This window comes from Neopsephotus bourkii, unplaced genomic scaffold (assembly GCF_033783945.1).
Source record: "Neopsephotus bourkii isolate Nb327-2 ecotype Australia unplaced genomic scaffold, CSIRO-AGI_Nbou_v1 NB_1615, whole genome shotgun sequence".
Taxonomy (NCBI): domain Eukaryota; kingdom Metazoa; phylum Chordata; class Aves; order Psittaciformes; family Psittacidae; genus Neopsephotus; species Neopsephotus bourkii.
In genome coordinates this window covers 2,047,470-2,163,596 of record NW_026902090.1, presented here as the reverse complement: position 1 = coordinate 2,163,596, position 116,127 = coordinate 2,047,470, and the positions used below count along the sequence as shown (strand labels likewise).

The window sequence follows — 116,127 nt, the reverse complement described above, 5'->3', positions numbered from 1 at the left end:
CTGTTCACCCCACTGGCAGGAGCTGGCACAGGCTCTGCCTGACAGAGGGATGCCTGCAGATCCCTCTGTGTGGTGGGTTAGCACAGGGAGTTCAAAAGAAGGAAAAAAGCAGCTGGGCTGCTTCTTGCTGTGCCTTTTGCTTCTCAGAAGTGTTCATGTCCCAGCTGCAGGCTCTCCAATACCTCAAATTGGAGCCATGCTCATGCAGAGGGGTGCATGCTGCAGGGCCAGGAACTGCATGGCTCCAGGGCCTCCTTTGGCACCCTGTTCTGCCCAGCTGCCTTCTGCAAACATCTCTGCTCTTCTCCATGGGCTCAATATCAGCACACAGCTGCTGCCAAACCCACACCGGCCCTGCCATCCTACATGCAGGGACCAACGATCCCATTCATACAGAGACATCCCTGCCTGCATGTCCAAGCCATGCAGCCACTGCCAGGCCCATAGCAAGGGGATGTATAGGACGGCTTCCCATCCTCACCACAAACAGGCACAACCTGCCCCACCAGGGAAGCACAGCACCCCTCAGGCCCTATGGTCCCAGCCACAAGCACACAGCTTTCAAGCTTGGCCATTTATTTGTTCTCCGGTGGAAGCCTCACGCCGCTGGGGCCGCATCCTCCTGCCCCACTGGCACCCTCCGGTGCAGCGGCATCACTCGGCACTCAGCAGGAAGGACCACAGGAGGCACCAGGACAGCAGGCAGGACGCGGGGTTGACAGCTGCTCCAGCAGCTGGAAGGGATCACAGATCTTCTCCTAGAGGGCACAGAACACCCAGGGCAGGATCAGGCCAGAGGGAAGCAAAAGGCCCCCAGGAAAGCTGCATTCCCCCCGTCTCGCTCCCTGCCAGCAGCACAGCCCAAGCAGACCCTCTATAACTAACACGGGGGCAGCCCCCGGCTCACTCAGCTCCTCTTCCCTGCCACGAGGAGGAAGCCAAGAGCTTCTCTGGGACTTTCGGCTCTGCTTTCATCTGAGAAGCACCTCCTGCTTGGGCAGGGACCCGAGAACATCTCCCCCTGCCCAAGCACAAGGTTGTGTTTCAGGGACATGCAGCTGCAGGGTGTTATCTCCCTTGCCTCTCCTGGCCCATCTACGGGCTGGAGGGACCATCAAAGAGAGAAGAGAGGCTTCCAGCTGATAGAGATGCTTTGTGCTGCGGGCTCAGGGCTGGCAGCCAGGGCCAAGCTCACATCAGCAGCTGTGAGGGCAATGAGCAGGAACAAGCCACAGGGATTGGCCATCACCTCCCTGGGGCAGGCTATCTCCAGCCATCCCCCATGGAGAAGGATATCTCCCCTTGGGATATCTCAGGCAGCTCCAGCTGGCAGCCACCATGGACATGCTGGGGGGCACGGGGCTCTCATGTCAGCTGGTTAATGCAGATCCCCCCTTTGGAGGGCTCCATCCTGTGCTGGGTGCAGTTGCTCAAATTCAGGCATCCCATGGGCTTTGGATGGCACAGATGGCCTCATGTCCCTTGATGTCATGCCATAACCCCTCTGATACCCCAGGGCAGCTCTGATGGCATGGACATCCATGTCCTCATCCCTGAACCCAGCTGTGGAGCTGCCTGCTACCGACCTTGACCGCCTTGCAACTGCAGCCCTGCGGTGCAGCACCAGGTTGGATCAGGAACTTGTCCGCAAACCTGGAGCTCCTCAAGATCGCAGCCATCTCAGCATCCACGTCCACCACCTCTCCTTCCTAGGGGCAGAGGGATGGTCACAGGGCTGGGGTCTGGGTTATGTGGCGCAGGGGACCCCAGTCACCCAGAAGACAGCGTGCAGCAAAAGCAGGAGCACAGCCTGACCCCAAAACCACCAAGCAGCTGGCTTCAAACCCTCCTGTGAAGCCACCATGGATGTCCTGCTCCTACCTTCACCCCAATGCAATGCATGGACCTAGCTCTCTGTTTGCACCTTCCATGGTTTATATAGCCCCTCTGTTCCCACCTACTACTCCCTCTATCCCAAAATCACAGAGGACACTGCTGAGTAGCACTGCTGTACCCCATCCCCACAGACCAGGACTGCATGCCATCCCGGGAGCCCAAGCATGCCCCCACATGCACCTTGAAGGTGAAGTTGGCATCAAACACCAGCTCTCGCTCGTGCCCCACGATCCCACCATTGTAAGTGACCCGGCCCGGCCCAGCCCGGCTGCTACCGGGCACCTTGAATAGGCGGAAAGTCGCAGAGGCAAAGCAGCAGTCACCTGCAAAGGAGAGGTTGGTGGGTTGGGAACCAGCCCTGGGTGCCAGCACAGCCCCCCATGGCTGCCCCAGAGCTGATGCTCTCTGCTCAGGCCCTCACCAACAATGCTCTCCAGCTCCTTGTCACCAATGGTAATGGGGCTGGCAGTGACAAGGCATGGGGGGCTGAACCCCACCTCCTCAGCGATGCTGTACAGGTCTTTCCAGTACAGGGCTCCCGCCAGGCACTCTCCTAGCATGAGACCACAGACAAAGGTGATGGAGGCAAAGGTCCGGTCTCCCCATCCCCGGCACCCCCATCCCAGAGCCCTACGCACCCCACAGCACCCTGTGCTTCCGGATGGTCTCACTCAGGCACTGGCTGGCATAGACATCACTGAAGTACATCTCTCCTCCAGGCTGGAAGGCAGCAAGGAGTGAAGGGAGATCCCAAGAAGCAACACGACAAAGGGGGCAGGGAGAACTGGGCACCCCTCAGTGCTACCTTGCTCACATCCCTATGCAGAGGTGCCCTCCCCTGCTCCATGCCACATCTCCGCCATGCTGGATCCCATTTGCTGCATTCCAGTGGCACCCCAACAGGAGGGACACCCCAACCCTGCTTCGCTCCCACCACGGGCACCGGCCCCATCATTACCTTCAGCACACGGTAGGCCTCCTGCAGCACAGCCCTCTTGTCAGGGGCCAGGTTGATCACGCAGTTGGAGCTGGGGAGGAAACCAGAGTTCATTTGCACCCTCTCATGCACTCAGCGCCAGCAGCTGCTGCGCATCCCCTGCACATCCTGCTGCATGTCCCATGGCTTCATGCATGGCATGAAGTTCCCTGCCTGCCTGTGTGGTACCTACATGACAACATCATAGCTGTTGTCAGCCAGTCCGGCATCACCCAGCTTCTCCATGTAGCCCTGGAGGAACTCCACGTTTGGCTTTTGGTAGCCAAACTTCTCCATGTGGTAGGCAATGTGCTTCCTCGCCACCTCAACCTGGGAGAAGGAAGGGGATGATGGGGGGGAATGATGAGGTACCAAGGGGAAGCCCTAGCTCTGTGATGTACCTGGCCCTCGGTCATGTCGATGCCGGTGACGTGGCCCTGCTCCCCAACCAGCTGACTCAGCAGGTAGCAGTCTCTGCCGCTGCCGCTGCCCAGGTCCAGGATCCGACAGGACGCCAGGCACTCGGGGACCACCAGACCGCACCCGTAGTACCTGCAGGGATGCTGAGCTGAGCCAGGCAGAGGTGCTCCCCAGGCATGGTGGTTGAGGGGCTGCAGCCCACGGGGACACAGCAGCAGAGAGGAAACTCCGGGATTTACTTGGCCACCACCTCCTCATGGACACGCTCCAAAGCATCTCTTACCACCTCGGGAACGGGCTTGCTCGAGGTGATGCATGCGTTGGTTTTCAGGTCCTCTGTCTTCTGCAGCTCTTTGCCATAGTAATCCTGAGATGGGAGGGACAGAGGCCACCAAACTACAGCAAGCTGTGCCCTGGGAGCTCCCCATGCACCAAAACACGAGGGCCATGCCTGTACATGCACCCAATGTCCTCTGACACCGGCACTCTCATTTGTACTCAGCTAAAAATTAGACTAACATCACGCACCCCTTTGCTCCCATCCCGCCCATCTCCCCTTGCTTGCACACACAGCACGGTTGTGCAGTGGGGGATTCAATTCCCATTTGCAATAACTCTGCAGGCTGCAGACCCTATTTCCCCAGCCAAGAGACGCACAGGGAATGAGGGCAGGGAAACACAGGATTACTCAGCCCCTTATTCCTATGGAAATTAGAGCAAAGGAGCCGGCCACACCTAATACTGTTATGTGGGGCCCGAAACCACCTTTGCCCTTGGACTGCAGCAGGCATGACAGCACAGCCCGGGCTTAGCTGCCCTTGCCCAGTCAACCTGCCTGCCCTCCCCACCCTCTGTGTTCCCCCAGCCCGGCCACCCCATCCCCTCTCCACCTCCCACCCGTACCCCTCACCTGCACCTCCCGGTGGATCTGCTCTCCACAGGTTGCTGCCACTGCAACGGGAACATGGGGCTGGTGCCTGACGCCACTGCCGATGGGCACCACGCCGGGTCCTCCCAGAGGCCCCAAACCTCCCTCTTCCCCCACATACAGGGGTACTTTTTGCCGCCTGAAAGCAGCACCCAAGGAGACCCACACTCCCCCTCCCCCAAACTTTCAGCCTAGTGGGATGCTCCTGGGCCTCCTGACAACATCCCCCTGTCTCCCCAACCCAGGAGAGACGAGCCCCTAAAAGCCTCCCCAGACACCATCCCCGCCTTGCTTTGCCGACAGCCCTCAGCCGCAGGGGTGCCCAGGGATGCCCCCGCACCCCCGGCACAGCCCCGGGCCGCCTTACTGCCTGCTCAGCCCGGGCCACGCTCCGCCCCGACCCTGCACCGCCCCGGCTCCGCGGCCCGGCTTCCGCCCGACACCGCTCCCGTCCGGCCGGAGCCCGGGGACACGGCCCCGGGGGGGATGCGGGTCCCGCTGCCGTCACACATGGGCCATGCCTGGACCCGCACCCCCAAACCCCTTCCTGCTGCCTTCCCCCATCTCTGCACCCACGTGGGTGCAGCTCTGCCCCTGCTCACCCCAAATGCAGGGAGACACAGGTTTAATGCTGCAGGGCTGCTCCGGCCTCTGCAGAGCATGGAACCTTGGAGGTGAGCCACCTGCAGCAAGGACACACTGCAGAGAACCCCCCCCCCCAGAACTGAAGCACAACAGGGGACATCGGAGGGCAGACTCCCACTGTCTCGCCTCTGCACAGGGGCTAGCTGCAATGGCATCCAGCAGGCTGGTGAGGCTTGGTGGTGTTCAGGGAGCTTTTATTCTCCGCGAGTCACAGCTCAGGGAAAACCCCGTTTCCCAAAGTGCATCTGTAAAGCTGGGGATCAGGACCCCTCCCAAGGCACAAACACACACACACACACACACACACACACACACACTACACAGACCCTGGGTAACAGTAGCACCTTCCTGCGAACCCAGAAGCAGTAGTGCCACCAGATCAAGTCAGTGCCACTGGAGGGGGTGGTGAAATCCAGCCCAGGAGGTGGCTCTCAGGAGCCAAAGCCCAGCATCACTCCAACAGGAATGTGTCAGGCTGATGCCTGCTCTCAGCCTGCCTTCTTCTATCAGCTGGTGAAAAGCACACTCAGGCGAACAAGTGCTTCCCGTGCGCTCCAAGTGCTCTAGATAAGTGACCTACCAAAACCAACACACAGTATTTATAGCCTGGGCCTGATGTCGCTACCCGGGATGTGAACAGGAGACTGGTTGCTACTCTTCCAGCACAGAACAGTGCAGAACTGAGCACACCAGCCCCTCATGCTATCCTGCCCGCTTCCCAGCCAGGTCTTTGGATACCTTCCCAAGCAGATACATATACCACAGCCAAGGCTGCTTCATCAAAAGCTGGAGCCGCAGCCCAGGAAGAGGAATGCAGTTGAAGGCTGAAAGCAGTGCAGATGGGCTGGCAAGGGGATGATGTTCTGAGCTCTGGCAGGGTGGAAAGATAACCTCTGAGCAGGATGCTGGCCAAACCATGTCCAGCTGACCAGTGACAGAGGTGTGTGCCCACATTCCCACTTTCAGAATTGCTGGCCTGGGACTGGCACCTCAGTCAACACTGAAGCACCTCTCCCACCCACTTACAGCTTCCACTGATTAACATGCCCTAAATAAAACGCACTCTGTGCCACCTCTGTGTCTAAATCCAGATCACTGTCAAACTGCTGGCACCTGTATTTAAAACCCACAGTCAGTTTTACGCATTTCTTGCCAGGGGTGCTGGTGTGGGCTGAGCACCTCACGCTAGGTGGGATGTAAGCAGACACAAGAATTGCTGGGGGGAGCAAAGTTTCAGGTGAGTTTGTTTCAGTTTGCTCTGGTTAGCAGGGGGGTGTTCTGGAGCAGAGACGTGGATGGAGACACACAAGAGGGGCCCACGTGCCCAGAAAGAGAGATTCTGCACATCTCCCAGCTGACATCCAGCATCAGCCAAACACAGGCCTGAACCCCCGGGTCTGGAGGGGAAAGGACGCTTCACTGTCCTTAGTGCCAGTTGAGATGTCCTCATGCCTTCTCTACACTTCATTTCAGCAAGTGGCTCAGCTGGTCCTGCAGGTTTGATGACTGCTCGACGCTGGAGACGAAGCAAGAAGAGGTTCACAGTGAAATCTGCTCCCCAGGCTGTGCTGACCAGAAAGGCTCTAGCACTGATGCTACAGCAAAGAGAACCCTGGGGCTCCCCAACCCACCTCCATATACCAAGCCAAACCTCATTTTGTGCACTCAGAAGCAGACAGGTCTGCTCTACACCACCCTCCTCTCCTATCACAACCAACCTAGCAGGCCCTACCACGTCAATGAAACAAGTGGAAGTTCTGGTATAAATCATCCCTTCACTCAAGTTCCCATCTCTTCACAATCCCAAAACACTATCCCACTGGGCCAGCATCTGCTTCAAAGGCAGCTGCATAAACCTTTTTGCTGTTTCCCACCACCCCTACTCCGTCCTTTTTCCCTTTCCATCAACCATTCCTGGGGGACACATGTGCCCCAGGTCCTGCTACTGTTTCTTCAGCTGAGGACTCACTTCTTCTGAATTGCTTCTTGCCTAGATGAGAAAAGGAGACAAAAAGAGCATTAGAAAAACAAAATCTTAGCAACAGGGTTCATGTTATGTTGAAGAAAAGGGACTTGATTACGGGCTCAGGAGGCCAAAACCCCAGTGTGTTTCTAAGTCCTAGAGGACAGAAGCAGCACTAGCTTTTCCCCCTTAGCCTGAGATGTACCACACGCTCTCATAGGACACTGTGCATGGCAAACAGGAGGCAAAAATCCTGGCTGTCCCACCCTAAAACAGCCTGAGCTGTACCAGTGGAGCTGGAGAGACCTGGAAGATCCCAGCTTCAGAGTCTGCTCAGCTTTGAGGAGTGAGCCAAGAGGGGTTGGTCTGAGTGGGCTTCGTACAAAGTCTTTAAGTAGAATGGAAAGGAGTTAAGGGAATCACTTAGCTCCCCAGAGAGAACGTAGTGTCCTCTACTTACTGGTACTGTAGATGAGTCGTTATTATGGCCATTTTCCTTAAACTCTGTGGAGAACAAGACAAAGAATGAATGTTGGATAGGAGGAGTTCAGCAGCATCACAGGGCAGGCTGTCCCTACACCCTGGGGAGCTCCTCCAGCATGGCTGCCACTGTAGCACTGCACTGACCCTGAAACATCTCCACCAGTATCTGTCAGCAGTGGCCCGCTCCCCTCTTCTTTCCCAGTGAGACAGGCACTGACAGTAAGTGCTTGTTTTCAAGCTATGGTCCCTTGAGCTTTCTGGTAGAGATGGCACAGCTTAAGGGCTGACTTGGGCTGCAGGATGCTGAAAGACCAGCAGCACACATGGGCTTGAGGAAGCACTAAATCATTCTGGCCACCAGCCCTGCTGCCTGAACTCATGAGATGTAGTAAACACCCCATTCCTGGAAACATTCAAAGTCAGGCTGGACAGGGCCCTGAGCAACCCAATCTAGTGAACGTGCCCCTGTCCATGGCAAGGGCGTTGGGCTAGATGACCTTTAAAACTTCCTTCCAACCCAAACCATTCTATGATTCTATGACTTCAGGGTAGGAAAATACCACGTTATCGGAGATAACATGTCTGCATATCTGTTCTTACAAGCCTCCTCTCCTCCTGTCCACTAGAAACACTTGTTCTAGCAGCAAAACACAGCTTACATCTTCCGAGTGCAGGATGGCATCTTCTTGCGTCACCATGTTCTTAGCAGCTTGGCCCAGGAGCTAGGAGACAAACACACCAGACTGAGAGGCAGCAGCTCTGTGCCCGGAGACCTGTATGCAAGGCTGACACGGTGCAAGGCTTGGGGGTGCGGTGCCCACCCTTCAGAGCATACGGCCTTGAGGAGGGCACCGCTCCAGCCCATCACTGCGGAGATGTCATGGAGCAAACGCAGCCTCCCGCCTCCCCCAGCGCACCCCAGGGGCACCCCAGAGCCCTATGGCCATACCCGCTGGCGGGAGGCCCCCTCCAGAACTACAGCTCCCAGCGTGCCCCGCGCGGGCTCGCCGGGCCGCACTCCTCGGCCGCGCTGCATGCCGCTCTCTGTAGTCTTAACTCCGGTGGCGGCCGCCGCTCACCTCGGCGCTGCGGGAGCCCTTCAGCACCTGCTTGGTGAGGGCGATCACGTCGGTGCCGCAGCTGGTCACCTTCTCGGTCAGCAGCCCCTTCACCGAGTGCCCGAAGCGCGCCTGGGCGTCTGCCGCGCCCGCCGCCGCCATCTTACCCTGCCCACGCCCCGCCCCGCACCGCCGGGCGCCGCTACGGCGAGTGCCGGGGGACAGAAGAGTCGGGAAGGCGCAGGGCCCGAGGCAGGCGGGGCGGCGGGACAGCGGGACAGCCTCTGCCCGGGGCCGGGCCCCTGGGGTGCCGCCACGGCCTTCCCCAGGACACCTCAGACCCGGGGGTCACCTCGGGCACGGACACCCCGAGGCTGCTCAGCACTGATCAGTGCTGAATAGGGCTTCTTAGCAGTGATGAGGTCTTGCCTGGTACTGTCCATTGCTGCCCAGGGCTCCTCAGTACTGACCAGAGCTTCCCAGCACTGACCAGTGTTGATCAGGGCTTTTTAGAACTGACCAGTGCTGATCAGGGCTTCTTAGCACTGACCAGGGCTTGCCTGGTACTGCCCATTGCTGCCCAGTACTGACTAGAGCTGCCCAGGGTTTCTCAGCACTGATAGGTACTTGCCCAGTACTGAACCGGGCTGCCCAGCACTGCCCATTGCTGCCCAGCACTGAACAGGGCTGACCCAGTCTTCTCAGCACTGACCAGTGTTTGCCCAGCACTGACCAGTGTTTGCCCAGCACTGCCCAGGGCTCCTCAGGACTTCCCAGTGCTTGGCCAGTACTGACCAGAGCTGTCTGGGGCATCTCAGCACCGCCCATTGCTGCCCAGGGCTGCCCAGCACCCCCAGCCCTGTGCTGCCCATCCCCTCCCAGGCATGTTGAAGGGTGCCCGGGCTGTGTCCCACTGGTCCCCAGCTGTGCTCATGGCACCCAGGGCTGCCCCTGCACCCCTCACCCACCGTGATGGAGCCTGAGAACAGCCCCATCCCTGCCTGTACCCTGGCCCACAGCCCGCTGGATGCAGCTCCCCCACGGCCGCCCGGTGCGACCATGGCCCCGCCGCCCTCGCCCCCGTCAGGTGCCCAGCTGCAGAGCTGGCTCCAGGCCCAGCGCCCGTTCCCCCCTTCTCGTCCCCCTGATAAGGAGCCGAGCCCGCCTTGGGGTCAAGGCGACGACCCCGCCGCCTGTATAAAGGCCCCCCGCGCCGCTGCAGCCCCACAGCCAGCCCCACACCATGCCGCTGCTGGGAGCCCTGCTGCTGGCCCTGGCTCTGGCTCTGGCCCTGCTCTGCTCCTGGGGGCTGGCACACCGGAGGGACACGGCGGGGCCGGGGCGGCCGCGGAGCCTGCCCGCCCTGCCGCTGGTGGGCAGCCTGCTGCAGCTGGCCGGGCACCCCCAGCTCCACCTGCGGCTGTGGCGCCTGCAGGGCCGCTACGGCAGCCTCTATGCTCTGTGGATGGGCTCCCACTACGTGGTGGTGGTCAACAGCTACCGGCACGCCAGGGAGGTGCTGCTGAAGAAAGGGAAGGCTTTCGCTGGACGGCCCCGCACCGTGAGTCGGCAGCGGGGTTTGGGGGACCCCGTCCTACTGCGGCGCGGGGTGAGGCGGGGGATGCTCACAAGAGAGGGGCTGGCACCCGGCAGGGTCCTTCTACTTTTCCCATTCTGCCCGCAGCAATGGCAGCGGCAGCCCCCTCTCTGCCCTGTTCCCCGGGGTGAATCCTGCGCATCCTCCATCCCAAGGGGGCCCGGTTTTCCCCAGGGCTGGCTGCACTGTGGGGCACGGGTTCAGGTACCACCGGGCTCCCTGCACCCTCCCAGTTTCCTGGGCAGCCCTGTCCCTAGCCCTGGTATCGGTCCCCAAACCTCTCCACCAGTCTTTGGGGTGGGAAAGCAAAGCTCATGGCCCACCGGCGCTAACCACCATCCCCCTGGAGCACCCCCGGGGATGAGATCATCATCCATCCCCCGCAGCATCACCCCTCTCGGGCCTGCCCTGCAGCAGGGTGACCCTGGGACTGCGTGTCCCACAGGTGACCACGGACCTGCTGTCCCGGGGGGGCAAGGACATCGCCTTTGCCAGCTACGGGCCCCTCTGGAAGTTCCAGCGCAAGCTGGTGCACGCTGCGCTCTCCATGTTCGGGGAGGGCTCGCTCACCCTCGAGAGGATCAGTAAGTGCCCAGCTCCCTCCCCTCTCTGCCTCCTCCTGCACTTTGATCCGAGCTCGGCTTTCCCTTTCCCTGTGCCCTGATCCCCTGGGAACCAAGGGGGACTCATTGGCTTGGCTCAACCCCCCCCCAGCATGCACTTAGTTTGCCTGGCAAGAGCTCAGTCCCTCTCCTTCCATCCCTGCTGCTTTGCCAACACCTCTCCCCATACGTTTCACACACCCCCCCCAGCTTTGTCTCCCCTCACTCAGCTGGGGAAACTGAGGCATGGAGCCAGCTCCCAGCCCCCCAGGCTCCCCACTTCATGCGGGAGGTGCATCCAGCTGCACACACACTTTGCTGTGTGTCTCCATCCCCTCTGCACCTCCCACACCCAGTATCACCCCTTCTGGCCACCCCAGCCCCTTGAGGCTCAGCCCTGACAGGGCTCCCTGCAGGCTGCACACCCTGACTGAGCGGGGGACCCCTCCTTCCATCACCCAGATGCCCCCTGCACCCCCTCGTCTCCACCATCACCCCTTTACCTGCCTCTCCTCTCCACCCCAGTCTGCCGGGAAGCTGCGTCCCTGTGCGAGACGCTCAGCGCTGCACAGGACATGGCCCTGGACATGGGCCCTGAGCTCACACGGGCCGTCACCAACGTGGTCTGCTCCCTCTGCTTCAACTCCTCGTACCGGCGCGGGGACCCCGAGTTCGAGGCCATGCTGGAGTACAGCCAGGGTATCGTGGACACCGTGGCCAAGGAGAGCTTGGTGGACATCTTCCCCTGGCTCCAGGTAAGCAAGGACACAGGGATTGCCAGTTCCTCTCACCTTGGATCACAGGAAGGAGTTGGGAGGTGGTGTGCAGGACGGGGCTACCTGAGCACCCCAGGGTGTAGGAGGGTCCCTGCCCTGGTGTCCCACAAGACCCTGATGGGCACAGGTGGACTGCAGAGGCTGGACTGAACTGGAGCCCCTCAATGTAATGGGGCTTTTGTCCCCTCAGATCTTCCCCAACAAGGACCTGGCCCTGCTGAAGAGATGCCTCAAGGTGCGGGACCAGCTGCTCCAGCAGAAGTTCACCGAACACAAGGTGCCAACAGGGCCAGGACAAGGGCAATGCTCAGGAGCTGTGGGGTGCTGGAGCTGGAGGGGTCTGTGCCCAGCACAGCCCAGCTCACCCCACACGTGTCCCCTGGCAGGAAGCCTTCTGCGGGGATGCCGTGAAGGACCTCATGGATGCCCTCCTGCAAGTGAGGCTCAGTGCTGAGAGCAGCAGCACCCTGACACCAGGGCTGGAGCTGACTGATGACCACCTCCTCATGACGGTGGGGGACATCTTCGGGGCTGGTGTGGAGACCACCACGACTGTGCTCAAATGGGCTGTGCTCTACCTGCTCCACTACCCCGAGGTAGGGTCTGAATGCTGTGTCAGGGCCACCAGGGACATCATGGAGGGCTCTGGGGAAAGCGGGTGCCGAGAGAGATGTCAGGCTTTGCCAATAAGAAGGATCAGGCTGTGGGCATTTTATATCTGCCCTGCACAACCTGCCAGAACAACTGCCATGGGAAGCCCATCCACACAGGGCACCCCATCCCTGGGCTCCCATACCAGCCCTGCCTCCTATCCCAGGTCCAGAGGAAGATCCAGGAGGAGATGGACCAGAAGATTGGGCTGGTGCGTCATCCCCTCCTCAGCGACCGCCCACTGCTGCCCTACCTGGAGGCTACCATCAGTGAAGTGCTGCGCATCCGGCCCGTGTCCCCGCTGCTCATCCCGCACGTATCCCTTGCTGACACCAGGTGAGACCCCCATGGTACTGTCAGGATGCGGACAGAGACTGTGGGAGGGAGCAACCATCTCCCTCTGCGTTTGCCTTGCAGCATCGGGGAATACTCCATCCCCAAGGGTGCCAGGGTCGTCATCAACCTCTGGTCCGTGCACCATGATGAGAAGGAGTGGGACAAGCCTGAGGAGTTCAACCCCGGTGGGTTCAGTGCCCCCAGGGGGCAGTGGATGGTGGGGTGGGTACAGCAGGAGAGGCTGAGCCTGGGGGTGACTTGGTGGTGGGATGTTGGATGGTGCTCTCTCCTAGCTGGCGCACTTGCACTGTCTCTGCTGTTGCAGCTCAGGGGAGGGACATGCAGGTGATGAACTCAGGCAGGTCTCGGGGACCGATCCCTGTTGATGCCAACGGTGCCCCTTCCCATCGCAGGCCGCTTCCTGGACGAGCAGGGCCAGCACATCCACTCGCCCTCGCCCAGCTACCTGCCCTTTGGGGCTGGGATCCGTGTCTGCCTGGGCAAAGTCCTGGCCAAGATGGAGCTGTTCCTCTTCCTGGCCTGGGTGCTGCAGCGCTTCACACTCGAGTGCCCCCAGGACCAGCCCCTGCCCTCGCTGGAGGGCAAGTTCGGTGTCGTGCTGCAGGTGCAGAAGTTTCGGGTGAAGGCCAGGCTGCGGGATGCATGGCGAGTGGCCTCGTGATGGGAGCCAGCCTTGGAGCCTGGCAGTGGTGGGGTGGGATGGGACAGGATGGGACATGCCCTGCCTGCCCGTGGGTGCAGGGTTGTCCAAATAAAGCTGTTCCCAAGGCAGTGTGGCTCCTGGTGTTTTTTGGGCAGGCCGTGGAGGGCAGAGGGAAGCAGGAGGGTGCATGAGATATATGATGGTCCCGCAGCTTGCTGTGAGTGTTAGGCTGAGCTGGGAAGCCATGGCACCTCTGTGGGGTTGCCAACACCAACGGCCCCTTCACCCCTCCCAGGGATGCAAGGTGGGGGCCAGTCCAAAGTCAACACTGAGCCATGGGGGAGAAGGGCCCACCCCAGCCAGGTAAGGGGGGATGTGAGCAGTGGGCAGTTTGGGGTTAGGGGTGCCCAGGCTGTGACTATGGCTGAGCCCTGCCTCAGTTTCCCCACTGGGAGCAGGGAGAATGAACATGGCATGGGCTGGGAGCTGAGCCTGCCATGGGGCAGGGAGGGTTCCCCAGCCCCATCCCAGGACACTGGGTCCCTACCACTGGGATTCCTGCTTGCTCCTTGCAGGGAAAAAGAGAGGAACAGCTCAGAGTTTCCTTCAGTTTTGGCTCCCCCCTGGCTTCCTCTCCCTCAGTACACAAGTGCATGCATAGGTACATGCCAGCACACATAGGCATATGCCCACACATGCCTGCACACACATGTACTTACAAGCATGTATATGCACACAAAAGCACAAGGGTACATTTATGCCTGAATATGCTTACATATACACATACGTATGTGCTTGCATGCACACATGTGCACCTGCATGCATGCAGTCCCTTCCAGGCAGGACACAAGAACCTTGTAGGGCTGAAGGGCTGCCTGACCCTGTCCTGTGTGCGAGTCATCGAGGGGAGATGCAGGCAGCACCAGCCCCAGGCAAAAGTGGGGCTCCCATTGCCTGGGGACACCCAGGGGCACCTGGAACCCCCTCCCACCCCAGGCCCAGTGCACGAGCACCACATGCTGGGGGCTGCTGATATTCACTGTGCAGCGATCACAGAATAGTTACGGTTGGAAGGGACCTTAAGATCATCCAGTTCCAACCCCCCTGCCATGGGCAGGGACACCTCACACGAAACCGTATTACCCAAGGCCTCGTCCAACCTGGCCTTGAACACCGTCAGGGATGGAGCATTCACAACCTCCCTGGGCAACCTATTCCAGTGCCTCACCACACTCACGGTGAAGAACTTCCTCCTTACATCCAATCTAAACTTCCCCTGTTTCAGTCTGAAGCCGTTACCCCTTGTCCTATCACTACAGTCCCTAATGAAGAGTCCATCCCCAGCATCCCTGTAGCCCCCCTTCAGATACTGGAAGGCTGCTCTGAGGTCTCCACGCAGCCTTCTCTTCTCCAGGCTGAACAGCCCCAACTTTCTCAGCCTGTCTTCATATGGGAGGTGCTCCAGTGCCCTGATCATCCTCGTGGCCCTCCTCTGGACTTGTTCCAACAGTTCCATGTCCTTTTTATGTTGAGGACACCAGAACTGCACACAATACTCCAAGTGAGGTCTCACAGTGTTCTGATGTTCACTGTGGCTGGGTTATGGCCATCACTTGGAGCAGCACAGCCTCCCTGAAATGCAAGGGGCCGGGTTTGCTGTCACAGAACACTACTGTGCTGTGGAGGGCAGCACGCAGTCAGGTTTCTGGTTCTCTATTAGTTGACCTCTTAATATTTAACTCAATGGCAACACAGCTATGGCTCAGGGCGCCTGGAGGGAAAGCAGATAGGGTGGAAAGACCCACCCAGCCCCAGCACAGTGTGACACTCCCAGACACACACAGCCCCACTTTTACTTTCCCCCAGCTCTCTCCCTTGCTGGCAGGCAGGAAATGTGGCATAAACCTTCCCCACCACTATGCTTTCTACTTTGTATGTCAAACCTGCACGTTTTGTTTTGAACCACCAGCACTTGGCTTTCACCACCCCCTTCACTTCTGGCATCTGATGCCAAATGGGCCCTGTCAGCCTGAGGATGGCACAGGGACAATGAAGACAATGTGCTTGCAGCCCAGCACAGCACTGTGAGCATCTCCCAGTCCATTCTCAGTGGGGCTCGGGCGGTGGTGAGGAGCTGGAGGAAGAACCTCTACACACACAGGGGCAATCCTCGGGGTGATCTGTGCAGGTGATCCCCCAGAAGCAGGGCAGAGGGGAGCTCAGCCCTGCTGCTGCTGCTGTGTGCTGAGCCCTACAGCCTTCCAGCTCTCGGGCCCCTTCCCATCACACCAGGGGTGCCGCTGGGTTTCTGATCCCTCCACCTCTACCAGCAGAGGCTGATGCTGGTGTGTGAAGGGGACTGAGCTCAGAGCAGGCCTGGGGAAAACCTGTCTCAATAGGATGCTCTGGGCTTTCCCAGGGACTGGCAACTGTGCCAGCCTGGTCCTTCCCCTGCCCCACATCCTGTCCCCAGCTGCATGTGCTGGCAGGGAGGCTCCTCTCCAGGCTCCTGCAGTCACCAGCATCCTGAGGCCTCCAAGAGTACCAGCCCACGACCTCCAGCACCTCTGTGCCTGCTCACCAAGGCACTGTTTGATCTTGGTATAGGACGGGATTCTCTCCTTGCCAGAGCCACCGCAGGGCCGGCCCCTTGCACACACGGTACGGCTGCCGCAGTGCTCGCTGCAAGGTGCGTGCGCTCACTGCAAGCGCTCAAGGCCAGCGCGTACCATGAGGCAGAAACAGGGACTTTGGGACCGGGGATGTTCCGAGATGGGAGAACGAACGCTTGCCCGAAGCCCAGGCTCCAGCTGGGGTTCCCTGGGTTGTGCTGGCAGGTGCTGCGCCGGACCTGGACCCCAGCTGTGTGCTGCAAACCCCATCACCCCGAGAGCCCGGCTCTGCTGTGGGGTGTCCGAGCTCAGCCCCAGCCCATCTCCTCCCAGCCGGGAGCAGCCGCAGCCGCAGGGCTCCAGCGCCCGGCACCGGCACCGTGTGAGCGGGTAAACAGCCGCGGGGAACGGGCAGGGACGCTGCTGAATCATACTCAAGAGTATTCATGCCCTGACAGCTGCAGCGGGGCCGGGCGCTGCACCCAAACACTCCTGACCCCACCACACAGCTTCACCCAGGCTGCACCCGGCTCCCTTCCATCCTCCTGCCCACTGAGCCACTGTGGAAGTCGGGGTCCCTGGGACCACCTTGGACAAGTCCTTTGGCCCCACTCAGACGAGGCACTGGGCAGCTCAGTGACTCAAACACGGGGAGGAGGCAGCCATGCCCATGGGAGAGCTGGGGGGGTGCTCAGCAGCTGCCACTAGGTTTTGGCCGGCTCAACACGGGCAGGCACTGCGAACACGAAGGCTTTTGCCACTGACATAATCCTGCTGCTCTAACAGCTTGAGCCATGCTGGGTCCCTGCCCTTCCTACGGGGTCACCTGGGGTCTTTGCACTAGGCAGGAGGGAACGGAGCTGAAGGGCGTGGAGGGCAGTTTATGTGGGTCATGAAACAGCATCTCCCTGCAGCACACGGGGGGTTGAAAAGAGGAATCAGTGATAGTGGAAAGGATGAAGATTTTCCATCCATGGCTGTTCCCACTCTGTACCCCATGGAGCCGAGGTGCAGCTCACACCAAGGGAGGACTCGAGGACATGGGGTACAACAAACCCAACCCTTTCCATCACACAAACTCATTTTGGGGGGCACAGCTCTCAGCTCACCCCGCTCCAAGTTGGGGGGGCTCCACTTTACACCCCAGGCTGTGCTGGAGAGCCGCAGGCAATGCTGGCAGTACCTGCGGGCTGGGGGCGGGCAGGGCGCCAGGCGAGCTGAGTAAGCACAAAGCTCAGGACACAGCTGTTCACCACCCAAAAACAAACCCAGAACCACCCTGGCAGCCTGTGACCCCCCCCTCCCCGGCACTGGGACTGCAGCCCTTGCACCACTCGTGAGACGCCTGGGGCGGGCACTGGGCCCATCTGATAACAGCAGAGCTGTGCTGCGAGGAGGGGGAACCAGCTCTGATGAAGACAGGCAAAGGACAGCAACTGATGCCGGCCTTCCCAGGCTGCTCGCTGTGGTATGCTGCATGGCTTGCTTCCAGCGGGGGCTGCCGGCCCGACCGTGTGCCCAGCCTGGCCCAGGCGTTTCCTATATAAACGAGATCCAAAACCAAGGGGGTGAGACCGCCTGGGCAGGTGAGAGAGGGTCGGGGGGCAGCCGGCTGCAGGGGATGTGTTCACTGGAGCAGGATCCCTGCCAAGCTCTGCTGGGAGTGGGTCACTGTGGGTCGAGCCCGGCTCAGAAGAGGATGTGTCTGTGGGAGCCTGGGCTGCAGGGGCAGGAAGCGAGGCAGCCCCGGCTGCTGCCGCTGACGCACGTCCCCAAGCGCGACGGGCGCCCCAACGCTCCCATTGCCTCAGAGCTTCCCGATCATGCTGCTGTCCCGGAGCCTTGCTCAGGTTTCCTGCCCCAGGAAGTTTCCAATGACTGCGTAACGCAGAAGCCTAACCGTGCCTCAGCTTTCCTTCACCTCGAGTTAGGCAGGTAGGAGCTCTGAGAGCAGGCTGCCAGCACCCACCAACACACACCGTTCCCTCCTCCTCCGTCTTCAGCCAACACCCAACCGCTGGGTTGTATAAACACGCAACAATACACTGTAGGAAAACTAGAGCGGTGTTCCCAGAGGGATAAGTTTGCATTGTTGGAGCTGAAGCATCCCTTGGGAACACTGAGGCGATGCTGCAGCATCCACCAGTCGTGCCTGGGGGACTCTCTTGCTGAGCCAATCACACGGGCTCTGCAGTGCCTGTCCCCAGGCGACATCCCCCCCATGCCTGCAGGGACACCCGCTGGGTCTTTGCCCTCAAAGCTGACTTCAGTGGCCAAAAACATGCCGTGTAAGCAGCACTGCGCTGCCAAAGGCTCTGGCAAAAATAGACTTCAAGCATTATTGGCACCAACACTTGAAGCATGTTGCAAAGAAAAACATCTAGCCGTGGATTGACACTAATTTGCCCTCAATTGTGTTACACTGTTTGCAACTCGGTTTTGAAGTGGCATATTTATGACAATCATAAAACACTTGCCCCTTATAGCTTGAAATGGGTGGATTTCCGTGCCCTGGTGGTAAGAGATGCACACTTGCCTGCATCCTCGCTTCTCCAGCACTTTACACCCACGGCGTGCATTCAGAGAAGAGCTCTGTTTGGGTCATGCTGGCTTTCTACCAAGGGACACACGCGACAAACAAGCACCCTTCTAAAGCTCCAAAGCTGGAGCTTTGGGAGCTCTCTGCCTGCCCATGATTTTAGCCCTGAAGAGACACCAGCCGGATGCCTCCAAGGAGCTGTCCTGCCCAGTGTCCTGCCCTGCACCGTTCCTTCTGCTCCAGGTCTAAAAGCCTGAAGCACCAAGAGCCACACTGACTGTCCTGCTCCTCCTCAGGCACACGTGGGCTTAAGAAATGTGGTTTGTGCCTTCTTTCTTTATGGTCCTTAAAAGCCTCCAGGACTTATAAAAAAACAGGCTCACCCCTGCTTCTTCCTGACTTTTTAAGATCAGAAACAGAAGCTTGGCTTAGAGGTAAGCACCAGTATGTCCACAGAAGTGGGGTTTCCCCCACCCTCAGTGGGGTGGCACAAAAGCAAACACAGAGATTTTTGTCCTATACCAACAAAAACACTGGCAGTGAGTCTCCCACTGCCATGGGGCCATCCCCAGGACTTAGAGCAGTTAAACCCCACTCTGTAAGGACTGATGTGCTTTGTTTTAGCTTTCTCTGTGTCCTGAGGAGCAAAACCCAATGCCAGTACATACAGAATTCCTAAGGGTGGCACTGGGGATCTTTAATTCTCTTCTCAAAAGCTGCACGTGGTCAGTGAACAGCTGGGAGTGACCGGTCCCTGGGTGGTCAGTGCACAGGGAGCCAGCATGGCTCTGGGGTGAGTACAGCCTCTCTGTTACCTCTTGAACTCCAGGCATCCAGGAACGAGGTCTCCTGAATCCACACTGAAGTCCTTCATTCCTGAGAGCATCCCAAGACACAAACTGAAGAGCTGCTTTTATCAGCTGTTCTGATAGAAGAGAAAGGCTGTGACAGACAAAGGAGTGAGATTCTCCTAAACCTTGTAAGGTGAAAGTGCTCTCCTCAAACATGTGGGTAAATACCGAGATGAGCACCACTTGTCTTGCTGTCATCTCTATCCAGCACAGTGCTACGTACCTCCAGTTCAGAAACCAAAGCACAACCACAAACTAAAGATAAACCTTGCTCTGAACTCACAAAATGATGCACATACACACGGGCAAGTTATCAGAAAAGGCATTATATTTTGGTTTCCACCTTATTTAAAACTGATTTTGGTTTTCAATCAATCAAATCTGAGTATGTCTGAGTTCAGTTTTCAATCTTCCTTTCCCCCCCCATAACAGTAACGATCAGGATGACCATAATTATAAAAGGGCCGGGGAGAAAACCCAAGAACAAGATACATAGTGTGAACTGTGCTCTCTTCCACATGAGCACGCTAGGGAATGTTAGTTTCAAGCTCTTTGTTTTTCCTTCAGGTTGTCACTAACAAAATCTCTACCGTTTATTAAAGCAAAGCTACAGTAAATTTTCTTGCAGTCTTACAGCAGGTTTTCATATTACCAGTAGGACTTGCATGCATGGATTGCAGTCACACACACACACACGCTCACAGACATTGTACAGTAGCCAGTTGGCACCATAAAAACAGAAAGAAAACAGACATTCATTTCTTTGAAGTGGTCAACATTAGAATCACACCCAACATTTGGATTTCAAACAAAAATACTGCACAGGTCTTCCACCTCTACACGGTAAGTCATCCCTTCACAATGGACGGAGCTCTCGTCTCCATTTGTTCAACATGCATCGCTGAAGCTTGAAGGCACGCTGGCCAAAGAGAGCCCTGTTCTTTTTTGTCATCTTAACTCCAGTGGGCTGCTGTCGGGGTGCAAAGAAAGGAACAAAATAAAGCCAAGCCCTTTTGCAGCACACCGGGAAAAGGTCCTTTGGAGACCACAGTACTTGGAAGGCAGCCCAGCTGCCTGGATTCTACTTCTAACTGTGCTCTTGGAGGCATTGAAGGAATACGCTTGTCTTTAAAAATGACATATAAAGGCAAATTTCTGCAAAGCCTTTCTTTTCAAACTGCTCATGGCAGACTAACACTCCTTCTGGAAGAAACTGGTCCTTCAGTCACCAGCTTCAAGTGGGAAATTTCCTACCTGCTGTCTTAAACACTGAAGCACCAGAGGTTATAGGGCTGACGTGTTCAGGCATTCATCAGCTTCAGGAAAACTTTATACACACATGTGCACGCACACACACACACACACACAAAATAAAAGCTAAAACGAAAAGAAATCCCCAATACCTCAAGAGCACTATATCAAACCAGAACTCTTGGGCTACTGACTGCCAGCACTGTCAGAAGCTGCTTGCTTCTGGGAAGACACCTGGAGGTTGAAGCCTGACGGTGATTTTGTATCCTCCCAGGGTGAGATCTGCTGAGCTTTACTGATTGCGAGATAAAGCAGTGTTTTCAGAAAACTAAAACCAACAAACTCGTAATAACCATCACCAAAATCACCATTGGGAAAATTCCATTTGTTAGAAGGTCTCATTGAGAAACACCAGTCCCTGCCCTGCGGAGCAGGACAGACATGATTAACAAAACCCCGAGCGACCCGTCCCCCACACGCCGGGCCTTCGAGGACTAATCCTCGAATTATATTGGAGGGGGAGAAACAGAAATAAACTAATAAAAGGTTGTATCACCTTTTTTCCTCCTATTAAAGTTGTTATCCTCTTATTCCACTCTCATTTCTTTGTGTTTTTTCTCCCTTCCACTCTGCCACCTTAGCTGGGGGAGTTACTGGTACAAGAGTTTGGAGAGTCCTGCTCATTTATTGTGTTCAAGAGTACACACACCGGCTGCCGGGGCAGGTGGTGGTGGCTGTGTTCACGGTGCTGCTCCTCTGTGGCATTAAAAAGCCCTTCCTCCTCATCCCCATTGGGACGGCCACTGCAGCTGTCACAGAAGTCCAGGGGCCCATCCAGAGCATCATCAATGAGCCCATCAAACTCCTTGAGGTCATCGTCGTGATGGCCCCGGTTGCATACACAGACTTCGATGCCCGAGTCGCCAGTGAAGCGGCGCTGCCTGCCCGGCGTCTTGTCCTTCGCATCGGGAATGGCGCTGCTCTGCTCTAAGCTCTCAGAGCTGTAACCTTTGAGCAGTTCCTCCTTGCACTCAGTATCCTTATCGGGACTGGCCCTCTCCACCAGCTCGGCTCCTGTGCTGGTACCACCAGGCTCAATGCTTTGCATTTTGGCAACTGCTCTCTCAAGTGTGGTGGTGGAGGGCTCGGGATCCCCGAGGCCGGGGGACCCGGGGTGGTCAGTACTGCTGTTATTGCCACTGGGTGCTGCTGAGCTGCTCTGTGCTGGCTGTAGGTTTCTTGGCGTGTCTGGGACTGTGCTACTGCTGCCTGCTGGGACGCACTGCTGATGTAAGGCACTGTATGGCGGTGGTGGGGTCGGCGGTCGGTTCACCACTTCCTCATAGGGAGGTAGTAAATAATTTGGCAAAAACCCTGCAAGTGGGAACCAAGGAGGAGAAGTTATTTCTTGAACAGCTTATCCCAGGAAACAAGGCATTAATACAGGTCTGTTAGCTGTTTGTTGTCTACCAGCACCTTCCCTCTGAACAGGTCAAGGGGCTTTACAAGGGGTGCCAAAACTTGGCCCAAACGAGATACATTATGTTATAGAGAAGCAGCAATCGTGGCACAGGAGGGCTCCTTTACAGGAGGAGATGGACACAGCTGGGAATAGCAGCCTGATCTCTTGGCTCTCAAGTCTTTGCCCAGGGCTACCAGGTGAACTTACCATCACCACCCTGTACCCCCAATACAGCCCCATAAACCACACCAAGGGATGGCCTGCATCAGCTGGAGAGAACATCCTGGGAGATGCCTCATCAGCCCTCTCCAACACTGGCTTCTCAGCCAAGATTCCGCTTTCAAGAGCAAAGGCCTCATCTCACAAAGCTTTGTGCACATGAAGAGACATAAGCAGTTACAAGGATCCTGGCTTTCGGTTGTTGTTTTAACACTGGATTCATTTTTTTCTGGTGCAGGCAGAACAAACTGGCAGTACTGTCAAGAAAGTTTGGTTTATTATACTTACAGCCCACAAATCTATGACAGATTTTGTTTATTCCTTAAGAGGCCACAAAACAGTCTATATATAGACAGAATGGACTTAAATACTGGAAACACAAAGACAGCACTGCAGTTTTCCATGTGCAATTGGGTATCCCTGGGAAGGAAAAGGCTGCTGGGGATTATTTCTGAGGTGGCTGCAAGAGTTGAACAAGAAAAGCAAGTTCATATATGCAACTCAACAGTCTGCTACAGGAAACTCAGTTGCAGTACCACCAGCCAAAAGGCTGAGGCCTGCTGTTCTAGTGCAGTGTAGGAGGGCATGAAGGAGAGCACAAAGCAACGGTACTTTCCCTGAGCCATTGGCAACAGCTCCTTCCTGATAAATCCTAGGGGTGCTCACCAGCAACATGCTCTGGTCACTGCAGCACAGGGCCAGAGGCAGCACAGTCCCTGCCAAGGCACCACTTTCACCCACCCTGTGTGACTGTATTTCAAGAAGCCACTTCCCACACCTCAGTGCATCAGGAGGAGCATCCATGAAGTCCTGAAGGAGATTATTATAAGAACCCTCCCAGAAAAGCACTCAGGGGATCACTGTACTCACAAAGCCAAATCAAGGGTGCGTGTGAAGGTGTTGTAGCTGGTGTGGCTCAACTCCAGACTCAAGGGGGAGTCAAATGCATCCAGCAGCTGGCATATGCCACCTCATCTCTGCACACCAAGGTTAGGCCACAAAGCTGCTCACTGCCTCTTGCTGAGCCCAACCACTGCTGCCCGCTTCCACCCAACACAGAAAACTTGCTGCTGCCCTGCTACCCATGACCTTCAGGAAAACCAGTGTGAGGTACATACGGAAATAAAATGGCAGGGCTGAATAGTTATGGGCTTCCCGGTATGCGATCAGGTTGATCTCATGTTGCCGCTGCTGGGCCTGGAGACGATGCTTGGTGCGTCGGTGATGGCAAACGCAACAGCAGCTGAGGATGATGATGATGGTCCACACCAGCCAAAACCCTGCAGTGGGGGAGAGCAAGCGTTAACCACAATGCAAAAGCCACATCCAAACCCAGCAAACACCACAAAGGCAATGGGGAAGATCATCAGAAAGCCCAGATCTGAACCCTGCACTGCTCTTAAAAGGCAGAAATATATGTTGTGCCAGGAGGCTTCAACATAGACCTGCCTGCATGGCTGACTTCTATTCTGACAGCCTTGGGTAGCCCTGACAGAACTGGGTAACTCTGTACATGCTTTGGTACAATGTGGAGTATGTTCATTAAGTACAACTCTAGAGAAGAATGAAACATGGAGACAGAGCTAAGCTCCCTCCATCATCGCCCCCACCCTTTGGATTATCATTTCTTCTAGCCAAAAATATGAGAAGAGCTGTGAATAACATTGAACTTGTCTCCTACAGCCACTTCAGTTTGAAAATAACAATCAAGACACAAAAGCCACTCTGCAGATTGACCACAGAAGAAGAGGAAAAACCCCAAGCACTATGTTTTGCTTTTGTTTGCACTGCTCTTTAATTTCCATCCCAAATCCTTCATTGTCACGTTTAACAAAACCATACTCTTTTTACATAAATGTCTCAAAACATTTTTAAAACTTATTTTTGTATTCAATGTCTTAAATTATCCAAAAATAGATTTAACCAGCCCTTCACACTGAATCCTCAAGAAATCTAACTTCTGCTCTCTTTGTGGTCACGGCTGGTCTCAGTGCCCTGTCATACTGTACGTACACTGCTCCTTAAAAGGGAATTTATAAAGAACACTTCCTGCATTTCCTCCACTCCCTCCAACATGTGGAGTAATTCCCCCTTTCCACAGATCTCCCTTCACACTTGCACGCACTAGAAAAACGTTTCTGAGAAACACTTCAGAAGAGCAACAACATTCACTGCAGATTAGGCTTTTGCCTCCTGCAAGGACAGCCCCCAGCCCTATCTGTTTGAATCTCTTTTTCAAGCTCAGGTTTTGCAGCTCAGGATACCAGGAGAGCTCCCCCTTTAGAAACGTGTAGGCCTGACAACCACTCCTCGGCAGAGATCACAACACTGCTTTTCTTTTGGTAGCAGCTTTCACACTCTTCATTATTCCCAAACAGACAAAATGAAGACTCCTCATGCTACAGCCCATTTTCAGCATGGTTCTGCCCTGGGTGATCAAACTCCTCCCTAGTAAAAACCTCTAGTCCCACCTTTACTATACCTTGATGTTTTCAGCATCCCCTGCTGAGTTAGCGATGTTTTCTCTGCTAAGAGCTGGGTGGGGAAAGGTGAACAGTTTAGGAATTAGAAGAATGAGAGGAGTGTTGCTCTGGCTCAGAACAAAGTGCAATCGACCCGTATCACCCATCTCAGAGACCCACTCTGGGCTGTTTGTAGGTGAACTGGATGTGCCATATCGTGCCTGTGAGCATTTGAGCACGGACTTTCACCTCCCTGTGTTGCAACCCAAATTCTTTATGTATTTTGGCAAGGTAAACTGAAATCTCTCTCTTGCCTTGCACAACCAACCTCCCTAATGGACTGGATTCCGCCTTACACCTAAGCTTAATCAAACCCTGCTATCAAATGAAGGTGTTACATGCTCCATCTTTTCCTGCTTGGCTGGAAATCAAGGTTCCTAGGTAGTTTTTCTGGCCAGCTTACTCAGCAGTACCACAAAGGGCAGAGAGAAAATGGTAATCTTCACTTCAGAGAAGCAAAGGATGAAGCACTCGAGATACCCTCTGCGTCTGAGCTGAGAAAATGTCTGCTGCCTTCCAAACACCCTTCCATTTCTAAGAAAAAGACTTCTTGTATAAAAGAACTGGCCTAGTCCACCCTTCCCTCCAAAGCCAGGCATTTGCAACTACCCCTGTAGCTACCACCAGTACCACAACCTTGCCCTGCAAACCCTATACAACACTGCCTTGCTCTCTGAAGACTCCCACTTTCTTCCCTGCCAAGAGAAGGTTCCTCGCCTCTTAGCTGCTGAGGAAGCAAGAACACACTCATCAAAACCAGGTCACTGGCACAGCACGCTACCATGCACTGAGGCAGGCCTGCAGTTCATCTTTTAAGTACTCCTTATTTTCAACAGGCAGTCTGTGATCATGCATTCAAAAAACAATGGAAAATTACACCCAGCTATCCAGGGATTTTAGCCACAGTTATGAAAACAGATGCTTTTTAACACATTTGCTCATGTCCTTTCCCAAGGACTCTAGATGCAATGGCAGCGAGCAGCACTCAGTTAGTTAAGATGTCCTGGAGAACTGCCACTGTTAAGCAATCTCAGCTGTAGCAGCCCAATTTTTCTGCAGGGAATAACTGCTCCCACCCAAGCCTGCATCCAGAAGATTAATAAAGTACTTCTTTTGAAAACTCCTCTACCCATTCCAGAGAAATCCCAAAGTGCTTTGCAGACAAACTGATGCACAAGCTCAGAGCAGGGGTCAAAGTAAGCTCAGCCATTCCTGGGAAGACGTGCGGCAACTCTGTAAACAACAGGCAGTAACAACATACAACAGCTTAAGATAATAAATTAACATTGGATCTTACTGAAACCACAGGTGGCATTTTAAGTAAGCAGACCATAATTTACTGGATTGCAATCTGGCCACAGCGCCAGGAACAACACCTCCGTTCTTGTGCAAAGGGTCTATGCACGCTCGCAACCACAAGTGGATGAGATCTGTTGTTTTTCATGGGAATTGCCAGAAAAAGAACCCACTAATACCACGTTATTGCCTGGTTTCATTAACCGCTGACACTTCCTAGAGCTTCTAGGAATTACTCAACCCCTGACTCAGCGCAAGCCCAAGGATTTGCCTGGATCATCACAGGAGGTCAGTGGCGTGTGCCCACAATGGCCGTTTGCTGGCCTGGCTTTTAGTGTCCTCCTTAATGGTTTTGCTCTTCATGCAACATGCCTGTCATGCAACAGCACATCTGTACTGCAGCAGCGCTCAAAGTCGCCCCAGTGCATAGGAGGCAACAGGATGGGACACCCATAGGTGCTGAGGCACATGAGGGGCTCCTTGGCTGCCACTTGAAGAAGGGTGCTGGCACTGAGAGGAGGATCTGGTGTAGCTCTGGTTGCAAGCCCAGCACAGTGCTGGCAGCCCAGGGCCTCCATAAAAGGCTCTACAACATGCCCGAGCCAGAAGTTTGGGTACAGCTGTAATTTTGGCTGCAGAACAGAAAAACTGTAAAAGCCTAGCAGATACATAGTAGGGTCATTTATCTGGAATAAAGCTATGCATACAGGCCAAGTACAACTGTAAATATTATGTCTAATTGTATAGAGTGAACAGTGAAGATGTCCAGGGCTGAGCTGTGCATTTATACACCTGGTGATGCTTGGCTTCAAAACGAGCAACAGGGAGGTAAGCCAAGCAGAACACTGGCCCATGTACCCAGTGGCTCTTTTGGCAGCAGGGGTATTTCAAATTCACCCCAAAGACAACACTACTCAAGCAGGAAACGTGGAGGCAGAGCACAGGAGTGGTACATGCTGAGACCTTGCTCGTGTTGAAAGGAGGTACTGGCTCTGCCTCATGTGGAAAATGGGCAAGATTTGCAGAGGCACCAGAAGTTTGGCATTAAAAGGCCTCTAAAAGCCAACTAAAAATGGGCTTCTAGTTGCATTCACCAACCCCCAAAACCTTCCCTGTGCTCTTCAATGTGTGCCTCCTTGCCAAATGGACACAAGCTGGTTTTCAGCTGCATTGTGCTAAGCTATCACTGCAGTCACTGGAAAAGGAGAAAGGCTGGGAGACAACTGGGTATCTTGATCCAAGTTTGCCACTAAATGTCTGAATTGAGAGATACTATTACCCACTGCCAGATTGGCAGTGACCACTGGGACTGAAAACTCATGGCAACCTGAGGGCAATGTGACAGGCAAAAAGCAAACAGGGTCTTTGGAAAAACAACCACCGATCATCAGCATCAACAGAAGTCATGCACCAGTTTGGAGCTCAACATGCCCCAGGGGACCACTGGACTTGAAAGCAGTTTCAGGCGGGTTCTTGGTTTATGGAAGAGTCAGAAGCTGAAAGAACTCTCCAGTCCTGAGAAACACTGCTATATTTTCCGCTGAATTCACTGGTGATGCTAATGGGTGGATAGTGATGCAACCAAGGGGTGAATCAGACCCAGCCAAGGCGCTGAGTTTTGCCAAGAGATTTCCCTGCCAGGGTGTCAAAATCTTTCATAAGAAAAAGAAGTATCATCCTCTTACCCAGCATTGGACAGGCTCAGAGCTGTAAGCTTTACAAGAGCACCGAGCTCCGAGTCACAACAGGAGCTGCAGAAATACCCAGGGACAGAATTAGTTCCCAGGAAAGCCATCTCCCACAAGCAGAGGAAATACCAAAGAAAGAGAAGGCTGCTACACTTAGAGTTCTGGAGAAAGGGAGCCTCATCACATGGTCATGCACCAGAGATGTTTTCTACCAGCTGTGAAATAACATGCCAGGCTTAAAGCTTCAAGTAAAACCTTCCTGGGACGCTGACCAGAGCTTTGCTCAAACTTAAGGATGATTAAGAACAAAAGAACTTAAGAAAAAATAAACAACCCAGAGCATTCGCTCCGCATGAAAAAGGTGGGAGCAATGCTCAGGCTGATGATGTACTGCATTTGCTGCATGGGATGCTGCCATCAGCATTGCCATTCAGGGGAACTCCTTTTATCTTGTGCAAAATGGAAAATGTCTTCTGGAGTGCTCCAAGCGTAGGAACAGAGAAATATGCCCTCAAGTTCATGGTAAACTTGGGCAAATGCCATCACTCTGCTGCTGGAAGAAAGTCCCCTAAAAGCAAGCCAAAACATATTGCAAAGTGGTTTTGTGTCTGCCTGACAAGCACAGGGGTAATAGCTTTGGCTCCATGAGAGCTGGTTCTGAACAGAAGAAGTGGGATAATTTCACTTGACTAAAAAGTGATGTCCCAAATGGTGGCTATCGTCAAAAACAGGAGAGAGATTTACTTGGTACCAGAACCTGGATGCATTGAGTTTAACAGTGTCATCCAGAACAGATCCTCTTCTGCCTCTTTCATACCTCCTGCTGCCTCTTCTATCTCTTCTTGTGCCACAACTGCGGTCTGAACTGGTTTGAGGGAACCAGAGCAGGTTGAAACTCATCTACCAACCACAACAGCAGCAAGAGAAAGACTATGACTTTCAGTGACAGCTTTATGTCAGTTCAAATCAATGGAACTGTAGCTCCAGCCTGATCACACTGCAGGAAAAAGTTATGAGCATTTGTAGAGTACAATGGCAAAAGAAAAGCTGAAACCAACATGTCCAACTTCTGCTTGTTTGCTTGCTCCCAGACTGGTAACTCACACAGAAGGAGATGGATGTTATCTGCAGCTGGTTTCTAGTTTTCAGAATAGTATCCCGTATGTGTGGCACACACACTGCCATGAGATAAGGTGGAAAAAGCCAGATTTCAGAAAAATCCTTTCTTATCTTGCAATAAGAATCAACTTGAGGCAGTAAATCTGCAGGCACTGTTTTTATGCCTCTCTTCTGGGGAGGGAGCATTTGAAGAGCAATTGTTTCTGTGCTTCAGAAGATGCAAGTCCAGTCAGTTCCAGCTGACTTACGCTTCCCAAGACATTTATGTTGGTAAAATGCACATTGAACAGCAGTCTAACAGAGATTGGAGGGGAAAACCAGCTGACACCATTTCCAGAACACCTCAAGATTTAGAGATCACTGCACCAACAGGTCTGCATATTTGGTGAGAAGCTGGGCTGGAGTTACAAAAGGCAGGGGGTGCACCAGTGCCAGCAAACTCTCTTGCCTTTCCTTGCTGCTCAACACAGAGCACGTAGAAGCAAGCCACACAGGGCAAAAGTCAGTTTTTGCACTGTCAGGCTATGCAAGATGGCTTGCCTTCTCCTTTGGGTTTGTGAATTTTACTGCGCCACATCACAACAAGCTTAAGACGATTTTGCTGTCTGGATCAGGATAAAAAATGTGCAAGGAAATGAGGAAATAACTCCCTCAGTGACCTTATTTATCATGAGTTTCTGCATGGTTGTGACATTTGTTTTGTTTGTCCTATACTGTCAGCTAGGCCTTGTCATGGGAGCATTATTGCTGAAGCGCCAGCTGAGGAGTAACAGCAGCCAGAGGTGAAGTTTGATACATCTAAAGAGAAAGCAAGTGCAACCATGTAGGAGGCTCAGTGAAAGGCAAGGAACATGGTAAATCCCTCTCTGGAAAAGGACAAGGACTCAAGGATAAGGTAACACACAGTAAGGAAGAAAACTTGGGGGACTGATGTGTTGTTTGACTGAGAGCTTTGGAGACTGGAGCAGGTTTTGGAAATGAATTCCTATTATGAAGCTGACCTGGAACATGTACGTGGTAGAGCAGTTGCTTTAGTTTTAGCAACTAACCGGATCCCTGCCAGAATTTTCTGGCAGCGTGCTTTTTGGGGAAAAGAGCTGTCTAGAGATTCCAAAGGGAAGCGTGCAGAGACGAGCAAAATGTTCAAAATCAGCAAAAACATCAACCATGCTGTCTGCAAACAGAACATTTTTTTCCTGTACAGCCCTTCCACCAGGGCCCAAACAAGCAACATCTTTTTTACTTTGCTGAAGAAGCCAAAATGAAGCAAAATAGGCACATTTAACATCTGAACACTCACCCATCACCAGTGCTGGTTTGCTGTACAGTACCTACATGACCTAAGACCAGCTAAGCCCTCTAACCTTAAAATCCTAAAACTAAGATCTGCACACAGTGGCCAGAAGCCTGTTTCCATGTACCATGGTCCTGAAGCATGGTGTACCCTTGTTCCAACCACACTATGCAAACTACTTTCTATAGCTTTTCTTGCTGTGTTCAGAGCCTCTGGAATCATTCAATTTCATGCTGGTCCTCAGTAGGCAAGGAAACATGCAAGGATGGATGTCAGGAGATCTGGATGTGTGTTTCAGCTCTAATTATACACTTACGAAAATCCCAAATGTCTGAGCCTAAATTCTTAACCTGCAAAATGCAGGAATGGCGTTCTTCCCCAATAACTTTCCTCCTGTATTTTGGAAAATGGTATTTTGGAATATTTAAGCAGTAGACTCCTGTCAGGCCTGGACAAAGGTCAACACTGGGCAACTCCAGTAAATCACAATCACATCATAACACACTTGAATGAAAACTGTAAGCAAGCAAAACCCAGTGGCTGCTGCCATTCTCCCAAGACCACAATCCCCACCTTGGGACCGTGAGCTCTCTGGGGTGCCCAAAGAAACTGTTAAGCTAAAACGCTGAACCAGCTTAACCACCATCCAAGCAAGTACGAAAGCAACAGTAAAGCCTCTTCTTCCCTTTTACTTTTTATGATTCTATTCAAAGAAAATTCAAAAGCATACTGCACATTTTCCTTCGTGTTACCGGTTACTAAGCTTGAGCTAAGAAGCAAATACACCTTTATATAGCTATTAGGCCTATATATATATATATATATATATATATATATATGAATCTGGACACAGTTTCATTATTTGGCAGCATGGCACTATTCATTATTTTTTTTAACAAGAGTGGGGTGGGGGATCTGAACTGGGCTGTTATCTAATTTTAAACACAGGCCGTCCACCTGCTTGGCATATCATGTTCTCCATTCCTCCACTCCACCCCTTAACAAAATAATACCTTGATTTTGCATCCTATTCCACTGCCCACAAGGACTGGTTTGTAATTACTGCAGACTTAACGTGCTGTCTAGAAATGCTGAGATCAGCTGTTCTCAAAGGCAAATTTCCCTCAAATTCTTAAACTGGGAAAAAAGATCCTTTTTACGGGAAAAACCTCCAAGTGGCCACAGACAGTGGCCACAGGATCACATTTCAGAAGGCATGCCCTGCAAAGACAAACCAGTTTTCTTTCCCATTTCAAATGCCACCCTCCTCTGCTTCTTCTCCCCACAAAGCTGTGGTGGTAAATAAATCCAGGATTTAATTCAACAAGTCTAGCAAGAAGGTCTGTTTTCAGGCACACAAAAGCACTGGTGGTCAGAGAAGGTCAAGAGGAGCAGAAACATCTCAAAAGCTACTGCAGTACATGCATACACTGGTTAAAATCAAAACACAGAACAACCATGAAGCCATACTTTAAAGGTGCTGCGAAGTTAACTGTTCATTAACCCAAAAGTTAATAATAACTTTTTAAAAGCTAATTTATTCCCAAGCATGTAAAGCTGTTAAGACTCCACACCATCAATTTATGGCTCATATTAAGACTATTTTACATACACTATCACTGCTATTCACCTTGAAGGTCTTAGAGTGCCTCACCATATGTACCTACCGAAGATACTCAAGAACTGGAGCAGCGGGTATGTTCTGCAGCTGTGCTCACAAGCTCTAGAATATGAGTTTTCATTTAAAGGACACGCTCCCCCGTGCCTCCTCCCTCCCACCCCAGCAGCTTTTTTCTAACACAATGGCAAAGCGAGCTTAGAAAACATTAACCAATTTTACATCGATGCTGGACATTTGCCTGAGTTTGCAGAAAGCCTAGAAGAACAGGTCTCATGTTTGTTTTACTCCTCTCAGCGCAGTGTGGTATGTGATGCTCTCTGCAACACAGAAGGAATACGAGTCTCAATGCAGAAACCCATTCCTCCCGAGGAACCATCCAGCAGCGTGTGCCACTAATATGTTTGTTCCATGATCTCAGCATGACCTTTGTACTTACCCTAGAAAGAAGCCTGAAAAATCCTGCTTCTTTCTAACAAAATCTGGTTTTATCTTCCAAGAACTTTTATGATGCAGCCATGCACTGCCAACTCTCAAAGTCCGTGCCGTACTGAGAGCACAAAGATAGTTCAAGTAAAATCATCCCACTAAAATGGCAGGGGGCTATTGTTCGGGCTGTATTGTTTGTATCCAATTCAATTAAGCCTCTCTTTCAAGATGTCCATGGGAGAAAGATGGCGACTGTGCAACAAGCTCCAGCGTGCAGCTGTACTTCATGCTGTTGCTCAATTTAGACCCTGCTTGCCACACAGTCTGTAAACCCTTGCATACGTGCATCTTCCTCCGCATTCCCACCCACATAAATCCAAAACTGGGTCTGACCTTCCCCCCTCTGCTTTGTCCATGCCTCCCCATATAGAACAAATTCCAGCCATCTGTCCTGCCCTGCCTGTGCGGCCCACTGCTAGGATGTGAACCAGGCAGCCCAAGGCAGCCATGTATTCATGCCTATCTCTCAGCCTGCTAGCATCCCTGGAGCTGCTGCCCTAACCCCCACTCCCCCCACCCTTTCCACTTGTCATGAATTGTTTCTTGAAGCATTCAGAGACTTCTGAAAATCCTGCTGCTGTAGAAGGTCTGCAATACATTCAGATCCTCCCATTAGCATCAACACAGCCAGCCACTGCAGTCTGATGCACAGCGTGACTTGAAGGAGACTGTTAGGTTCCTGTTTAGTTTACAACCACACCATCCATGCTTCACTGGTTAGTTTGAAGAGTAAGAATATGTCTCTAGGCTAAAGGATTCAACTATTCCTGTCCTTAGATACAGGTTAAGTGACAATCTTTGTACACGTAATACATTTCCAAACACAAGATACTTTGAGAAAGTGAAACTATGGGCACAGCGGAGCGATTAAGTAGACAGCACAGTTGCATAAAAGCTACAAGATACTACTGGATATGGTAAGAAAGTCTCTCCAGCCTCTCTAATGTGGGGGTGCACAGCTCAGAGTTCCAGATTTCCAAACTCTTGGAGCACAGAGGCCTTCTCAGCCTAAGCTCCTGGCAGTACAGCAGCACATCAACATCAGCGTTCAACCCCTTGTGCTCCTCCTCAAGAAAGGACACCATCAGAGCAGCACGAATGTAAAAGTTCGCCTTCAAAATTTAGCATTTCTTACTTCCCTATCCTCTCAACTCCCCATTTTTCCCATATAATTTTATCAGAGTTTTGCTGACCTGCTTTGACCTGCTGCCATCTAAATGGATTTAACAGGTATAGCCACTCAACCACTCACTGGAAACACGGGTAGTTTTAAATCCCAGATTTGGGGAAAGATTAGCTAAGAGGGGTTGCCATGGGCAATGTATATTTCTCACAGCCCACAGTATTCAGCCACTGTTAGCCCGCAAGATTTGCCCAAAACCCTCTCTGTCCAAAGAGCTGTCCTCCAAACACAACGCATCCCAAGGAGAATAAACGTCCTGCCCCCACCCCCCCTTGAAAGGATAGCTTTAGAAAGATAAACGAGATTTAAACTGTTACTCTTGCAAAGAACTAAACCAATAAGCTAAAAAGATACTGAATTAATTCCCTGCTTGAGTGTTTCAAACTAGTGTAGCGTGCATTGGCATTTCTCCCTCAAGCATGGTTTCCTTCTTTGCGTACCCTCAGTGTTGCCCAAATCAGTGAGAATACCAAACAAATGTCTAGTCATGAACCTGGCAAGACGACCCATTACTCCTCAAAAAGCATGCAGTGTCCACTGTAGAGATCCTATTTCCTTTGCCATGTCAGGTCAACTCTGGTTTGTGTTGCAGTGAAATGCAATTGTGATGTGTAACAAGGGCTGAATATAAAACCCCAAGGGACACAAGCCAGACCTGTATGTGAGCCATGCAGATTAGGAAGGGAAGCCATACAAAATGGAAGGACTTACACCAGAGTTCATAGTAGTAGTTGCAACACTGGGATTGTCCACAACAGTGGCCCGTTTCACATATGTAACTTTGATTGTTGACACCCATGCAGGTTTCCTTGTCCTAAAATTAAACAGACACACTTTTAAGATGTTTTGTCAGTACCTTCTGTAAATGTAATTTTTTTTCTTAATGATCTGAAAGCATTTGAAAAGTCGCAAGTTATGGTCTTGGGAAACTACAGAATACATAAAGTTGTTAAAAAATAGCTACAAATCACCAAAAATCACAAACAACTGTTCAGAAGAAAACCCGTATCTCCAAACTCATGAGTTACACTGCTATAGCACTCAAGTCAGCCTGCTTTCTCATCACCCCTTTCCCATTAAAGGTTACTACATTCTAGGAGCCAGACATTCTCTTAAGGAAGAGATGTCATTTGTTCCACATTTTACACAATATCGCTGCATTAGTGGGGCTGAATGCCAAGTGGAGGAAATGCATTCATAAACAGAACATTATAATTTGAGAAAAGACTGCTTGGATTCATTTAGATTTAACTGATAATTGCAGTATGTTCCTGCAAGATTCCAATCTAAAATGATTCCTTCATAATTAGCCATGTGCTTTGTATAAGATAAGCATTCCTGTAAAACTTCTTCCTGGAATAGCAAAGTAGCCCAGGAGCTCGGCCAAATCAGCTGTGCTTTATCACCCAGCAGGTCCACTTAAGATGGAAAAGGACCACGGTGCAAGGTCTTGCTCCCCACATGGTGCACTGCTTCACAAAAGTCTCTGTTTTCCCGCTAGTCTAAAAATCTGGGCGGGAAAAAGTACAAAACAGGAAAACAAAAGCATTTTACAGGCCGTGGTTTGTACATCCTCTAGGATTTAGGCTTTGGGGCAACCTGGAAGTTACACTACACAGTTTCTTATGAAACAGAGATCTTACACTGACATTGCAAACAAACCTGTAACAAAGTCTAAAATGTTCACTTTCTTTCACTTAAAATTTATTGTAAGGCAAAGAAAATGTGGGGAGGTTTATACTGAAAGATGTGTTGAAAGAATTAAGTCTTGTGACACCTTTCAAAACAAACAAAAAGCCCAACAAAACCCAACCAGCAGGTTACAGAAACACACATCAGTGGACCCCGACACTTGCCGAGCTGCACTGTCCTCTATTTCATGAGGGCACATAGCCACACTTCTCAGCTCTATGGAGCCACCATATGCACAAAATACAAAGATCACCTCAAACGATGGACCACCTCACTGAATGAGAGAGGTAAGGCAGCAGTTTCAATGCAGAAGAGTCCTGCACTAAGTTCTGAAGGAGACTCAGTCGATTTGGGGATCTGGGGGAGCACCAGCATCCCACCACCATGCAGCATCCCGGTCAGAGCTGCATCTCCCCACACTGGGCCTGTGGGTCCCTCACCTAAAGTACATAGTACAGAAAAGATCCCATGCTGCATTTTTCTCCTGAGAAGTCACACTAACTTCTGAAAACCCTTTTGAAAGGGTTTTTGATCAGGTGAGAGCACAGTTCAGAAACCACCAGTCAGCACACGATGTATGGCTTCCCTTCCTTCCACAGGAAGGCTCTAAAAAGCACCAACACAGTACTCTTTAGAACTCGCCCACAGAGGCAACAAGCTTGAGGGGTATGTGCCTCCTTTTTCAAGAGAGAACATCTTGCTGGACAGACCAGTTGAACTGCTTTACTACAGGTAGCTAAAGCAAACATTTTATGTTCTTGCCTTGAGAGGCTGCATGCCAACAGCAGACACAACATTTTCCTATAGGGTAAGGAGGTGTTTCCATCTCTAACTGCAACTTTTACAAGACACTGTTGAGCCAGCACAGCATTTTCTGCTTCAGACATGCTATTCATTCCAAAAGTTGTAACGTTAGTCAGCAAAAAGAACTAGAAACAGGACACATCTATTTCTGATCTCCTCTTATTATTTGCACTTCCCATTTTCATTGGCCTTGCAGAGTTAACGTAACCGATGAGCAGCATAGATTTTGGCTCTCCTAGCAACAGAATTGAGAAATTAAAATCCCATTGCAAAATTGCAATCCTGTTGATAATGCACAAGCCAGAAAGCAACTGGCTCAGGCCTGCGGTTGTGACACATAAAGATCAATGTGACCTGCTGAACCAGCAAATGAATCACGCAGAGGTGGTGAAAGCAGAGTCCCACCTCAGGAACAACTCTGCACCCTAGGCACTGATCTGTCCTTGACCACCTGTGTTTACTCCCCCAAAACTTGTTCCATTCAGTGGTGTCTGATTCAAAGAGTAGTAATAAGGAACACATCCGTGTCTTTTGGCAGGAACAACCTGTAACAACTTCAATGTCACTGTATTTTCCCCACTTAAGAACTTCTACAAGTCTTATTTTCTGAGACTTTAATCACATTATCCTTTTCCTTGAGCTTCCTGACTCCCTCTTGCCAACTTCACTGTACCTGAAATGACCTTTCTACAACACCATATGCTTATGTGCATGGTTGTTTCTTCTTAGCCCAGACGGCAAACAGGTCTATAAGGGGATAGGTGTGCATGTTGAAAAGATTCTCAGTACCTAGGTTGCTATTCAGGGGGTTAATCCTGCCTGCTTTTGGAGATCAAGTCTCTCTCTAAAGCAGAGTTCAGATCTTGCTGTCTGAAGCTTCTTTACATACTGACCAAGAGAAATTAGCTTCCTTGCTAATATATAAGCACTTGTACCTTTGAATAGTCTTTGCAGTTGGCTTTCAGCTCCCACAGCTCAGAAAGTCCCAGGTTTTCAAGTCCTTGCAGTGCCAGCCATACTCCTCAAAGTCCAAGCAGCTGCTCTTGAGCCTTTCTGCAGCTCTCTGCCAGTCCAGCCACCAATGGGTTTCTGGGAACAGGGAGCCGTCAGACCCGGTGCCACGTGTCAGACCCAGAACTGTCACCCTTGTTTCCAAACAGTTTCACAGAATCAAGGAATAATTTAGTTTGGAAAGGATCCCAGCAGGTCACATGGCCTGACCCCTGCTCAGAGCACAGCTACCTCCAACACTAGGTTACTCAACCCGGCACAGGGAAAGAGATAACATGTAAAGGCAACAAATCATTGGAAAAAGTCTACTAGGCAAAGCTTCCAGCACAAGGAGAGCATTGTTTTGGACCATGGTGCAGGTGTCTCCTTTGGATCGAGCATTACAGTCTCCTTTCCTCTTCCCACGTAAGTCAAAACTCATCTCTGTAACAAGCTGTACAGTTTCTTGCACTGTTTTGCAAGCCAAGGAGCAGGTTACACACTGCCATCAGTACAGAGATCATGGTACCAGGAAACTTCTGCTCACTACCAAGCACTTCATCAGGCTTCAGTTCCTGGTTAAACCCCAGCCTGCACTTTTCATACTATCACTTCTGTATTACTTCTACTTCCTTCTCCCATTCCTTCTTTGTGCCACATGCTGCAAAACTGTAGCTACTTAAAGACGTATCAGCAATACAGTACTCCATAGTCTAAATGTGTCCTGGAAACTATATCACTACGAAAGCAACTATTTCCTCTTTCACACCAACAGGTAGGAACAAGGCACAGGACTGCAAGTAGTTTTATAGGTAAGAAAAATATATCTGGGGAAAAAAAAAATCTTATAGGAGAAAGCTGAGTACTAGCATTTAGTGACCTGCCTTTGTTTCTACATTCCATTGCAAGCAGCACTCACAATTTTAAATCTTAATCATTCTTAGCAGCATGGAGTTTTTACTCAACTATTACAGAGGGGCTGGGGGGTGTTAGGTAGTCTTATATAAAGAGGAGAATTTCTTTCCAAAAGCACTTTCTTCCCCAATAGCCAGAGACTACCACATTCCGGTGCAGGCTCCCCTGCTGAAGGACAGTCTTGTTTTCTTGTTGTCCAGGCAAGCACATCCCTGCCCACCACTGTTCGTTCAGCTAACTGTACACACCTCCAGACGGGATTACTAAACAGTATCTACATGGGTCTGCTCTCAAAAACTGTTCAACTCCATCAGAACAGAATATTCCTGTTTCGCAACTAAGAAGCCTGAACACGCCATCCGTTATCTCCCACCTGCAAAGCCTGGGAGATTTCCAGCTTATTTCAAGAGTTTGGCTTTGTCCTGTAAAGCAACACGTACTCATGTGCATCATGGTCTCTTTGGCGTCATCCTAAGAGCTAATGCAGATCTAAGAAACTGGAAACACTGGATTCCTGATCCACACTGAAAGCCAGCAGCTTTCAGGAGAAAGCTCTGCAAACCTGGAGTCTGTGTTCTCTCCCCATCCAGTCCGATAGAGGCCATGTATTAAATCCAGTAGAGGCTCTGTCTCATGAAACTGGTTGAGTTGGGAAGACCTCACCTCAGTGCATTTGGAATGCCTCTATTAAGATGTGGCATTCTGGATTAGTTTTCACTTGTCATAAACTTTGTAAACAACTTGGAATAAGGTAAGGTTTACTTATTTTCTTGTTGATATTTGGCATTTGTTATAATCATGCTGGCAACTCTGCCAGGAGCACACTCAGGCTGTCAAGTGCTTTTACAAATAATCCTTCAAATACCCAGCAGTGGCAGGTAGAAGAGGACTCAAGGCAGTGCTGCATGTTGTCACATCTGAAGCTACAGCAAACATTAACATCAGTGCCAGGGAAAAAAGCCAATTATTTTCTCCGCTTTCCAGTTTAGTATTGGACCTTTGCTGGAAGTCTACGTGTCAAATTAAAAGGTCAAAATCTAGGGCATGATCAAGACAGGGGGCATTCAGGGAGGTCTGCAGGTTGCCTGAATTGCACCTTGCTGCAGGAAAGGATGAAATCAGACCTCCTCAACCTAGTTTTCTGAAGGTTTTCAGTACTAAATGGTTGGGTTTAATATCCATAAATTTGTTAGGATTTAATGTGTATGAAGCCAGTGTAGGAAACCGAAGGAATGAGAGCCGATTGACACTGGAGTACCATTACAACAAAAGGATCAAGGCACTTCGTAATTTCTATTCTCAAAAGCCAGCAGTTAACCTGGGAACATTGCTGCTATGTCGAAAAAGAGAAAGATGAAGATGAGCAAATTCCAGACCAGTGTGGCTATTTTCCAATCTGAAAATTAATATGTGCAACTGCAGCAACAAACACCACAGCCCACGCTCAAAAGTGCATAGTTGGCAGTGAACCACCTACAAAAGATGACTCCTCCGCTGGCATTAACCAGGTAACCAAAACCAGCAGTAGCTGATATCACAGAGATCTAATAACCGTTTTAGCTCTTTGCTCTGTCTCCTCTTTCCACAGAAATCTGGCCTCCATTACCCTAAATACAAGCACCTTGCATTTATATGGCCTCTGTGTGTCATTCAACCTGACAGAGTATCTGCTCATCCTAACCTTGGTAATACCCAGACATCCCGGAAAACATTTGTGTGCAAATATGATTTGCATTTACTGACAGCAGGTTATATGCCATTCCTGTTTTCTAGGGTAGCCAGTTCTTTAGAGCTACTCCCATTTCTTTCCAAACCTCAGGCACACCATTTGCCAAGGCACTATGTAGCAAATTACTGTTTGACCTGGAAGAGATGGGGATTAATAACAGAACTGAAAAATGCATTACAGACAGTGAGACACCATGAAAAGCTCAGCAGCAGGCTGGAAGGAGGCTGCCAAACTGGCACCCACTGGAAGGCAAGATGCTACTGGTTTTAACAGAACTCAGGCTCAACCTGTGACCTCTCCAGACCTGGCTTTGTGGCTCTCACAGGGGACTTTGGTAATAAGCATCTGTCCAACAATGAAAAAATCCTGACCTAGTTATTTCACTGATCTCATTCCTCACAGGCAGCAGACCTTTGCTTTCAGTACCCATCTGCCCCCCTAACAACAAAGGAGGATGGATTTAAGCAAGTGACACAATCTTCAGAGAAATGAATTAGAGTATGTACCTTGAGTAACTCGTAATCGGAATGTGAACCACGTATATTCTTCAAGCACCCAGAGTACCAGAATGGAAGTGATTATCAGTATCTTCAATATGTTTGAAACACCCAACCGGAAAAAACCTGTATTTGATACCTGATGAGTTACCACTTGGCTTCTACTCAAGCTCACATATCAGACTATCACTAGTGCTGGTCAGCCAAGACCATCAGCAGCAGCTCATGAGAATGCAAACACAAAGCTAATAAAGGTGATGTGCATTTCTGTCAGATAAAAGACTCAGTAGCAAGTTAACATTCCTAGTGAAAATACCGCAATGCCAAATCTTGCCATAGAGTTTACTACAATTCCTGGTTTGCCAGCTGCTTCCCAGTTCCTAAACAAAATTCATCTTAAATTAAAAGTCACTAGATCCTTTCAGAGGAGGCCAGTAGGTGGGATGGTAGCAAGGACTGGCAAAATTGGAGGGGAACCCTTGATCACCAGGGCAGGTCAGGACTGACGCCAACCCGGCTGAGTGTGCACCAACGCCACCAGTCAGCTCCCATGCTCATAAACACCACACTTGTTAGTCCGTTGGAACATAAAAGCAAAAATTCACTACCGAAGCAAGTGCTGTGCGTTTGGTGGGTTCAGTTTAACAGAAAACATGTTAAGAGCAGTAACGATGAAAATGGCTTTGACTGCTTGGAGTTACTGGAACCTCGGGTGCCAGCTCGACAAGGGATAATTCCTGTAAGCCTGCCTTACGACACACAGCTGAGGCCAGGAAATAAATCAAGTCTGGCCATTTCTTCATAAGACACCCACCACAAATCTGGTTTTGCTGAATGTGGAAAAAACCCCAAAATATATTAAGTGCAAACATCCAAATACTTACAGTATGGTAAGCTGGGAGGAATAATGGCTCTGAGCTGTCCCAGGCACAATAAAGATCTCCAATGTGGGAGCTCTAATCCACAACACTTATTGCTTCTCTAATGTCAGCATCAGGAGAATTAATATTTAAATCACCGTGATTAATCAGTCCAGCAGAACCATCTTCACACCCCCAGCGGATGCAGAACCTCCAAGGTTTTATTAACCTTTATCTGAGGAACAAATTGGTTTGTTGCATCCATTTATCTTGGAGAGATACTCCAACAATCCAAACGCTGTCCTTTCACAGACCGCGGACATTTTGATACAGTTCAGTAAGAGCTGGTTTCATTTTTGTTTATTGCAAGTTTCACTTTCAGACTCCAAGAACTGCACATTGGCATTTTAAGCCCATGTGAAAGTGTTTACTTCCCTTCACGCCTTGCTAGAAGCTTCCCAGCTGCGGTCCCAGCCCTTTCACATTACAGATAGCCGCTTCTAGGAAATTACAGCTTCGAGGAGGCTGCCTTGTGTTTTGTTGTTTTAAACCACTGAACAGTTGACATCACCGAAAACCTCAAGCAGTTAAAATTAAACCGGAAAAGGTCAAGGATCCAACACTCCCATCTTTCTTTTTTTTGTTTTTCCCCATTTTACATTTATGCAGCAAATTACATGAACATATTCAAGCTTCCACCTGCAACCCTCAGAGGAAATGCTCACTTAAAACTGAAAGCTGAGATCCTCTACAGTCATGTTTCCTGGGATGGGAGCTTTAAACACCCACGTTGCACTGATGTCAAATAGAGCTGACCTAGCTTTTTAGGCATTTAAACATCATCCCCACTGCAACAACCACCCAAAAAAAATCCCCAAACCAAACACCCTGTTTTTACCATATGTTCTGCAGTTCATCTGCCAGGCTGCAGCGCCACTGGGTCCCAATAAAGAAGTGATGGCAGATCCAGGGGAAGCAGTCTTTCAGCGCAGGAATGAGCATGGGGTGCCTGTCCCAGGGAGCAGGGGCTCTCACCACAACCGCTGTTGTCCTCGAAGCTCATGGGAGGGCACCCCATTCAGCACCTTTTCCCTGCAGCCCAGGGGCAACACCCCTTGTGTTGAGTGGGAACAAGAACAACAAAGGACATCCCAGAAAACCAAGTGTTTACAGGCCGAGTGCAAACACAAGAGACAATAGAGGTGATGAGATGTGTCTGAATTCCTCCCACACTTTTAATTAAATACCATTGTTCACTAACAACCCTTTTTTCCCCCTGCTCTTTTAGAAGCAGAAGAAATTTCTGAATGCAGAACATAACCACATATATTTAGGTTTTTAAGACCAAAAATTAAAACTCAAAATGATTAAAACTAAGCAAAGTTCAAGCAGCTCTTTCCCACTATATCCTTCATCAGTGGATAAAAATAGTCAAGAGCTTTGCTCTTGTGGTCTTGAGGCAACACCTTTTTTCTGCTTCCTGCAAATGCCTCTGTGTAGGTGCCAAAAAGTTACCAGCCAAGAAAAAAAACACCATCCAGCCACTGAGATAACCAGATGTTCGCAGTTGGAGCAAATGAGGCCGAATTACAGAGAACTTCTGGTTTTACACCATATGCAGCACCTTCACTGTCCCAAACGTGTCTCTAAAACAAAAAGATTACCTTAAAAATAGGAACTTTAGAGAAAAACACACACATGAGACTCGAGCAGCCTCAGCATTTAAGCCAGCTATGGTTCGCTGCAAGTTGAGTTACCTCAAGCCATTCAGCCTTCGTGCCTGAATATTCCCTCCTTGGTTCAGTTTTGGTGTTTTTTAGGGAAAGTCTCTTTGCCCTGAGTGCTAACAAGGGAACTATTATTATAGCTATTGCGTTCAGTTACAGAAGGTCATTGTGCTAGAGGTAGTTTCTTATGTAAAACTGTTTTCAGTTCAGCAGGGTGGGAGGGGGGAGCTGCATTTCACTAAAAACTGAGCTGATAAGGAAAGAGAGGCAGCACTGTTTACTCAGCAGTGTGCTCAAGTCCTTTTGCCTTCATTTTTGAACAGCTGAAAGGTTTAAAGCATGCTACGGTCCAATCTTGGCTTTTTAATTCTGCATTAGAAGCTGCAAGCAGCACTCCGATAGCATGCAATATCTATTTATTGTGGATTACAGATCCCGGCGGTGCTGCGAAGAGTTTACAGTTAAATTCCCCTACAGACGTGCCTCCCAGACCAAAAGGGTTTGCTTTCCCCGAGCACAGGCACACATAGTTGGCACCTCCTCCAGCGGGGAGCAGCTGGGCAGTTGCTACCGTTTCTCATTCCTCTCGCCTTTACCAGCTATTAGATTGTCCCAAGTTTCTTGTTCAAGCTCAGTTAAAAAGTCACCAAGCTGGGGGTCACAGCACGGTGTTATCTGCCGTTTGGTGACCTTTGTCAGAGATGAGATATATAAAAATGTCTTTTTAACACACACCCCACCACCCCCCACCCCAGTTTAACCCTCAGCATACTGCTCACACAAGGAAAGGGTTCAACGTTTGGCATGTTTTTAAGCAATGTAAACACAATTCCATATTAAGGACTGTGGAAAGTACCCTGAACGCGGAGCAAACAGAAACTGCACAGGAGCACGACACAAAGAGCCGCCCTGCCGCACAGCCTACAACAAGCAGCGAGTTGCTGTCCCTGCCTCACAGCTCTGCTCCTTCCTCGCTGGTAACAAGCGTCTCTCCCACTGCCGCGCTCCCCGAGCAAACGCCACGGGTGGGGAAGCACCGTTTGTACGGCTGCGTTTGGGGAAAGTCAGAAACCGCTTCCTTAGAGGTGCGGGGGTGGTCAAAATAAAAGCAGATCGGTCACATCCTCCACCTGAGCGAGCAGCTCCCACCGCACCGCAGCTGGTTACCTGTCTGAGACCCAGGAGGAAAGGCATTCTGCAGGCTCATCCTCCGCACCAGCGCATGGGAAGGCAGGAATTTAAAGCCCCACAGTGACCATTTCCTCATCTGCTGTGGGCAGCCCCGCTCCTCGATCCTATTTAAACCAGGGCTTCCTCGGTTGGGAATGCTAAGTAAACAGGGTCCTGGGACACTGCACGCACTCGCTGGCTCCCCCTCCTCCTCCTCCCACTCCCCGTGACATATCTCAGACGCAGCCCAGCCGGGGTGTTTGCAAGAGGGAAATGACATCAGGTCGGGCAGCTCTGCGAAAGAAAAAAAAAAAAAAAAAATAGAGCAAAAAAAATAAATAAAAAAGAAGCCCTGACCCTTAATGGAGCTGCTGGGTAACACCAGGCAGCTCGCTGCCAACGGGAGCTGCGTGCTGCCGGTGCGGGACCCTGGCCGGGAGCCATGCGGCACACAGCCGCTCTGCTCCCTGCTAACGGGATGCTGCAAGTGGAGGGGAATCCATTAAAAACGCTGGCAGCTCCTCAGCGATTATTAAATCCTGTTAAGCAAAATGAGACATTTAATCTAGTTGGTTTGGGGTTTTTTTTCGAGGAGAAAGCCACGTTTGATGCCACTTGCTGAATGGCACTGGAGCTCTAGGAGCAGACCACTATGGTTTCCCCAAGTACCTCCAGATCACAGGGACCTGGGTAAAGCCTTCACAGATCAAAAGCGCTCCCATGCTGCCTTCTGCCTGCTACCACAGCTCTGTTTTTTCTGAGCAACTCTTAACAGCAATGTTCACTCTCAGCCTATCCAGTTAACATTCATCCCACTAAAGAAACAGCCACAACTACCCTGATTTCAGCAGGCTCAGCACTGGGCTTCTCTAGCACCAGACAGGTGATGGGAAGACATTTTAATCCGCCCTTCCCCAAGGAAAAACACAGCTAGTCCCAACATAAGGGTTCTCATTCTACTTGAGCTCATTTCACATTTTCATGCCAAGGGGTAATTAAGCCTTATAAACAAATTTATCATCTGGTGCCCAGGATGGCATGTCTTGTTTGTCCTCTCCCATGCAAGGAGTACAGCAAGTTCCGCAGCGGTGTCAGAGATGACACTGCAGAAGATAATCTAAATTTAACTCCCTTTTCTACCTCCACTTTGAAAGTTCAGCAACCTCTTTTTTTTTTTCCTTTGGGCTTCTCTTTAGTCAGCAGCTGTCCTCGTCTGTCGGGGGGACTGGGACACCACGACCGTTCCGTGTGCCCCAGCAGCAGCTCCAGGCATAGTTGACAGAGGGACAACTCCCCTTGCGTTTGGCCTCTTTGGCTTTTGGACCCTGACACATTACAATATTTGACAAGGGAAGGAATATACGGGTTTGGGTTTTTTTTCCATGGGGAGTTCACTGAATCCCTTTTTTAGTAGCAGTTTTAACAATTATTTCAGGACTTCAGCAGAGCAAGAAACCACATATAATTCTTACAAATGCTCATTTGCAACAGCCGGGGAAAAGAAAAAGAAAAACAAAAGATTAAAAAATAGAAAAGGCAAAACCCCTCTAACAGACCAGAACCTCCTGACAGCTGGATAGTTTGCAACAGTGTCAGAAAAAGACACCCATTTTCCAGATGCCAAAACCCCTCAGTGACCACTGCTGCTGCCTCTTCCCAGCCCAGCCCTGCCCAACCCTGCGGTTGTTTCCCAAACGAGAATCCCACTGTGGGTCTTCCTCTACATAATTAGGCTGTGAGACTACACACAAGTATTACTTATTCTTACACCAACTTAAAGGCAGAGTATAAACTTGTCGTTTAAGGTAAGCACATCTCTGTTTTTCCTAAGAGAAAATAGGCACATTAGTAATTTCCTGGAGGATACAAAACATCAGCATTAGCTAGCATCAGCCAGGCAACGGGATTTTCCAGCTTTTGTGCTCTTGGATCAAACAAACTCTCAACCTTTGCTTTTCCAATTCTATGGACAAACAGCAGTGATTTAAAAGGGCAGCTTTCTGTTTTAGTCATCTGTTCTGTGGCCTCATGCTGTCCTTTGAAATATCTGACTTTGGCTGTTGCTATCCAGAGCCCTGGACGAGGCAGATCCCAGGGCTGAGCCAATGCAGCAATTTCTAAATCCTCAGAAGGAATCTATCCACCCGCCTCCCCCCAGCACATACTTAAAAGGTGAAGCGTCATTCCACATCTAAGACAAGTTGTGAAGGACTATCAAAGGCAGTAGCCTAACAGAAAAGCTAAAACATCCGAATTTATGTGTGAATTTAGCAATCCTGGAAAGACTGACACAAAATAGGTGGCTTGCAAGCAGGCATTACAACATTTGACTGCAGCAGCAGCAGACCACCTCTCTTGCAGTCTCTGAGTGGCAGCTACCAGTAACACACTCCACAAACTCCCCTATATGTGATTATGGAAAAAGCCCTGAAGAGGGGAAAAAAAAGCCCCCAAAGCTCTACAAGTTAGCTCATACTCTTGTAATACCCTAATCAATACACCGACAAATACGCCTTTTCAAAACACTGACATTCTCCTGGTCATTGCAGTTGCTTTGGCTATTCCAACTGGTATAATTTTACTCCCTCCTTTAAGTCTGTACGTTCTTGCCCCTATGCTTTGTTTTGCAGCAAGGTCATAGACAGTGGTGAACAAATAGCTCCTTTCATCCAAAATGAATTCACCACCTTGTAATCTGACTTTCATATTATTAGGAGGTGGGAACAGAAGTCCCTATCCATCTTCTCACCCATTCATTACTTTGTACCTGTTAGCTAACTTCTTATAAAACATATCAATCTTCCCTATCCTCTTAATACAAAATCTTTTCCCAAAGCCTTCAGCTGCTCATTGTCCATTTCCAAAACCTTTCTAATTTTCTACTGCTCTCTGCTTGGGGGAAACCAGAGCCGAAATCATAATTATTTTAATGAAAGCACAAGCAGCTCTAAGGCAGCTGGCTCAGCATGGGTTTCACTTCCTTTATACAAACCTGGAGTTTAACATCTGCAAAGGCCACCCACCTATGACACAAGAGTGCGTCCATCCGAGATAAAAGAACAGAGCAAACACAAGTTTTGCAGTTTCTCTGCAGAGGAATCTCTTGAGGGTTATGAAAAGTCAGGGCTAACGTCAGGGCAAATTATAGGATCTACATGATTTTGAGCATTTGCTTTATTAGGCAGCTGCCACCCACCCTTTTTTGGCATGTCAGTGTGGATCCCACTTCAGGGTAATGGTGAGCACGATTCTTTTGAAGAGGAGGGATTAAAGACCTCTGGGCTTTATCAGTCTGTACTACTGGTCTGCTGAACATGATGTCAAGCAAAGGATGCTGTGTGACTCCTTCCCAAGCCCAACACACTGTGCCTTGTGACCTCAGATTTTAGCATGCAACTGAATTAGATGATGGAAGTTGTCTGGGCCATTTTAGAGTCACTTTCCATGCTTGATGGGAGATGCTTGCAAGCAGGTTTAGTAACCCAGCAAGATACAATATCAACTTTGATACCCCCTGAGGAGGCAGCTTGACCTTTAGGTGATCCAGTTACTACAACATGACTGGAACAAAAGTGGAAGTTGTGCAGCTCAAATCTGTCAGGCTTTGAAGCACAAGGCTGCTGTCAGTTGCTCCATTATAAAAGTCCCAGGCAGGGAGGGGTTTTGCACAGTAAATATGGGTGGTCTGTAATATCCCCTCAATTAAAACTTGAAGACCATGGTTCTGCAGCTATATATATATATATATATACACACACATACACATATATACACACACACACACACACATATATATATACAGGTTGACCATAAAGTTGGAGCAATTTTATCTTGACTCTTCGATTTGCCCCAGTTCACTCTGTTATTTTCATATCGTAACAGAAGCATCAGTTACCCATATTTACCAGGTGGCCCACAGCCTTGGGTGCTAGAACTGAGACTACACAAGTCTGCCAGGCGCTCAAAACAAAGTGTGAAAGAAGCAACCTGAATGCAGGTGATTTTATCTTTCACCATCCTGGAGATGGCTCTGGGAATAAAGGAAAAATAAAAAAGGAAGAGGGAAAGAAACATACAAAAAGGCATAAAAACATATCTCTGTTTCTCTAGAATAAGACAACATCCAGGAACAACCAACTTGTATCTGCCTTGACAGCAAATGTCCTAAAGAGGACTGCTTGCTAGCAAAACCACCATGAGACACTGGGAGATCACCAATGCTGGAACAGCAGTGCAGTGCTAGATCTGGCTGGAAACCATTTCTGGCTGGCTACCTGCCTGCAAAATCTGTCCACTTGTTAATTCCTGAGGAGTGAAGAGCCACTTCCCCACCCTAGAGGCACCATTATAAGAACACCATGACTTTCCAATGTGAGGACCAGGTGTCCAGGGCTCATGTAATGTATAACATAGTCACTGCCTACAAAGAATGTCATCAACAAATTCCAGAGAATGAACTGCAACAGGTCGGTCTGGTAATTTCTCACTACCTACAGAACCAACTCTATTGCTTAGGGGGCACATGGTCCAAACCAAACTTTTCAGACCCTTTGTGTCTAGTACTGTTGTCCTGTTTAGGAGTGGGGTAAAGTGGATCCTCCAGTTTGTGCGCAGTTCAACTACAAAACAAGGACACTGAAATCACTTCCATTTACTGTTTGTCAGGCCAAACTGACTTAATCATCATAAGAGAGAGCAAAGAGTAACTGCAGGAAAAGACTCCATACATGTTGGAACTGGCTTGTGAGCAAGTGCTGCAACCAATCTGCTGGATCAGTAATTTTTAATGTGCAACGAAGCACAAGGGCTTGCAGTGGGCTTGCTTAGAATCTGTCCTTGGAATCTTGTCCCTAACCCTCTTCCCTGCAGCCTGTCACCACTTCTGCCACCTCAGTGGTTTAGAAGTGCAAGAAACTTCTGCAGCTTACTAAGCCAACGTAAGTAAATCAAGACAGTGCATTTCAACCTCACTGCTGTCACCTGGCTTTGCCTCTCAGTAAGGGGGTTAACCAGGGAGGAAGAGACTGCACGCTTCAAAACACACTCAGTGTTAAAGCCCCAATGGCAACAGCTCATGCTTGACTTTAACTAAATCTTGATTTGTAATTGAATCCTGAACAGCAAGCAGGCAAGTGCAAATATGTGCCACATCCTCCACCTTAAAGTCATGACTGAGCCCTGAACCAAAGGAAGGGGCATTGCAGAGGAAGCCACCACCCAGTTTGTCACTGGTTATTTCAACGGGAGCCTGTCCTCCTCTTCACTTTTCATATGCAGGTGAAGAAATACCAACAGTAAAGCGCTTCCCTTTGCACTTATGTACAGCAAGCAGGCTCCTCCTCTGAAGCTGCTTTCTGTATTAAGCTATCATAAGAACAGCACTCAAGAAAGGGCAGGGAGCAGACAAGGAGTGGATGTGGAAGAGATACCCAAGAGGAGCCCTTTCCAACACCCATCTGACAGGGGAGACCACGTCCAGGCTGTTCCAGACACTCCTACCCACTCTGCTTTTTAGCTGATGGGAGATCGGTGGTAATGAAAAGTCCAGGCTCCATCTCTGAGACCAAAATAGTTTTTGCTAAGTGTAGCTTGAAATTTCCAGCCCTCAGTGACATTGTTTCCCACTGTTTTTTCCTTCAAGGAGAAGAAAATGATAGCCACAGGTCCAGCACACTTTGCTTCACAGCAGCAGAGCTGTGACCAAGGCAAAGTAATTGTAACACCAAACACTATTTGCATCATCTATTTTGTATGAGCACTGTATGAATACCCCAGCCCTGCCATTCAAGGCCAGAGGTCTTAAAAAGCTTTAAAGTCCTTTGCCACTGAGGCAGAGGCAGACTGAAGAGTTGACATTGCCCTGCTGAGAAGTGGCACTAACTGCTTTAGTGGAAATGCGGTCAATTCCCCCCCTTCAGCATTCCCAGGTCTTGGGCACCGATGTCAGGCTTCAGTTTTAGCCTGGAGTGGGTAATGAAGTCACTTGGAAAGCCTACTTGGCTTTCTGTGAGCCTGCTGGGAGGGGGAGAAGGAGGATAGAGGTGGGGAGCTCAGCTGTTAGACATCTGACAAGGCTGTCCTCAGGAGGGCTAGGGTGTCCTGGGTGGCACAGGGACACTAGCCTGGCTCCTTGCTTTTTGGCATGACAGCTCTTGTTTTCCTTTTGCCCACGTATGCAAATGGGACCTTTGGTAATGGCTCAAGAGAAGATGATCTGCTCCAGACAGGGAAGAAGGCAGAGCCTGCAGACAGTAACAGGATCCCCCGAATGTGGGATCAAGACGGTAAGTGTCTGTTCTAGTTTTAGAGTCTTGCACCATATGGGTACCAAAAATAGAGCCTGTGTGTGTCCTTTGGTCACATCATTATAGGAGACAGCACTGTCCTAGAGCTGCTTACCAGCACAACCTTGATGGCGATCTTAGCTGCCCTACTCTTAGAAGTGCTATTTGTTTTCTCTCCAAATGACAGTAACTCACTATTTTTAGTGCTCATCCCATGTCTGCTTGGCATTTCCCTTGGGCCTTACCCTTGTTTCACAGTGCTGGTGCCAGCTCCCACGAAGCATTTTTTGGTGCCAGAGGGGCTGATGCCAAGTCTGTCTGTCTTGTTGCCAAAATGGCAGCTGGCTTTATTGCTGAGACAGGATTTGCCAAAGCTAACAGCACTAGTGCTGGGGTGACTAGCATTGATTTTAAGGTTTTCTTCTTCCTTACTCTTCTACTGCCTCTAGATTTCATGGGATAGTGCTGCTTCAATTTACCTTCTGGGGTCCTAGGAGATGGATTTTTCAATCAGAATCTAAAGCAACAGGCAATTACACAGCAGTCTTAACTCAGAGCTCCTCAAAGAGAAGGATACTTACATACATGGAGCAATTATCTGGGATGCAGCACTGCCATTGCTGGCCCCAACTATGCAGGACCAAGCCCCGCTGCACATCAGGGAGCACTTGATCTTTCCCAGCCTGCAAATATATTTAAAAAGAACCTACCATAAAAACAGACCCCACTGAAGATAAAGGCAGTTACGTGGCATTTCATCATCAAGATATACCTAAGACAGAAGTCTGGGGCAGGAGAAGGGGATCATGGATCAGCCAAATTGCATCACATCACCATGAGCAGATGATAAAACCCAAAAAAGGTCATGGCCTTTTTTGCCTCTTTTGTGCTCTCATAAGTGCAACTCCATGAAATGCTACTCTTCAGCTAAAATCCAGTCTCACATGAGGCACAGGCATGTTGACTGTGGGAAGCACCCAGAGAGATGTGAATACATAGCACATGTGATAGGTGATCACACATGTATAGATGCATGTAACTTGAAGTGATGATACTCCTACAAATTAGTAAGTATTTTGATGTTAATCTCTGCTACTATTCTTCTAAACCTAAAATGCACACCTTATTCAGAAACCGTGGTGTCAAATGGGCATCCCATTGCCCGGAGATGCTCATCTCTTTCTTCAGGAACAGTAAAGTTAGTTTAACCTGACAAGAGGTAGGCAGCTGGTTAAAATGGTTTTCTCATCATGTAATACTTTGCCAGAGCAAATCTGTCACAAATACAGTCTGGTCATATCTGGTCTGATCTGAACAAATGTAGAAAAGCCCCCAGAATCCCAGCAGCCTTGTTTTCCTCAGTTCACTTCACAAGAGGATCTCTTACTGAGTTCTGAGAACTCAGGTTTTGTTTCCAGCAAAGCATCACTTCTGTAGGGCCCTTCTCGAAAGAAACAGATTTTCCAGGAAATCCTTTAGGGGAAAAAAAAAGAGAGACATCAGCAGCTGCTTCTTTCCAAGCACCCTGCTGGATATTATGGTTAGATAATGTTACACAGCAGAACAATATCGCATAGGTTATGCTGAGGCAAAGAAACGTCCTCAAAGTGCCCTGTATATATACAACCTCAAGTACTTTCCTACTATTATCCCTGGACTTTACACTGCTGTAGAACATACATCCACATCAATAGGTGTGTTTTGGGTTGCACAGATGGCTGTGTTGGTGGTACACTAACCACAAACAATTGATTTAACAGGGATTTCTTCCTCTTAAAAAAGTACATGTGGCTCACAATACCCTACTCCCAAAATTAAAAGTCTGTCAACCCAACCCAGTGGGCTGTGTAGTACCTACAGTTTTACAGAATTTCTGTTACCAGCAGAAAACTAAATTCATCTGAACTGCAACAAGTAGGCTGGGGCTCAGTTTGCAGTTAGAGCCTGGCACAAACACGAGGGAAGCCCTTCCACATAGCATATGACAAGCAAAGAGACAGGAAGAGTTCTCCTTATCCAAAAAGAAAAGTACTAAAGATCACATACATACCTTCCTACAACTAAAGCAAAGATTTAAAGGAAATCATAAGTTTAACTATTAAGAAAGCTCAATACCACAAGCATTTAAAAGATCACAGCAAAACAGTATTAAAGACATCACTTTCTTATTGTTAGACACAACTCTAAGAGCTATCAGATCTTAACCTCCATGGTTAAAAACATCTGCAAACATGCAACTTTATGCAAAAAAAAAAAACACTTCAGAAAAACCTCATCTTACACAAAAGCTTGTCTTTTTTAACTTGAATTACTATGTTGCTTAGGAGCTCTCAAAGTACTTGGAAGAAAGGCATAAATTCATCTCTATTTTTAAATGATGAGTCAACAAAACTAAGGAATAAACAAACCAGTGCAGTTTACAGTTAAGTGCAGTTTCAAGGTTGAGTTTACCCATATCTGTGAAAGAGCAGGAAACAGAGACTTCAAAGCCTAATCTCTCCTTGTTGTAATACTGGTTCTCCCTTGTACCACATCTTTACCAGGAAGACAAGAAAAGCTTCCCAAAAGGCCACAAATTTATTGCTCTACCAACCAGAAAAGGAGAGCTTTTGGGATTGCCTCAACCAGAAGAGCTGTCAGAAAGCATCATCCAGAGGGCTCACAGATGTAGATTTCCAGGTACAAATAAAGTTGGCTCGATCCAAGCATACAGGACAAAAAACGCACAGCCTCCCACCCCCAGCTCCTTCATCCTACTGCATTCCCCCCTCTCTGCAGCTATTTTCCCTGACTGTAAAATGGAGAGAGTGCCAGAAAGTTGTCTGAGGTATTACAACTGTCGAACTCCAAATACAATTAATTGCTATTCTTTCTATGCCTAGCAGAACTGCCACCGGTTACCCAAATATTTCCTGTTGGGCTCAGCTCATCTAAAGGCCACCCTGGGACAGCCAGCAGTTACATAAGGAACATGCGGCAGGCAGGAAGTGATGGCCCTGGCATTACCGTTTGCACTTCGCTTAAGCATTAAAAGCACTGGTGGAACCTAGAATCACAGCAAGTTTCTAAACCTGCAGGTTTTGCTGTTTCAAGGGCAGATAACCTTCAACATCTCGCTGTCTCACTCCCCTGGGTTCACGATACCTGTAGGGCTTCCCCCTTTGCTATATGGTCAACATGTGTTCCTCTTCTGGGCATAAGCATGCTTTATTTCCTGTAGTTCAGTGCCCAATAATTAAAAAGTCATTTCAGTTTTATTTTGGGAAGAAACGCTGACCACCATAATCTGCCTTTATGGGTATTATCTTATCCCAACTGCTCTAATTTCCATTAGTGCTTGTTATTCCAGTGGCAGATTAAACAAACACTCCCCTGGCTGTGGCAGGGCTGAAGGAGGACAGCATGACCCTGTCTTACCTCTTTCACACACTTCTCTGCAGCAAGGCTGCGGAAAAGAAAGGAAAACTAAGTGCTAGCTTTCTCCTTACTTAAAACTGGCTTCCAGACATGCTGTCATGGTCTGAACCCAGGAGACATACGTTTGCTTTAGATCACAATATCAGTGGCCTCTTATTTCTGGAACCATTGTTTTCTTTTAAATTCTTCCAGAGCATAAACCAAATAGTCCATATGCATTTGTGTAAAACCAATCAAAACCTGACTGACATCCCACCTTTTCACAGGAAGGTAACCAGTGCTAAGTAGCATGACTACAGTAAACCAGTAAATCTTAAGGAAAAAAAACAACCAACCAACCACCAAACTATCAGAATCCAGTTATCTTCTTCTTTAAAAGGTGAACAACATACATGTTATCCTCAGCACTCAGCTTAAAGACCTGCAGGTGTCTGTTGAATGAAGAAGCTCTAAGGCAAGGAAAAACATTCAGTTTTTAGAAATACTCACTTCTGATACATCATAGGCTCCTACAGCATTATTTTTCCCCTGAAGCAGGTAGTTTGGGGAGTAGGAATTCTGAACATCTCCTTTCCTGGAAACAAGCGAGAAAACGGCCCACCAATTTCACTGCAAAGACCCAGCCTGCACCTTGTAAAGTCATCAGCCCATTGAAAGAGACATCTTCCAGGTAAAAATACATTAAGAACTTGGGGATGGACAGCAACATTTGTGAGCAGGATTTAATTACAGATTTAATTACAGACTGGCCATAAGACTGTCCTTTCAGCACTTGTTCCTTAAAACAGGCTTCAAACGTCAGGGCTGTTCGAGAATGAAAGATGCAAACCCAGAGGCACCAGGCTGAAAGGCTTCTCAAGAAGTCACCCTGACAAACTGCTCTGGGAATAATTCGCTGCATCGTTCACAACCTAAAGCATCAACATTTCTCTAACCTGTTCTCAAGATAACTACAATCACTAGTATTGCCACCACCTCAACAGGCAATGTGCTCCTGTGCTCAATGCTCTTTAAAAATTAGTACGTTCTTCCCTGTTAGTATTAATTCAGGCCTTAGTGCAAGGTAAGGCAATAATTTCTGTCTCTGCACTAAAAACAAGACAACTGATCAGTCACCATGTTAGCTTAGCTCACCTGGAAAATTGTTCTATTCATCTCTAAGTTGCTTTCTGAAGACAAAAGAAGGTGTTGGGTTGTTTTTTTTTTCACAGACTACAAGGATTAAATCATAGTTTTATCACAGTTCTTCTTACTCTGCAACTTAAGCCTATCTTAAAATATGGGATCTGAAATGGTGTGCATCACTTACTAGCATGGAGTATTACAAAATACCTGCATAGGTCATTTCAATTACTATATCATTACAGATTTGGTAGGGTTTTTGCAACAACTGTGCTCAGTTTCTGATACATTCAAAAATCCTATAGTCCCTCTTTTTAACTTTTCCGTCCAGCAAGTACTCTGTGCTTTTCTTTTGGGAGAAGTTAAATGAGGCTTTGGTTGTTCCCCTGTCTTACACACACACAACCCTTCATCTGCATTACAGGTGTTTTCTCTCTGCATCCCAAACTGTTAGCGCAGAGGCAGAACAAACCCCTCCAGGACCCCAGTCACCACCACAGAATACTACTTAGCATACATTTGTGACTTAACAAACCCACTGCATTACTGTTTAAGCATGAACACAGATCTATACTCAGCATCCCATAACCACAATGTGCTCCCTCACTCAGGCTGGACTCTAAAACATCCATTGAATCAGCCAAATTATTTTTTTTCCCATGAGGTTGTTCCCTATAAATCCACACCGCTCATTTCCTGTTGCCTAATAGATGCTCATAAACCCTTCAGGGATTTATTCTAGTACTTCACTATACACTAGCAAATACTGAAGCATTTCACCATTTTCTGATTTTTCTTCCTTATTCTTTTCCTTTGACTAGACCCCTTTACACTTAGTATTAATTTTAATGTGTGTAGAATTACAACCAGGAGTTTGTGCATTTTGGTTTTTTACCCCTAGAGAACCAAAAGAACAGCAAACCTTTTCAGTCTATGTATCAATTACTGAGTTACTGTTTACTCACTTCCCTCGTTAAATTTCATATCAATACTTTCTTTTTTACATCTAATACTCTATTTGCAGAACCTTTTCTTAAGCCTTTTTGTGGACCTTGCTCACTGTAACATAATTTTTACACCAAAGGTGAACTAGACAAGCAGTAAAATCTTTATCGTCCCTTCAGTTTTAGACAACTGAATTTAGTAGATGGTTTTAGCATCAGTAAAAAAAGAAAATGATGAAGATAATGGATTTCAGGACCCCTTTAAAATCCAGGTCTGGCATGAGAAAGAAAAATGTTAGAGACTTTTAAGACATATAACCCATTTGTGGAAAAAATTCAGCATAAACTGACAGCATGACTTTACCTTTTAGAGTGTCAGCACACATGGACTATTTGCTGAAGTCTGAGCTCACACTGAGTTGAAGTTACCACAAGGAAAAATAAATGACTGTCAAAATGTACCCAAAATCTGTTAAAATTCAAAGCAAAGTTTCAATTAAAAAAGCTAAAGCTATCTTTTATAAATGTAGAAACTTACTAGTGAAATGGAACTCGTATCTGCCAAAGTGAGCCAGGAGAGCCAGTGGTATTCCATGCGTCCACCATGCACCAAAAAAGCCTTACAGATGCTGAAGGACTCAATTTGGAAATCAAATCAGTAACAGAGGTGAATCAAGCAGCTCTGCTATCAGATTAAGTGCACTGGACCAGGTTTAGTTCTCTAATACACAGTTAGCATATGTTTGAACTGTGTAGTTAAAGAGAAGTCTTTGAGCTATTATTATGCCTTAGAGTTGTGTAGCTCTGACCAGCTGAGCCTTGTACTTCTCCTTTCTAGGCAAGCTAGAGGAAGAGCAACCCGGCTGCTTCCTCATTAGTGTGAAGTACTGCTGTCACGCTGTCTGCAGCTAGTTTTCAAACTACCCTGAGGGATACTCAGACCTCCAAAACCTCAGCAAACACATGGAAAATGCTCCTTCCTGAATTCCCCTGGAACAGAAAGATGCACCAGTGGCTCCTATAGTCTATAAACCGCAACTAGCTTGCGAGTGTCTGCTTTCAGCTCTCACTGCATTCTCATTTGGGTCCTCCACTTTTTGCTTCTCATCTGGACCCTGGAAGAAATCTGGATGCACACAGATTCCTAGGATGTCCCTTGTGAGTTACATCCTCAGGTATGAGAAATGCTACTTAAGTCAGGGCTTTGACAGAGAGCCCAGATCTTGCTGCAACATGGTAACTCTACCAGAGCCATCCTGCCAGGTCTATAAATCCCAGTATTTCACAGTGGAATCTGAAATACGATTCACTTCTGAAGGACAAGGTAGTGGTCTAGAAGTTTTGTTTTATTTGAGAGTGTTGCCCTAGGTTGGCTGACCACACAAGCAAGGAGCACAAGCACACACGCTGTTGTACCACTGTAGATGCCAAGCATTCAGTAAAGACCGTAAATGCTAATGCCAGAACAAAAGCCAAGACCATTTTCACAAGTACAGCAGTCTCCCCACAGACCCAGTTTTACATGGATTGCGTCTAGCACAAAACAGCCACTTCTTCACAGTAGACACATTTATTCTTGGCAAAAAATTACATGGTGGGTCAGATCTCTCAGAGACACTCTGGCATCTTCAAGAAAGGTCAAGAACTTTCTCCCCCATAAGACTTACTGAGAAGCACAAATTAAAGGACTCCTCTCTCTATTCAATAGCACAGACTCAGACATTCTGCCAAGATGTGAACATTTTTACTATGTTTTTTTGCAACACAGCCTGGGACTCAAAAGCATTCTTGAACATGAAGGCTCGTATAAATTTACCAAATTCAAGTCAGAAGGATTTTCCAATCGCTATCTACATCTCAGCCAGCAGAAATATGAAAATCTGACAACTAAAAGAAGGGGCGTTACCCAGTATATTCCCCCCACATACACATCCCAAGAGCTGCATCAAAATTTGTTTTGTAATAATTCCTTCACAAGACAGTTGATCTTTAGTGATCTAGGAAGTTGTGGATAAACCTCGAGAACTGAGACTGTTTTTGGTGCATATTCTCATTTCTCCCCAGGGAATCTTGATCTTCAGAGGAATATTAACATGAAGTATGTAAAATATTTTGCAGACTGTTTATAACCTAATGACTCCAAATGTAACCTTAAATGCCACTCTGCAGAGTTAGCCATGTTCAGCAATTTGAGCAGAAGGAGAATGCTAAAGCCTCTCAGGCAGACCACTTCTGTCGCTCTTCCTTAGCTTTGTTCAAGCTATTTCAGATAACGCAGTTACCTTATACTGATATCAGCAAAACACTGCTTGGAATCAAGCTGACCTAAAACTCACAGTTGCATTATTAACTAGTAAAATCATTCCAAGGACTTGTGTTTGGAGATGTTTGTCCACACATACAGCCAAATCTGAAAATCCAGCTTCAGTTCTTACTTAATGTTCAGTTCTTATTTAAACATTACTTAATGGTTAAAACTAGTGTTCTTCTGGAAAAGACATTTTGAAACAAATACTCTAATCCTTCATTCAAAGACAAACGTGAAAAGCATATGGTTCCCACTGGCTATGCTTATTGTAAATCATGTTACCTTTCTGGAAACTCAGTATGTGTTTGCTAAATGAAAACAAAACATCTCTTACAGCTTCACAATTTGAATTTAGGAAGCCAGATGCTGCGGGAGTTAAGGTTTACTTCACAGTGTTAGTTTACCCACTTACACATCCTGAAGGCTAAAGAAAGTATTTAAGGAGGAAAGAGTGTTACAATCTGTGAAGTTAATATTTGTGTTAAAAATACTCACGGAAAAATCTAGCTGTTTGCTTTCCAGAAGCCACTATTTGGTCTCTTCTATTTTTCTAATTAGAAGAGGCCTTTGCAGAATTATAAATAAAACACTGGAAGCTCCATGTGACTTTCCCATATGTACTTTTTCAACAGCCAAGTGACTTCCCCTATCCCATCCCCACTGTTTGCATACCAAGGCAGTGTTTGCCAAGTTTCAAGTAGAGACTATTGAAATCAAATTTGTAAAACCAAGAAGATAAAAATTTTGTTAATACAATTTGATCAGAGCTACACAAGTTAAACCGTGGATGGAAGCAAGACCAAAAAAAGAAAGATCGTTTGTTTTGCCATCAGTTTACAAGGAATGTCATTACGTCAGCATAGAAGATGTGGGAAATGGCAAGAATGCCAACATTAGCTTCGGAGTTTTTGACAGTAGAGTACATAGCAATTTCACTTCTACACACGTTCCAAGACAGAAGATACTCTTCACTCACTGAACAAACAAGTAGACATAACCCAAAAAGTGGAAGAGAGGAGTTAAGAAAACATCTGAACATCTTATTCCTCCAGGGCTACTGGCAGTTTCAGCAGACGTGAGGATTTTCCTGTCTGCTACTTTCCTTGTTGCTTTCATTCCCACCATAATATCCAAGCATCTGAGAGCCCAACATGTGAGTGGCTCCCATGCTATGCACCACATCCAAAAACTTTTGGAGATGACCTGAAACTAGGCCTCCAGCTTTCTGAAGGGTGGGACTCCTGGACACATTTACAATGAGCAATGCAGCAGGTAATTCTGAGCCAAGAGGAGACAGTGAGCAAGGCTGAAGCAAATGTACTGGGACAAGAAGAAGGATCGCCTACCCGAGGAAAAAGCAGAGGACAAAGTACAGAACTGGCCTGCAGCTGAACAATTAAAGCAGCCCAACAAGGAAGACAATAAAGTCACCTGCCACATAACATCAAGACTGCCATGTTAGACTGAATGACCCAAAGTGGAAGTTGGACATGTATTCTTCCCAGGACACCAAAGTATCTCTTTTCCAGTCTGAGCTGCAGCACAACATTCATTCCTACTGACCTCACTTTTCCTCTTGGATCAGAAACACACCCACGGTACTATCTTGATCAATGCAATCACAAAAGGTCCCTCATTGCATGCAACAGCTCAAAGCACATCTTGGCAGCATTACAAAACCCCGCACAGGGACACCTTGAAATTCTCATGTTGGATTTGACCTACATCAACTCTTACTAATATTTAAATACTCCTTTGACACCAGGAGTGGAGGTGGCTGTGGGCTGGTGACAACCTGCAGCTTTACTCCATGCAACCAACAGTCTTTGCCATCATGACTTAATTTAAGACACCGCACAAACACCAAAGGGGTCTGAAAAGCCTGCTTGGCCCTCCTGAAAGGTGTACTCTGGTCGTACTTGCAGCCTCGAAAGCCAGGGGAAAGAGGTTCTATCTTTACTCTTTGCAGTCTTGTTCAGCCACGCTCAACGCCTGCATGCCTCCTAAGTTGATGGTTACTTCCTGTTGACAAATATGTTCTTCTGCAATCTATTTCATCTGTTTTCAAAACAACAGATAACACATGTTTTCACATTAGCCAGAGTTTTCTTGCAAGAGAAATAACAGCCTTTTTGTAGCACTCCAAAGAACTCGTGGTCCATTCTCAAACTGTGCTGGACTTTATGTTTGGCAAAGTCACTGTTTTCTATTCTTTCATTTTCCATCAGCAAATTAAGAGTAGAACTTACCAAATCAGAAATGGAGTCAGAGTCCTTAGTGGTTATTGATAACTTCTATTACTTTACACTATGCAAAAGATTTTACTTTTTTTTTCATGCTACTTCAATGTATTACTGTTTGTATGTATTGAATCAGAACTCATTCCTACGTTAAAGATCACAGGTTTAAGAAACAAACATCCTGTGATCTAGTTATTTGCCTGTAATGAGGGAAAACCAATGCAAAGCCATCCTATTTGTGAAAATTAGCAGTTGTTGCTGACAACCATAATTTTAGGGCAAATCTTCAGAGAATTATCATTAAAAAGTGGTACCTTCTTTTATTTACCCCTTTCCTTGACCAAATATATATATATATGTATATATAAAAGCAAGATAAGATTTTATTTTACTCTTCCACAATAACAAGGAGACTGAAAGCATAATTCACTCTAGTAATTCTCTGTAAAGCAAGATTTCATCAACTACAGTAAGTAAACACCAGATTTAAGTTTTCCCTTGTAACTTGCCAATCTTGTCATGACTTAGCTTGAAAAGAAAAAAAAATTCCTTTGCACTTCAGTAACTTTCCTCTTTTAGTCTCCAGAAAAAGATGGATGAGAATTTAGAAAGATTCCTAGCTATGCACCACTTCTGGCTGAAATCACTGTTACAAGCCAAAAATCAATCAGAGACTTAAAATACAGGCAGAAATTGTTTAGTGGTTGGTATACATTTGCTAAGCCAGAACTTCAATACTTCCTTTATAAAGCAAGCCAGCATCAGAAGAGAGGCAGAAATATACACTTAGTGCTTCTGACATACTTGATTGTAACAGAATATTCTAAGTAGGAAGCCATAAATACATTGCTAACAGTCTCCGAGATAACCAGCAAAAAGGCAGCCATAAGCACCATCAGGAATGAAAACTAATGATCTCAATTTCTCTCAAAGTGCCAAGAACTCAGACCTACATGACTGAGGACTCTGAAAGAGTATACACATAAGAAAAGATATTTAAGACCCACAGGACTGGAATCCCTGTAACAAAGTTCCACAGTGATAACTCATGTTATCAAGTTTTTCTTTTCATGTCATTAAGTATCTTTTATTTCCTGTCTCCACACCTCACAAACCACTTTTTGTAACTCTGAATAGTGACAAAAGTCACCAACAATCTCCTACTGCATGAGGTGCATGGGATACTATGCAACAGCCTTCAGGGTGGGGAAGCCAACCCAGATCCTAATTTCTCTGCTCAGAAGCGCAAAGAAAGAGAACACTTGTACCGGCTTTCACATCTCTCTTCTTCACATCTTGACATCTCTGCTAACAGATTCTAACAATTAGGACATCAGAATTCATACTTCAGTATCTTCACCTTCTTTCCTGAAGGACTCCAGCTATGGATTCCTGATTTGCTGCCAAGCTATTCCCTGAAATAAGCCAGAGAGCGCTCAGGAAACAGTCAGGAAAAGGTTGGAAGTAAGAGGCAGTCGCAGGCAGAGCCCAGCACACAGGAGGTCACAGCCCCTGACTGCAGGGGGTTTGTAAGGCTTTCCATGTCTCAACACACCTCAAAGAGATCGTAAGGATTTCCCAACTCTAGAATAACAAATCGACAAGGAGGAACTGTGTAGCTGCAAAAGCCCACACAGCTGAATGGAACCATTTCAAGCTCTCTACAGACTGGGGAATGTACACTCCAATAAGTATTAGATTTTGCTCTAAACTTAAGTCCATGATTCTTGACCACAAACCAAGATCAGAGGTCAGATTTGGAAGTGAAGCTTTACAGAAAAGATCCAGACAAATGCTAGAAGAAACAAGGGGGGAAAAACCAAACCAACCAGCCAAGCAATGGTCATTCCTTAGAAGAGCAGCTGCCTGGAAGAATTTGAGAAGTACTTTGTCCAAAAGCATTTCAGTTGCCATTCAAAACATTTTCACACATTGCATTTCCAATTTCAGAATCTCTTTCCCTTCAAAGTGTCTGTCCTCCTATACTTTCTCCAAAGGCTCTTGCAACTTAAAAGTCATAGATAGGAAAGCACACTGAAACCACCAGACTTGACTGCTGCCAACACTTTTATGCTAGATAAGGTCACCTTTCTGCATTACTTCTTATGCAGCAACTCCTCTGAGAAGATGTTACCTTTCCTCCTTCTAAAGCACTATGTATGACGACAAGCAAATGCAGATACTAAGACAAATCAAACAGAATTCTCTGTTATAGAAAAAACTGTTTCTAGTCTTTATTGTCCACTTGAATCTATAATTCTGAATAGCAAAAGCTCAAAATTTAGTTTAAGCAACTAAATGTAAATCCTGATGAAGTGCATTAAGGAGTTTAAAAATGCCCATTACCACTTTGGGCTAGATTTGAACTGGTGACCTAATGATGTGACACTTGAGAGTTCTTCAACTATCTGTGATCACAGATATTTGCATCAGCAAATACTTAAATCCCAGGAGACAAAACTTCCTGGGAAGAGAAAATGTTAGATAAGTGAAAACTGCAGAAATCACAGAAAAGACTCTAGATTTGTGCAATTTTAACGATCAAGAAAATACAAACAACAGTCACCAGATTCCTATGAGTTTCTAGAAAATCCTTATTTTACAAATACGTAACACACAACTTTGTGTCAAAAGCCAGCACTGGCAAAGCTCAGCATTCACTACCAGACCAGGGCAAACATAGCAAGGTCCGGGAATCTCCCTCATGGCTTTTGAAATGCACTAACTAAAAAATCAAGACACACTGTGTATCAAATGTACAGATAATTTCACTTTGTGTCAATGTATTAAAAGAAATAAATACGATTTTCACAGTCTGTTCAACTGTATCACACCGAATACACAGAGTGTGTTATAACATCTATCCTCCCAGAGCTATTAAGGCTCTTTGTAATCTATGCAAGAAGACTGCAATATCCTGGTGCCATGCCTGCAGAGGTATGTGCAAGTCCCAGTGAAGCAAGTTCATTTCTCACCTGGTTTCAAAGAGGCATCAGCTGAAAGCAGCTCTCAAGTTTCCTCTTGAAATGAAGCATCCTCTAATATTTTATTAGGTTGTAAAAATTTCACAATGGTACATCTGCCACTGAGGCAGATGGAGCCAAAAGCACAATTAACAACTCCCATCAGAGGGTAGATCCTGTTTAACGTTTTTAAAGTAGTACTGCGTACGTGCAGGTGCTCCATTTCATTGGAGAGTCTCCACACAAAGAAATGCCCTGATCAATAGCAATACCTTTAATCACCCTGATGAAAAATAATACTCCCTTGAATAGCCATCAGCCCCTCTCCCTGCACATGTAAGTAAAGTCAACCACAACTGCGACCAATCCTACAAAATGGCTCTTGAGAAAAGGCATCTGTACAAACAGCTCTCTGCCTGCCTGGGGGATGCAAGTCATTTTGCTGGATTTGTTTTGAAGCTACAGATGTACTTCAGATGCCCTATGCTTATTCAAGCACCCTGAATAAACCAGCCAAAAATCTTATGCCACATGAAGACAGTCACGTTCTCCAGCTTGCATCCAAGAGGTGTGCAGTTTAGGGCTTGCAAGAAAAGTAGCTTATCATCGTTAATTTTAACAGTACCATACACAGCATTAAAATAGCTTCAAGAAAGGAAAGAAAAACGTAATATGAATTACGAAGGCAGGTGATAAATCTTCTGAAAGCATCCAAAAAGATCACAGTAAAAGCTTGTAAAGGTGAGCAACCTGGTTTCATAAACATGTTTCTGATTAACCCTTTTGCAGCTTCTAGAAGATAGGATCTCTGTTGGTGCTAAGCATGTCTGCCAGAGCTTGCCAAGGAAAGCATGAGCAAGCAGCTTCAAAGGCAGAATGACGTACCTATAGCAGTAAACCCTAATCCTCTCTGTGGAAACCACGCAACTGAACTTAGTCATAGCAAATGGGATTAGAAATCCTAAAACAAAACAAGGGTTTGAAGGAATTAGCAGTCATCCTGAGATCCTGTTGAAAATATTGAGCAACACTTAAAAACCAGCTGTTGTCAGGGTTGATAAAGGGGAGAGCAAAACAAACATCTTGCACAGGAAACCTTTAGCAGATGGGGACAGGATAGGGTATCTGGGTTAGCCTAAAACCATACACACTGACCCTAGATGGTGGCTTGGCAAAGAGCAGAAGTGTCAGAGAGCACCCCAGCCACCACCCTTAGAAATTCAAGTGCACAGACCCCTAGCAATAAGTTTCTGTGATTTGACCATAGGAACATGGCATTGATTGAAGCAGATGGTGCTCTGACCATCAGAGTGATTGCTTATGTGCCATATACTGGGGCAGAGGGAGAGTTTCTGGGAAGCAGTCTGGGAAGCATGGCATTATTCTTTCCACAGTTTATAAAGTCACGCAAACACACGTACACATGGACGTAGCAACTGCTCAAGTGACTGTCTTTGTCATATAAAGCACACGACAGAAATGCAGAGGTCAGGATTTCTGAGGCAATTCTCCAAGGAGACATTTAATGTGACTTTCTGAAGTTCCCCACGTTTCTTGCACTGTAACTTCCTGGACAACAGGACTGCCGATTTTCCAGTGACCGGACCTAACCCAAATTACATATTTACACAATCCACGTGAAATTCAGGTTTTGATGAATGTGTGTTTTCATTTTAGGACAAGAGCTGATTTTCTAACTCAAGACAATCTTTCAATAATAAACTATGTCTGCACATAGGGTCAGGAAGCCTAAAGAGATCTTAAAACAACAATTAGTGTGAGTTTCCCTGGCCTTCTCACTGCTAAAGAAGCTTCATTAGCAAGTACCAAGTATTCAACTCCTGATCACTTCAACAGATAAAATAAAGAGAACACAAAGACTTGCATGAGGAAAAGGAAGGCAGTAGCAGGAACAAAGGAGACAAGCAAGGAGAGAAAAGAATACCTTGAGAAAAAAAAAGCAGACAGTCATGACCTAAGTGCTGATGAAACCTGCTCCCGATCAATATGGAATGTGACCATAAGGTACAAGCCCACAGTTCAATGACAGAGAGCATATTCTCCCTTTGATTATTCCCCGGTGTCAATGGAAACCCACTGGGGCTTGAACAGATACCAAGTCTTTGAGAGATGAATGTCTAACCTAGCACGCAGGCCATGAATGAAAGCAGAAGTGAGTTTCCACCCCTCCTCCCCAGGACTATCACTTCCATTTAATGAAGTCTGAGTGGTCAGATTTCAGTGACTTTGCTCTACTTTCTGCCCAGACAGAAGGCTCTTCTTTCCTTTAGAAAGGCCTCCATGCCTCGCTCTCATCAAAATGAGAAGGAAACAGAATAAGATAGATACTAGGTGCCATAACTTGCCAAGCACTACAGCACAGGGCTGTCCAAATTTTTGGCAAGAGCAGAATGGCTGTCTTATCTTTCATTTACCATTGACACTGTCATGCGAGCCTTCTCCCTTGCGGGGACACATTCCAGCAGAGCCCTCCAGAAGAGTGACCTTGCAGCAATACTCAACTGCACACTGTCACCAGGTAGTTCCCAAACCAAAGATTATGGTAGTTTCAATTGGCAGACTGGAAACTGCTTATCTCAAGTCTCTTCAGGGAAAGCACAAAGACACTTGTGATCACACTGTAGAATACCTCTGAAACCTGAAAGGTAACCACTCTGGTTACAGATTCAGAGAAACTAGGCAGAGATTTAGCTTCCACCATCAGGAACCCCCTGATCAACGAGCAGAGCCTCTTTGCTATGCTTGGACAAAAAATTAAAAGGGAAGTCCGGACATTTCACACTCTGCACAGTCTCTTGAAGATGAAAGCAAAGAGGGGATTTTTTTGTTTAAGTACTTGCTTGGAAGTTCAGGGAGGAAACAAAAAAAGCCCTCTTAGCTTTCCTTCTGTATTTAGGCAGAGGCTGTCTCAGTATTTCCAGTGTTGCGAAACAGAAGACAGAAGAAAACAAATCGACTTTGACACAGAAGTGCCAACCAGAAAAAAGCCACAAAAGCTTGTATAAAAACATGCATGTCCCTAAGAACAGATGCACCTATCAAAGCATTGTTTAAAGCTTGCCCAAGTTGAGAGTCTAACTGAACTCTCTGTACTTGCTGTTAAGAACAATTTTAATCAAAGTAATAACCAGGCTTCAACTCAAGAAAGAAATAATGAACTTGGCTTTAACTGGCTTGCGAGAAACCCAATTTGCAAATGCTACCCTTAGCCAGCTATTGAATATACAAGTTGATAGAGCCCAGAAGGCACTGTGATGAGTGACTTAAGTGGAGGCACCCTACACCCACTAACATTCCTGCTGAATGAATGTGAAATCTGCAAGAATTGCTTTTATTTATCTTACTAAAAGCGTTTCTTGGAAGGGCTGGAAAAATTTATTTCAGATGGATTTTTCAGCTGAGAACAAAGTTGTATTTATTGTAATTATGCACTCTCCAGTGTGGCCTGCCTTGCTGAGAAAGAACATTAAATTCAGCTGCGCACAAACTCACGGAAGTGACCTTTTGAATGAAAATGCTGCAGCAAGAGACTTGCAGAGCATTCTCACTAAATAATAACCTACTGTCTATGACTTGCAGATTAGTGCTCAGACCACTGATTTCAGCTGCTGCTTACACAGGCACAAGTCCACATGAGGTCAGTCAGCTGAGAATAAATTGTGTTTGCTATGAACTACAATATGGAGAACTGTACTTGGGAAACTATTCATAGTCTCCAGTCCAATATGGTTTTATGAGCTTCTATTAACCAGCATGGAGCAGCATAACTTTGCAAGGTATCTTTTCTGCAGGACATCCACTGTCTCATTTAAGTAAGAGGATCAAAAGCCTTACTGACACAAACTGGACAAGCTCTCACTTTAAGTGATAAATGAACACCAACCGCCCATGCAGAAGTACCCTGTTCTTTCTTTGCAGAAGGGCATGAGGATTATCTGAAACTCTTCTGCTGTACAGAAAGCCCAAGCACTTGAGGACAGAGGCAAGTCAGCACTAAAGAATCAGGAAGTCAAACTAGAGGGTTCATTTAATCACCTAAATGAAAGGTGCAATGTAAAATAGCAAGAGATGTAAGATGCATGCTTGTTTGGAAACAGAGGATGTCTTTTTAGCGTGCAAATATAAAATGTCCTCTTTACATGCATAAGATTATCTTACTCTTTGCAGAAAGGCTGGGTACCAAAAAGCATCCCATACTATAAAGAAACTTAGGACAAATGCCTGAGCCTTCCCAAGAGCTGGGTTGCTGGGTAGTCAAACTCCCCTGCTGCCAAAGAAAGCCAGGCAAGCTTGTGGGCTGACATTCACATCTCAGAGCAACTGGAAGCCACGCACTCTGCCTGCCCACTCCAGCACCATCCTGCATGGACAGAACCTGTTGACAACCTGCTCTGGGCTCCCTCTTGCCTTTCACTCTCCAAGGTACGCACAGCAGGATCTTATGGTTCATGGCCATCTGCAGATTTTGGTATGTAGTTCAAAAGTCTAGAAAAGAGACTACCTTGTTTGCTATGCATCTGATGGGTTTTCAAGCCAAAATGCAGCTACCAAAATAGTTTGTGCTGCGAGTTCAGGTTCTGTACTACCTTTTCAGATTCTGTGTTTGCATTTCCGCAAGCTCGCTCTCATCTCACAGCTCTGCTCACTGAACCTGCTGGTTTAATCCTAAATCTGCATCTCTGTGTGCTGTTGCCTCCAAGGGGGAATATGGTACAAGAAGTTGAACTTCTACTCTCAGTTAATTGGTTCTGTAGTTGCAAAGAAGGAGAAGGTTTTACTTCTTGTTTTCTATGCAGGAGACATGGCACATGTGATTTGTGAGGTACACAAAAGCTTGATCCTTGTGTGTTTTCACATGTTGATTATTTACAGTAATGCTTTCCATCCATACAGAAGAACAGTCCCCACTGAAGGACAGAAGAAGAACAATCAAACTGTATCTCAACAATTAGGTAAAGTTTGACCATAGCACTTGAGGGCATTGAAAACCTTTGGACCAAAACCTTGCAGAAGAAAACCAGGAGTTTCTTGGTTAACAATTAATAATTTAGACCCAAAGACTCTCATCTAGACCTCCAGCTGAAGAGGGGAATTACACAGTATTTATACACCTAGTGCCACACAATGTCTCAGTATTCTGATACAAAAAAAAAAAGTCAGTTCATAGTATATTCACCATTTTAATGTCCCCATTTCAGATCAGAAATGTGACATTACTTTCTTAATATCATGTGGTAAGCCAGGACCAGAACTGAAGAGTGCTTGCAAAAAAGTACTCGTGTCAGAGGAAGGATTCAGGAGCACACTGTGGCTTTTGAAATCATTACTTTTTACAGTATCTATAAATTCACCCTCAAAAAAACCCCAACAAACCAACCACACACAAAAAACAAACAAACAAACAAAGAAAAAAAAACAACAACTAAACCCAAGAAATTTCATTTGAAAACTGTTTTTTCTCCATCATTTACCTTTGCACTAATCCTTCAGGTTAAACTATCAAGACACGTCACCCTCAAGACCCCTCACCACTGCAGAATATGCAAGATGCCTCCTATCAGGAGAGGGAAAAAGCCAACAAACACAGAAGCAGTGTAAGACCTATAAATGAACAAGTTAATGGGTTGAAGCAGATAAGAGTGGTATTTTTAAAGCCTATTTCTTTAAAGAGATTAGTTAAAAGCATAAACAAGTTTTACCTTGCATCCTGTCCTGAAGGAAAGCAAAGTGCTTCAGGAGTGTTGGCAGGCAGTGCCTGTGTGAGAGAAGAGCTCCCACAAAAAGGATAAACAAAATCTAAGGTCATCCATTTAAAAGTCTGTCCCTACCTGTAAAAAGCCACTAGAATGTCAGGTTTTCAGATTTGTAAAATTAACTTTTTCTTTATTAACAGTGTGGTATTGGTAACATCAACAGCAGCAGCTCAGATAGCCTTCACATTTGCACTTATGCAAGTCACATACTTTTCATGGACACAGATTCACCCTCCATTTGCTTAGTTCAGGAAGATCAAGGTGCAAGCACAGCACCCAGCCAGGCCACTGTGAACATCTTGTCTAGTGCCATCTTCCTCCCCTGCAGATCTCTAGGCTCTTAAGCCAAAGCCAACTTGTTCACTATTTCCATATACAAATTTAGTCCTGTTCTATTAAGACACACTGAATATATTCAATCTCTTGGTCAAACTTCTAAAATCTTTTGAGAGCAGGATCATAGCAGGAAGAGTTTTAGTTCCATGCTGCCAGATAATATGACACAGACAAGAAACCATCAGTGCCACTCTTCCTGTTCCCCAAAGTTTATCTGTTCTGTTAGAGGTTGTGAAAAAAGGTTTGTCTGGGCTTTGTCCATGCAAAGAACTCATCAAGCCCTTACACTTCCTATCAGCCTGAAGTTACATGCCAGCAAAGGTGAAACAAGGCAACAACAGATTTGTCTGGTCCCTTAATCTAAAGTTTTCCTGGCACAACACTTCTCAATAAATACACAGCATGCTGAAAATAAAGGAGGACTGCTGCTTCAGCTAGGCCGTCTAGAAAAAGCAGACTACAGGTTTCAGAATTGAAAACAATACTATGAAGAGCACGATCACTCCGGACTTCCTCTTCCTTCATCTTTCAGTGCCAGGCTGATCCTCAGACTCCAGTCAAGGAATAGGCCTAAGGGCACAAAATGGGTCAGAGGAGAAGAAAACTCCTGACTCCTGCTTCCACAGCCCAAAGACACTCTGGTGGTTTAGCATTAATACCCTGGAAGCACAGAGGTACAAGGACAGAGTGGAAAAGCAAGAAACTCAGTAAAACAATGAGCCACAAACAGGAGAACAATATTTAATAATTAAGTATGTGAGATGCAAACATTTCTAATGAGACGGGTAGCAAAACGGAGCAAAAGAATGAGACAAAGAGAAAACAATACAGGAGAAGAAAATAAACCAAGAGTTCTTATTTTTGACACTACAATTTAAGACAGACTTTGGCAGAGTCCAAGTGCTAAGCGTCAGCAAATGGGGACAATCAGCAATGACATATGTCTGCAAGCCTGTTTTATCTAAGCTTCAGATCACAGGAGACTGGAGAGTCAAATGCAAACTGTGAAGTTTGCTGCTTCTAAAAAAAAAGTCAAAATGACAAGGTAATGTGAAGACAATGCAATACACATGCAACCCTCCTCCTCCTCCTCTTCAACATTCACTATTTGAAAAGCAGTCTGCAAAGGAGAAAGGAAAGAAGGAATTCATTACGCAGGAGACCCAGACATGAGTCATGACCTTGCATTCAGGTAGCTGCATTAAATGCTTTCCTAGCACAGAGAAAATGTCTTTCAGATAGTGTCTGAAGAAGAGTCTTTCCTCCCACCAAGGCAGGGACACTCTTGGTAATATTCCCAAAGCAATTACAACTGATACACAGCATGAGATGAAGTCAGCCCAGTATCACGGCCTTGAAGACATACTGCCTTCTTAAACGGTTTTGTCCAGACTTTGCAACACCCCTGTACAATGATCACCACCTCCTCCAGTCTTTCCCTTCCCTCTTGGCCCAGACTGACCCCAGCCACTGTTTAACCCTTTCATTCCACATCAGACACTCCTAACTCATGTTTAGCTCAGCCAGAAAACTCAAAAAGGTGCTTTTGCAGCAGGTTGCGAATTCTGTGGGACTAATCTTCTGCCCACCAATAGTTAGACAGATGTCATGGGGGATATTTTACGCAACAGAATGGCCTGATCTTCTGCTGGAGGCATAAGACATGCTGCTCCCATGCCTTCCTGTTGGCCACCATGGACTACCTGGGATTTAAACAGGATCCCACCTAGAGGTTTTAAAAAAGCCATGCAACTACTGATACAGTATTAACAAAAATCTTGTTACAAAGAGTCAGGAATACAGAGCTTGGCAAGGGCGAGTACTTCTGCATATTTTACACTCTTTCCGTATCAGACTTCTGGTGTGACTGCCACAATTACACCGTTGTTTGACTGACAGCATTATCCCAGACTGTCTTGATTGCAAGCTCCAGTTCCATATTAAGTAAAAAGAAGTCTCTTGTGAACAAGAGTCCTTGACCTGCTGGTCACATCTGTGTGCTAGGACATGAGAGAAAAGAGTGAATCAGTTCTGCTCACTAAAAAGCCTCAGCACATTCTGGTGGCATGCCATTAATGTCTGACTTTCCTCCTTGTTTCCAACAGGCAACACTCATCTTTTACACAAGGGAAGCTCAAGACGGCTGGTGAGATTCCTGGCAAAACACACGCTTCATAACTGTTTCTATAGCTTATCAGCCTTTTCCCCTTCAATTTGCTGTTCAGCAAGCAGGGGACAAAAAAGAAAAATAAGAATAGTTCTGTAACCAGCAGAGCTCCGTAAAGCTGACCTCCCATTAATTTGTTCCACAAGGCTGATTGACTTTGCAGGCTAGTAAAGTGTGAGTTCCAATTGAAGCTTTTCCAGAAGCTAAGGCATATATCAAGTCAGTCAATCAGACTCACAAATTTCACAGCTCTTAATAAGCTCACAACTGTAGCTTCTCACTCAGTGATGCTTCTCTGTTTTTTTCTCTTGTTGGGGTTTTTTGGTTGGTTGGTTTCTGTTTGTTTTGGGTTTTTTTTTAGGTCTCTGTGCCTGTTTTCAGAAATTCTGTTGAAATCTTATGCATCTTAGAGGTCTCTTCCTATCAGATCTGGCTCCAGGACTTTCAGCAAATCAGTATCTTAACAAGCTCCCTCAGCCTCAAGCAGAGCCAAGACAGGGTTAGGTTTTGCTTTGATCATGATCCCTCACAGATCTCAAAAATACCCACAAAAACAACTAAAAATTCCAAACGCCCAAATCCCAAACTAAAAACCAAAAAAACCCTAAAAATCATGGACTTCTACTCTTGAGTTGCCTCTGAAAAACCCATCACTGCTTTGCTCACACCAGAACCAGAGATGAAATAAAAACACACCACCACTAAAGTAATAAATTTACACTTCATAGTAATGCAGAAGATGAAAAAGAAGAAAGAATACTGCTAGCAGAGCTTTCCTTTCTTGAGGAGGCTTTTCTCTGCTAGTCCTAAGGACTGCAGTCTGCATCCTGAGGTCTTGAACTGCCATGAGAAAAGGAAAGGTTTCTGTTTTCCATTCTTCCCTAAACCCCCAGTACTCTACAGCTTGGCAGTACTGGTAGCTGCTTGCCATACCCACCTACACCTCTGTAAGTCATTATCAGCAAGAGGCCAGCAGCATTTTAAATGGCAAAAGCTCTATCCCCTGACACACTGGAGATTTCTTCCATGTTCAAGTGGTGACTGCTAGCAAACTGCCAGTGCACTGTCAGTGGCTGGATTTGTTGATGCTGATGCAGAAGTGCTTGTGAAGAAGGAAGAGTCAGGCAACTGCATCTAAATTTCCTACACAACCCAGCTCTCTCGTACTCTATCTCTTTGGACCGACCACAGGCAATACCAGTTGAATGGATACTGACCAGTAGAGGAGGCCTGCAAACCAGAAGCACCACAAGCTGCCTCCACACAAAACAGTCTCTCCTTTCTGTCTGTTCAGGGCACAGCATGCCAGGGAGCACTGGCCACACCGGCATTAAGTGGTTTGGTCTGTGGCATTCCAGCTGCCTGGACATGTTCCTGTGTAACCTGCTCTAGGTGGCCCTGCCTTGGCAGGGCAGGTGGACTAGACAATCTCCAGAGGTCCCTTATGTGATCAACTCATTTGGCACCCAGCAAGTCCCCGCATGCAAAGTGCTCCATTACAGATTCACAAGCCATTGCAGAGACTGTAGCAGTCCTCTAAAAATAATACTGGGGGCAGTGATCCCACTGACAATCACATCATTAGAGGTGAATGAAGCGCCTCCTTATCCAAGCAGATAAGTATCAGGTCTCTGCAGCACCTTGAGCCTTCCTCTGCAGTCAAACAATACCTGCAAAATTGTGGAAAAAGCATCATCTGTGACTGCCACGCCAACATGCTTCCTGTCACAGGCAAAGTACGGGCATGCAATTCCTGCTTGGCAGCGTTCTCTCTCCAGCCAGCTGTTATTTCAGGCCTGTTTGTTATGTGCACTGTTCACAGGCCCAGCCACGCAGGCAATCGACTGTCAAGCTCTGCTGCCACAGCACCCAGATGCTGGCATCTCAAAACCTATCTTCTTACCTGGGGGTTTTTTAATCACACAAGATAGCAGGGGGAAGGAGGGACCTGGATTCCCCAACAGCATCTCTCATGAAGTCATCCAGGAGTGCATTTCAGCACTCCATGTTTACATTCTTCTGATTTGGAAGAACAGACCAATACCTCATGCAACCAGGTTCCCCCAAAATGCAATGAGCATATCTGCCCTGCCATGACTTCCGAGACTGACACTGGCCCTGCCTCAGAGACTGCTTTTGAAATGCCTCTTGACATGCCAAGTGCTTTACCCCATGCTGCAAAAACAGCAGCACAACCCTGTCAGGAGCAGCTTGCCTGATCACTTTGGATTCACAAACCCCTCAAAGCAAATGCAAGACAAAGGTACAGCCATAAAATCACCAGTTAAATACATTAATAGGCTGTGAAGATTCCTATGCAGCTAACCAGAAAGGGCAAATTCTTATCCTGCAAAACAGGACAGCTCAAATTAGAGGAACACCCTCAGACCCATTACCAAATATGCACGTTGTCAGGAAACAACAAAAGGCCATGTGTAGCTCAATGTTACTAAAAGTGCAGAACATGCCTGACAAGGAGATGTTTGTATAGGCACAGCCAGGACCGAAGGGCACAGCACAGACAACACTGGATGGAGAAGTAGGCCAGAAGATCACTAGCCCATTTCTAGCTTTTTGCCACAAATTAATGTCTGTTCAATCCTGCCAGTCCTCTCAATATGACTTGAAGGGAAAAAAAAGGCTAAAAGAAAAGGTGGGTGGTTTGCATTTACTAAATCTACTGCCCATTACCTCAGAGGATGTCCACGTGTTTTCACATTACAAAGAAACACAAACTTCTACCTATATTAATGCCTTTCTAATACTGCAGAAAGAAAGAAGGTGAACTTCAACATAACACTGGGTTAACACAAGCTGACAGAGCTATAGAGAAGAGCATCCTCTTGCCAGCAGAAAAGTAACTGCTGAAACAGCTTAGGAGAGCAGCACTTCTAGGAATCAAAGCAGGTTTATCAAAGAGGGGTTTATGGGTGTTTTAGCCATTGAAATGTGGCCAAACACAGAGCACATCCACCCCTTTGTCTCACTAGGAGGCCAATGGTGGTATCACTACTTTGGCAGCAGCATCCCTGGTGCCCAGCAGCACCGCACCCAGCAGAACCGCTGCTTCGGGACAGTCAGTATTGGATGCTGCCCCTAGCTGGATGAGGCTGACCTGGCCTGACCCTGCCTGGCTCCTGAGGCTTGGAGAATGGAAAAATCCCTGACTATATTGCAACAACTCTGGCAGATGAAACTTTCCAAGTCCCCTTTCAGCAAAGCACAACAAAAGCTGCCCGAGTTTATTCTTAAGATAGTGGGTTTTGTTAATTAATATTTGGAAGGTGGCAAGGAAATTTTCAGAAAGGCAATGACATGTCCCAGTCACAGAGTTGCTTTGACTGTCCTGAAGGAAACTGCTCCCAGGCTGCACTGGACACTTTCCGACCAGGCTTTCCATCTGCTGCACAGCTGCAGAGATGGAAGGAGAAATTCTCACAGCATTGTGTGTAACTGTAAGGGCAACTCACAACCAAGAACATTTTAATCAGCAGGAAAGCGCGCTATACAGATGAGGCACTGGAGCTCACGGCGCTATCATCACCACAGTACAAGCAGTGCTTAATCCAATGTGCAGTTATTTAGAGGTCCCTGTTCTGAGTAAGTACAGGACGTACTTTGATCTCTGCTGCCTCCTGCCAAAACTGTGGAAATTAGCAACCCAAAAACCAAGTCACAGACAAGATACCATGGCAAACAAAATATATTCTACAGTTATGTGAGCAGCTGTCTTCCTGAAGGACCCCAATGAATTTCAGGACACACAAAAGCGTAGTTGCAACTAATCACCTTTAATTAAAAAAGCTGTCTTAAATTTACTGATGAGATGAGCCTCTCTTACATGAGGATAATTGAAATTTTGCTGTTCAATTCACAAACTACCTGAAGTGATGCTCTGCAAGGGCCCAAATGCAGCCAAACTCTTGGATGAAGCCTGGTGACTCCATACTGGTGCAATCAGAGTTGTGGTCATAGCTAGAGGACAGCCTTGGACAGAAACTCTGTGTTACACAGGTGTTAGCCACAGAGACAGTCCACTGAATTCTTTCTTAAAGATCCATCCTCTTTGTCACATATGATGAATCATCCCTCAAGTCACAGTACTCCAATCAAACTCTCTAATTTGAGACGAAATTGGTCTTTATAAGAGCACGCTTCTGACATATTTTGGCTCAAAACCACCTTATTACAGACAGAAAGATGTTGCAGACTTGTCACATAGTTAGCATTCATTTAAATAACTTGTTTTTAAGAAAAACAACAGTTTAGAAAACTATGTGATAATTAAGCTGCAGGCGTGGGAAGCAGACAGTTAAGGCAGTCAAATAACCTTTACTCTGCCCTGCAGATAAACTACAACAGAAAAGCGATTAATCTTCAAAGTTTTTCCATTTCAAATCTGATCAAGCTGATTTTAAAATAGATCAGTTTCTCATTTCCTCACTTCTTTCTCCCGCAAACCAAGAGGAGAACACACAGCTAAGGTGTGCGGTTCAGCTGCAATTGAACATGGCCAATGTCTTCTTCCCATGACATTTACCCTGATTTTATTACATAATTGCAGTATTTCTGTCCATAATCTACTGATAAATGTTTTTATTCCTGTTAATAGAGTTTTGTGCTCTGATTACAAGTGAAACTGCAATGAATACTCATGGAGACCATTGAACAACTTGGACTCGGTATGGTGATGACCCAATTATCTTCATTGTCCTCCATCCACCATCCCGAACAAGTGTCAGTTAAAAGGAAAGTCTGTGAAGATCCTAGGCAGGCTGGACTTATTTTAACCTGGAAAATCAGACCCTCCTGCAGAGTACAATGTGTTCTCAGGAATGTTTGCTCAGTGCAGCTAGCAGTACAGCTCCACCTCCTGAATTATTTAGAGGACACATTTCCTGCACCACTTCCCAGCCTTAGACCACCTGGTCTGTGGGACAGTATATACAGGCAAGGTGGTGTGCATTCTTCCCAACAGCAGCAGCAAGCAGGCCATGGCAAGTGTCTGCAAGGTAGATAGAAGTAGGCAGCAGTCCCTAGAGGCAGCAAGGGCAGCAACCATCTGGAGAGGACAAGAGGCAAATGCCGTCAGGGTTTCAGCTAGGAACACAGGAAGCCTTGGTGAGCTCTTCCAAGTCCAGCACTACCCCACTCAGCTCCTCTCTACAAGCCCATCAGCTCTGAAGAAATCACACTCCAAGGCAATGCCAAGAGAGGTAAAGTTTTGTTACATGCTCATTTTCCAGATCCTACATTACCACTGTCATTTTCGAGTGGGTAGTTGTCAATCTCTAGTATGCAGCAAGATAATACCAGACTTTTGACAGACAGAGTCTACATTTAAGATCTAAAATAAACTGCAAGAGTTTTATATAGACAAACTATGAAAAGAAAATGAGTAAAAGATGTATCTGTATCTAAGTGCTTTAAAGAAAACATAGGATGCCAAAGCTCTTCTCCCCCACTCTCATGTATTGTACCACACACAAGATGTGTTATTTTAGGATTATTTCTGGTGCACTGACTGGAGAGGATACCCACAAGTCACGTATGCCAACTATTCCACAGGCAACCTAACTGTATGACTGCTTCCACACCTTCTTTTTAACTTTCCTCCTTTCTACTTCCTATTCTTTTGTTCTACCAGCTCCTTCGCTAATGCAGAAGGCATACAAGGCAGGGAGCGTCTTTCACAGTCTTCAAAGCAGGTATGGTATTTTTATGAGCATGTATAGTGAAAGTGTTGAACCCTTCTGTCCAGATAATCATACCACCTGACCACTGCTTGCAGCTGGAATGCCGCAACGACAAGAGAGCAAAACAGACCTGAGATGGGCTTCTGTATGTTTAGTTTATGTACCTCGGCTCGCAGATGATACAGAGCAAGCACCAAGACTTCCACCTGGTAAAGGCAGTTGAGACAGCGTGGAAAACACACGGATCAACACAATCCTGCACCTGGTTCCCTAGGGCAGCAATGCCCAATCTTAGCTTCAGCGCAGCCAAAAGAGATTTGGGATGGCACTACCAATAGGGGATTATGCAGCTTTTAAAGTAGATCTAATGCTCTTAGCATCCTGAAAAGATGACAGTAATACAAAAGGGAAATAACATCTGTAGTCTTAGGCAAACTCCTCAGCAAACTTCAGCAGAAACATTGGGAAATATTTCAATGGAAGCCTTCCAGAAAGGGCACTCCCCATCTGCACCCTTATGACATTAAGCACCGTGCAACCCACAGCTTCTGTGACCTGCAGTCACAGAGCAGCATCTTGCTGGCTCAGACCTTCAACAAATGCAACCTACCATTTGTACCTTATAAGTAATACACCATATCAAACCAGAAGTCATCCTGTTTTGTCTGTGTTCTACATAGGGTGAAAGAGACATCTTGACTCCACAATAATAAGGTCCAGGTCATGCACAGGTTGCTTGGCCTAGTACACTCCTCTCCAAGTGACACTAAGCGTACATATCAAGGTGGGAGAGGTCTACATGCACCTACACTGGAGAACCCATCACTGGTGATCTGAACGGTACGTACTGCAGCGTAGACAGGAAACAGAGTAAAGAGATGAAGAAAAGAGAATCAACTTTATTAAAACCCTTTCCAGGCATGAAGAAGGTAGTAAGCAGGTGGTCAGAGCCTACAAAGATAAGGCCTTGCTCCTCTCATCCCGGCTGACAAACACCCCCTTTTCCTTCCCTCTGTGCTGAGGCTTGCGCCAAACCTCCTCACCACAGTTCCTGCCATGGGCAGACCAGCTCCCCTGGTCTGGGCAGCACCACACAAGTCCCATTTCCCCACTGACCCTCTGGCTAGCTGCCCCAGAGCCACCCTCCAGCTCATCCCAAACCTCCTGCAGCCCCATCCCCTCACAGGCCACCTCCTTCCTGTCACCACCCCAGAAAGACACACACTGCTCCATCCACAGCCCCCACGCACCTGCCAGCTCAAGCCTCTGCCCTCGCTATGGCCATGTTCACCACCATCTCCAGTCAACCACCACCAAGCACCCTTCTTTCTCACCCTGCAAGTCACCCTGCCATACAAAGCACCTCAAAGAGGCACTGCCACCTGCACCTAGATCCTCTACAAACCCTCTCCATCCCTTCAACACAGAAGCAACCCCGAACTCCAGTCTCTGCATCTCCTCCAGCTGTCCTTCACCTAAAGGGCTCCCCAGACCACAGGCGGGGCCCCAAAAGCCTCCTCCTCGAGCCCCAAGAGCCCAGGCACCCCACTCCCGCCCGCCCAGCCTGAACCCCCTACCCCAAAGGCCACGTCCCTCAGCACGGAGGGTACAGACCCCTGCGCTGCCCCTCAGGCGTTCAGGCCCCTCACAGACTGTATTCCCCAGCCTCACGGACCCAACCCCCCAGCGCGGCGCGAGCCCAGACCCCCCCCAAGCAGCCCCCCTGAGGGCAGCCCCTACCTGGGCAGGCTCCACGCTGGCAGGCAGCCCCTCCGGCAGGGCCTGGAACAACAGCAAGGCCATGGCGGCACGGAGCCTCCCCGCCATCCCCCCCACCCCCCGCTCCCCGCCTCCCCAGCCCGACTGCGGCCCGGGACGGGAGCCGAGGGGCACCCTGCACCCCGGCCCGCCCCACCCGGCCGCCTATTGGTTGGGCGGCGCGCAGCTTGGCTTTCTATTGGCTTAGGGAGCTGTCGCTTATGGGCAGAACCGGGAGGGGCGGGGCCTGCGCACCGGGGGCTGCCATCTTGAGTGTGGCGCACCGGGGAGGGAGTCTGGGGGTGGGGGCGCGCTGCCATATTGTGAGTGGCGGAACTGCCTGGACGCGGAGTGGGGGGGCTGCCCCTTGGCCCTGCACCCTCAGTGCAAGCACCTCCAGGAACAGATCTGGGCACTGCAAAAAGGGGGTTCACAAGCCTGCTACAGCACCCTGACATCCCAATGGCAGCCAGAAACTCATCCTCCATTCACCTGGCCACACCTGGCTACCATGATCCCTGCTCGGCCTCCTCTCCAGTGCACCCATAGAGCCCCAGACCCAAGCGGCCAACCTGGATCTGGGAGTTTGACATGGAGAGGATGCTAAAATGATAGCAGCAGCATAGGGCTGGACTGGAGGTGCCTGGCAGGCAACCATATGTTGGTGTCAGCCTGGTCCAGAGACAGCAGCAGCATGGAGAAGTGTCCCACCATGGCCAAGTCCCAGCATGTCCCCACACCGCAGTCCCTTGCCCAGGCTTGCACGGCTGGGAGAAGAGGGGATACTAGCATTTGGGGTTAATTCACAGCTCAGGGGAGATAGCCCATGTTTCTGGGGCAGTGACAGGCTTTCTAAACCACCGCTCCCTGCACATCAGGCTGCCTCCACAGGGATCAGAGGGATGAGGTTTATCAGATGCTCAGATAACACATTAAGAAAAGCCGAAACAAAAGTAATGGGTTTAGCAGCTTATCTCCCACCCTGGCATGCTCCAGTTAGGGCAGTGCTTGGGGCACACCTAACCCCGCTGGTTCAGCTCGCCTGCCTGCGCTGGCATGGGCCGTCAGGTGTTAACCCATTGCACATGCACCCTGCCGATCCCCCCTCCATAGGCAGCCACTTCACCAGCCTCCACCAGCCTTTGGGTGAGGAGCAGCCAGCCAAGCCTACCTGCTGGGACTGCTGATGCTCCAGATGAGCGCCCCAGCCTCCCATGCCTCCCAAGGCTCTGCTGCAGCCCAGTGTCTTCGGTCTGGTTATCATTTGAAGGGAGGTTATAAACCTGACATTTCAGCCATGAACAGTTATTAAAGAAGCTTTATTCCTGTTCACCACAATTAGAGGCACAGCTGGGAGAAGCCATGAATTCAGTGGGAGCACAGAACCAGCCCAGATCAGATGTGACTCATCGCTGGAGAGCAATTAACACTTGCAGCTCTTCCCAATCAGGGATGAGTCCGGCTCTGACTTCTGGCAATGAGGTTTCCTTCGTATTGCAGCGATGGGAGATGGAGGCAGGCTGGCAGAGTCATCCTTGGAAGCACAGGGACTTGGTGGCTGCAGCGTGGCTGTGACCCCTCTGCTCCCTAAGGAGACCAAGGCGTGCTGGGGAGTTGCTGTGGTTTTAGGGAGTGCAGGAAGGCACTGGCTTGCAGCAACCATCTCCCGACACCAGGGCAACATGAGCTGTTGAGATGACTTGAATCCTCAGGGGAGATGGGAGCTACAACCTGGAAACCTACAAACCCCGCTGAGCTAAGCTGTCAGCTGGCATAAGTCCACATCGATCTGAAGAGGGAATCCACTACTAGAAGCTCGGGGGTGGGGGAGGTCTGGGTTGAGGGTGGCTTGAATATCCTCCAAGCCCAGAACAACCCAATTCCTCTGTCCAAAGCAACGCGCTGCACCGTGCCTTGCTCCCCAGGGCAGGGGATGCGCTGGTGTGAGATGGCAGTAGGTCTTCAGAGGATCCCTCTCCTCCATTGCCCCTCTGGTATGGCTGGGGACAGCAGTTATGCTAAGGCTTTCCCGCAGTGGTCCCAGGCTGCTGCCCCGGCATCACTGGCTGCACAGCCCTCTCAGGACTTGCTGCAAATGCAGGAAGGGTCAACAGCAAGAGCATGGCTGTGATGCGCAGGGAGGGGCAGTTTTAGAGCATCAGTGTGCTCCCTAGCATGTGAGAGGCACCTTGGACCCAAATACAGCCCAGATTGCTACAGGTGCCTTTCTGAAAGTGCTCAAAGCAGGTTTGGGTGTACAGTAAAAGCAGCTTAAGGAGAGCAGAGATGTCTTCTGGCTTCTTCCCACTTGCAACACCAGTGACATCTGTTACATTTCATATGCTTATCTATTTTAATTGTGCATTAACAAGAGATCTAATAATGCCCAGGGAACAGAAACACAAGTTTTAACAAGTTTTCCTACTTTCTGCTGACCTATTCATTATTCCAGAGCTCTTATACGACTTTCTAGCTGTAACTACATGTGGTTGCAGACATTATCCTCTGCCTGTTGCAGCTTGGGCAGAAGCAAACCCATTGTAGATACAGCTTGGCCTTTCAAGAAGTACAGTTTGGGTTTGACTGCTCTGTTTGTAGGAGTGGAGTGCTTAATGCCATAAAGCCCTTTTGCTGCAGACGCTGTGTCTCCACGTGGGAATCGGACAGGTATCCCTGGCTGAAGGGATGAGTATGGGGCTCTCCAAGCAGCCACATCAGACACCTGGTTAGAAACATGCTTATCCCACCAAGGGATGCTCACCAGCAAGAAGAGAGCCTGGATGCAGCTGGTTGAGGGCAGGGACTTTAGCCCAGGACCAGGACTAAACTGGGTCTCCTTCTTATGAAATGTAGGCTCCAGCAAACTTAAGCCGCAATTCTTTGGGGTGAGAGAGGCCTTGTTGCAGACCCAAGTTAGCATCACTGTAAACACTGTCTGGCCAAGGAGACAAACAGCACCCATGGGTGTAGGGTCAGCCAGTGTTATCCCTCAATATCCCCAGTGGGATGAGTCACCATGAGCACAGCACTATCACCTCTCTTTGCACTTGCCTCAGGACTATCTGCAGCCCCAAGAACCTCTCTGGGGAGGCTGCATGGGATGCCCAAGGCTCATGTCAGCCCTTGCAAAGCCTCATGGCTCTTCCTCCTTCTCCTGGCCCCTGTGTCCTCATCCTGGTGGCTGGTCAGTCACAGAGCCTGCACCCTTCCCTTTCAAGGCAGGCATGAGACCCGTGTACCAGCCCTGTCCAGGGAACCAGCCAGAAGCAGAGCCCACAGCTGCTTTTAGAAATGTAATTATTCAGCCCTCCTCTCTGCCATTTCCAGTGCTGCCACTCAGAGCCTGCGTCAATGCCCTGCCAGCTTTGTAATTCTTGTGTCTGCTTCCCCCTGCCCAAAGCGGGCCAGAGTCAACTGTCCCCCAAAGCTGCAGATCCTCGGTACTACTGTAGAGACAGTGAGAAGTGGGACAAGGGTGATGGCTGGTTCTTGTGCTCTTTGGAATGGGTAGATTGCAAAAATTAGAGCTTAAAAACCAAGTAGCTAATTCTGTCCTGGATTGTGGCAACGCAAAGTGAATAAAACCTGAACCTGAGAATAAGGAAGGCATGGTCCAATCATTGGTCCCTAGACTTCACGATGTTCCCTGTGCAGAGGGGAGAAGTCCCTCTTGGTAAAAGGCCACTGTGGTGGTGTAAGGCAGCAATGTGGTTTGGCTCCTGGTGAGATGGCAGGGCACCTGCTTGTGGAGGTAGGACTGCACTGAGCCTCAAGGGAGAGTCTGATGCCTCACAGGAGCCCTGAGGCTCACACAGACACAAGGCTGGGGTAGCGGAAGGCATTGGAAGTGCAGCCATCACCCAGAGGAACTTGGGGAGGCAAGCACACGGCTAGCAGCAATGGGGGGAGGCTCAGGACAAGCCAGAGTGCTGCAAGCTGGGCACACAGAGCCAGATCCTGCCCCTCTGCAGGGAGGGGCACCAGGGTGCTGGGCTGGGGCAGGGGGGCAGATCTGGCTGGACCATGCCTCTGAGCCCTGCTCAGGGAATGTGGGGCTGGTGGTGGCAGGAGGCTACCAGGAGGGGTGCGATGGCTCCTGAGGTAGTCTCCATTCACAGACCCTTGTTAAAGTAGACGTATGGCACTTTGTCCCCATGCTTGGTCACGATGCTGTCACGCAGCTCCAGCTCAAGGTTGGAGAATGCAAGGGAGCTGTGGGGAGAAGGGGCAGACACTTAGACCTGTCATCCTCCTCCATGGCCATTAGGCAGGTCACCCTCCCTCTCCAGTGATATGCAAGGTCCCCTGCAGTCCCTGGGATCTTGCAGGCTCACATCAAGACCCACCACCCATTCCTGGCACCCACCACGTCCAGTGCTGGGGGGCAGAGAGCTGCCCATGGGCCTGGGGGGGTCCCAATGCTCCCAGCACAGAGCTTGCCAAGCAGAGGAGGCACATGCTCTCCTGCTGCCCGGGACTCCAGTGTATACATTCAGGTGCATGCAGGGGGGCATCATGCTCCTCCTGGGAAGGGCAGAGAAGACTTAGGGGAGGAGGAAGGTCCCCAAGGTCCCATGCAGGAGGAGGAAGCAGCGGGACAGGTACCATCTCTGAGGGAACAGGGCGCAGGCTGCTGGCACCATGAACAGGAGGCTGTGGGACAGAGAAGAGATGAGCATTAGTTTTGTGGACTGCAGGCCATTTGCCCCCTGGCCACAGGAATCTCAGCCCAAGAGGTGCTGACTCCAAATAACTGGGGAAAGCCCAGGCTGAAAGGCAAGCAGCTTTGCAATCCCTTGCTGGGAAAGAGCTCTTTTCTCAAGCATCCCTTGGAGCCACGCTCCAGGCACCCACAGGCATTCGAGCAGTGAGATACTTACAAGCCCCCACTGAGAAGCACCTGCAGAGGCCCGTGGAGAACTCGGATTCGCTGCAACAGAAGAGCTGGGATTGAGTTCCTGGCTTAGCCATGAGCCCTGCTTACAGGGTAGGGAGACTTCTCCCCTCAAGGGGGCTGAATGCCCAACACCTCTAGGGTGCCACCAACCCTGCCACCCTTCCACAGCCTCTCCCAAGAGATGTCTGGTGTACTGGTGACTTGAATAGGGGGCAAAGCAAGCCAGGGTCTACAACCCCCCATATCATCCCCGGTATCTCAGTGGCATCACAGGACCCACTGGCAAACCATGGCAGGAGAAACAGGGGCTCACCTGCATGAAGGGGTATTTCTCCAGTCGCTCCATGATGATAGGTAAGATAACTAGGTGCAGAGAGAAAAAGTCAGGGCACCCCTGAAAGCCAGGCCCAAAGGGCTGCGCCAGCATGACCATCCCGTGTGCCATGGCAGCAGCTAGTTGTGCTGGGAACCACTGGGTGCTCATCGCAGGGACCTGGCACAGGACCCTCATCCCTTTATCCATCCATCCCCCAGGCAGCATGCTCCTCATGCTCCCATCCTTTCTGCCAGGCTTCTGGCATGGCAAGGATCTTGCTGAGAGCAGGGGAGGGTGAAGTGGTTGGTCCCAGTGGGGTCCCACTGGAGACCCAAGTCCAGCCCCCTACTCCCCTGCTCTGCACTCACTCATGCCTGGTGCTGCCATGGTGATCCTGGAGACCACAACCTGCGCGATGCCCTTCACTGCTGCTCTCTGTAAGCAAAAGCAGCAGGTGAGCCCCTGCCATGCCATACCCCAACCTGGACCCTCATCCCCAGACTCACCCTGGAGCGGCCAAGCTCATTGTTGTCCTGGTCTGTCACTGTGACCCCGTTGATGATCTCCCTGGAGGGGACAGGCAGCAGTGAGTGGGAACTGGGATCGATGTGTGTGAGGACACAGCAGTGGGGTGAGGGGGTACCAACGGCATCCCAGCAACCCCACTGCCCACAGCCCTGGTCCCAGGGTGCCGGGCTCCACCAGCCTGGGGCACCACAATCCCCAGCCCAGCCGATGCTGCCATCTTCAGGGCATGGCTGCAAACTGGGTCTGGTCATTCAGGGGACAGACACCTCCCTGTGACCCACAGCCCAGCCAGGGGACAGTCCCCCCACAGCACCCCAGCTCCCCTCACTGTCACCTGTGGGGACACCAAGCAGCAGACACAGGTCTCCACATGAGCCCCATCAAGGGGGTCCCAGTGCATGGACATTGTGGACTGGGGCTTTCCCATGACCACATGCGGAAGACCTTTGGGTCTGAGAGATATTCCAGGCCAGACCCCAGAATAGTTATCCTCAGCCCAAAATCCTGCTCCTGCTCCAGGCAGAGGCTGAGACACCCCACCTGGCACCTTCACCAGAGACCTGGCACCATGAATGTGCAAGACCCCAGCATGGCCTCCATCCTCTCGCCCTCAGAAGGAGCTGGGTCCCTCAAGCGCCCCAGCTGCGTGTGGCACTTACTGTTGCCGCATCATGGGGATATTCACACAGTTGGCAGCAGCCACGGCCACGAAGGGGACCCAACGGGCCAGCAAGGGGGGTGCTCGCTGTGGGAGACAGGCTGGTGTCAGTGCAGGAGGGCAGGATGCAGCCAGCTCCCCTACCCATCCTGGCATACCTTGGTGTAGAGGTTGAGTCCCACAGCGGTGGCCAGGGCTGTACCAGTGGCTGTGACATAAGCCACCCCAATTTGCCTGGACAGTGATTTCCAAAGAAGGGAGAGAACAGAAACACCAACTGTGACTCAATGCTGTTCCTTCAGTGCCCAAGACGGGGCACAGGGGGTCTTTATGGAGCATAAAGGGGGTCCCAACACAGAAGGTGCCCATCCTGTGTGGAGACACACTTACTTGAGTGAGATGGGGGAGGCAGCATTGCGGTTGGTGTAGTTGACGAAGGCGTTGAAGGACTGATTCACCCACTGCCAGAAAACCACAGCAGGCACTGTCCTGCAGAGGGAAGGGACCAGGAGAGCACCTGAGGGCTGTCAGGGATACCTGACCTGGCGGGCAGCTAAGATGCCTTCAATACCCTTGTCATGATGTCTCCCAAAGGAAACTGAGGGACTGCAGCAAAGCCACGAGCCACTGGCAGGGCTGGGAAATGATCCCCGGAGTCCTGTCTGCAACAGGGCTTTGGGGAGCAAAGGAGGGGCCCAGCCCTGTGGGGTGCTCAGCCAGGGCTGGCAGCCATCCTGCTGAGCTCAGATAAGCCTTTGTCAAAGGGAGCAGCACAGAGGGGGCATATGGGGACAGAGGCAGCTCTGGGGGTGACGATGATGCCTGGGCTCCTCCTGGTGTTTCAGGGACACTGAGGAGGAGACACGGGGAGATGTAGGTCCGAGCAAGCTTTGGGGTGCAGGAGGGTGGAGGTGGGCTGGGAAGAGGGTGACAGATCAGCACTGGGAGAACTCCCATCCAGGCTGGATCACATCAGCGACTGTGAAACCAGTCCAGCAAACAGGGGTGGAATGGGGATTCACTGGGGAAGGCAGTGCCTGTCTCACACAGCCTCCCTGCTGGGGAGAGGATTGCTCACCCCCCCAGCAGCCATTTCAGAAGGGAAACACAGGGAGCTGTTGGTATGGGCTGGGGCCACTGGAGAAGCCTGGCCTGGGGGCACATTTGGTCCTCATTTTTGAGAGCTGTTATGATCCATGGAGCGAGAGCAGCAGCCATGCAGGGCTTGGCCACGTTAATCATTACAGGGGCCCAGGAATTGCTGAGCTGAGGTGAAGTGGGGCTATTCCCAGCTATGCTGGGAGCCGGGAGGACTCATGATGCTTCCACCACAGGCTGTGCAACAGGGACAGGGCACAGGGACGCAGGTCTTAGCCACAGGACACAGGCAGGCACAGCAGCCATGGGCATGGCTCAAGCACCATCCAGCCCCAGAGGAGGCCATGCCTGGACTATCAAGGACCTCTCGAGGGGCTGTGGGCTGTCAGGGATGTTCCCTGCCCAGCATCCCCAGGAGCTCACCGGTAGAACTGGAGCATGCAGCCGGTGAGGGCCATGCCCCCTGGCACCTGGAAGGACATCCTCCCAACAAGGTTCATCTTCTCGCCGCTGTCAGGGTGGAAGGCTGAATCGTACAGCTTCTTGGCGTACAGCAGCTGCTCCAGGCTGCTTCCTGGTGGCACCAGCCCGGTCCTGCAAGCCCAGAGACCATCGGGGAGGAACTAAGCAGACCCACCAGCACCTTGCATCACCGGGACACAGAGCCCAGGGGCACCAAACATGAAAGGCAGAGAAACATCTTCCATGAAGGAAGCTTGCCCCAGCTTGAGACTCCCAAGAGAAGGCTGGGAAACTCCCCCCAAATCACCTCTAATGGATATTTATGTCCCAGTACATGCACTGTGGAATGACTATTTCCATTCCCGTGTGGCCCTGCAGAGTGGTCAGGTATGGCCATGGGGATGGTACCTGCCCTGCTGTACCCCTGCTCCTCACCTGCAGGCTTCCACCAGAGTCTTGGCCCTGTCCAGCTCCTTCTCTGGCACCAGCACAGTCCGTGGGTCGGTGATGTTGAGGAAGTGCTTCAGGCGCCCCATGAAGGTGCTCTGGTCCCAGCGCGGGGCGTCGATGTTGAAGTCATGGGGGACGGTGCCCATCTTGGCGTGGATCTGGGCAGGGGGAGAAGGCAGCTCAGGAGGATGCTGCCTGCCCACTGAGTGCAGGCCTGCCACGGCCACAGGAGTGGTTAACTGGGCAAGAGCTATGGCAGGTTTATATTTAACAGAACAGTTGGACTTTCAGCAGCCTTGAGCCCAGGAACCTCCTGCACCCTGCTGCAATCAGACTGCTCTTTTGCAGGCCAGCCTGCCTGCGTGGGGTCCCCTCCTTGAGCACCCAAACACTGCCTGCACCCACTGTGGCACTGCACCCTCCTGTGGCTGCACTGCACAGCTCCACCACCATCCCCTGGGGCACCACACTACACCCTCCTGTGGCGCTGGCACTGCATTACACGGTGTGTTCCCCAACACAGACAGTGCACCTCTACAACACTGTTGTGCTCTCTCACATACCACTGCACTGCATCACACTGCACTACACATGGTCTGTAGTGCTGCACAGTGCCCTCACAAAACTATAGCGCTTGGCCTGGCCCATGGCATGGCAGTACATTGCATTATGCTACATGCCACTGCATGGCAATACACTACATTAGATTGCACTGCATTATATTACATGGCACTGCATGGCAGTACACTACATTACATTACACTGCACTGCACTGCACGGCACTGCACACCCGCGTCCCACGTGGCCCCTACCTGCAGACCCCTCACGCGCCGTCTCCTGCCCACGTGGCACGCACCTGCCCCCCGGACCCCGCCGTGTGGCCGTCCTCAGCCAATCATAGAGCCCAGAGAGGACGCCCCCACCGCCCCTCCAGCAGGGTTGCCCCTTGCGCGCCTGCGCTGTCTGGGGTGGGCGGGACTTCAGCCGCGGGCAGTGGCGCCGGGCTCCGCCTCCCTCGCGCCCGCCGTCGGCACGTTCCGTACGTACGGCGGGAAACGCTTACGCCGTGCGTAGCGGCGGCGTGTGTGTGACGCAGTTGCCCATGGTAACCCCGGAGCCGCGCAGAGGATGGTGAGTGCGGCGGGGACGGGGCACCGTGGCGGCCTGGGCCTCGCCGCGCGCACCGGAGGGGTCCTGAGCCCGAGGGCTCACACCGCCGGGGAGCGTGGGGTAACGGGAACAGGAGACACCCACCCGGGGGGCTGGCAGGCCGGGGATCACTGGGATCGGCGGTGTCACTATGGGGGGCTTGGCCACTGGGAGCTGGTAGGGCGGGGGTATCCCGTCAGGAAAGGGGGTCTGGGTCAGGGGGATTAGGGGCACACAGCCAGAGGGATGCTGCTGGAGCCCCCAGCCACGGGAGACGCAGGCTGGTGTGGGGCCCTGGCCGGAGCCTGAGGCTATGTGGGACCTGGAAAAGGGGCCTGGCAGGGGCTGGGAGGCTGGAGGATGCTACTGGGGGGAGTTTGTTGGAATGGGATCAGCTTGTCTTGAGCTGATGCAGTCAAGATTTGGAAGGCATGATGGAGGGCTGGGTGATAAGGAGGGCTGGAAAGCAGGGTGGTCATGGCCCACTTGGCCTTACAAGGGAAGGAGCAATGAAAGAACCCAGTGAGGATGTTCAGGGATTGACTGTGGGGAGTCTGGGAGCATCAGTGACAGGGCATTGAACAATCTGGTCAAGGTGGATCCAATCCTGGGGGTTGGATCCTGGCTACAGGAGCTGAGGGAGCTGTAAGAGACCTTGCTGAGGTGGAAGGTTGTTGGGTTCATTGTTGATAAACAGCCTTAGAATGGGAGGTAGATGATGACAGAGAAAGCCTGGATGAGGGGTTGAGTGTTCAGGGATGGACAGGACTGAGACAGTGCTCAGGGGCTGAAAGAAACTTGCCAGTTTGGTGGGGTGAACGGTCTGGTGAGTCACTGGGAAAACCCAGTCAATGCTGGTTGTTTAGGATAGTTTGCCAGGATGTGGTGTAGTGTGGGGGTTTCTGCCAGAGGTTGGGGAAATGAGGGACAGTCTGGGCTGAGAAGAAGCAATGGGAATACACTATGCGAAGGGCTGGAAGTGGAGTTTTGATGCTGACAAGGGAAAGAGGGGACCCAGGAAGGAAGGAAGTGTTTAAGGGAAGAAAAAACTGTTTGAGAGAGAGCAATGCAAACTTACAGAACCAGCTGGGGTCTTTGGATGCAATGAAGGATCTGGTTAGGGTGGAGGCCAGTGCCGGGAGATGAGTGGTACGGTGATGGTGTACTGTAGTCTAAATCAAGGTTGGGCTAAGGTGAGATGATGGTCTGGGTTGTTGGAACAAGCTGGATTTAGATGTTGGAGTAGTTGGGATGGGACAAGTGGGATGCTGGCAAAGTCCAGCAAGGACTGGAAGGAGGGGTTGGGGCTGCTGGGTGAGGGGTGGTAAGAGAGAGCTGCAGTAGGTGGGGAGAGCTGCTGCTGAGCATGCATCGTGTGGAGAGCACAGATAGAAAGGAACAGCAGTGGGGAAGGAGCTTTCCCAAGGGCTAAGTTGTGTTTGGTCTAGGAGCCCTCTGGACACAAGCTGGATTCATGCAAGTGGGCAGCACAGGAGGAGGAATAAGCAAGAGCAGCAAAGGCAGCTCATCTTCCCTGGGTTAATTCTGGCTGCATCCCCACCTGCTGGGCCACAGAGAAAGAGACTGAGATAAGATCTGTGGGATCTGCTCTATTTTAGATCAGTTGATGATGGAGCTTGTCACACCAGACACTGAAGCCATCACAGGATGGACATCTGCTGTAAAGATGAAGGCAGCTGCCTCCAGCAGTGTAGTGCTTTGTGCGACACATTTGGCTTGCAGCTGCTGCTGGCCAAATCTGCTCTTCTGCTTTGTGATGTCCTGATAAGCTGGTTGAGTCCAGGGTCTGGCTGCTGTTATCTGAGTGCTCTGTGTGTGGAGAGGGTGGGTTGGGTGTTTCCCAGTGCTCATGTTATTTGATACACCATTTTACTGCCTCTTTGTCTATTTCCCATTTGTGGGAGTTGTTATTTGAATTACAGCCCCTCTGGCAGGGTGGGTGGCACTTTGGGGTGCCTGGTGGCTGGGCTGGGCTGGGTAGAGCATTGCCAAGTGCTCACTATCTCTAGTCTCAACTTTCACTAACCAGAATAATCCTTAGTGTATGAACTCTGAAAGAGCAGCAAATATATCCAAAGCAGCTATGGCAGCCTGGGGGTGTGGGTCAGCAGTCAGAAATGATCCAGGCAGCTTGATGTGACAGTTTACTGCTTGTCATGTGAGCTGTGGTAGCTGCCCGTGAGTGTGTTTCTGGTGTGTCATGATTGCATTGGAAAGTGCTTAACTCCCTTCAATAACTGCTTGCTCCAACACCAGTGATAAGAGGGTTAATGATGAGGTTTAAATTAGTTCGGTGTTCATCCAAGTGAGTGAGTGCAGAGGGGAAGTGTCTCCTTCTGCAGAGCAGACCAGCATTTCTCACAGCTGTGGGGCAGAGGGGGTGGAAGGTCATAGGTGGAGCACGGAGGGGAAGATGAGCCATAAAGCTGCATAGCATGAGGGATGTGCAGCACTGAAGTCTTTGGCGCCGTTAAGCAGCATCTGTGGTGGGTGCACATCAAGGGCAAGGGGAGGCTGCTACATGAAAGGATACGCTGCTTTCCAAAGCCTTGGGAATGCTGTGTGAAGCAGAGCTTGTGGCTTCCTCATCACTGTAACAGCAGTCTCTGGTATGTTATTGATCAGTGGTGGGGCCACAGGATGCCGGTGTTCTTCTAAGCCTGTTGATTGAAGCTGCCATCGTGATGTCAAAACCAGGGTTGTCAAAGCATGGCCCCATCTTACAGCTGAGGAAACTGAGTCATGGAGTGTCTAGTTGACATTAGGCACATGTGGTGGAGGATGAAATACCAGCATAGCTAAATGCTTAGTTGGGCATCTTACTTCTGGTCTTGAGCTCATGTTTCTAGCAAAACCAGCATCTATCTATTGCCTACTGTAAGTGTACATAGTACCCATAATTTCTTTCTTTTGTCCCTCGTTACTTGGTGGTAAGGTTCTATGTAAAATGGCCTCATTAAAAAGAAAATGTTTTTGAGAGCTTGAATAGAGCCTCACTGCTTTAGTTTCCCAGTACAGTCCCATGTCATGTTTCTGGTTTAGTTTTCTGGTTGCTGAGACATTGATATGAGAAACTACCTGCAGATAGGACAGTATATTCAGAGACCGTCAAGTTCTGAAACCAGATAAAGACTGCTGATATTGTCCAGTGCTGTTCTTCTGCGTGCAAAATGCTTCCTTCAAACTTGCTAAAATCCGAGGAGTTTGATTTTAATTATGAAAGCAGGATTCATGCTGGCCGTGGTTAATATACCAAACCAGCAAATGCTGTGCGACCTCTTTGACAGAAAACTGTGTTAGTAGGCTTGAGCTGGAAAAACTCTGTAGGTGATTCGGCTCCATTAAATCTTGGATTTCAATGCAGGAGAGAAAGTCTGCATTGAATGACACCATATGGTGGAGACATGCAGCAAGCAAATGATTTTTTGGGAGTTTTGCCAGAGTAAGAAGTATTGAATAAACTGTGCTCAATAGATTAATTTCCTTTGGTTGTATTTTGAAAAAGACTGGGTGATTTTATGACCATTAGTGACATTTGCAGTTCTGCAGCCGAAGATAAAGGTAATCAAACGTCATTCTTCAGGACACCAGCTAATCAGTGCAGTTGTCATAAAAGGACTCCCCTCCTCCAGCTCTGTGTGTGCAGGATTTCACCATGGATGACAAATGTAGCCTCAAATACCCACTGCTGAAGGCAGGATATTTGGCTCAACTGAGCCTCTCATCCTTCTCCATGTCAGCGTCTCCTGTGGGACTTTCTGAAACCATCACATGCACCTTCTGTCTTTAACTTACTCTTTAAAAATGGTGAATAGCCACCATATTGCTTAATTAAAAGGAAACTGTGGTCCAAAGCTGTTCTAGGTGCTGTGCAGGCAGAACGTGGAGCTGTTTCCCATGCTGTGGAAATACGCTTTGCCTGAGGTGAGAGATAACCAAGTGATATGAGTAAGGAAAGTCCAAGACAGGTTCAAACTTGGCATGTTTGTTGCCTAAACCTTATTAAGGATTGTAGGTGTGGCAGAGAAGGAATTAGCAAGAAAATCACAGGGTATTTTTATGGGTATTTTGTCAAGTTTCTCCCACAGCTGCAGGAAAGGCACAAAGGTTTAAGGATAGAGCTCAGCAGTGCTGGGGCTGGCATCACAAACCATGGGAACACAGGAGCCATCATCTCCATGGCAAATGCACTTGGCTGGGGAGGGCCTTGACTGTAAAGACAAGTGACTTGTGGTTGCAGCAGAGGGGAAGAGGAGTCCATGCAGGGGTGTAGAGATGCAGGAGATGTGGTCGCAGCAACAGGCTTAGGTGCTGAGTTTCGTGGCTGTATTGCCTCCTGGTGAGTTGATTTGATTCTAGCTAAATATCCATGTCTAGTAGATAAGCAATTGCTGGTGACTGAGGTTGGTTTTATTTTAAATTAATTATCTGAGCTTTGTGGCTAATAAAGTTAAGCAGAATACATTTACTCCTCTTTCCTAATAAGAACCAACTGTGCTCTGCAGCAGCCTGTGGGCTGTGCTTTATCCATGCCCTGCATATCCAGCCCTGAGTACAAGGGGAAATGGTTCTTTCCATTACAGCTTTATATTGCCAATCTGATACAATATTTAAACAGATTATCTCAATGCTCTATTTGTCCCAAACCAATTTTTGCTTTGGCTTATAAAGTGAATCTTCCTTTCAGCGGCTTCTGTGGTACAGGATGTAGTTACATGCATCAACTAGTTCAAAAGACCCATATACAGCGTGGATTTAAAGCTGAATAAACCCACAAAACCCTTAGCTAGGACTATAAATGTCACTGTATTTTTATGTATGTCTGTATTTTATTTTTTTTAAGAGAATAGGATTACTGCATGGTGCTATAACTGAAAGTCCTTTGATAATTCAAGGGTTATTTTAAACCTAGCAATGATATACTTTCATAAAACCACACATCCCTGTTTTTTGAAGGATGCTAATAAGATGGTTAGCTTTGCTTTCATGCTCAATGTGTTTATGAGCGCTCTTGCCCATTTAGTTGCATCTCTAAATTTAATGCCCCACTCTGATTTCACAGTAATTGCCAGGACATTCTTCTCGTATGTCCCCATTCACTGTCTGGAAAACACAGTTTCCTCATTGCTGACCCCATCAGTCTGTCTCCTCATGGTGCTTGTAAAGAAAACCCTCTCCACCAAGGACAAAGATGTTTTTAAACAAGCCAGTCCGATATAAAACACAGTTTGCTTAACCCAGAGGTGACCAAGAAGTGGTTGCTGGCTGACTGTGCCCAGCCTTGAGTTGCTCCATCTGCCTGCCCCTCTCCAGAGGCTGCCCGCACTGCCACGCTATGCTGTTCATTATCCAAACAGCATCTGCAGTTCCCTCCTCTGTTATAGATGCCGCAGTCTGCTCGGTTTTGTGCAAATGACACACTGCCCTTATACTCCTATGAGCTGTCTCTGCAGCTCTCAGACAGCCAACATCTCCTCTGTCCTGCTTGAGACTTGTCCTGCTCCTCACACTGGAGTCCTCCGTGAGTGGTTACTGCTGGCCTGGCTGCCATGCAGGCATCCTGGGCATCCTGCCTCCTTGCTGCAGGTTAAGTCCCAGTACTGAGGCATTTGTTTGCTGCCCCACTTCAAAGGCCTGCTCCTCTCCTGTTGCTTCCGAGCATCCTCTCTTCACCAAAATTTTCCATTTCTTGGTTTGCTACCTGACATATTCCATCGTGAGAAAGGGTTACTACCTGACTGTCATCAGCCCGAGTTAGTCTCAGCATTGTGTTTGTGAGCAGACAAGTGCTCGTCAATCAGTGTGTGTGCAATAAGGGCTGCTTGTCCCACTTAGTGGTGGCATGCAGCAGGGAGCTCGTCTGAGTTATTTTTTCCAGTCTACTAAGCTGTCAGGAAATGCTTTCTGTCTTCCTAGCCAGTGTGCTCATAAGAGCAATTAAAAATCATGTTAGAAACCCATCTGTGCATGGCTTTCCTTCATCTTAAATCGTCACCCAGTACAGGGAGAAAGCTGGGTGCAAGCTTTAAATAATATTTACAAAACAGTAACAGTCATAATAATCAATACTATTATTTGGCCCTTGATTTAAGTTGTATATGCAGACCATGTAACCTATGCTGGCAGCTACTGAAATAAAGTCCAGTTCTCTATGTTGGCTCGCTTGGCTTCCAGCCTTTTAAATCAGCTTACTTTATACCTTAGAGAATACTTTTATTTCTATATATATCCTTGCTTCTATTGGCTATCCCAGATAATCCTGTGATCAGCCATGCAGCAGTGTCACTTGAGTAGAATATGGAACGATGCTGATCATTTTCTCATAGGCTGTCATACTGGCCCAGAAATAGCATCCATCTACAATGGGAGAAGCTCTATTAACATTTACAACTGTTCCTCTTCCCTGAGACCCCTGAGAATTGCTCCGTGGAAGATAAGCAATACTTTGTAATACATTTCTTTGCGCTCAGTATTTTGGAGCTGAATTCTGAAACATAAAGGCTCTTAATCCTGATCGGCTCTGGGATACACCGCTCTGCACTTAGCAAGTGGTGCTGTGAATAGGATTAGCATTTCAACAGCTTCCTTTTTTAACTGTGAGCAATAAACTGAAATAATAGGGCCTGATGCAGAGCTCTCTGAAGTGGCCAGTGGTACTTTGGCTGGTGTGCGTTGGCTTTGGGTCAGGCCCATGAGAAGTGGGGTCGTCCCTACTGAGCTGAAATCCATGGATTTACAAGCCAACAAACACAACTGTAAATGTGACTGCAGGTGAAAAGAGAATGTGTTGCTAGTCATGCAGTGAAACCTTGTATGTTTTAATGATGTCAAGGGCAGTCAGAACATGCGTGTAAGCAAGTAAGCATGAGAGGTATTTCTGTTGCTGCTCCTTTCCCCTCGGACGTGTGGAAGTACAGACCATCATTGAGGTAGAACATGGGCTGGGCACTGTGCAGGGGAGATGAGCTGTTAGGTTGGGAGGACTTTCCTCTGGCTGTGCTGAACACAGCCCTCCAAATCCTTTAGCTATGGCCCATGGGGAGAGCCAGCTGGGAGCATCTGGCCTTCGGGGTTCGGTGTGTGATGTTACAGACCTGTGTGCTTTGGCTACAAGCAGTTGGGGTATGGTACTGTGAGGCATGGCACCCTCTACCAAGCAGAGCCCATTCCTGATGAACAGGTCTTGAGTGGAGCCTGAATCCCCAAGTTTTTGCCAGCCTGTTTGTGCAATAAGTGATCCCCTGAGCCTGCTTTACTGGGCTGTGAGACTGCAGTGTTGCTGTTCCTTGCACCACCTCTGAATTTCTGAACCTCAGCTTTCCACAGTGCTTTTTAAAAGCACAGCAACAGTGACAGTCCTGTTCTTCCTACAGATATCCTTCAGACCCGTTTTTGCTAAGTTCTGTCTCTTCTCCCTGTTTTATTACACATCATGAATGTATTTTGAGCCGTGTCTGGAAATTAAATGGAAAACTAATAAATTACTTTTAAATCAGAAATGCTCGGAGGAGTGGATCAAGTCTCACGTGCTTTTGAATCTCGGAGCACTGTTGAAAGTTTTGGCATCATGACTGATAGTGCTGTGTCCTCTCCAAGCACTCCCCAGCTCAGAGCTGTGTGATGAGCAGTAGTGGGCAGCAGCAGTTCCCAAAGGGCTGAGATGGGGCTCTTCTGGAGCTGGGAGAAGGGCATTGCTTCAGCCATGCTGCAGCTGTGACGGTTGTGCCGTGTCCTGCAGCTCTTCATCTTGAGGACAAGTTTCTGATTGCTATGATCTGGAGGGGGTTGGGAGCAACCTTCATGGCTCAAATAGTCCTTGGCTCCCAGCAGGAATATTTAGAGGGTGCAGTTCCTCATAGCAGCAAAGCACTTCGTGGCATTTAACTGATTCACCCTTGCAGGTTGACAAGAAGCATTGTCTCCATTTTGCAAACAGGAGGACAAAAAAGCTTTAGAGATGATGGGCCCCCGTGTTTGTTTTGACACTTGAACTTTGTTCCTGCCTCTGGATTTTAGTGGGCTTCAACATGGGAATTGTCCGAGAGAGACACCAAGCAGGAGTCCTGATGGCTCCGGAAGGGGTGTAGGTGTATCCCTCTCCTGGATTTGCTCAAGGAAATCAGTTGCAAGAGCATCTGTGCCCGCAGGCTGGGTCTCATTGCGGTGTGTGCTGCTCAGGCTCTGAGGAGCAGTGCAGCAACACGACCAAGGACACATGGGCAGTCATGGATGCACAGCCTGCTCCCATGCCCTTGGCTGCAGCTCTCCTCTGTGGCTGGGCAGCCAGAGGCAGCTGGAAGTGGGGTGATTTGTAGCTCTCAGTTACATGCCACAATCCAGAGTATTTTTCCAGCCATTTTGGAGAGGTGCAGGTCTCTGAGGGGTGGCACTGACAAGAGCTTGGGTGTGCTGCTGGGATGTGTGCGCTTGTAAATGAGCTGACCTGCATATTCTGTTTCCTAATCCTGAGTGATACTGTCAGCTCAGAGAGCTGAGCCTGGCTAATGACTGAAATCCACTGTGCTTTTCTTAGTGAGCATGTGTGGTGATCTGAGATAGTTGTTAAGTGCTACATCCTGAGAACCAGAACTGCATGTGCCCCATGGGTCTGGCATGTTTTATACAGATAAACGGGGTTTGAGCTGATCAGGGAGTTACTATGAAAAGAACTGATGTCAGGTACATAGTAACCTGCAGTTAACTAGGAGGGAGATTAAATTAATGGGGTTTTCCCTCTCATAAAAGATAATGAAGAGCTCTTGAGTATGTGGTTTGTAGATCCTACACATGATATGTGTAGGCCACTGGCTTCCTGGCACAGGGAATGCCAAACAGCTGTGTGACAAGAGTGATGCAGCCAGTGGTGCACCCCACTGAGCAACATTTGTGCTGTCTGAGACCTTGTCGATACACTCTGAGATGAAGGAAAATAAGAGGTGAGGGGGAGGAGGAGAAGAGGAGATGGGAATAGGGACTGCAGGAAGGGGTTCAATGTGTCTTGGGATTCATTGCCATAGAGAACCCATTTTAAGGGAGGAGGGCATGGCATGGCATGGTGGGGGGCAAATAACAGCTACAGTCTCTCTTGTGGATTTAGGGTTTACTGTCAATCTTGCGTAAACTGAAAAGTGCCCCAGACCAGGAGGTGAGAATCCTCCTCTTGGGACTGGATAATGCAGGCAAGACAACACTCCTGAAACAGCTGGCATCTGAGGACATCAGCCACATCACACCAACACAGGTGAGGAAGGCTTTTTCCTGCCCAAAGCAGTTCTTGTGGTCCCACCTGCCTTATTATACAAAACACTAATGATTCAGCAGAGTGTTTCAGTAAAAGTGGGAGCAACGGGAGCCTGGGGCACCATTAAGCTTGTGTGTTTTCTGCATATGAGGAGGCTCTCTGAAGGAGCCAGAGAGCGTCATGTCACGCCAGATCTGCAAGGTAGTGTAAAAGTGGATGAATGCTGTGCAGTTCTGCAGAATGCTTTTGGGTCATACTAGGGTTGCATGGATGAGACTTTGTTCCTCTTGTCCTTGCCAAACAGGGAACACGTACAGGTGATGCTGCAGCTCTGGACAAGCCCCTGTCTCCTTGCATTTTTCACCCAGCCAGCTCTGACGGTCCTGCATATTCCACCAGTCCCCCTCTGATGCCTGTGGTCCTCTTTCTTTGAGCCTCTGGCTTGGGGAGAAGGATGTCTCCCGTGATAAGCACTGCAGCATCGCTCCTATGTTGACCAGAGGAGGTTGCTAGAGAGCTATGGGAGATGCTTTCCCCCACCTCGTAGCTGCCTCCCAAAGCTCCCAGCCCTGATACCCCAATTCCAAGCCCCAGTCCCCTGGGTGGTGTGGCAGTACATTGCCAGCCGCGCCACATCCTGTTTTTCTACTTGACTGCACTTTCAGTTGGTGTTCTAATTGATGAAATGGACCCTTCAGACATGCAGCTGTTGCTCTTTTAAGCCCAGCATTAGCTGTGTCCTGTCGAATTGAGCAGAGACCTCTGGCTTCATGTTAGCTGTGACTCTCTACTTAGCTTTCACAAGCTTAGTCCTGCTTCTCACAGCGCCCTTGTTTTCTCCTTATCTACAGCTCTCCCACCTCTTCCTGCACCCACCCTGCTGAGCCCTCCCAGGGCACTAAGTAAGTGCATCGTATATCTCCATGGCCATGACAGCATCAACCCTTGACCCAAGAACACTGGCAAACTGATGGTTTGGCGCCTGTGTTCACTTTCACCAGTGCCTCTCCCACAGCCGATCCATCTTTATGGCTGCCCAGCCCATCTCACTGCGCATTGCAGGCATGGGATATATAAGGTGTTAATGTCTGCCTATGAATGTGCTCCAGCCATTCAGCTTTATGCTCTATGTGGCTTTGTTTCTGCTCTTTCCAGGGCTTTAACATCAAAAGTGTACAGTCTCAAGGCTTCAAGCTGAACGTATGGGACATAGGCGGACAGAGGAAGATCAGGCCATACTGGAGGAACTATTTTGAAAACACTGATGTCCTTGTGAGTATTGGCTGCAATTGAATGGTGCGTTCATGCAATGGCTTTCCAAGGCCTCCGCCAGAAGTCAGGAACAAGTAATGTAATGTCCGAGTCCTCAGCAACACCATTGCCATTGTAACAGGAGCTATTCTGAGTGAAATGGCAAGATTGGTTGGGTGCAGTAAGAAAAATACAGTGATGTTTGGAGAAACCTTTCAGTTGCATGTTTGTACTTTCACAGGATGGTGCTTGTTATAGCCAGTTCCTTTCCTCTCATCTCTGTTTCCTTCAGATGAAAGAACATTAATAACTTGTAGTATACCCATCTATAGGTCCTTTCACTGGAGACTCTGAAGGTCTGTCATGGCCATTAGTGACTTAAGCCTCATGTGTAGAGGTAGGTCAGTATGGTGCCTTTGTTTCCTAGTTGGGGAAACTGAGGCTCAACAGAACTAAATGCTATGCCTGGCGTCATATGGGAAAGCTTTTGACTGAGGGACACAGACCCCCTTGTCTTTTCTTTTGCTCCTTTAGTCATAAGACTGTCCTTTAATATTTTTGTCAACTTTGCTGTAATTACCTCAGAATTAGCTACAGATCACTACAGCTGTATTTACAGTGCAGGACCTTTGTGTTTCCATGGCAGAGCACGTTACCCTCGGACTCTCCAAGTGCTGCCCTGACTAGTTTCAAATACCACCTCCAACATGCAGCCTTGTGCCAGGGTGAAAGCAGGGTGGCAGCTTCAGGCCTCTCCCCACCCCAAGCAATGTTGCCTGTGGGAACAGAGAAAAGGCAAAGACTGCAGGGCTCCCATGGGAAAGCGGGAAGCGCTCTCAGAAAGACGCCCTTCCTCCCTCCTGTCACATATGTACTAATATATTGTGAGCTTCCATGCACTTCCATGGAAAGATCAGTGTAGCTAGGAATAGGACTCTACTCCAAGGCTCATGTCAGGATCCTGAAGGGCCTGGCTGCACCTGCAGGTTTAGAAAACCATGTCCAAATGAAGCTGTTATTTAAATGGGACTGATAAACCCTCAGTAATCTCTTTGGCAGATTCCCCCTTTTCAGCCTGAATCTGGAATCTGATGTTTGAGGGCAGCCACCAGAACACAAACCCTACTGGTTGCTTTTGCAAAGAGTAGTGGAAAGATCAGGATTTGAGAAACTAGCAGGACACACTTTGCATGTTCCTCTGAGGCCATTGAGAAGGGGACATGGCATGGCTGTGAGGGGATTGTGCCCATTGAGTCCAAGCTCTGTAGCTGTGTGTGGTGGGGAGGCAGTAGGTGTGCAGATCAAAGTCAACACTGCAAAGCAGCAGCCAGGGTTCTTTGCCTGCTATGGCAGGTGCTGAGGCTGCAGAGACAGTACAACCACAAAACAGTATCTGGAAGACTGCTGGCAAAGACAATGAGCTACACTGGCCTGTGGGCTTCCGCCCTTCCCAGTGTGTGCTACATGGGAGGTGCAGAAGTAAAGGTGGATTTGAAGGCTGAAGGAGATGAAAGCAATTGTTTTCCCTGCCCTCCTTCTACCTCAGTTAAAACAATGTAGAGAAACCCCTTATTTTCATATGAGTAAGAAAAGGGATAGGTAGAAGCAGAGTCACTTTGGGGCAAGCAGCAGTGTGAATTCAGAGGGAATAACTGTGTGCGCAGATGGACCTAAGCTCCTCTCCTTGCATTCTGTGCTGACACCCAGCCCCAGACTGGGAGCTGCTAGCATGTTAGTGCAGTGCTTTGCTATGTCCATACACACCAAAACTGGGATCAGGTATGTGCTGGTGACTCTGTCTTCTACTAGCCCTCACCCCTGTTCTAGCCAATAATTGTATCCTCTGATAAACCCGGCGCAGGTTGTGCATCTGTAAATTAAGCCTATTTATCCCTTGTGTTATTTCTTCATCCAGTCCCACCACTTGTAATTTCTGCCCAACCCACTTACTCCAGGTTTTGTTTTGGCATGTCGCTCTAAGGAGGCACCCAATTTACAGGAATTTCTCAAGCTCCATTTCTCCAACAAGCTGTACTTGGTGGCTTTTCAAAGCGACCAACTGTACTACTGAGCACCACAGCCAGAAACAAGCTGTTGTGTGGCCCTGGCCATAGAAGGAAGGTGGAGATGAGACAACTACAGTTCCCAGGACCCCCTGCTTCTGTCTTCTCCTAAATTATATTGCACAAAGCAGAAAAGACCCTCTAAGGAGTACGAAAAAGCAGGAAGTGATTGCAAATTCAAATCCATGCAGGTGCCTTTGAATGAGAGCTTGGTCTTGCATCACACACCTGTGATATTTGGAAGCTTAACCCAGGCAAATAAGGTGTGGATATCTGGCTGATTGCATATTCAGACAGGCACCTGCAGCTATTTGGCACAGTGCTTTCTGGTTTGGAAGTAGGCACTCTGCACATACTTTGCCTTCTCTGTGCTTCTGTGGCTTTTGCCCGGAGCACTGTTGTCTCTGCTTCTCATCTTGCAAAATAGCTCCTTAGCAAGGAATGGGAGTAGTGCAGGGGAAAGCCTGGCTGGTTGGGCTCAGACCTCTGCTTTGCCAGTTACAGAAGCACCGTAATAGAGGAAGTTCCGACTTTCAGTTGAGAAAGCACTTAACTATCTCACTTATGTGTTGCTAAGCTTCCCCTGAGATGTCCCAAAGGAGGACAGTCGGCAGTCCAGTTTCACCCCAGAGCACAGCTGCACTGCAGCTTCTTCCTTTCTTTGTGTGTTTCATACCCCCAAATAGGATGCACAGGGTGGATGCTCGGGAAGGGCAGAGAGGACAGGCGTAGCTGACACAGTATTGGTGCCCGTGCTTGGGATCCTGTTGTGGGGAGAGGCTGTGTGTCATGGTGTGCCTTTCCCATCACGTGGCTCCAACAGCATGCACTGCTGACACATCCCCACCATGCAGCTGCTTCCAGCCCTGCCATGTGTACCCCAGCCTCTGTCAGTGTGCATCAGCCTGGCCTGGGGGGACCACAAGACCTCGAGGGATGAACAGAGAGGTCTGAGAGGTGCTGGCTTACCTCCTCAGCCCTGTCATAGATTGTCCTGCTGCATGTTTGGTCCCATTTCAAACAAATGTAACAGTGCTCATTAAGGGAGTGCCTACAGTTTAATAGATACTGGTGCTAGAGATCTTCCCTCCCCCTATTTGGTCAAAATTATCCTGGAAGCATGGAGTCTTATGCTGAGACTGCCTGCGAGGATGCCATTTATCTTGATGGCGGGGTGCTGTGCTCATCTATTCCCTGAAAACCAGGCTGACACTTGCTCCCTGTAAGCCACCAAAGAGCATGCAGATGACATGCTAGCAGCTTCAATCACTGCTGATGGGGAATGGCAGGGACTGGAAGCAAAATGCTCAGTGTTTGTCACCAGTCCTGTCCCTGTCTGCTGTCCCAGCGCCCTTCTCCTTCAAAAACCTTCCCCTACCACGTAATGAAAAAAGGATACCAGGCTATTCTTGCCCAAGTGTTAAACTGGGGTTCCCTGTTTCTTTAGATGTAGCTTTATACTTGTATGATCTCAACAGCAACAGCATTGCTAGGGGTAAGGAGGGTGGCTGGACTTAATAAGCATGTATTTAGGGGGACCTTTAAGGAGCCTTTTAGCCTGTGTAGACTTAGAGCTGCCTTCACTGAGGTCTCGTTTGCATTTACAGACAGAAATGGGTACATGCTGTGGTACTGGAGAGGGTGGAGAGCCCCTCCCAAGGCAGGGAGCCTGCAGGCTGGGGGATCCACCCTTCTTCATACCAGGGAACAAGTGTCTGGTTGGGACCTCCTTGTGGACCATGAAATGTGGTGCCCAGCCCTGAGAGGGTGGCAGGATTGTATTGTCTGTCTTCATGAGCCAGCTGCTCCCTGTTTTCTCCATCGTAGAGTCATAGAATGGTCTGGATTGGAAAGGACCTTAAGACCAGGGATGACTCACACTAGACCATCATCCTGGTGGACAAGCTGGTAGCTGGAGTCTCACAGGCTCTATCCAGCCCTTCTCCCCAGCCATCTGCTCCAGGATGCTGCAGTAGGATCACTTGATGGAGAGGAACTGAGTGTCCTAAATGTATTCACCTGCTCCGAGTGCCATTGTGTGCCTTGGTGGCTTATTGAGGTGATGGGTCCTGCTAGAGGGCAGCACGGCATAGTCACACCAGTGCAGTGGTTGTACGCTTTGCTAGACCGTGTCTGGCTCCACAGGTTTTGTCCTCCTGTACTCAGCTTCAGCTTATAAGCTGGTCATTTGGAAAGATACCAGGCAGAACCTGTTCTCTTCAGATAACAAATGCTATGGAGATGGTGAGAGCATCTTCAGTACTGCCCCCAGCTCCCTTCTGATCCTACCCACGTGGCTGTGAATAATACTGGGGACCTTTGTGCCCAAAAGCATAATCATTAGGCTCAGCTCACTTAAGCACGTGATGTTGTAGAAGAGTGTCTTCTGGGAAGAGTAACTTCTCTCTTTTTCAGATCTATGTCATTGACAGCGCAGATAGGAAGAGGTTTGAAGAAACAGGTCAGGTAAGTTACTTATGCCCAGCTTCCTTTGAAGTAATTGAGTGCTTCTGAGTGCCCCTTGCTCACAAAAGTTAGGAAGATGGTTTTGTTGTTTATGAGAGAAATTTGCATTTCAAGAGACTTGCCTTTCAACATCAATGCAGATTATTTTGGTAGATGTGAAACAAGGAAAATAGGTAGCCTAATTCCGTTTAAATAGAACGGTTTTCATTGAAGTTATACAATAATAGCAAATGGAGCCTAAGACTGAAAGCAAAAACTTCTCCAAGTCCTTTAAACCTTGCCAAACCAAGACCCTGAGGAATCCTGTTTTCTTATTTACAGAGTTGAAATGGAAATCATATTGACTTGATTGTCTTTTGGATATAATTGAAAAAAAAAATGCCCAAAATTAAGAACTTTCTAGCTGAGACTGGCCAGAAAATAAGATTTCCGTTTTGCAGTTTTGATCTTTTGCAACATTTTGTGTTTTAGGATAGAACAAAAATAGGACTTTTGAACTTTCTTTTGTAAAATTCAGGAAGTGACATTGTCCCAAAATAGCTAGCAACAGATTTATCCCCTAGAAATGGGAGATTTAGATTAAAGCCCTCTCTTCTGTCTGATTTGAAGGAGACACTTGATCTTTTGCCTCTCAAGTGTCATGGGCAGACCCAAACAGCAGAACTATTGGTTGTTCTAGGGGCGGGGGGAATCTATTTCATTTTATGTCAGCAATTAAATACTTACTGAGCAAAAGAGAAGGAGAGGAAGCAGATGCTTAGAGCACTCGCCCAAGTCAGGTGGAGTCAGCCTGGACCCCTTGTATTTCCACAAACACTTTTGGTTTCAATAAATCAGCCATGTTGCATGAAAGACCTATTTTGTTGCAAACGTCCCAGCCAACTCTGTAACTCTATTCTCTCATCCTGGTTTCAAACCAAACATTGCTTTTGGGGCGATGGAGTCAGATTTCTGTTGCAGTTCAGCATCTCCCTGGCTGCACTCATATAATCCAGAATTTTCTAGCCAGTGGAGGAAAGATGTTAGGACAGTATCTGAAAGCATGAGATCTCCAGCTAATTAAGGAGCCCACAGAAATCTCATGTACTCATCTATCTGCAGTGCCAGCAGTCCGTACAGGTTCAGGTTCTGCTGGGTTTGTCATGTCTTTACTAGGGAAGTGACTTGAGACTGTGTGTTTGTTTCACATGAAGCCATTGCACAACCCTCGACATGAAGCATTTCAGCCACTGTTGATCCACTGCAGATTCGGATTTGAGCTATTAAAAAAGTCTCTTTGAGTCACCCAGTTTTGAATGAACAAACCCATTTCTCAAGATGCCACCCAATGAGTGCTGTGCATATGGAGCCAAAATCGAGCTAGTAAAGCTAGCTTGTCTTCAGCTAGCCAATGCCTTCAAAAACACTTTCTTGCAGGAGGGAGATTTCCATGTCTGGGGATGAAAAAAATCCTCTCCTGCTCAAATTGCAATGTATAAACCTTGGAACAAACCCCTGAAACTCACTGTTAGCAGTATCAGGCTGTTGTCAACGGCTGCTCAGGTACAAATGCCAGTCAGGCAATAACTTAAGACAGCCTCCTCATACTGCCAATTTACATGTTTTTTGCTGTTTCATCAATTTTGGTCTCCTGGGAGCAGGACTGGTAAAACACAGAGTTGTAGCCTTTAAGGCAACTGCTAATTTCAGACTAAGATGAAGATTTTTGTAACCTGTAATTGGAAGAAATAGCTTTTGAACCTTGGGCAGAGATGATTGTATACATTTTTGCTCTCTTATAATAAGATCTAGGTTTCACTGGAACATGCTCTTCTAGCATTTGCCCTAAATATAATTCTAATTAGAGACAACCACTGGTGGTTGAAGGTTTTCTTCCCTTCCCTCTCTCTGTCTTTCCCCCACCCCACTCCCTTGCAAATGATACAGGAGCTGGCTGAGCTTTTGGATGAAGAAAAGCTTAGTGGAGTCCCCGTGCTCATATTCGCTAACAAGCAGGATTTGCTGACAGCTGCCCCTGCTTCAGAGATTGCTGAGGGACTGAACCTACACACAATCCGGGACAGAGTCTGGCAGATCCAGTCTTGTTCAGCTCTTTCAGGAGAGGGAGTACAGGTGAGGCTCTGGAGAAGGCTTGCTGTGCCAGCAGGCCATCTGTAAGAGATGGTTGTCTGTTGATACACAGGGTGGGGCTGGACCGGCTGCCTCACAGAGGAGGGTCAGCACAGCCAAACCCTTGTAGTGTGGAACACAGGGCACGTGTCTCATCGCCTGTGCAAAGGGAAGGGGAGAGCAATTGCATCCCCACCCAGGACCCTCTGGCTGGGCCAAATGAAGGCATTGGTTTGTTTTAAAGAGACTGCTGTCAGGTTAATCATTTTCACAAAACAAATCGTCTTCTGGTGTTAACCCCTTCGAGTGTTACAAGTGTGCGCTTTAGAAACCTGATTTACCTTTGCTGCTGACGTTGTTTGGTGTTTTACTCAACCCAGATGCCAGAAAGAAAACGTTCAGTTCTTCTGATCCAGAGAAACACAAGAGTTGCACACACATGGCAAGGACCACTTATAACGGCAGCATGTGGGGCAGCAAACCCCACCCTGAGGGGGCTGAGCTGTATTCCTGTGCTGAACTGTAATAGCTGTGTCTTGGGCTCCTGTGCTGTAGCCAGTTCTGCAGTATAGTAGCTCTTTGTAATGTAAATGGGACCTAGGTTTGTTTATTTCACTCTTAGGCTTTCCTGAATTAATGAAATATTTGCAGTGCTCACAATCCGAGCAGTTGGGAATACTCCCTTCACTGGTATTTAAAGAAACATAATGGTGAAGAGATTTATCTTCCTTGCAGTTTCAGTAAAACCTTACTTGCAGATGCCACAGAGCTGTTCAGGATAGTCAGATCTCAAGCTGAGTATGAAGAGTCGCAGAAGGAGCCCGCAATACTGAGTGGGCAGTAAGATGGCAGATGAAATTCAGTGTTGACAAGTGCAGAGTAATGCACGTGAGGAACAACAATCTTAACTATACACATACAATGATGGACTCAAATGAGCTGCCATTACTGAGAAGTAGATCGTTGGGAATAGCAGCTTACTGCTTATCAGAGGGCAGAGAGAAAATAAAATACTAGACAATTATCAGAAGGCAAAGAAGAAACATCCCAGAAAACATTTCCTCTGTAGCGGGATAAAGGCATGGTGAGCCCATACCTTGAACATGGCATTCATTTCTGCATCTGCCTCGTCTAAAAAGACTTTAGTAGTAGTAGAATCACAGAGGCCACCAAAAAAGTCAGGTTGAAGAGTCTTCAGATCTTTAGACCAATCTCATGTTTAAGGTGGGGAGAACTGTGAATCTAGAAGAGGTTGCTGAGGGCCTTGTCCAGTCAAGTTATTAGTATCTCCAGGCATGGAGATGCTAGAGCTTCTCTGGGTAAGCTCTTCTAGCGCTTAACTACACTCACCAGAAAAAATACTGTCCTTATATCTGCTCAGAATTAGGAGAGATTTGAGAATCCTCTGGTGAGAATATCAGGAGCACAGAGTGGTGTCTATACCAGGGGATAATAAATAAATTAGAACTTTCATCTTTGAAGAGAGAGGATAGGGAGTGGGAACATCTTCAGGATTTATAAAATAAGGTGTAAAAACGTCAGCTAGACTATGTGCTGTTTTTCACATTGCTAGAGGAAGGGTGTTCCTAATGGAATAATCAGCAGCTTAAAAGAAATAAAAATAAGTGCTTCTTTGCCAGTTGTGTGATTAAATTGTGGATCTCATTGGCACAGGATGTTGTACAGACCAGAGATATCAGTTCGTTCAGAAAAACACTGAGTGAATTTCAGAAGAGATCTACAGGCAACCTCTGGCCATTAGGATCTGGAGGCAACAGCTTGAACCATGGCTTGGGAGGATAGAACAGAGCAAGAGAGATCCTGTTCCTACATGTTCTTTCTTGTGGCATCCAGGGAGGGGGTGCTGGCCTGGATGGACCAATAATCTGACCCAGTACAGCAGTTCTGATTTAAAATTCTTGCCAGATGTTTAGACTTAAACACAGTAGATGGTGTCCTTCACAATGCCTTTATTTAGTTAGCTAAGATGCAAATTCAGCTGTGTTGCAGCACATCTTGTGAAAGGCTTCAACTCTCATGTTTATTTTGAAGAGGTGGTGGTAGAGGGAAAGGCATTCCACAATGGCAGTCCAAAGAAATGTGATCAGGAAAGCAGGGCTGCAGTTCACAGAGCTGCAGGCAGGCAGAGGTCACCTTTCCTCCTCCAGGGCCTCCTCTAGTTTATGGAAGTCCAACTGAGCTCTCCAGCTGCTAAGGGGCAGTAAAGAGGCAGGTGAAATTCAGGGATGTGTGTAGGATGTGGAAGACCTAAGAGACAGGAAGTGGCACTTTCTGTTTGTGAGCTTTGAAGAACGCTTCCTTCTCAAGCTGATCAGTAGGCTCTCTGGAGTGGGCTGCACACTTCTTCATTGATGGCACCTTCTTACGGTGCCTTTTCCTTGAAGTACACTGCTTCCCTATACAGTCAGTAAACTATGCAGCCCAATACCCTCTACTGGGGAAAGGAAGACAAACTAAATGCAAGTATTTATAGGCCTATATATTTTGTTCATCATGCTTATCTAGACAAATTAATTTAGATACAGGCCAGATAACGTTTTGCTTTGATGTCAGAAGTCTCATTGCCCTAAATACTGCAGCTTATTCCCTAAATGATTATTGCCGAAAGGTCAGGGGAGTCACAAACTCTTTACAGCTTATAGAAAATAGCCTCTACATTTCTCTTCTGCCATAACTCCTGCCCTGTCAGATCGGACAGCAAGAATGCCAAACTCTCCCTTGCCTTGGTAATTAATGGAACAAAATGGTTTGGGAGATGGCTTTTAAACTGAACCTGGATCATCACAGGAAGAAATGGCATCTTCAGTCCTGGGACTCTGAGAAGAGGTCAATATGCTCAAAATTTAGGGGAATCAAAGAAGAACTTGTGTAGAGAGTGAGGTTAAGTAAGACATTTTTTGAAGATCATGGTACATAATATCTCCCTCTACCAGTGGCTGTGAACAGGAGCTCTCTGTGTGCAGTTAAATCTCAGGTCATTGCTTTGAGGACTTCTTTGAGAAATGACAATGAGTGACAGCAAAATAAATGAAGATGTGGAAGCATCAGGTACTCAGAATGAAAGCCAAGGAGTGAGCACGCTTAACCATCGCCGCTGATGGAATATATTAGCTAGAGGAAAATTGGAGACATCGCTGACAGATTTTGCAGGGAAGAGTGGTGGCATATCTAGTACTGAGTGCATGCAGGAAGAGTTCATAGGGGAAGATTTTTGTGATAGCTTGAAGGGAGAGCAGTGAGCAAAGATAAATAATGCCAGTACATGAAGGAGAAATAGTTTGAAGGTCATTTAATTAGTTTAGCTGCTAGCACCATGGTGTATAGAATTGGGTAGTTAAGACTGGGAATTTCAAGGTTAATGAGATTAGATTATGGTTAATAGAATGATATAAATTTAGAGAATTTAACTATTATTTGAAATGAGTTGTTTAATAAAACTGTTAATTAAGGAGGGAATCCATATTGTCATCTTCTATTTTAAAATTAACCATTGGGGGCTCTGGAAAAGGGGCCCAGCAATGTCCTGGGCAGGCTCAGAAGAGAGGTGACTGGGTTAACTGGAACCCGTGTAGTGTCCTTGACTCCAGCTGGCAGCCTTTTACACAGCTGAAGACTTCATTACCTCCTGATTGTAACTGTGGGCAGCTCTTGCCTTGTTAGTCAGACTTCATGGCGCCATTGAGGGAAGAGTGGCATTCCTCATGCTTAGAGACTTTTTCAAGCAAAATGTCTGCTTGGGTCTGATTTTATCCTTCAGCCTTAGTTAGGAATGCGGGAAAGCCTTTTCTTGCCACAGCCATTTGAGCTTTTGCCTCTGGAACACAGTCCCGCACTAGCTTACACTGAGACCCTTGCACAGAGCACAGCAGGCGAGGAAGGTGATCATCAATGACAGCAGAGAAACTTAAGAGAACCGTTGCTACACAACAGCACTCTGGTGCCACATAGGCTCTTGGGGTTGTGTTTTGTGACCAGATCTCCAGCTGTAGTCTTTGGCATGCAAGAGCTGTGCACATTTCACTTTGGCTGGCCTGGGTAGGGTGAAAGCAAGGCAGGACTCCTCTGTTTTGCAGTCTGCCCTCTTTCTGGAGTGTTATTTAGGGGCCAGGATGTGTATTAAACACGACTCAAGGCTTTGGACTGGTCCATGCTCTGCAACTTGTTCCTGTACAAAGGAAGACTCTCCAGTCAAGGCAGCAGCAGCTCAGCCTGCCCCTAGAAGTCATCCTCCAGAACGATGCTGCAGTGTATTGCATCCACAGTGTCCCAAGCATAATGAGCCCCCAGAGACCACTAAAAGCCAGTGGAACTGAGAGTAGCAACTAAACTTCTCCAACTTATGCCAGAGTTGGTCTGGCCCAAAGGACTGTGGGAAGAGCTGAGCCGCCTTCTCCTTCCTGGCTCTTTCAACCCAGTTGAGACTGAAGCCCAAGACCAAAGTTACACCCATGCTGCAATTCAGCGCTTTCATAAGTGCAAGATTCAGAATAGGACCCCCCTGCAAGGCTGTATCTTCTGAGCTAGGTTTTGTCTTAAAGATGTTTTATCCAGGGCAGGCTAGATGGGGCGGGGATCTTCCACATCTTCACAAGGTTCTGCAGCTACTTGTAAATGTGATTTTAAACCAGTTTCAATGCTCTCCTGGGGCAGGCAGAGTGAGTACTTGTTGAGGAAAAACAACCATGTTTCCAGATTACAGGGCAAAGTCTTGTGTTTTTTAAGCAGAGTAAGGAGGGAGTCTACAGCGCTGCATCAGGGATACAAGGTCTCAGAGGACAAAAGCAAAGCCTGCACCCAGGCAAAAGACAACGGGTATGGTACTTGCAGGAGCCTGTGAAAGCCAGCCTATATGATAACTGGAGGTGCAAAGAAATGACAGATAATGAAGGCACAGTGCTAGCTGTGCAGTGGGAGAAGAAGGTGACAGTTAAAATAACGCATACCAAAAATGCTAGAGATGGAGAATTTTGCACTTGCCTGACCCAATTTGTTATGGCGGACAGAGGATTACATGAAAAGATTAAGCTCTGCTGTTCTTAAGGTCATGTTAGGGGTCACAAGTTTGTGGCCTTGCCTGATCCCTGGCTTGCAGGGGAGCAGAAACTGGGAGACTTTTTATAGGGTGGAAAGGACTTGTTCGCTGTGTTTGAAGTCAGATTACTTCACTGCCATAACCACAAAGCTGATAATGCCAGGAATAAGCAAGCAGTGGACTAATCTCAAGCAGGACTTTTTATTTCTCCTGGGGAAGGCTCTACCAGTCCTTTCCCAAAGGGCGCTAGAGTACAACTCCCTTGGCACAAGAGCAGATGTGACTGCAGCGAGGCGGGGTTGTGCTGAGCAGCATTTCTCTGCAAGGAGCATTATCCCCTTCCCTGGAGTTCTTTCTTTCTACTTTGGTAAAGTTTACTAGCTGCTTGCTAAGGAGCTGAGAGAGGCAAAGCTGAAAGATCTGAAATCTTTCCCTGGCTAAGTTTTCCCAGGGTTGACTTGAGGCTGGAATACTAATATTGTATCCATCTCTATCCTCAGTACCTGCCAACGTCTCTGTCTCAACAAAGCAGCACAAGGACATCTATCAAGATGTAAATGTTACTGTAGGGACTGTACTTTTTGCATAGAGCCATCTTTTCAGCATGCAGATGTAGGGACAGAGTGTGTAGAGGCAAAGGATGACAACAGTTGATTCCTTGTGGACTTCATTCTTTCAAGCACCATTTCCTCCCTCCTGTGTGCCCTCCCCATAGCAGCTCTTTGTGTTTGTATCAGCTTCCCTGGATTTCTCTTATTTTACCAACCCTCCATCCTGCTTCAAACCTTAGGTAGAAGAAATGCAAACATACCTTTTAGTTTCTTTTGCTTTCCATTGCATCTGCTATTCTCCAGAGTATTTGGGGGTGCTGCAGAACACACACTCCCAAAGGTGCACCAGAAGCTATGGATGTAGCAGTGATGTGGTTGTAGGTGAGGAAGATGTCTCACACGTACCTCTCTGATACAACACACGTAGAGCTGAGCATATTCATTTTCTTGTTAGCACTGTCAGACTGGAGGTATTTACAATTAAATGTGATTTTTTTGTGTCAGGTAACTTATGCCAGAAGAGACTTTTTAAAGTCTCTTTATATAAAGTCTCTTTTATATCATTTCTTGATATAAAAGTTTGGTGACCTACTTATGTATTTCAAGCCTGTTTGGAGTTCACCTTTCCTCTTGCATTTTGCTATGTCATTCTTTTGCCCTCGTTAAATGCTTGATGCAGACAGGCTCCCAACCATGGTAAATCCCATCATAAACTCTGCTTTATGACCCTCGCCACGCTGGTGTGGAAACGGTCTGTCTTTCCCTCTTCCCGAGCTCCCAAATGGCAGCAGGCAGAGTTTTAATCACTGTGAATTCAGGTTGTGGTCAGATTAGGTGGAAGATAGGATGCGTGTTTGTTGTTTTGCAGTGATGTATTGTTTCTGGGATTGCTGTGCTGAATAGCAGAGGGTGTCAGCTGATATTTATTACTTTAAGCTGTCTCAGCTGTTCTGGTTCAGCAAATAAACCTACATTCAAAATGAATGAGGAGCTCTGCTTGCCTTGTATGCCATGATGTGTGCAAATGTGATTATTGCTTCCGAGGCAGGGGAAGCTGGAATCGTTGTGGGAGCATTTTTAGTTATTTATTTATTTTTACCCTTTGCAGGCAATCATGCATATTTCTAAAGCACACAATCAAGCCAAAGGCTTGACACCTCTCTTCCTAGCCCCATTGTTAAGCCCTGGCATTCCTCATGCTGGGAATCACTCGCTCCCTCTCTCTCTAAAGTGATAAGCTTTAAACCACGCTATTGATTGCTTAAGGCATTACATGTTTTACACCTAGGTTATCAGTGTTATTGAAAGGGGAAGACACAAAGCTACTGGGCCTTAAAATGAATCTACCTCTCATCTTTTCCCATTTGCTGTGAGGATTTCAGACAATTTGTTTTACACTGATCTCTGCTGTGGAGATAAATAAATGAAACTGGAGCCATCAACCCTCCCCAAGGTTAGAGTTAGAAGTGTTATTAGCGTAGGGCCTCATGTGCACCCCAGCACGGAAGCTGGGCCCGCTTTTTCTTTATTAAACACAGTAACAAGGGCTGATTTCAAAAGTTGCTGCTCCCCTTCAGATAAGAAGTGTCACATAGCGCAGCTATCAAGGTGAATTGGTATTTTCAAGTGAGAACTTCTCTGCTTCTGATTAAGCCCTGAGGACTCCCTCTTTTCTCTCTTTAACTCTTTAGCTCCCTTCTGAGATGACCACCACCTTGGTGGCTGAGGAGGAGCATGGAGGAACAGCAGTGGGTCTGTGCCTACCCAAAGGTCCTGCTGTGCTGTGCCGTTGGCTCTTTCTCCTTGGAGAGGTTGAGGTCCTTGGTAGCTTTTTGGCAGTCTGGGGACAGTGGTGCAGGAAGCCAGCACCACTGCTGCCATGGGGCTGGCCACGATGCTGGCCCAAAGGTTCTGATCTTTTTTCAAGGTCTAATTATAATTCTAATGATCTAAAAATGACCACTGAACATAATACAGCGAAATCCCCCTGCCCTGGACTCTAAGGTAATGTTTGCCCCATTTCAAAGCACAAAGATGCGCTGCTCCTCTCTCATCCCCAGACCTCTACCTTTTGCCCTGTGCCTCCCTGTCAGCAGAGACACCACATAGGCATGGCAGAGGTAATGGGTTTGATGGGGGACAACTACGAGGAGACTGTGCATCTTGCTCTCCGTTGTGTGTGTCTCCTAATAGATAAGGGACAGGAACAGATAAAGTGTTGCTTGGCCTTCAATAGCATGTCCCATTCTGGGATATGAGCAATAAACTCGCAAATGAGGTATTCACAGCAGAAGTGCTCCTGTCCTGCTTGCTGTGGTCAGGAACTCTGCCTGAAGAATATATCAGCCTCTTAAAACATGACCACATCACTTCTCACTGAACCCCTGTGGATCCCCTGAGGACCCATTTTCTGTGGGGGCCCCAAGGAACAGGGAGCAGGGTCCAAATCCAGTTATTGCAGTGACTGTCATGGATCTGGATTTCAAGGCTTGCAGCTGAGCAGAGAATTAGAGCCATATTCTTAGCAGGGAGCTGACTGTATAGCAAGCAGCCCCCTAAAATCCACGGTCTCAAAGATAAGATGACTTGCCCAAGGTTACACAAATCATCTGGAGCTGAACCTGGAGCTGAGCCTTCAATCTGCCACTGACGCAGCTCGACTGCAAAGCGATCCTTCCTCGAAGGACCTACACATTGTGACATGATGAGACGATGATGCTTTTTATGGTCAGATGAAAGATTTAATAAGCTCTGTGTGACAACATCTGCTGAGCAAGGAAGCACTTATTTTTTTAACCCACAGTGGTTTTGGGTGCAGGGAGCAAGCAGGAGGTTGGTGAGGAGGCAGAACACGGTGCCTGCAGAATGGTGGCCAGGTGGGATTGGGGGATTCCTTTTCCCTTCCTTTGACTAATGTTACCTTTCTCTGTCTGAAGGACGGCATGAATTGGGTGTGCAAAAATGTCAATGCTAAGAAGAAATAAAGCGTTCAGAGCTGCATGGAAATGGAGGAGCGGTGGGAGCAGAATTCTAGCCTGAAAACACTAATTTGCTGCTTTCTGACCAAATGTTTTTCCATCTGTGCACAGCTACAGCTGTTAAAAGAAAAAAAACAAAGGGAGAAAAAAGGGAACAACACTGGTTAAAACCTACTGCTGGATTTGGAACTTGACCTGCTCTTTAGTGTCGTTTTTTTACCCCAATAAAGGAATTCTGTATTTCCTCCCTATGCATAAATAGTATTAAATGTCTGTTTAGCAAGCAAGTTTGTTAGCAGAAGCAAGACTGTGATTCAGTGTGGTGCAGAGGGAGGGGTGAGTTCCTGTAGTTGCTTAGATGCATAGGACCTGCCCTATACGTGCAGGTCCACGGTTGCTGAGGACACGCTCAGGTGTCAGTCACAGCTTCCCCTCAGTGATAGATAAAATGCGGTTGTGTTACCAATTGTGGGTAGTTTCTTAAAATAAAGCTGCTAAGGAGTCATTTGTGTAATGAGGGTAGAAGACTTCCGCACATTCCTATAGCCATAAAAGAGGAGTTTGATCATAACGAGGCACTGTTGCATTGCGACACCGCTGAAGGAGGGAGGGAAGGGTTATATGTGTATAATTGAAGCTCTTTACAGTTGGAATAATGCAGGATGAGCGTGCCTAGGGCTTTTCTCGCAGCTGAAGGAGAATTCAGCCTAGCATTTCACCTTGAGCCAGCAAAAACGTGGTTCCTACGTTCAATAAGTTCCATGTGTGAGATTAGTCTTGATGTTGAACAATCCCTCTTGATTTTCCCTTGATGTTAAGGCAACTCTGCAGCAAAATGCAATTAAGTCCATGATTACTTTATAGAATGAGATACCAGGTCCCAGGTTTCCTTTTTGAAATGTGCAAAATACATTCTCCTAACACCCCCCTTCCTTAGCAGGCTTTGCTGAGCCCTTCAAGGGACTCAAGGGGGCTGCCCCGTGGTGGGCTGGTTGCCCAGGGCCCGAGGTCCCCCTTGGGTTGTCTTGGTGGAGGGTGAGGATGCTGATGAACAGCAGATGGGAAGCGCTCTTTAAAGCGAGGATTCATTCTTCTCCAAACTGGCTTTGCTCTAAAAGGATGCGGTTGCTGAAATAGAAAAGGGAATGTGTTTTCCACCTCCTCATCCCCCATTCAAATCTAGCCCCAGCTGACAGTGAGCAGGAGTCATTAGCACGCCAAAGCAGCTACGTCCTGCATGAAGCGAGCTTGGTGACTCCTGGGCCAGTTTCTAATGCACAGATGGTAAAATAATCCCAGTGCCCTGCTTGCCAGCTTTGTTTGCTGCCTGCCTGCGAAAGGCCAGAGCATGACTAGGGACTGCATTACCCCTTCCACCTCTTGGAGACAGACCGGCGGGCAGTGTGGGGAAAGCTGCATGTACTAAAGCATGTGGCTTCACCACGCGTCAGCGAGTTGACTCATGGACCCAGGCAGACGGCTGACACCCCTGGAGCTCCCAGCTCTTTGCTCCTCCCTTCCCCTGGATGTCTCCACCTCATGGCAGAAACATCTGCACTGTACGTGAAGCAGCCTCTGGCTGGCTGCATCTTACAGCCCCACAGATAAAAGTCATCTGGGGCCGGTTCTTGGTCCCCTCATCCATCAGGGTGTATAGTAGCGTTTGGGGGTTGATCTGTGTGTAGTTCAGCTGTCTGTGCTGTGGCTAGGGGGAGCAAAGGACAGCTGGGACAGCAACTGCTTTAGCAATCCAAGTTTAATCTGCGTGCGTCCGTGAGTCAGCACCCTCTGAGTGCATCTGTCTCCAGCACCGAGGCAGGACACGCATGCCGGAATAGCACAGCCTTGCTTTAAAATCCAGACGACTGGGAGGGGGGGAAGAGCAGGCTCAAGTGAGCTGTTAAGCAATCGCTAATGACAGAGTGACACAGCTCCGGCTCTGCATGGGTTGAGTTAGGAGTGCTACGATGAGAGATGCTAATTTCAACACAGCTCCTTCAGTGACTCCCCAGCTGCAATGGCTTAGCCTAGGAATCTGAGCATTGTGTGTTCCTGGGTCAGCCCAAGGAGGAGAATGCATCCCAGCAGCGCCTTTTCCTTGCAATTAATGCATTTCCTTGATGCAAGCACTCTAAAGAATTGCAGCCCTTGCTTGTAGGCATGCTTTGTGCTGAGTGGCAGAGCTTTGGGTTTTGCATGTCAGCTACAGAGTGAAATGCTTGGGTACCCATCCCCTGGCCAGGTAGCACAGAACAAAGTCCCCTTGGGAGCTTGAGCTTTGATCCTTCTCACTTGTAAAGGGGTT

General features: G+C 48.3%; 6 protein-coding genes and 1 long non-coding RNA gene across 18 annotated transcripts; 2 read left to right on the top strand and 5 right to left on the bottom strand.

Annotated features, from left to right (window-relative positions):
• Nucleotides 1-559: 559 nt before the first annotated feature.
• On the bottom strand, nt 560-5,249 carry AS3MT (arsenite methyltransferase; the record flags this gene model as incomplete). The annotated part of the gene is made up of 11 exons (XM_061372389.1): nt 560-758; nt 1,587-1,709; nt 2,077-2,219; nt 2,318-2,449; nt 2,535-2,616; nt 2,855-2,924; nt 3,066-3,202; nt 3,274-3,424; nt 3,532-3,659; nt 4,203-4,243; nt 5,210-5,249. Coding segments are annotated over 11 exons (1,140 nt in total), but the record flags the coding sequence as incomplete, so codon positions are not given.
• A 692-nt stretch (nt 5,250-5,941) lies between these two features.
• On the bottom strand, nt 5,942-8,558 carry BORCS7 (BLOC-1 related complex subunit 7). Its single transcript, XM_061372585.1, has 5 exons — nt 8,391-8,558; nt 7,971-8,033; nt 7,289-7,332; nt 6,835-6,855; nt 5,942-6,381 (listed from the first exon to the last, which is right to left on the bottom strand). The coding sequence occupies exons 1-5, from the start codon at nt 8,529-8,531 to the stop codon at nt 6,330-6,332; spliced, it is 321 nt and encodes a 106-aa protein (XP_061228569.1). The 5' UTR covers nt 8,532-8,558; the 3' UTR covers nt 5,942-6,329.
• Nucleotides 8,559-9,584: 1,026 nt separating this feature from the next.
• Nucleotides 9,585-13,123, top strand: LOC133222581 (steroid 17-alpha-hydroxylase/17,20 lyase). The gene is made up of 8 exons (XM_061372380.1): nt 9,585-9,930; nt 10,412-10,550; nt 11,094-11,323; nt 11,535-11,621; nt 11,731-11,940; nt 12,162-12,331; nt 12,413-12,516; nt 12,745-13,123. Exons 1-8 carry the CDS (start codon nt 9,613-9,615, stop codon nt 13,011-13,013), a joined length of 1,527 nt encoding a protein of 508 aa, XP_061228364.1. The 5' UTR covers nt 9,585-9,612; the 3' UTR covers nt 13,014-13,123.
• Nucleotides 13,124-19,307: 6,184 nt separating this feature from the next.
• WBP1L (WW domain binding protein 1 like) lies at nt 19,308-78,668 on the bottom strand. Of its 12 annotated transcripts, none has more exons than XM_061372576.1 (6): nt 78,514-78,645; nt 33,850-33,952; nt 28,180-28,335; nt 24,401-24,464; nt 23,048-23,209; nt 19,308-21,622 (listed from the first exon to the last, which is right to left on the bottom strand). In XM_061372576.1, exons 2-6 carry the CDS (start codon nt 33,859-33,861, stop codon nt 20,886-20,888), a joined length of 1,131 nt encoding a protein of 376 aa, XP_061228560.1. In that variant the 5' UTR covers nt 33,862-33,952; nt 78,514-78,645; the 3' UTR covers nt 19,308-20,885. The 12 variants fall into 12 exon arrangements, with proteins under 12 accessions (XP_061228560.1, XP_061228555.1, XP_061228559.1 ...); XM_061372571.1 differs by lacking the exons at nt 24,401-24,464; nt 28,180-28,335 and adding exons at nt 42,383-42,468; nt 43,520-43,816 and having other exon boundaries at nt 78,514-78,594; XM_061372575.1 differs by lacking the exon at nt 78,514-78,645 and adding an exon at nt 43,520-43,660.
• A 1,163-nt stretch (nt 78,669-79,831) lies between these two features.
• Nucleotides 79,832-87,339, bottom strand: SFXN2 (sideroflexin 2). Its single transcript, XM_061372570.1, has 11 exons — nt 86,926-87,339; nt 86,452-86,622; nt 85,321-85,419; nt 85,089-85,164; nt 84,932-85,017; nt 84,251-84,311; nt 84,113-84,179; nt 83,742-83,791; nt 83,412-83,461; nt 83,137-83,184; nt 79,832-82,743 (listed from the first exon to the last, which is right to left on the bottom strand). Exons 1-11 carry the CDS (start codon nt 87,084-87,086, stop codon nt 82,644-82,646), a joined length of 969 nt encoding a protein of 322 aa, XP_061228554.1. The 5' UTR covers nt 87,087-87,339; the 3' UTR covers nt 79,832-82,643.
• A 577-nt stretch (nt 87,340-87,916) lies between these two features.
• Nucleotides 87,917-114,123, top strand: ARL3 (ADP ribosylation factor like GTPase 3). Its single transcript, XM_061372569.1, has 6 exons — nt 87,917-88,071; nt 97,208-97,351; nt 98,507-98,623; nt 103,081-103,131; nt 105,058-105,243; nt 113,781-114,123. Exons 1-6 carry the CDS (start codon nt 88,069-88,071, stop codon nt 113,826-113,828), a joined length of 549 nt encoding a protein of 182 aa, XP_061228553.1. The 5' UTR covers nt 87,917-88,068; the 3' UTR covers nt 113,829-114,123.
• On the bottom strand, nt 107,194-111,241 carry LOC133222670 (uncharacterized). The gene is made up of 2 exons (XR_009728332.1): nt 111,105-111,241; nt 107,194-107,448 (listed from the first exon to the last, which is right to left on the bottom strand). It is a non-coding gene; the product is annotated as an uncharacterized LOC133222670 (long non-coding RNA).
• Nucleotides 114,124-116,127: the final 2,004 nt, after the last annotated feature.

Coding starts and splice junctions, on each gene's coding strand:
- BORCS7 (XM_061372585.1), bottom strand. CDS start 8,531: ATGGCGGCGGCGGGCGCGGCAGACGCCCAGGCGCGCTTCGGGCACTCG. Junction 6,856..7,288: donor ACGACTCATCTACAGTACCA/GTAAGTAGAGGA, acceptor TTTCTCATCTAG/GCAAGAAGCAATTCAGAAGA. Junction 6,382..6,834: donor CAAGAAGCAATTCAGAAGAA/GTGAGTCCTCAG, acceptor CTTCGTCTCCAG/CGTCGAGCAGTCATCAAACC.
- LOC133222581 (XM_061372380.1), top strand. CDS start 9,613: ATGCCGCTGCTGGGAGCCCTGCTGCTGGCCCTGGCTCTGGCTCTGGCC. Junction 11,941..12,161: donor ACCTGCTCCACTACCCCGAG/GTAGGGTCTGAA, acceptor CTCCTATCCCAG/GTCCAGAGGAAGATCCAGGA. Junction 12,332..12,412: donor GTATCCCTTGCTGACACCAG/GTGAGACCCCCA, acceptor TTTGCCTTGCAG/CATCGGGGAATACTCCATCC.
- WBP1L (XM_061372571.1), bottom strand. CDS start 43,802: ATGTCATTTCCCTCTTGCAAACACCCCGGCTGGGCTGCGTCTGAGATA. Junction 23,210..33,849: donor CTACTACTATGAACTCTGGT/GTAAGTCCTTCC, acceptor CCCCCACTGCAG/GGTTTTGGCTGGTGTGGACC. Junction 21,623..23,047: donor AGCCCTGCCATTTTATTTCC/GTATGTACCTCA, acceptor TCCCACTTGCAG/GGTTTTTGCCAAATTATTTA.
- SFXN2 (XM_061372570.1), bottom strand. CDS start 87,086: ATGGGCACCGTCCCCCATGACTTCAACATCGACGCCCCGCGCTGGGAC. Junction 85,018..85,088: donor GACTCAACCTCTACACCAAG/GTATGCCAGGAT, acceptor TGTCTCCCACAG/CGAGCACCCCCCTTGCTGGC. Junction 82,744..83,136: donor GCCCTGTTCCCTCAGAGATG/GTACCTGTCCCG, acceptor TTCTCCCCACAG/CTCCCTTGCATTCTCCAACC.
- ARL3 (XM_061372569.1), top strand. Junction 98,624..103,080: donor TTGAAAACACTGATGTCCTT/GTGAGTATTGGC, acceptor TCTCTTTTTCAG/ATCTATGTCATTGACAGCGC. Junction 105,244..113,780: donor TTTCAGGAGAGGGAGTACAG/GTGAGGCTCTGG, acceptor CTCTGTCTGAAG/GACGGCATGAATTGGGTGTG.